The sequence below is a fragment of the Colias philodice genome, chromosome 25, assembly GCF_061535455.1.
Source record: "Colias philodice isolate Cphi_HAF_F1 chromosome 25, ilColPhil1 Martin Lab GWU primary, whole genome shotgun sequence".
Lineage (NCBI taxonomy): Eukaryota > Metazoa > Arthropoda > Insecta > Lepidoptera > Pieridae > Colias > Colias philodice.
In genome coordinates, this window is record NC_143110.1 from 2320878 (window position 1) to 2436931 (window position 116054).

At 33.3% G+C, this 116054-nt stretch overlaps 5 protein-coding genes, 1 long non-coding RNA gene and 1 other non-coding gene across 11 annotated transcripts; 5 read left to right on the forward strand and 2 right to left on the reverse strand.

The window, feature by feature from the left end:
• Positions 1 to 879: 879 nt before the first annotated feature.
• LOC149477222 (facilitated trehalose transporter Tret1-like) lies at positions 880 to 24451 on the forward strand. Of its 3 annotated transcripts, none has more exons than XM_089710590.1 (10): positions 880 to 938; positions 16508 to 16584; positions 17300 to 17409; positions 19586 to 19705; positions 20149 to 20304; positions 21181 to 21348; positions 21867 to 21999; positions 22558 to 22790; positions 23380 to 23574; positions 24177 to 24451. In XM_089710590.1, exons 1-10 carry the CDS (start codon positions 880 to 882, stop codon positions 24429 to 24431), a joined length of 1506 nt encoding a protein of 501 aa, XP_089566716.1. In that variant the 3' UTR covers positions 24432 to 24451. The 3 variants fall into 3 exon arrangements, with proteins under 3 accessions (XP_089566716.1, XP_089566718.1, XP_089566717.1); XM_089710592.1 differs by lacking the exon at positions 880 to 938 and adding an exon at positions 10725 to 10828; XM_089710591.1 differs by lacking the exon at positions 880 to 938 and adding an exon at positions 11373 to 11484 and having other exon boundaries at positions 16506 to 16584.
• Positions 13297 to 15272, reverse strand: LOC149477223 (uncharacterized). 2 transcript variants are annotated; one of them, XR_016317625.1, is made up of 3 exons: positions 14784 to 15272; positions 14596 to 14657; positions 13297 to 14521 (listed from the first exon to the last, which is right to left on the reverse strand). It is a non-coding gene; the product is annotated as an uncharacterized LOC149477223 (long non-coding RNA). The 2 variants fall into 2 exon arrangements; XR_016317626.1 differs by having other exon boundaries at positions 14596 to 14675.
• Positions 24452 to 27971: 3520 nt separating the features above from the next.
• On the forward strand, positions 27972 to 54630 carry LOC149477224 (facilitated trehalose transporter Tret1-like). 2 transcript variants are annotated; one of them, XM_089710584.1, is made up of 12 exons: positions 27972 to 28068; positions 32551 to 32660; positions 38055 to 38174; positions 38693 to 38848; positions 39790 to 39957; positions 41943 to 42078; positions 42841 to 43070; positions 43468 to 43662; positions 46389 to 46490; positions 53370 to 53444; positions 53783 to 53945; positions 54466 to 54630. In XM_089710584.1, exons 1-12 carry the CDS (start codon positions 28011 to 28013, stop codon positions 54627 to 54629), a joined length of 1677 nt encoding a protein of 558 aa, XP_089566710.1. In that variant the 5' UTR covers positions 27972 to 28010; the 3' UTR covers position 54630. The 2 variants fall into 2 exon arrangements, with proteins under 2 accessions (XP_089566710.1, XP_089566711.1); XM_089710585.1 differs by having other exon boundaries at positions 46389 to 46484.
• LOC149477225 (uncharacterized) lies at positions 48328 to 51459 on the reverse strand. Its single transcript, XM_089711016.1, has 5 exons — positions 51257 to 51459; positions 50998 to 51139; positions 50659 to 50754; positions 50421 to 50577; positions 48328 to 48767 (listed from the first exon to the last, which is right to left on the reverse strand). The coding sequence occupies exons 1-5, from the start codon at positions 51457 to 51459 to the stop codon at positions 48598 to 48600; spliced, it is 768 nt and encodes a 255-aa protein (XP_089567142.1). The 3' UTR covers positions 48328 to 48597.
• Positions 51912 to 53189, forward strand: LOC149477226 (uncharacterized). Its single transcript, XM_089710628.1, has one exon. The coding sequence runs from the start codon at positions 51988 to 51990 to the stop codon at positions 52801 to 52803; it is 816 nt and encodes a 271-aa protein (XP_089566754.1). The 5' UTR covers positions 51912 to 51987; the 3' UTR covers positions 52804 to 53189.
• A 27354-nt stretch (positions 54631 to 81984) lies between the features above and the next one.
• LOC149477227 (beta-alanine transporter-like) lies at positions 81985 to 95502 on the forward strand. Its single transcript, XM_089710569.1, has 12 exons — positions 81985 to 82368; positions 86450 to 86634; positions 88063 to 88117; positions 88730 to 88840; positions 89160 to 89263; positions 89576 to 89769; positions 90690 to 90810; positions 91520 to 91655; positions 91826 to 92369; positions 92861 to 92992; positions 93735 to 93916; positions 94047 to 95502. The coding sequence occupies exons 1-12, from the start codon at positions 82237 to 82239 to the stop codon at positions 94230 to 94232; spliced, it is 2082 nt and encodes a 693-aa protein (XP_089566695.1). The 5' UTR covers positions 81985 to 82236; the 3' UTR covers positions 94233 to 95502.
• Positions 95503 to 96002: 500 nt separating this feature from the next.
• TRNAV-AAC (transfer RNA valine (anticodon AAC)) lies at positions 96003 to 96075 on the forward strand. The gene has a single exon. It is a non-coding gene; the product is annotated as a tRNA-Val (tRNA).
• The last annotated feature ends 19979 nt before the right edge of the window (positions 96076 to 116054 follow it).

Below are 116054 nucleotides of genomic sequence, written 5' to 3' on the forward strand. Positions count from 1 at the left end.
AATAAATTATTAATAAGTAAATTTCGGTTTTTTTTGCGCCTTCGCGGGTCGGTCTATATATAATTAACTTATCAGTATGATGCATGACCCTTGCAATCAATTTTGGTTATGAAAAATAATTATTTAGGTATAATTACTTAGAGAAGTTTGGTTGCAGTTGTAATTCCTTATTCTATATTTTCTTCTCTATTTCCTTTTCAATTCTTTGTTTGAGCTATTTCATATTTATAACTAGCTGCGCTCCGCGGTTTCACCCGCGTGGCTCCGCTCCTGTTGGTCTTAGCGTGATGATAATATCACAGACTAATAATAATATACTACGTATACAAATAATATATAGTCTATAGCCTTCCTCGATGAAAGGGCTATCTAACACTAATATTTTAAAGCTGAAGAGTTTGTTTGTTTGAACGCGCTAATCTCGGAAACTACTGGTCCGATTTGAAAAATTATTTCGGTATTAGATAGCCCATTTATCGAGGAAGGCTATATTAATTTATAGGCTATATATTATCATCTCGCTAAGACCAACAGGAGCGGAGCAATGTGGGTAAAACCGCGGACACAGAATATATAATAGTCTAGATATCATGGAATTTAAAAAACAATAACGATTGTTTTAAAGAAGACTCGTAAGGACAGTAACATTTCACATAATTCCATAATTTATATTTTACATTTTTTGGTTTCACTGAAAATTGAACCCAATACCTCTTGTAGAATGTAGATGTATCTATCATTAACCACAGCTGTACTATATAGATAGTACAATATGCAAGATTGTAAACAGCTCTACTCAAATAATCATAACTTGACCGGCTTACGAGAAGATAAAATGTATAATAATATTCATTTAATTATTACTTTGTTTATAATAAAATGCAGTGCGGTAGTGTTGATTGTAAAACCCCGTTATTACCAAATGGAACGAAAAATAGGTAAAGTTTTAAGTTTTTTAACTAATAATTCCTTATTTAAGAGTTAAGACCATGTGTTATAGAAAAAAAGCGTGTGTGCGGAGCACACGTGTCAGAAGTAAAATTTCTTGGCAAGAAAAAATAACAAAATCATTGAAGGTATTGCCATGACGCGACATTGAAATTTTGCTCTCAACGCGCTTCACTTCAAAAAAATTTGAAAAATTAATGTCTCATAACTAACTATAGGTACATTCAAGAAGCTTATATCTAATACACTGGAGATTTCGGTATGAACATTTGACGTGTAACAAGAAAATTGTTGTGTTCTATCACTTTCACACCTAACTTGGTATTGCCACTGTTAATACGAAGTTTTCCCAAGGCTACTATGTATGCTGTAATATTCTGTGCAAAAGGTTAGTTTTTGTACATGAGTTTGTTGATAAATTGCCAACAACGTCATTCAGAACCATTGTTGGATGAGACAATTATTATTTATGCTAAATAAAATAAGTATCTGAACCAATTATTAAAAAGCGATACTCCCTGATTATGGGTAGTTACCATAATAAAATTGTAGCAACTCTCACTTTGACAATATGGCATAAGTGTCAAAAAAATTGCGTCGCTTCGAATATTTAAGTTAATATTGTTGCGTATTTATTAAATATTTTCCGAATATTAATAATGTATTGCATTGTGAAAAATTGCAGAAGTTTTTGGACACCAAATTTTGGCCTATAATTTCACAGGCAAGTGTATATTTACGTTATTTACAATATTCCTCAATACTCATGCATTTACCTGTTAAGAATCATTTTAATGGCAAAAATCGTCAAATTTATCATCATTTTACTAAGCAATCATGTTAAATAAGTTCTTTTCCTAATACTTTCATCATTTTTCAACAAGTTTTCAACAAACAAATTTAACAAGTAAGGTAACCATGATGATGGGTTTTTACGGATAGCGACGATAATATATTGCTAAACAATATTATGATGAACATTTAGAACACCATTTTAAAAAATTTTATACTAGTAATGAAACAACACACGACATCGGTATTGCACTTACATATTGTGGTTTGTTCTTTTTTACATTGAAATTTATACTTTTTAACCTAATATTTTTTTTGTTTTACGTATTTCAGCTTTCCAAAAAATGAAGTAAAAAGAAATATATGTGCCTATCAAGGGTAAAATTACTGAGGATTACGACCCAGAAAAAAAATACTGCTATAAACAGTTTTAATTTGATGTTTTTGGCTTGAAGTTGACCCGTCGAAGCAACGCGTTTAAAAAGAAGATCTGAGTAACTTACAATTTGGTAAACAGCATCTGATGCAAAACACAACTTTCCTCTATTTACAAAGGATGTTAATAATGTATATCGGTTAATATCCAAGCTTTGTAGCCAAAAGTTATCAAGCGTTATTTAAAACTATCATTCTCTACCAATTAAAATTGTATGTCGTATAAAGGTGATAATTCTTGTAAGTTGACCAGTAATTATAATAAAAATACTGTTAAAAATATATGTCGTTATTATTTATAGACCATGATTTTTAGTTTTTTCTATTTCGAAAAATCCTGAATATACAAACCAGTGTGGTCACCCACAGAAAGAGACAAAAAACAACACTGACGTCATTCAAGGTTATATTTTCTTGTGACAAGTTAATGGTCATAGTGCAATCTCCAGTGTATTAGATATAAGCTTCTTGGGTACATTAGTAGTTAGGACCATCCAGTTTTTTCTTTCTTTTCCTTGTTTGCGATAGTTTATGTGATCTTTCTTATCGGACAACATAATATCATTGATAGATTTAAATGTATGCCAGTTATGATCTCTGATAAATGAGCAAATATAGATAATAAAAACTGGTCCATACTCGCGATTTCATCTGTAGATAAATTTATATAAAAGTCCTTCAAGAGTGTGGGAAAAGCGAGTCTTATCGCGAATGGTGATCTCTTCCAGGCAACCTGCTAATTATAGGTGTACATTATAATATTTTATAGTAGCGTGAAGTAATGAAGGTAATTTATTTATGAAGTATTTGTAGGTACCTACTTAAAATATAATATATTCCATAAATTCAGCAAACAGGGAATTATTTTTAAATAACCCATTTATTTTAATAAATATTACAAAAACATTTTCAAAGTAGTGCCAGCAATTTTGAAATCACTACAACCGACCTTACATACATATTGCACGCCTCATAAGCGAAGCGTTGAGGTGGGTACTACTGTCACTTCGCGCAAAACATCTGATTTTTCAAACTTAAAATGTCTTTATGTATCATACATTGCACTTGTAAAATAATACATACACACACATATTAAGAAAAAACACTATTTTTAACGTTCATGATATTTTTGATGTCATTTTTGTTATTTAAACTAGTTAAAAAACAGTTTAAAAAAGTTCTGTCTTGGACGTCCGTGTGTCTGTATGTGCGGATCCTTTTTCTTGTTAACACGATAGCGACCGAAATACTTTACTAATCGAGTCTTTTTTTTTCTCTTACGCTTGAGTATGCTCAGGAATAGAACCCTTTCATTTTTCAGGGTCTGATTCGATGTGGTTTAATTGTTATTAAATAAACAAAAATAATAATTAATAAATATTTGTTAAAAAAAAATTATGAGGCGTGCACTTTTGGATTTTCCAAATTATTTTTTTATTATAAACAAAGATAAAGAAGTAGGTATGAAACACGCGAAAATAGACATCTTAATACACACATACTATAATAATAGTTGGTGTTCTGTTCTACTAAAAACCAGTGGTTCTTAAATTGTGTTTTTTTTACTGTTTTTTTTACAAATTTTATTTAAAAATGATCGAGTTTAACATGAATCGTATTCGAAAACCTAACAACATGAAAAGGTTTCCTAAGAGTTATTTCTTCTTTCAATTACGGTATGTTATTTGTTTAAGTGTTTGAGTTTTAAAATTATACACCACGTGTTGGCATTGAAATATTATTCATTGTTATTTTATTCCTTAATTTAGTTTGATTCTTTTGTATTTGTAGTCCATTAACTTATGTATTATAATCTCAATTCAGTGAGAATTTTTTTAGTTAGATTTGAAGCTATAGATATCAACCACATCAACACTAATATTTCAATAATTAAGTATTACCGTATATTATGTTTATTAAATTTTGACTCTAAATTTACTTATAACACAGACTTCACTCTACTAATACTACCTGTGCTATTAACTATTCTGTGCTAATACCTACTATAAATGCGAAAGTTTATGAGGATTTATCTTTGTTATTCTTTCACGTAAAAACTACTGAACCGATTACAAGGAAAGGAGATTGCCCAAGTTACTATGGCACTTGGTATCGCAATCAAACTTATTGTGTCAGGATGAAATATAGCTCAATTTAAAGCTTGATGTTATATTCCATTGAAAAGTTACATTTGGGGTTGCATTTTTTAGAGGACGCAATTTTATTTTGTTGATGTGTAGGGGGGTTCAGTGTGAAGCTATCACCAAGTTTGTGGGGTCGCCACCCTTGTCCCACGGCCGCCATCTTGAAAATAGCGGTTGATATGGTTTTTACGATATATCTCTTTAACTATTTATTTGATAAAAAAAATTGTTAACATTGTTTGTTGCAAATTAAATTCTCTACAACTTTGGTCCAGTAACTTTTTGTCGTAGAACTATAAATAAAAAAGTTATAAGCGAAAATGTTCAGAAATTAGAGATATTTATATTTTTCAATAAAACTTTTTTTTATCATTTTACGAAGAAATGATATCAGACCATTATTGTAGATTGTTTTTTGAGGAACAACTTTTATATACAACATTTTTTCATTAATTAAATAGCTAAGATTTTACAGCGCTCCGAAGTGAGTACTATTTTTCAGTACTCTTAACTATACAGTATACATATATTATGTGTGTACTAATAATAATTTGTCATCAGTAATTGTTTTTAATATTTTTAATAATTAATAATTAATTTTGCAATATTATTAATAATTAATTATTGACTGAACTGACTTGAAGTCTGGAAGCGCGTTTTTTTTACGTCGAAAAGCAGGGCTGAAATGTTCTGCAGTGTGCTTCCATTGTTCTGGAGTCTGGGAAAAGAGCCAATAGCCATTATATGTATAGTTAGGAGTACTGAAAAATAGTACTCACTTCAGAGCGCTGTAAAACCTTAGCTATTGACGTAATGAAAAAATGTTGTATATAAAAGTTGTTCCTCGAAAAACAATCTACAAAAATGGTCTGATATCATTTCTTCGTAAAATGATAAAAAAAGTTTTATTGAAAAATATAAATATCTCTAATTTCTGAACATTTTCGCTTATAACTTTTTTATTTATAGTTCTACGACAAAAAGTTACTGGACAAAAGTTGTAGAAAATTTAATTTGCAACAAATAATGCTAACAAATTTTTTTATCAGATAAATAGTTTAAGAGATATATCGTAAAAACCATTTCAACCGCTATTTTCAAGATGGCGGCCGTGGGACAAGGGTGGCAACCCCACAAACTTGGTTTTAGCTACTTACTGACCCCCCCTACACATCAAAAACATAAAATTGCGTCCTCTAAAAAATGCAAGGTTAGGCCTAAAAAATGTAACATTTCAATGGAGTATTAGTACTTTTAGAAACGATTAAAGTTTTTATGTAAATAAGCCGCAGTTTGCGACAATAAAATAAAACAATAGTGTTATTCAACAGTTTAAAAAAATACTTTATCGAGTTTAAACTAACGATGAACGTTAAGTTTTACATTTATTACATAGGCAATATTTTAATTTACAAGACAAATGTGAAAAGTAAATCGTAATAAACATTATTTCAAAATAAATAACGTCGAACAATGCGTCGAACACAATGACAGATGACGCGCCAGGACGCTTGCAAGAGAGATAGATATATTATGTGTCAAAACAAAAACTTTTACTTTTATTTCTATTTATTCGGTATAATTACGACTTAATAGTGACTAAATATGATCATTATAAATACAAATAGGAATTAACAATATCACAAACATGTGACACAACTAGTATTTTACCGATTCCATACGTGGTCATACATGTTTCAAAACACAAACTTTTACTATTATTTCAATTTATCCGGTAAAATTAAGACTTAATAGTGATACATATATGATCATTATAAATACAAATAGGAATTAACAATATCACGAATACGTGGCACAACTAAAATTTTACCGATACCACCCGTGGTCATTCTCCTTTGGTATGTAGGTAGGTGGAGAATATAACATATTTTTTACCCCGGATACACAGAATAGGACTAATTTTTTATCCCGGAAATCCCACAGGAAAGGGAACTATGCGGGTTTTTCTTTGAAAACATGGGCGAAGCTGCGGGCGGAAACAATAATATAATAAGTACAATACTAGTAACTAGGTACTTATACTAAAGTTACAAATCAATGTATTGAAATAAGAAGTCAGTCCCCGTCCGACTAGGGCCCTTCTGGCCTCTTCCACTCAAGCGACAGCCCAAGCCGAGGTTCGAGATCCCCGTCAAGGGGGGACGCCCTTGTGCATGTCGCTACCAGGGTGAACCTTCAGTTCACGCACGCGTCTGCGTTAAAATGTAGGAGCCCTTCTGGCTAACATTGAGAGACACCACACAAAGAAAAAAGAAGTCAGTCTTATTATAAAATTGAACTTGTTTAATATCTGAGTTCAAAAATAATGGAGCAAATTGGCATTATCAGTTATTATATAATTGAACTAGGAATGACGCATAATCTAGATTCTAGGATGTTAGTTCTAACTAGAGTGGGCGTCTCAGACATTGTTAGGCGAGGTCCTGGTTGTTTATGAATAAGTTTGTCTGTTTGTTTATTTTTTTTAAACACAGAGTATATGATTGTTGTGGTTATTTCGGTAATATAAAGAAAAATTTTCTTTGCTTGTTTTACGTAAAATATGATAAAAAAAACTTGTAAATATAAATCAGGAAGAAATAAACGTTCAATAGTTGATGTTTGCTTCACATTTCTCAATATAAACATCTTTTCTTTAAACTCGTGAACAAATTTTCTTCACATTTTCACTGGCAAAATATAAACAAATAAAAATAGCTGTTAGAAATATAATTATATATGTAGGTACCTATTTGTTTGGAATCCCAAATACATTATTAACACGTTAACTGCGGCATGTCCAGTATCGGGCCATCAGCGACTACACCACAGTGCGGCGCCCAAAATCGCAGTTTTCACCGTGGTGCGGCGAGGTTTTTTATATGTTAATCAATGACTAGAAAAGAGACAAATATATTTTTGTGATCACAGTTTGAAGTAGGACTCAATTTCGTTTAAAAATCGTATGGCAAAATATTGGACCAACGCATAGAAAAGAAACCGTTTCTTTTGTATGCGGCATGTCAAATATTTTGCCATGGACAAGCACCTCATGCCGCACTGTACTGCGAGCGCGCCGCGTGTCAGTCTCGCATAGTGATGCACCAGGACCGAAGCACTTTTCTTTTGAGTTTTTTTAAATGACAATGATACCTTAAAGGCTTTAGTTTTTTTACTTTCTTTTATTTCGTAGCATAAATGCAAAAATGTGATGACAGTTGTGAAAATAATATAAAACATTAAAACAAAAGTTACTGAACAAATTAAAACAAAAGTTACTGAACAGTTTCCTGATAGTACTCTATCAAGTACCTTGTTTTATATGTGTTTTTTTTGTATCGACGATCTCGTTATCTGTTAACAAACAGACTGAAATATACAAAATTGATTTATATCGATATCGATGTTTTATTTTACAGTGTTTCCCATCGCTATTACTGTAAACATGCCGTATCAACGCAGTGCGGGATGGCAAATAATTTTTCACAAAATCAGGGGTTTACATTTTCCCTCATATCTTTTAAACTATTCGGTCAAACTAAAAGCTATTCATGCGGTATATACTAGACTATATATACTATTATCTGAAAAAAATTTTTTTGAAATATCTTGAAATTTCATGAAATTATTAACCTTCAAAGTTAGAAGGTGCGATGTGATAAAAATGGCTCATGACGCACAGTGGTGAACTTGCCGATGTGAAGTATGGAAGACATGCCGCAACAACGGTAAGTTTGGCATTTTAGGTGCCGCAGTGAACGTGTTAAGTAGGTATTACGTTAATAATAATAATTATATTATCATCACTACATAGTATAAAACAAAGTCGCTTTCTCTGTCCCTATGTCCCTATGTATGCTTAAATCTTTAAAAATACGCAACGGATTTTGATGCGGTTTTTTTTAATAGATAGAGTAATTCAAGAGGAAGGTTTTAGTATATAATTTATTAGGTTTTAGACAAAGCGGGCGAAGCCGCGGGCGGTAGTATATTTCGTAGTTCCAATAATAAACAAGCGTAATGAATTGATAAACTATTTTTTTGTTTTGTATTAACTATAAGTAATATTAATTACTAGTGTTCCGCCCGCGGCTTGCCCGCGTTTTTAAAGAAAAACCCGCATAGTTCTTGTTCCGGGATTTCCGGGATATACCTATCCTATGTGTTAATCCCAGTTACTCTCTATATGTGTGCTAAATTTCATTGAATTGGATAGGATAGGATAGGATTAAATAAAGATTGGATAGACACTTCTAGACAGATTTACTCGCTTCTTTCCCACCGGGTCAAATGTACATGGGTCGTATTTTCAAAATCGTATCTAAAATTTCTATCCTTGTGATAACATATATATATTTTAACCAAAGTAGGGGAGAGCGGGGATGAAAGTCACATTTTTATCTTTTTTTATGTAACTTCCAAAATACGTTGTTTAGGAATGATATTTGTATACCAAAAGATAGTGTAATTATTCTGTTACAAAATAAATAAACGTATTTTTGTGTAATATTATCAGTTGTAGAAATATTTTGTATTTTCACTCTAAAGAAAAATGTGACTTATAACCCCGGGTCAGGCATGGTTGTCACAATGCCTAGGGTAGGTAGTCACGTACTAAATAACAGGCAATTTATAAATAGAAAGTCACACTTTGGTCTTATAATTTTACGGAATAATTTTTAATTAATAACTCTTAACCAAATGAAACCGTGTCTACGGTCTTTATTTCAGTCTGAATATTAATCAATCACAATTTTAGCAAACAATAATAATCGTGAGTCAATATAGAGTCATCAAGGACAGATGGACTTCCAGCAGGTTTGTTAGGGTGATTTTCCGGTGTTGATTGAAAATTTACGGCTAAAACAAACAACCTCAAAACGCAATTAAAGTCATCTCGCATACAGGGGGCTGGTTGATAGGTGACAACCAGCCCCCGAAAATTTGTGACAAAGAGCCCCATAACACGTTTTATGAAAATAAAATTGAAAATAAATTCCGATCAATGAATATCTAAAAAACTATACTACGATATTATAAAACACATTTCATCATCATCAAATGAACTGAAAGATTATTACTGTAAAACAAGAACGTATAATTACGAGGTTCGACACAGCAGCACAAAAATTTACTTTTGCTGTGCGAAAACAATAAACACGTGTGAGGCCCTCACGGCAGATCGGAGCGGTCTGACGCGAAGTTGGGACAGCGTTTTCACTGTATGGCTCTTGCCACGCTGTTCAACAGACTTATTCGATAGTTCAGTTTTGTGTTAAGACCGCTGTGACAAACAACCCGTGAGACAACCAAACCCGGTCTCCCCTACATACTATTATGAGTCGTTATATATACGTTTATATATTATTATGAATGCTTGGGTGACTTCAAAACAACGTTACGTATCAATCTAGTGCTCAATTTAGACTATTTTCCTAGAATACATGATTTAAACTTAGTTTTAGAACATAATTGATTGTATAAGAAAAAGACGTGTGCTGGTAAATGATTCATATGTCCAGTTTGTTTATTTTTTGTTGCCTTCAATGACAAAAAATCTTCAAAAGTTGGCTTATTATTTCTAAATTATATCGTTTTCCTATAAGTATAATATAATAAAATGAGCGAAATCTGTTTCACATTTTTGCATTAAAACTAAAAAATCTCTAGATATCTCTACAAACATACAGTAAGTTACACGTCGCCTGACATATCGCAAAATAACCAATATGCTATTGAAAATACTGTTAAATTATTATTAATCGTACAATTACGTAATTTCAAGTAAACTGTCACGAAATTAAATGTGCTTCAATTAACGTTCAGTTAATGTCAATACTGTTAAATTATAATATGCTGCTGTCAAAGTGGATAGTTTGTAAAACAAAATTTTAACCAATTAATAAAATAAACACTCCCAATTCTTCTATATGAAATGAATACCAAGTAGGTAATATTGCCAGTAATGTAGATAATAATTATATCTATTAATATAAAATCATGTAAACTTGTTTATGAGCAATTTAAAAATCAAATTAATATAGGTATATAGTTATGTACTATGTATGCAAAGTTTTACGAGAAACCATCGTCTATTGTAGAATATTGCAACTATTTATGAGCATTGTCATGCTTGAAGATAATGTTCAATAATTAAATTTTAAATATACATAATATTGTGTTTTACATGTTTTTAAAAAGGAATCCCGTTTCGGCGGGATATATTTTCCATTTATAATTATACAAAACGAAAACGCAAAGCTGACTGATCTATATTCTACCGTTTATCAAAGCACAGCTCAAACTATGGGACTTTTCGGGCTGCTATTAGCACAATTTAAAAAATAAAACTTACAAACCGAACACTTTGAAAATGTCCAATTCTCTCAACTATCCGCAACATAAAACACTGTACGTGAGGCTTTGAGAACAATACGAAGAAAGATATCGACAAGAGTGGTTACAAGACGTGCGTTAATACAAATAGTGGTCAGTGCCGTAATTGCCAGGTATGTGGAGAATTGTACCCTATTTATATAGAGTTAGGGTATAAATTGTATTGACTGTATTAGGTAGGGCTGGAAATTATTTGTAATGACATAAAAAAATAAATACTGCTATCTCGGTATTTCGGGATAGCGATACAGCGGCTATTTTTCGATACAGCGTGTTTTTGAGACGATCAATAACCAGTGAAGTCATTTCGCTAGGTATTAAATATTTTCAGGATATAACAATTTGTTAACTATGTGGCACATTTATAATATATACCTACCTATATATATGTAGTTGTTATAACAAGTCGTTATATTTTTCTTAACTTTAAACGATTTCAAGAAACAAAAGAATAATAACTTATCATAAACAATAATATTGTTTATGATTAATAAATTTTATAGGTATATAAAACTGTTGTGTGTTACCAGACCAGAAAAATGCAAAGTAGAGGGTATTTTACAAAAATATTAATTATAACTACCCACATTTCTGGTCATAATCTTTTATGAACAGCGTGAGAACATACGGTTTGAGAACGAATGTTGTTTTTCTTTTTCTTTTATTTTAAATGTCAGTGAATATAGTGAAAAAAATATAATGAAAGTGTAACAAAAACAATACAGTTTTTTTATATTTAGATCTGTGAAAGGAAAATATGGTCACATTAAGGAAATAATACATTTCATATTGAAAATTGAAAATGAAAATGAAAAACTCTTTATTAATAATAGTGAATCATTTTCTACATGTGACATCAAATTTTACTCATTTAAGACACTAATGTAACTCATACTAAAAGTAATTAAAAACTGCACTGTAATTAAAATAGTTAATCACGAGTGTAAGAAACAAATATAAAAATACCTAAATGAAGAATTTGTACATGGAAATAAAATTAAAAAAAATTTGTACATGGGATAAAAAGTAGCCTATGTCCTTTCTCGGGTATCAAAATATCTCCATACAAAATTTCATGAAAATTGGTTCAGTAGTTTAGGCGTGATTGAGTAACAGACAGACAGAGTTAATTTCGCATTTAACTATTTAACTATTACATTAACAGCAGTAAGGGCCAAGTTCAATCTATTGTCATTTATTGCATCAAATAAAGAGCACTCTAAGTGATCACAATGGCTTGTTTAGTGCCATTATCTTTTAACTAGAGTCATCCGATATACGGCCTACTACTTTTTTTAGGGTTCCGTATTCCAAACAGAATATACCAATACAAGCGATTAGATAGGCATTTGGATATAGAGATATTTATAATCCTATTATCACTACATAGTATAAAACAAAGTCGCTTTCCCTGTCCCTATGTCCTTATGTCCCTATGTACGCTTAAATCTTTGAAACTACGCAACGGATTTTGATGCGGTTTTTTTAATAGATAGAGTGATTCAAGAGGAAGGTTTATATGTATAATAACATCCATTAAATAGTGGAGAAGTACTGTTATTTTTGAGGTTTCTAATGTGATGTCGTAAAAAATTACATTTTTACCGCTTACATTGCAAACGCAGGCTGAACCCTACGAGTTTTATCAAAATAATGTACTAAGTATTATACACATTGAAAAGGTCTACAGAAAAGTCCGCGATAGCATATGTCTATCTCTTATGGATAACCCACAATAACTTCTTTTTGTCATTTACTTTTTACGACAAATAATGGCTAATTTTCGAAGCGATTTTAACCAATACAGCATTAATCCTTAACCAATTAAATACCTTGAGTACATTGTTCATTTAATATAGATCTAGATGGCCCTTTACACCGTATGATTTAAGGGAATATTTTCGAAGATATTACAGATTTAAAAATTGCGGGACGTAGCGTTTGCGGCGTTACCGGCCGGCCGCCCGGCTATATATTTTATACCCGTGCGAAGCCGAAGCGGGCCGCTATGTTTTTATATACAAGGTTCACAGTTTTTCTGTAGTGTATTTAGTATCAGCAATGCACCCGTGCGAAGCCGGGGCGGGTCGCTAGTAATATTATAAATGTGAAAGTTTGTATGGATGTTTGTTACTCTTTCACGCAAAAACTACTGAACCGATTACAATGAATTTTAGCACACATATAGAGGGTAACTTGGATTAACACATAGGATAGGTTTTATCCCGGAAATCCCGCGGGAACGGGAACTATGTGGGTTTATCTTTGAAAATGCGGGCGAAGCCGCGGGCGGAAAGCTAGTCTATACTAATATTATAAAGCTGAACAGTTTGTTTGTAACGCGCTTAAGACGATACACAAAAAAAAATCTACTGCTTGGCGGGCGGAGTCTAATAGCTCGCTATCGCGAACGCGGGTGTGCGCGAAGTCATTCTTGCAAACTCGCCGCGCTGCCGCTGGCCGACTCGGGACAAACATGTATGGAGTCGTCATACAGTTATAATATTCTTATACATATATTTAATTGTTGATTAATTGGTTTTATTTTCTTGCTTATAATTTTATAAACAAATAATCTTCTTTTTAACAACTACTTAGACATTATTAATAATTATTATTATTTCGTAATGTTTACTTTATTACAAAATAATACAGGTTATAAATAATCTTTAAAATAACAAAAAATATTGTTACTCTGAAAAAATGAAATGGTAGGTACTCAATAACGCGGACTACTGAATTCATTTAGATAGAATTTGATGCTGACGTAGATATTACATCATGCCCAGAAATGAAAGGTACTATTTCTGAAAGAAGTTATAAACCCTAATTCTTCTCAGTCAAAGTCAAGAGTGGAAGATATCACTAATACAGTAAAACTGATGCGAAACTTTGGATGTTAATTTGTATATTTTTTTGTTAGTTGTTACTTAATCACGTCAAGACTACATTACCAATTTTGATAAAATATAGCTTATTGCCTGGATTTACACATAGGATACTTTTTATCCGAACTGAACACTTCTGTGGGATAAGACAGGATTCACGATATAATCTAATTCCACGCGGGCAAAGCCGCGGTCGGAATGATATTTTTTTAAATAAAAAAATTGTTTAAAAAAAACACAAAATATATTGACGCATGTATTTATTTTTTGCACTCTATTATAATTGTAATTATTCATTACAAATAATCAAAATAAAATAGCCAGAACAAAGTTAGGCCCTGGTAGGGTAGGTAGGCAGGTACAGCAATGTTAGACGAACACTGGCTTATTTATACCAATAATAATGTATTATAAACATTAAATTAAGTTTACTTTCTAACAACAAAAATACATAATATTAGCTAATGTGAAAGCGAATCAACCAATCATCCCACAAAAATGAAATGTGCACACAAATATTCATCCAAATCGGTTCATGTCATTAGGAGGAGTGACTGCAGCGCCATCTTCCGGGCCCAATTGTGTTTCCAGATCACCCAGGAACTCAATTTAATATACTTACACAAAATTTTTCGAAATGAAATCTCACATTACTATGTAAATATGAATATAAACCTGTTTTATTACTAAGCAATTTCCCGCACAGGTGTAGTAAGTATAAATGAAATAAATATCAACATCAAATTCTTTATACAACATACTTATCTACCACCTTCTAAGAAATGTAATTCTTGAAATTATTTCGTATTTTTTTTAAATATAATACTACTCCAATGAGCTCCTGTTCCATATTATGTCCGCCATACTTCCACTAAGTTCACCATGATTTTTTATTTCTTTGCACTTTGTTGCTTTTTGCTAAAAATGGAATCATGCGATAAAACCAGTAGAGCTTTGATAACATACATTTTTGACTGAATAAAGGTACTTACGAAGGAGTGGATTCACATTGTGAACAATCAGTGGGTTTATTTTCCTTCTGGATTCCGGATTTCTGAACAGATTATTTATGCTATAAATGAAAAAATCTTACACATTCGTTATGTACTTAAAACAGGGGTACATATCAAACATCGTCTATAAAACAATTATCATCAAATTTAAAATAAAACCAACTTACTTCATTAATTTGTTCCAATTGTAAGCATTCTTTTTCCTCCAACCTTTATGTTTCTTCTTCTTATTTTCTTTATTGTCCCCATTTGTCTCATTTTGTCTTATCGTGTTGTCACCCTTTTTTACGATTGCGCGAGCGACACAAGTTCCCCGTGTGACGGCCGTAGCGGGAATGACTCGTGCAGCGATCGGGGTAGGAAGGTACAGGGCGGCTCTCGCTATATTGGCTGGTCGCGCGCTAATTTCAAGTATTTCTTGTTTATTTCAAAACCATCGCATATTTCAAAATTCTAACACGGTAGACGTATAGGTTGTATATTTTATAGTTAATATCCAAAAAGTCGTAACTTTACATTTGTTATTTTGAAGATGCCAGAGATTAAAAAAAAATAACAATGATAACTTTGTATTTTTTTTCTATCGAGAAAATATCATGGAATCATGTTTCTAAAACGGTAGACGTATTGTGTTACTATTGAACTTTCTTGTCAAGAATTTACATCACGACAACTTTAATAATATAAAAATTACGAAGGTTTGAAAAGGGCCGTAAATGTTAGAAAAATTAATTCATCACCTTAAATCGGGAACTACTTGTCTGATTTGAAAAATTCTTTCGGTGTTAGATAGCTCATTTATCGAGGAAAGCTCTATAGCTTTCTTCGATAAATAATACTGCTATGTATATGTATATCCTATGGTATACATATATAATTACTCTACTACCAACTGGAGTGAAGCCACGGGGGTGAAACCGCGCGGAGTAGCTAGTTGTAAATAAAAGGTGGCCTAAACCACTTAATAATGAGCTGATTGGATTTAAATAACGTTGGTTTTTCTGATTTGCTCCGCGTTAAAAATAACTTATATGATTTTGTTTTTTTTTTAATTATCCCAGGGTGAACGTCTAATTATTTTTAAAAATATGGTAAATTCAGTTGAAACTATAATCAAACAAAATATAAAATTAACAAATACGGAACCTTCCGTATGTGACCGAAACACGCTTGACCATTTTATAAACTATTGCTTATGACCTGTTATGACTAACGACAAATTACGTGACAAATGAATAGAGAAGTCTTTGCATCCGTATCGCCTTCGCTTCGCTTTACAATTACTTTACTTTACTTTATAAAGCTGAAGAGTTTGTTTGTTTGTTTGATCTCGCTAATCTCAGGAACCACTGTACTGGTCCGATTTGAAAAATTCTTTCGTTGTTAAATAGCCCATTTATCGAGGAAGGATATAGGTTTACATATCATCACGCCAAGACCAACAGGAACGGATCAGTGCGGGTAGAACCGCGGCGAACAACTATTCACTCATAAATTAAATACTTAAAATAAATTTAAATTCAATATAGGTACATAGTAATTGAAACGATTACGAGTCGAAATTATCTTCAAATTAATTAAAAGCATTGAAAAAATTCTACACATCTTCTATATATAATATAAAATCCTTGTGATATATTATATTATGTTAGTTTCTCGCTCCTCCGTAACGGCTAGACTGATTTTTATGAAATTTTTTTCTACCTATAAATATTTGGTAAAAAATAGAAATTATTTTAAATTTCCTATATGATTGTTAAATATAAATTTGTATAAAATATGAACTTTAAATGTTTTTAATCTCCGCTTTCTAGTGTGTCATTGATTTTAATGCATTGCAAATAATAGCGTGATAAGGATTGTTTTTAAAAAATGTGTTTTTCTATTGCAGATTTAACTTAGGTATGAAAAGACTGAGTTTCTTCGGTGATGGGAGTAAAATAAATCAAATAATATGTGCTGTTTTGAGTAAGTATTTTTTTATATATTTTTATAATAGGTATATTCGATTATGTCTCGCTTTCATTATTGTTACGGATAAATGTATATTGAATTTAGGGCCGATTTTTCAATCCATGGTTAAACTTATCCGTCCAATTATTACACGATAATATTAAAATGTCACGTAAACTGTCAAATACGGGCAATTAGAATACGTTTTTAAAATGGTAGTTTTATACATTATTCGTCGAATAAGTTTAAACCAAGGATTGAAAAATCAGCCCTAAGAAAAGAATAGCTGATAAAGTATTTTTATACTGCGTAATTCGATATAATGCACGTAATTAAGTTATTTTTAATTGTGTGTCAATGATATCATTATATAGATTTAAAATTAATTTAATTAACTTTTATCCCACTCGAAAACGTTATTATCAAATTAATTTATCGAATTAATCTAACTATTGACCGCCTCCTTGGTGCTGTAGTTGACACGTGATAGAACCGAGGGCTCCTGGGTTCGATTCTCAGTGGAGACGAAGAAAAAAAAATGTCTCGGTCTGGCAGGACACAGAAGGCTGATCACCTACTTGTCCCTAAAGAAAATCGATCAGTTAAACAGATGTATAATGCATCTGCCCCTTACCCCATGGGACATGGGATTTCACTATTGATACATGTTGTCTTATTAATTCACTATGAAGATATTACATTAACAAATTAATAAGTATATTTTTTTCAGTTTGTCTGCCCATTTTCACCTACGGAACGTGTATAGGATGGATGTCGCCAATGACCTTGCTGCTGCAGTCAAATGAATCGCCTAAAGGAGTACCTCTTACTGATGGAGAGGTAAATATATTATTATTAATTAGCCGTTTGTCCTGGGAACGCTTAGTTTATAGCAATAATATTAGCATAAACGGTAAATTGTAGCTTTGTAATAAATTACCTATTACCTAATGATGTTTAAACTCGGCGAAGAAGTTTTTGGATTAAAAATCCAAAATTTCCCGTTTATAACATTAGTTTAGTTATAGCAGTACATCATCTGTGTTTTATATTATTATATATGTTTATGTTTTATAGTATTCCACGTTTATTACTAAATTTATTAATCATAAACAATAGTATGGACTAGCTGTGCCCCGTGGTTTTACCCGCAGTGCTCCGCTCCTGTTCGTCTTAGCGTGGCGATAATAATATATAAGCCTTCCTCAATAAATGGGCTATCTAACACCGAAAGAATTTTTCAAATCGAACCAGTAGTTCCTGAGATTAGTGCGTTCAAACAAACAAACAAACTCTTCAGCTTTATAATATTAGGTATAGATTCTCATTCTGACCACTTCAACGACTATTTACTTGTGTACCTATTTTAGCATTTATTTTGTCAAAAAATGCATTAAAGTATATTTGTATGTATTTAAACACGTGCAAGAACTATTAACTGAATGCTAATGATAATTATTAATGTATAGCTTTCATCAATTCCATTGCATGTAATAATTAGAAATATCGTTTAAATTTTAATCAACACTTACAAGCAAATGTTCAATTCCAAGTTTATTATACACTAGTATTGTAAAGTCATACGAATTAATTAATAATTGTCATCTAGAAGGTATAATTTTGTATGAGCGTGAATATTTCCTAGATAGACTTATTGAAATGTTTGTATTATTAGGAATATAAATTAAGATACGCTCCTCAGTTGCAACTTGCCGCAGGAACTCATTGTTTCTATTATTCACTTAATTTTATTTTATTTTTTATTTATTTATTTGATTTACCAACGTTTCTTTACATCACAGATAAAACATCAAAGTTAAAATACAATTTTATATGATCAATGTAAAAAAACACTTATAGGTAAACACAGCATGCGTAAAGTAAGTTTAAAAGTATACAATTAATGAATTAACGACTAAGTATCTTAAACAATGAAAAATTGTAATATATATTATGCACTTATCTATTTTTATCGTTAAAAAGGGAATTAAAAATTTTGCGGAGTTTGTTGGGAGAATCTGTGAAAATATCAAACAACCCACTGTAGTCATTTACAGTTTTACAAATTCTCGCAATTGGTGAGTTTCGACCCGATACGGTTCTGCGTTGCGTTGAGGAGGTTAATTTAATAACTTATAATATTATTATAGACAAGTAATTAATACATAATACAATTTATGGTAAAAGATGCGGGTTGGAATCTCGTCTGATCCGCCCGCGTGATCTAATTTTTTCAAAGTATTCTTTAAAAATTACATGTTAAGCTCTGAAAGAATTCTCTGATTAATTCTCTGTACTAAAGAGTCTTCTTAAATTTGAATGACTTTTTCTAAAATCAACCAATAATATAATCAGAATAAATTAATGATAGCATCAAAAAATATCCAATTTATTTTCATATTATTTGTCTTTTTTTGTAATATTTTTTACACTGCGTTATCAATATGCATATTTTCAATATACAGTGATTACTAACAACAATAAATACATTACTGATATGAAATAACAGTTTATTTTTCACAATGCGATCGTAAAATACAAGAAAGTATTATGTTGTACGTAGACAAGATAAAAATAACATAGTTAACATGCTAATAATTACACTAAGTATTACATTATTTCATTATTTATTAGTGAAGAATGCAGTGGAGTATGTAATTTAAAGTGCCAATTTGATGGTCTTTGAGTAAAATATTAATGATAAAAAATTATATTATTGTTGCTAGGCTTCACCCACATTCTGTCTGAAGTATTGGCAAATTTCATTAAAATTGTTTCAGTAGTTCAGGCGTGAAAACTTTACAGACGCACACGGACAGGGATATTTTTTACATTTATTTAATGCATATTTTCTTACAAGCCGCATTTTCACTGCTCAGATTAACCCGGAACGAAACAAAGCAAAAAATGTTATCAATCAGGATAATGTAGCAACTAGTAAAATATTTTGAAAACCACTACTTTCATAGCTCATTTTAACTTTATTAAGTTTTTATTTTCATTCTCAATATTCCAGATATCCTGGATGGCATCACTGCCGTATCTTTCCTGCGTGCCAGCTACATACCTCATGGCGTATTTGGGAGACCGGCTGGGAAGGAAAACCACGCTGCTATTCATGTCTTTGGCTGGGGCAGTAAGTATTATTGATCTTCATATACATATAAAAGTACTTATATTGTGATGCTGAAGATATTGTTTAGTTGAACGCGCTAATCTCAAGAACTACCTACTGATTCGAATTGAAATATGACGTGTACTGTGTAGACTGCCCGTCTATTTATCGAGGAAGGATATTAGATTAAAACATAGTAACTATAGAAAATATTGCAAAGATATTCCTTAAAAAGTAGATAGAATGTTGCATGCGCTTTCATTTCCTTGATAAATACACTATGCAACAAAAAATGTTCTTCAAATTCACATTTTACAAAAAAAAAAACAATCGTTTTAATATTATCATATTATTTGTATCTAATGATAAAATTAATAAAAAATCTCACAGATAAGTACACTATTTGTCGTTTTAATTAAATCTTCTAGTACCTTCCAGAACTTATTTAAATATAACTGTTTCAGGCAATATGGCTGCTCAAGCTATGTTCCATGAACATCTGGGTGTTCATAATCGCTCGGACTCTGGTTGGAATCATCATGGCCGGGTCGTGTGTCACTTGTCCGACTTATATAAAGGAGATTAGTGAGGACAGTATACGAGGCGCTTTGGGATGCTGGGTAAGTGCTTTGAATATTGTGGTCTTAATTTTAAAGCAGCGTCACTGAATATCACGGTTTCATTTACGATCTCATTTTTTGTTACTAACATGTGCTGTTTTTTGGATTATTTAGGCAAACAGATGCTCGAATAAATGCTTTAACCCATTGAGCCCCGAACGGCCCGAACGGTCCACGACACAATAGATTTTCTATTGTGTCTGTGATTCCAGGGCCTGAGTTATCTATACAAATATTATAAAGAGGAAAGGTTTGATTTTTTGTTTGTTTGTTTGTTTGTATGAATTGAATAGGCTCCGAAACTACTTGGCAGATTTGAAAAATTCTTTCACTGTTGGAAAGCTACATCATTTCTGAGTGACATAGGCTAGGTTTTATCCCGGAAATCCCACGGGAACGGGAACTATGCGGGTTTTTTTTTGAAAACGCGGGCGAAGCCGCAGGCGGAAAGCTAGTTAAACATAAAGTTTCAGTATCGATGAAATGTAGCGCCTGCTGAAAAAGAGATATAATACGTTTATTGAACTAACAATTTATTTAATTCCAATATATTCAGAATTTCGTTGCTTATAACAATTGAGCATTTATTGATGACTTGCAATTTCTTTAATTCCAAAATACTCGATTAAGGGCTGATTTTTCAATCCTTGGTTAAAACTTATTCATCGAATAACGTATTAAACTACCATTTAAAAAATGTATTCTTATTGTCCGCATTTGACAGTTTACAGGTGACATTTTAAAATGTTCGTGTAATACTTTATTGGACGGATAAATTTTAACCAAGGATTGAAAAATCGGCCCTTAATAGCATAGTATTAACATAGTACTTATAATATTTTCTGTGGTATTGTTATTATTTTAAATACATTTCAGGGAGCGCTTTTTGCAGGCACTGGCAGTCTATTCGCCTATATTATTGGCGACCTTTTAAACTACACTACAATCTTATGGGTGTTCTTATCAATACCTGTTATACATTTTGTGGTCTTCCTTGCGATGCCGGAGTCGCCCTCGTACCTTATGAAGAAAGGAAAAGTTGAGGTATGAAATATCAACTTTCTAATAGTTAAAATGAATACATTGTAACTAGACTACTTGACTAGTTAAGAAACTTCCTTCACCAGTAGAAATTTAACCCGTTTACTTGTTATCTCTGGCCAAAGAGCTGTTTAAAATTATTATAATGTTCATTCAATTTAATATTTCGTAGATAACACAAGTCAATAACTGCGTTAAAAACAACCGACTTCAAACTTGCACTTGCAACATTTACAAATACAGACAAAAATGCTCATAAAATAAAAGCTACTAGGCCTATCCGAATAAAATTTTTATGGGACCAATTCGACACCATCCCGCATCGAACAAAAAAAGAATCACGTAAATCGGTTCAGAAACCACGGAGTAATCGGTGTACTTACATACATACAAAAAAAAAAAAACATACCGGCCGAATTGATAACCTCCTCCTTTTTTTTGAAGTCGGTTAAAAATACTATCTATCTATGTTTAAATATTGTGATGTGATGATGATGTATAACTTTATTATCAATTTATAGGAAGCAGCCTCTGCACTAGCTTGGCTCAGATGTAGAAATTCCATGGACACGGTGATACATGAAGAAATAGAGGTTATTACGAAAGAACAGAGAAAGGACGAGGAGAATAAACAATTCATGTTGAAAAGCATACGTAAGACTCTTATTATTATGGGCTGATTTTTCAATCCTTGGATAAAACTTATTCATCGAATAAAGTATTAAACTACCATTTCAAAAATGTATTCTAATTATTGTCCGTATTTGACAGTTTACAGGTGACATAATAATATGTTCGTCTAATACTTTATTGGACGGATAAATTTTAGCCAAGGTTGGAAAAATCGGCCCTTGTATTAATTTCGACCACATAATCATAAAGCTGCTGATTTTATATTAAAAAGAAAATACTACAATTATTAAAATAACAGGCGTTGTTTTGTGTCTTTCTTTTTGAGGTAACTTCGTCGTTATTAAATCTTAAATACGATGAATGAAAATAGTACATAACCAGCAGAGGACGAATCGTCCTGAACAGCATCGAAGAAGTGAAGAGAGTGTGAAGACCCTTGCTGCTGCTGTACATAACCATACTTATGAAATAACAATATAAATGAGTATCTTGTTCATATTAACAAATTTTCTTAAAGTAGCATCAAATCTGTATTTTACTATGCTCAAACCATACTAATTCATAATATTAATGTTTCAGTTACAGACAAAATCCTCTCCAAGGCGTTCCAAATAGCCCTGGTCGCTGCTCTCTCCAGGGAAGTCTGTGGTGCGGTACCAGTCCTGAACTTCGCTGGTGACATCTTCAACCTGGCGTCCAAAGAGGATACGGGTCTGGTGCTAAGCCCTAACCAGCAGGCTATGATGCTGGGGGTCGTGCAGCTGAGTGGGTCGCTGCTAGCGTCGAGTGTCGTGGAGAGGTGTGGTAGAAAGGTCTGTATGTATACTAGCTGATAAACTTTGTTATGTAATGATCCTTGTGTACTTGTACATCTAAATGTATAGAAATAGTTATTAAGCTATTTTAAGGGTCACCAGAAATGCATAAACAATGTCAAATAAATTGGCCAAACCGTAATTGAGGCTACTAATTTGTTTCATAAATATTAAAACGGTGAAGAATTAATTTAATTTTACCAGCTTATCACAGAAACAACTAATTGAAGTAAAAATAAAATAGTTGGATAGTTCATTAAACGACAAAAGATATATAATACAATCACGTTTCGATTTAATCAAAATTCGAAATAGGCGCGGAGAATGAAAACCTTGCCAAAATGGAATATCCACAATCTATGTGGGCTTATTTTTATACGTTAAGAGCAGGCAAATATCTTATACAGATCATAAGTTTCACAAGCTTATTCTTACTACAAAGAACAAATTTTAAAAGCTGCTATGTTATTAGAATCTTATTCAAAAATCAACAACATCTCGTCCTTTACTATATATTTCCTAATATAAACATGTTCTCGTCTAATAACGTCTATGTTTATCTATAACCAAATATCTTATCTTCCAGAAACTCATGATCATCACCTGCCTCGCATCTGGCCTCAGCATGTGCCTGCTCGCCACGTGGTTCCTCATCACCGACCTGAACATCACCACCTCAGCCTGGATCCCCGTCATCACCCTGTGTTTGTGCATCTTTTGTGATGCAGCGGGTCTTATGCCTATATCTGTGGTGATTACGGGTGAAATATTCTCTTATAAGGTGAGTTAAATTAATGTATTTCTTAGGCTGCAGGTTTGATGAAAATGAAAGGATTGGATAAGTTTAAAACTGCTCTGTAATGTTTTATGTCAGATTATAATATATCTGCTCATGGCTAAAAATTATCGCCTGGTGATGATATATTATGATATGATAACCACATTTCGGACCTTTTCTAGCTTTTTGAAGTGAAAACTTCTTTAGCGGCGTTGGGTATAAAATCTTAAACTCGCGTCAGGACACGTGGCCTGATCGAAAAAGCGTAAGACGGTTTTTTTAAGCCCATATATTCCATGCGTAAGACGGATACCATTCCAAAATATCAAACATGCTGAACGTTAATAATCAAGTTTTCACTTCTGCCGGCACTCCCGGAGTGCAACCCTTTTTTTTATGGTGAATATTGCTTATGGTTAATACTATTCAGTTGGTTAAAATTGCTTCTTCTTCTTCTTAATTATTAGCAACGGCAAAAGAAAACAAAGGTGATCCTCGATGTGATATTTGTCGAAACCTCGTCGAACCTTCGAACCTTACGTATTCCAAAAAGTAAAATTTTTCAACCATAAAATAACCGTAATTATATGTATTTCTCTTTACAGTACCGTGGATCAGTTTTAGCAACAACAATGGCGATCGCTTCCATAGCTGACTTCTTCCAATTACTCTTCTTCAAGCCGCTAGCAAAGTCAATAGGAGTCTATGCAGCATTTTACTTCTTCGGCACTATGTGTCCATTAACAGCATTATATGTTATATTAAGCGTTCCAGAAACGAGAAATAGAAGTTTAGAAGAAATTTATAATAATTTACGACCAAAGAAAGAGAGGATAGTGGGAAAAAAAGATGTAGAATAATCCCTACTATTAATCCATACTAATATTATAAATGTGAAAGTAACTCTGTCTGTCTGTCTGTTACTCAATCACGCTTAAACTACTGAACCAATTTTCATGAAATTTGGTATGGAGATATTTTGATACCCGAGAAAGGCTACTTTTTATCCCGGGACAATGACGCAATCCCGGAAATCCCACGGGAACGGGAACTATGCGGGTTTTTCTTTGACTGCGCGGGCGAAGCCGCGGGCGGAAACCTAGTAATATATATTATATGCGAAAGTAACTCTGTCTGTCTGTTACGCTTTCCCGCTTAAACCTCTCAACCGATTTTAATGAAATTTGGCACATACAATCTTTAGACCCTGAGAAAGAACATAGGCTACCTTATATCAAACAAAACACCACGCGGGCGAAGCCGCGGGCGGAAGCTAGTTGTGTATATATAAGTAATATTATTGTAATAGTTAAGATGTTGAATGTGATATAACACATACATAGAAAAATTGACATTGTGATTGTTTGAAGAATGTTCCTATACAGTAATTAGCATAAGTATTTTAATATTGTGCATTTACTAATTGGAGGCTAGCGTTTATTATAAAATGTAAATTATTATTTTGATACTATCGGAATTATGTACCTATAATATCAAATAAGTAAGTGTTTTATATGAATAAAAAATATAAGTGGTTAACGTGTCACTCCCTAATACTTTAAGTAATGACATTGGAAGTTGCATCAAAATCGATCCAGCCCTTAGATTAATTAAAAAAATCATACATTTATTTAAAATTTAAGATGTTACCAATAAACACATATTATTTTATTTTATGAAAATAGATATGAAAAATAGGCCATATAGTATTTATAAACATTGAATAATTTGACGTAATTTCCTTAATAAAGTAATTAAAATGTATCAATATGTTTGCAATGAAAAGAGGCTTTTAATTAATTTTATTACAATGACTGATTGCATAAATTCTTTAACTAAAATAAAATACAATTTAAAAAAATATGTGTAAACCTTTACCGCTCTGAAGTTGTTCTTAAATAATCAGTCTATCCTTCTTTAACTCGTTGTATATTGTATTTGCATCTCAACTTGTAGCACACTTCAGAGTGGTCATTTATTTGACGAGGATTGTATTATCAGTCCTATATTATTATTTATAATATGTATGTATTTTTATGTTTTAAATTTATTATGGCCATTTTACTCATTAGGTTAAATACTTTCGATATCAGTTTAAAGTTTTTTGATATCTGCAATATTTACAGAATAATCGCTTGTGCACACTTAACGATTACACCCTGTATAAATATGTCATTGATGTGTTGAGCATTTCATTTTCAATTAACTAATACATTATAGTTACCTCAATCAAGAGTTTCATTGTGAATTAGATTTAATTTTGTAATGCCCTACTATCCTACTAATATCCCATCCTACTAATATTATAAATGCGAAAGTTTGTGAGGATGTGTGTGTGTTTGTTACTCTTTCACGCAAATACTACTTAACCGATTACAATGAAATTTATCACACATATAGACGGTAACTTAGAATAACACATGGGATAGGTTTTATCCCGGAAATCCCACGGGAACGGGAACTATGTGGGATTTTCTTTGAAAACGCGGGCGAAGCCGCGAGCGGATAGCTTAACCAGATTATAACGTTGTAAATAAAACTAAAAGAAATAAATGTTCAATGGTTTAAAGTTCGTATTTTTATTTTCAAAATACAATCACTGTTCGCATCATGATAATATATAATGACCTATAGTGAAGTCCCATGTCCCCTAGTGGGGTAAGGGGCAGATGCATTATACATCTGTTTCACTGATCGATTTTCTTTAGGGACAAGCAGGTGATCAGCCTTCTACTGTGTCTCTACTTCTTCTACTGTGTACTGTCGAAAAAAATGTCTCGGTCTGGAAGGAACCGAGACATTTTTTTTTCTTCGTCTCCACCGGGAATCGAACCCAGGACCCCTCGGTGCTACGCTCACGTGTCAACCACTGTACCAAGTAGGCTGCCAATGACCTATAGGTACATACAATTTTTAGGTACATGATGTTTCTAAAGAAATGTTAATAATATAATAAATCTATAATATGAAAGAAAGTTGGGTTCACTAGTTATTTCAACGAAGCGATTTTAAAAGATTTTTCCTTTCTTAGATTTGTCAAATACATAACGTTATTATTATTTATTAGAATAGCAAAATTAATAAGTTTCAAAATATGCAAAACACATAAAAAATGTCTAGCTGGGCAGTCAATGTGAGCAACTAGTTTTAGCTAAGGAGTTTAGTTTTTAAACTAGAAAAAATCTTGTCAAACAGGAATATATTATAGTTAAGTAATTCTCGTTTTTTTGCTATCTAGGTTGGTAGGCCTTGATTATCGAAACTAAGATTATCGATACTAATATTACTTGAATGATTTTAATCCATATAAATCTACAGTAATAATATTATAAAGCTAAAGAGTTTGTTTGTTTGAACGCGCTAATCTCGGGAACTACTGGTCCGATTAGAAAAATTATTTCTGTGCTAGATAGCCCATTTATCGAGGAAGGAAGGCTATATTATATTATCATCTCGCTAAGACCAACAGAGCGGAGTACTGGGGGTAAAACCGCAGGGCACAGCTAGTTAGAAATAAAACAAAATATCTACTTCATATAACTGTAATAGATTTTAACAAAAGTAAATACATTTTTTCTCACTCAAAATAATGACTTATTTTAAAAGAAGTATAATTAATCGGTGTTTTCTATCGTTTTATCGCTCCAAAACTCGTTTTAATGTGACATTATAAATATTTTTGAGTACAGGATGTTTTATTTACCATCACTACATAGTATAAAACTTATTTAGACCAGGTAATATTATAAAGCTGAAGACTTTGTTTGTTTGAACGCGCTAATCTCAGGAACTACTCCGATTCCGGTCCGATTTGAAAAATAGAAGTAAAATGTACCTATTTAGGTACGTAGAAGTGATAAATATTACAAAATTGTAATTTTACGATCCAGTTATTCGTGTTTTGTTATATTTAAATGCATTTATCATTATATTTTCATTACTGGATAGTTTCCAAACATCATACATACTTATTGAACAACGTTGTAAAATCTAATTAATATCCTACTAATATTATAAATGCGAAAGTTTGTGAGGATGTGTGTGTGTTTGTTACTCTTGTAAATACTACTGAACCGATTACAATGAAATTTAGCACTCATATAGAGGGTAACTTGGTTTAACACATAGGATAGGTTTTATCTCGGACATCCCACGGGAACGGGAACTATGCGGGTTTCCTTTGAAAACGCGGGCGAAGCCGTGGGCGGAAATCTAGTAAAATATTCATTAAGCCGTGGTCAAATTCAAATTAATTTTTTTATCACTTAACTAATATACTATTAATATTTTAAAAAGGTTACTCATTTAGAACATCCTATTTACCCCGAAAACTCTTAAGCACCATAAATTAATGACAGAATTAAAAAGAGAATTATACATTAATTACAAATGTGTTTTATTTAGTCGTAACGATTGTGTCGTGTTGTGAAGTCGTGAATATGAAATGGTTATTGTCATTTCGAAGTAAAATCAATCAAATATTATGTGCTGTTACTCGTGAGTATCTATAAGTTACAATAATATTATTTATTTATCTATGTGAATAGTGAAGTTATTTCATGCTGAGATGGTCCGTTTAATAAAGGTATAATTAAGAAAACTAATGTGCATCAATATATTGCACGCCTCATAAGCGAAGCGTTGAGGTGGGTACTACTGTCACTTCGCGCAAAACATCTGATTTTTCAAACTTAAAATGTCTTTATGTATCATACATTGCACTTGTAAGATAATACATACACACACATATTAAGAAAAAACACTATTTTTAACGTTCATGATATTTTTGATGTCATTTTTGTTATTTAAACTAGTTAAAAAACAGTTTAAAAAAGTTCTGTCTTGGACGTCCGTGTGTCTGTATGTGCGGATCCTTTTTCTTGTTAACACGATAGCGACCGAAATACTTTACTAATCGAGTCTTTTTTTTTCTCTTACGCTTGAGTATGCTCAGGAATAGAACCCTTTCATTTTTCAGGGTCTGATTCGATGTGGTTTAATTGTTATTAAATAAACAAAAATAATAATTAATAAATATTTATTAAAAAAAAATTATGAGGCGTGCACTTTTGGATTTTCCAAATTATTTTTATTTCTTTCGACGTGGACCATCTGAATTAATATAATTATTAATAATACTTAGCACGATTTTATAGTTACATTATAAAATAGGCATAAATTTTTCCTAAAACTTAAATTATTGAACTACCGTATACCTATAGTTCCCGTTTCAGCGGAATTTCCGGGATGAAACCTATCCTAGGTCCTTTCTCACTCCTCAAGCTATCTCTGTACCAAATTTCATCCAAATCTAAATAGTAGTAGATATTGACATTAATTATAGGTAATATGAGTTTTGAAACACATATTTCTCTAATTAAATAAAATATTTACATTTAATATACACTTATGAAGGAAAACATAATATGTATCGAATTGAAATTGGTCTTACTATGGTCTTACTTAATAAGCACGCTTACGTGTATTTCAAACTAATACCTAATCATAAACATCAAACTCAAAATCAAACAATTAAAAATTATACTAGACTTTCAGAAGCGCTTTTCGGTCTTAAAAGATAACAAACACCAAATTATATCTAAGTAGCTATACAAAAAAAAATATCTCGTCTGTCTGTGATGGATCAATAAGCATTCTCAAGTGCATGTAATTTAATACAATGATCGATGTATAATAGGTATAAATTAATATACTTATACCTACTACTTTTTTACAATTTTCTATTTCTGTTTTATTTAAATAAGCAGAAGAATTAAGAAAAGGCAATATTTGATAAAACCACCAGTGTTACTAGTGCATATATAGGTGGTGCTGACCACTTAAGATCAGGTGGCCCATTTGCCCCTTAAAATACTTAATACAGGCCTTATCTATACTAATATTATAAAGCTGAAGAGCTTTTTATTTGTTTGTACGCGATAATCTCAGGAACTACTGGTCCGATTTGAAAAATTCTTACGACAGGATCGTAGCCACGCAGGTGAAACCGCGAACTGCAGCTAGTATGTTATAAACCTTATACAGGGTGTCCCACTTTCGGTATACTAAGCGCAAAGGGACTTGTAGTTTTGCATACGCTGAGTACGTAAAAAATAATTATAAAATTCCAGACGCATTTTTTTTTGAATAGAGGAATTCTTAAAATTCCATGTGTACACCCCCAACAAGCAAACCGCCCAACTTTGCCACCCGCATGTGAGCTATCGTTTAAGATTATGTTTTCATAGACAAAATACTCACATTAGCGAAGCGGTATATGCCGGCTGCGCGAAGCTAGAGACGAATACATGGATTTTAAGGAAAAATTTAGCAAAAAATTTTTCGCGTAATTTTGTTATTTAAGTATTTTTATGTGATCAGTGTATGCAAAACTACAAGTCCCTTCGCGCTTAGTATACCGAAAGCGGGACACCTGTATATTATGGGTGCTAGACTTATATATTCATGCCATAAAATACTTATTATAAAACAATTTGCTAAAACGAAATGTATTTTTACACAATAATTAAGAATTCATCGAATTTCATTTTTTTTTTCGTATTAAACGTTGGAATGTTACCATAATAAGTTACTTAAATGATGTTAATGACTAGTGACGATTATTATTTCGAAAGAACAAAATTACGATATATTTAGGTATCTGAATTGAATTGCTGTTACAAGAGAAAATATCATCAATTTCAAATTTGAAGTTAAAGTTAGGTTTTGAATACATAAAGTCAAAAAAACAACTGAAAAACTGTTTTTTCTAAGATAAACTCATGATTTTTTTTTCCATTGTATATTAATCCATCCATCTGGATAAGTTGACAACGTTTGAATTAAATATATCTGCCCCCCTAGTCAAGTGGCTTTCTGTTAGCGTAGCGTTCAATAGAATAGACTACGAATGTATGAGATTGACGTAGGCTGCAGATAAACGTATCTACAGGTTACGTCAATCTCATACATTCGTAGTCTATTCTATTGAACGCTACGCTAACAGAAAGCCACTTGACTAGGGGGGCTGATTATTTACATGTTTTCCCATTCCGCCCGATCTAAATGTTATGCAAATCTAATGTTATGAAATTCTTTCGGTGTTAGATAGCTTATTTATCGAGGAAGGCTATAGGCTAATATACCATCACGCTACGACCAACAGGAGAGGAGCCACGGGGGTGAAACCGCGCGGAGCGGCTAGTTCTATAATATATAGGTAAACTTACTAGCTGCTCCCCGCGGTTTCACCCCCGTAGCTCCACTCCTGTTGGTCGTAGCGTGATGATATATTATAGCCTATAGCCTTCCTCGATAAATGGGCTATCTAACACCGAAATAATTTTTCAAATCGGACTAGTAGTTCCTGAGATTAGCGCGTTCAAACAAACAAACAAACTCTTCAGCTTTTTATTATGTATTAGTATAGATTTGTATAAAGAACCAATATTTAAACAAGAACTGTCTCTGATGACATAAATTGTAAGTAGTAACTACTTGTAGATTAAATTGTCGTCACTTTTATTTTAGAATAATAATAATTAATCTTTTTTTATTATATGTATATTAATTATCTGATAGCTACCACATTTACTAAAGAGTCAGACTTTTAATTATCACGTGAATACATTTTTAAAACATAATTGAAAACAAGAGACAAAATCCACAATTACAAAATACTCAAATAAAAATAGTATATTTAGAGATTATTTACCCGAAGTTTTAAACACTATAAAACGAGCATCTTCAATTTCTCAAAGAAAAGCAAGGACAGGCGCTCTGTCTATTATTTTTAACTAGCTATATATGCCCCGTGGTTTTACCCGCATTGCTCTGCTCCTGTTCAGTAGTTCCCGAGACCGGCGCGTTCAAACAAACAAACTCTTCGGCTTTATAATATTAGTAAAGATTGATCTCAATAACTGTAATTGTTGAAATAATTTCAAAATATCTTAAATAGTGACGAGTTTTTTCATCTTATTACATAATATATAAAAAGTAATGCAATTTTTTATGCACTCAATTACAAATCCAATCCAATTTAGAACTTTATCAAGAATTAACGTGTTTTTCAAGTTGTTAACTAGACTAGATTAGTTCTAATAAAAAACCATCAAAATAACATTATGATAGCTTTTACAATTACGTTCTTTGAAGAAAACATGTTTTTTTTAAATATGATTTTATGGTCAGTGTGACATTAGAATAGAGTATAGACCACAACAACGGACCTCAAAAGGAAAAAGGAAAACACACAAAAGAAAACAAAAATAAAGTATTGTAAGAAATAACACGCGAGTCCTGGTTAAATATTAGTTTGAATGTAATAAGAATGTACTGCGATTCTACACAGCTACCTAATTGATGTAGGCAGTTGATAACAAAACGCAGCAAGTCAACGACTAATAGCAAAGTGAGGGTAGTTGGGTCGAACGTCGTATAAACAACATCCGAGCCCCTAGCACAGAACATAATAATATATACTCAAGGGAGACTGGCCTCTAGGCACGATTCGTACGAATAATAAATAATAAATAATAATACATAAATACTACAGGACATTATTACACAAATCGACCTAGTCCCACAGTAAGCTCAATTAAGGCTTCTGTTGTGGGTACTAGGCGACGATAAATATAATATTTAATAAATACATAATATGTATATAGATAACACCCAGACCCCAGAACAAATAATTGAGTTCATCACACAAATATTTGCCCTGACCGGGGATCGAACCCGGGACCGTCGGCTCAGTAGGCAGTTACTTTACCACTGCGCCAACCACGTCGTCAAATGCGCCACGAGTCAAAGGAAAAGCTAAACATGTTTTGACAGGAAATAGTGACAACTATTCATCCACAAAATCATTAAATCAAAAGTTACGTCTAACAGTATCATAATATTTTGATAAATTTTTAGTTCTTAACATTACGTTCTATCATAACAAACTTTTATACAAAAGGTGTTTGTTTACAGTATGTCTCCCAGTATTCAGCTATGGCAACAGTTTGGGGTGGATGTCCCCTATGGCCCTGTTATTGCAATCAAAGAACTCACCAAGAGGAGAACCACTCCCTGATATAGAGGTATAGCATATTATATAATAATATTTAATATAATATTTCAGGACAGTGTATCTACAGCTTACGTCAATCTCATACATTCGTAGTCTATTCTATTGAACGCTACGCTAACAGAAAGCCACTTGCATAGGGGGGCAGATGGCTGATAAACACACATTTTTTTTTTTTTTTTTTTTTTTTTTTATTGGTAATAGGGAAGCGCTTGACCACAATCTCGCCTGATGTTAAGCTGAGATGTGGTCTAAGATGGAACGCGCTTCCCTAGAAGGTACCTGTTCACTCTACGCTTGAAGACCCCCATATTGTACTCGTCGGGGAACACAGACTCAGGAAGCATGTTCCAGTCCCTCGCGGTCCGGATAAAGAATGTGGAACCGAACCGCTTAGTCCGGGTACATGGAACGTCCACCGTATGGCGATGCCTAGAATCTGTGCGCCTCGACGATCGATGGAAGAACGGGGATGGCGGAACGAGAACGTGCAGTTCCGCAGCGCACTCTCCAAAGTGTATCCGATAGAAGACCGATAAGCTGGCCACTCTGCGGCGGTGACCGAGGCTTTGGAGCTTTTTGCCTACTAGGTCATCGTCGTTTATGAGCCTCTTGGCACGCCTCTCTATCGCCTCAAGCGCCTCCAGCTGGTACTTGGCGGATCCGTCCCAGAGGTGAGAGCAGTATTCCATGCACGATCGGACTTGTGCTTGATAAAGGTTGAGCAACTGTCCCGGGCTGAAATACTGTCTCACCTTCGCCAGAATTCCAAGCTTTTTTGAGGCTACTTGGGCTTTAGATTCAATGAAGGAACCAAAGTTCAGAGTGGGCGTTAAGGTGATACCAAGAAGCTCAAGGTGGTTAGTTATCGGCACGGACACACCTTGGAAATTCGGAGTCAGGTGGAATGGACTCCGTTTAGCGGAGAATAGACACGCCTGGGTCTTAGCCGCATTGAACTTGACCAGATTGGCATCGCCCCAGTCGGAGACCGCCTGTAAGGACAAGTTCATGCGATCAACCATCGCCTCCCGTAGAGACTGAATTTGTGCCGTACTGGCTCGCGCGCTGGATACATATCTCTCAACAACAGTGCTATCGTCTGCGTACCCATAGATACCGGGTTTCAGCAGATCGTTGATGTGAAGCAGGAAGAGTGTTGCGGAGAGAACTGATCCCTGAGGGACTCCGGCATTTATAGCCATTTGGTCGGACGAGCAGCCGTCGACGACTACCCGAAGCGACCGGTCCCTCAGAAAATCTGAGATCCAGGCGCAGAGACCAGCAGGCAGACCGTAGGATGGAAGCTTGCCAATAAGACTATCATGCCAGACCCTATCGAAGGCCTTTGAGATATCAAGGGAGACAGCAAGTGCTTCACCATGATTCTCGATGGCCTCGCTCCAGATGTAGGTGGCGTACGCTAGAAGATCCCCAGTGGACCGGTTTCGGCGGAACCCGTACTGACGGTCACTGAGGAGGTCATTCGCTTCTAGGTGTGCCAGAAGCCGGCTGTTCAGTACACGTTCCATAGTCTTACAGAGTATGGACGTGACTGAAATTGGCCTGTAGTTGGAAGGGTCGGCACGACTGCCTTTTTTGGGCACAGGCTGCACGTTGGCAAGCTTCCAAGATTTCGGTACTTTTCCAGTCGTCATCGAAAGGCGAAAGAGGCGTGTCAAAACAGGAGCAAGTTCAGGCGCACAGGTTTTTAGAACTATGGCTGGAATTCCATCAGGGCCACTGGCTTTATTCACATCAAGATTCCGCAGCGTTTTAAGAACCTCCGTCTGACGGATGCGAATTTCCTGCATATTCGCCTCGCATCCAGGTAGACTGGGAGGTTTTGCGCTGGCGGGATCCAGACGTGAATTTTCCGCAAATAGAGTGGCAAATAGGTTCGCTTTCTCTACGGCGGTGTGAGCCAGCGTCCCGTCTGGTTTCAGCAGTGGGGGAAGTGAGGGGCGGCAGAAATTCGATTCAACCGACTTTGCCAGGGACCAAAACGCTTTACTACCAGAGGGGTAAGAAGCCAGTTTGTTCCCTATACGGCTAACGTGGTCGAATCGAGCTTTCCGTAGAGCCTTCTTGCAGGACTTGGCGGCACGGTTAAAGGCTTTCTTCTTTTCTGATACGTCCTTCGCTTTGCGGTGTCGAGCGTCAACCCAAGCCAGATATGCCTCATGCTTTAGCGCTTCAGCACGTCTGCAATCGGCCCTGAACCAGGGCTGAGCTTTGCCGGACATGGCTACGTCCGAGAATGGAATAAAGTACTCCATTCCCTGACGCAACACATCAGTCACAGCATCCGCGCAGGTCGAAGGGTCTTCAGAAGAAAAGCAGACAGGCCGCCAAGGATAAGACGCAAAAAAGGAACGCATCTCATCCCAATCTGCTGACTTGTATTGCCACACGCGCCGAGAGCCCCTAGGACTGGGATCGGGCGGCGAGTAGACAGATACAGATTTCACCAGACAGTGATCGGAGCTGCCAAGCGGCGAGGAAATCGCTACCGAGTAACGGTCTGGATCTGTTGTCAGCAGAAGGTCCAAGCAATTGGCTGTATGGCTCTCAACATCAGGAACCCGCGTCGCTCCTTGGACCAGCTGGGTGAGATTTAATGCAATGGAGAGTTTACGCATCTCTCTCCCAGCTAGGTCAGTGCACTGGTATGGGTATAGCCACTCCTGGTGGTGGGCATTAAAATCCCCCAGTAACACAAGCTGAGCGGAAGGGTATTTGTGTTGAGCAGCGTCCGCCACCTCACTTAGGTACTCTGTGAGCCTGATTGTCTCCTGGTCTCCGCTGTGCGCTCGGTAGACACATGCATAGAGAAGCTTCTCTGGGCCTGTGTCCACCAGCATCCATAGTACGGAAAAATGGGGGTCTTCAAGATACCGGAGACGCCGACAACAGATGTCGTCTCGGACGTACGCGCACACACCTGACCGAGCTTTAAAATTATGCTCCAGGGTGTAGCCGGGATAAGATAGGTACGCCAAGTCAGACGGACATCTTATCTGCGTCTCCGTGAGGAACAAGATACAGGGTTTATGAGTCTCAAGGTGGAAGTGGACTGCAGCGAGATTTGAGTGGAGACCTCTGATGTTGGTGAGGTCCACTTTTAGCGAGAGGGAGTGCTGCCGCTGTGCAACCTTATTTCTGTATCTTGCTTTCATATTGTTTTTTTTAATAGGAGAGTGAAGAAGGTATGAAAACGGCAGTGAATCGAGGCGCTTAACATCAGGACCAGAGACACACACTTAGCAACCGCATTATTGGGGACTAGTTTGGAGACTGCGGGGACGCCCGAGCCCCCCCAAGTTGTCCATAGGGCCCTCTCGTCCGGTCGCCAACCGGCACTATGGCGCAACTTGGGATTTTTCGCTGGTTGGCGGGGCAGCCTTTCGCGAGTGGCTAGCACGCTACTTGGGCCCCCTACTGACCAGCGGTCGGCCAGCGGTGCACCGTGCCTCGGATCCCGCTAGCCTCCATGACTAGCCACCAGATGCAGAAACGTCAGTGTGCGTCAGATCGTCCCGATTGTCAGAGCGCAACTGATTCGACCCGTCTTCACTAAGGCTACATCAGCTTCTTCGAGTCGGAACACGGACGCTTGGCGACTCGTCTTCAGCTGATGGGTGGTCATTCTAGCCGCGACGATTGTCTCCCACCATGTCACCTGTTTAGCACCACCCGGGGGCCACGTGTAGGGTTTCAGAGTTCAGGGTATACTCCTACGGACGGAGGTGACTCGGCCCCCAAACGGCCCCCCACATAATATATAACACCCAGACACAGAGCAAACATCTATGTTCATCACACAAATATTTGCCCCGGATGGGAATCGAACCCACAACCTCTGTCTTGGAAGACAGGGCCACTACCAACCAAGCCAACCGGTCAGTCAACATACTCCTATTGTTTTATCATATTAGCTAGCAAACGTTGTGGCTTATGTTAAGGGTGCTTTTCCACCAGAGATGTGCGTGGATGTGTTGCGAAGTTGTGAAATGTCTTATGCCGGGTCCAGACTGGTGAAACGTAACATGCAATGTAACATTCTGCCTTTCATTGCATGTTTGCTGCTGGTGTGGACGCATAGCGCGCTCATAACGCGCATTCACTACGAACCTCCCGTAGTCGTGTTCCTTGCCCCTTTGTGTTCGTCGAAAAACCGACAAATTTCGGATCGCTCCGCGCGCGGCTTGTAATGCTCGTAGCATGCGCGTGTAATGCACAATTCGCGCGCGCAAGACGTCCAAACTATTAGACTACAGGCCCGTGTTGAAAAAACTATGGGTCATTTGACCCATCACCTGGCCTATCTAGAATGATATCAGAGCATAAAATAATAAGATTCAGCACTATGACGTCACTTGTAAGCTGTCCACCTGAGTGCAGATGAGAATTCGAAGGTTCAGGTAGAGATTTTCTCCCCTTGTCTCCATGATTTTTGTACGGCGTTGCGGAATAATTGATTAAAAGTAGTATAGAAATAGTATGACACAGATGCCGTACAAAATCAAATGACCAAATTTACCCCGGCAACTGTCGAAAAATAAAAATAAATTCCGACTTTGTGGACCACCATTTTTGTACGGCATCTGTGTCATACTATTTCTATACTGCTTTTAAGCCATTATTCCGCAACGCCGTACAAAAATCATGGAGACAAGGGGAAAAAATCTCTACCTGAACTTTCGAATTCTCACCTGCACTCAGGTGGACAGCTTACGAGTGACGTCATAGTGCTGAATCTTATTATTTTATGCTCTTATATCATTCTAGATAGGTCAGGTGGTGGGTCAAATGACCCATAATTTTTTCAACATGGGCCTGTAGTCTATATGAGAAATTGTTACAAAGTGTGTTACCTTTCATGATACATTGCAGCAATGTGGACGGTGAATTCTTTCATTGCATGTTACATTGCATGTTACGTTTCACCAGTCTGGACCCGGCATTATGTTCTTAAACCTACCTTGCACACATTCCTCGCACTCATCTCTCGCTTGTTTTTTTTATTATGGCAATAGTCTGAATATCAGCCTTATGTCCTGCCAGACTTATTTGCTTATAACTTTGTTAGTCCGATCTATAAGTTGCTTTGGTTTATGAAAAATACTTATATTTTTTAACTTACTTTCTTACTTACTCCTACGGCGCTGAAACCCCGAAGTGAGTCTTGGCCTCTGAGACGAGAACACTCCATCTAAATTATCAATGCCAATGGGTATTGGCATGGATGATTTAGTTTAAAAAAGAGCCTGTTTGCACACGTGTTAGAAGTGAAACTTCATTGGCAAGATTCAAAGACACCAAAATCGTCGCCTTACTCCATGACATGGCTACAATTCTAAAATAATTAATTAGTAAATCATCAAAAAATATCTTTATTTTACAGATATCCTGGATGGCGTCTATCCCATATCTGGTGTCCGTTCCTCTTTACTATTTGTTAGCGTTTACAAGTGATAAATATGGAAGAAAAATAACATTACTTGTCTCTGCTGTTGTGGGCTCTGTAAGTATTTTACTTGTATTGTATAATTATTATGGATTGATAGTTAGTTTTCTGATGCTTATATATCTTTACGTCGGTTATCATTTGTTGCACGGACACCCTGCGTAACAAAAAATTGTTAAATTTATATCGTACTAGCTTTCCGCCCGCGGCTTCGCCCGCTTTTTCAGAGAAAAACCCGTTCCCGTAGGATTTCCGGGATAAAACCTATCCTATGTCCTTTCTCGGGTATCAAAATGTATCTATACCAAATTTCATGCAAATTGGTTCAGTAGTTCAGGCGTGATTGAGTATCAGACAGACAGACAGAGTTACTTTCGCATTTATAATATTAAGTATGGATTTTCCAAAGAGTTCTTTCTTCTTCTTCTGTCATCTTATTCTTATGTTATAAATTTTGTACCTAATGTTATAATAACCTAGTTTTCAGTACAATGTTAGATACAATGTCCAATTATTTATACCTGGTTGCTCGAATAAATGTAAGAGAAATAAACTATTATCTCCTTATTTCAAAGGGTATCTGGATCCTCAAGCTATGCTCCACCAGCTTCTATGCGTTCATCATCGCCCGTAGTTTGATTGGGGTGATGATGGCACTATCCTTCGTCACCTGTCCCGTCTACATCAAAGAGATCAGTGAGAACAACGTCAGAGGAGTATTGGGATGCTTTGTATGTATCATTTTTTTTTCTTACGTTTTTTTTTATGTTGGAATCAGTTTTGCCAGTTTTATTATGATTTTACTCAATATAAATTGTTGTATAAATCTAGTTTGGCAGAACGAGCACAAAATCAACACGGCCGTACTATCCTTTTAAATTTTTACTACTATTATAATAATGTAAACCCTTATGAATGAACTCTGAAGTTATTTCGAAATTGCTTATAAATTTATATAGGTGCTGTGGTAAAATTTTCCATAAAACATGACCGTATAAAATAGAACCTTGGAAAAGGTATATTTTACAATATTTACAAATTGTGGTATCTATATGTACATATTTATATGTAAATAAAAGAAAGTCTTATTACACCTTTTTAACTCCAGAACGGCCGAACCGATTTGAATGATTTTCGTTCGTCTCCGATGGGATTAGAATAATAAATGGTTAAATTTTGAAATAAAACCAAACCCGTGAGAAGCCTGTGCATACAACTTATTTTATTACAACTTTACGTTGTTGTTAATTACGTGGTCTATTAAAAAAAGATCGTGTAGTGAGCACACGTGTCAGAAGTGGAACTTCTTTGGCAAGATTCAAAGATACCAAAATCGTCCCTTTACTCCATGACGTCACGGTATTACCATGACGCGAATTCAAATTTTACTCTCATCGCGCTTATAGAAGTTTCACTTCAAAATTCTATACATTGATATTTATATTATTAACTATAGCTGTGCTCCGCGGTTTCACCCACATTTCTCCGCTACTGTTGGTCTTAGCGTGAGTCTTATACATACACGCGCCTATAGTCTTCCTCGATAAATGGTCTATCTAACACCGAAAGAATTTGTCAAATCGGTCCAGTAGTTCCTGAGATTAGCGCGTTCAAGCAAACAAACTCTTCAGCTTCATAATATTAAGTATTGATGTTTACGATTTATTTCCAGCCTGCTCTATTCTACACCAGTGGTAGTTTGTTTAGCTACATCATAGGAGACTTGCTGAGCTATACTACAATACTTTCAGTGTGTGTAACGATATCTCTTGTTGGATTTATGCTTTGTTTGTCCTTACCAGAATCTCCGTCGTATCTCGTGAAGACTGGAAGAATTGAGGTAAGGGAGGCATATCTATTATAATATCCAAAGTATTAACTAATAAGAAGTAAATACTAGCGTAAAGCAACTACAGAGGAACTTGAATAAATATATAGAAAAAAATACAATAGGTTTTATCAATTTCAACTCAAATACATTATAAGACCTCATTCACACGAGAGCTTTTTTAACGTCCGTTAAAAAAGCGTCCAAATAGAACAAATGCATTCCCAAGTATATGTTCACACGTCAGCGCTTTTAAAGCGCGACGCTTTTTTATCGCGCAGTGTTCTATTTTCAACGCTCGGCGTTGGGCGTTAAATAAAATAGACCATAGGAAACTTCTTACTATTATTCAGACGAGCGCTAAAAAAGCGCCGGCGCTGCGTTCAGTATGCCGCACGCTCGCTCAGCGGTAGCACGTGTTTGTTGTGCTTATAATCATCAGAAAATCGATACGATGTCGTGGATTGTTGATCCCGAACTATTAATTATAGATGTGGAGTCTCGTCCGTTCCTGTATTCAAAATCGTTATAGACATTTGAAAATAATTAAAAAAATTCCGGGGTATTCGTATTGCCTTAACTCTTCGTACAGTGTCACAAACTGCCCTTTTAAGTATCTCTGTTCATTCAGAGGATGTACCCAGAATGCCTTTTGTTTTCTTTTTCGTCTTTTAATAACACAAATCGCTAGTGCCAATCTTTCCTTCTTTCTTTCTTTCAAATATACCTAACATATAAAAATTAAAACAGTAGGTATTTTTATCATATTCCTTTAAGTAACATGTTTATCGATGACGAGTTTGAACAAATACCTAAGTAGGTACCTACAAGTGGTTTATTAAGAACAAACTTTCCGAGGAATTCTAAGCAAATATAATAATATAAATATCATAAAGATATTACGCAACTGACATTACGTAATTATTTTAGCAGAAACCATTTCCACGTCTTACTGAAGCCAGAGACGAGACATGAGTGATTTTAAAGCGTTAGTATGAACAACCACAGAGAGAACGTTTAAAAAGCGCCAACGCCGGGTTTTAACGCAACGCTTTTTTAACTCTCGTGTGAATGAGGTCTAAGTGTTGTGAATTTTTTGTTAATTTTATTGCCTATATACAGGGTGTCCCACTATTGGTATACTAAGCGCGAAGGAACTTGTAGTTTTGCATACACTGATCACGTAAAAAATACTTAAAAAAAAAAATTGGGTCCAAAATTAATTTTTTGCTAAATTTTTCCTGAAAATCCATGTTTTCTTCTGTAGCTTCGCGCAGCCGGCATATACTGCTTCTCTAATATGAGCATTTTGTCTATGAAAACATAATCTTAAACGATAGCTCACGTGCTGGTGGCAAAGTTGGGCAGGTTGCTTGTTTTGGGTGTACACATAGAGTTTTAAAAATTCATCTATTTGAAAAAAAAATGCGTCTGGATTTTTTAAATTATTTTTTACGTACTCAGCGTATGCAAAACTATAACCTCCTTTGAGCTTAGTATACCAACAGTGGGACACCCTGTATAAAGTTTCTAAGTTCAAACGGCAACAAAAATAAATATTTATATTTACAATGTAATTTTATAAATTGTTAATTGTCATTTAATTTATGATCACCTGTATCTTGCCTGTATCCAGGTCAGACGACATGCGAGGAATTTTATGCACACTGACATTTCTTACTGGTTTAAAAACTTCCTTATAAGGAAAAAAATTGGTTGTCTGTAAAGTCGGTTTACTGACGATAGTTGAACGTGACAACGTCCGATTGTGCTTCTTTGTCGCTCGTTCCGCGCTCTCGCTTGCACTTCAAGCCTTACATGGAACGCCTCAGAGCGAGGTAACGCCGCATGATTCATGTTTTTTCGTGCGTGCAGCCGGCGCTATCGAATTATAAGACGTTGTCACGTCAAAACTTGCAACTAATGATATTAAATTACCTATAGCTTAAAACTCAGGCTTTAAAAGTTAATAATATAATGGCCAATATAATTTTTAGGAAGCTCAAAAAGTACTTCTTTGGTTAAGAAGACAATCAGTTGTAGACGATACAATTCAGCAAGAAATTGAATTGATTAAGGCAGAACAGAAAAATGATGAAATATCTAATAATGAATCGTCAATAAAGACAATTTGTAAGTACTAACTAGTATAGTATTATATCTGCGGTACTAATAATAATAGTATGACTATATTTATTTCTAACGATATCAATGAATACGCAAACGTAATAAAAGGAGTACCTAATGAGTACCTAGCTAGTGATTGTAGTGATATGTTATAGTTTGAAAACTGACGAATGTCGGATTAGAGACATTAATTAAATATATATTTTCAATCGATTTGTATTATTGCTATTTTTAACAGAATAAATACATGCAGATTTAAAGCCTCCAAGTATTTGGGCAATACGTTAAGCGAACATCAAATCCTCGAATCTTTTGTCCTATCAGAATACGATATTTTATACTTGATATGATATTAATATACTTACTTCCTGTGTTGTTAAAAAGTAGGTTCTTTACTCGGAATTATTACTTTGCACATTTTATTATAAAAATTAAGAGACACATATTTACATTTTACAAATGTCGTTATAAATACATTAGGTCCATCATCATGAGCCAATCGAATATTTTCCCACTGCTGGAATACGGGCTTCTAATAAGGGTACAGGCCATAATCCACCACGCTGGCCAAGTGCAGATTGTGCAGATGTCAGACTTTCGAACTTTACATTCTTCGACATGACGGTTTCCTCACCATATTTCCTTGATCGTTCAAGTAGTGGTGTTGTTATAACACACGCAGACAAATTAAAAATCAATTTATTTACTACACGCTCGTCTAATCTCAAACCACTACTGTACCTAGGTTAAAGAATCTATACTTTTCAGTGACCGATCGCATTCTCTTCAGAGCCTTTCAAATAGCCATGATGGCGGCTTTAGCTCGAGAGGTCTGTGGAGCTGTACCAGTTATCAATTTTGCTGGAAACATCTTCCAAGAAGCAGCTTCTGGAACTAAACTGGTGTTGAATCCAAATCAACAAGCAATGATGCTGGGTTCTGTACAATGTTTTGGATCGATTCTTGCGTCTAGCCTTGTGGAGAAATGTGGAAGAAGAGTGAGTATGTTTGATAATAATTCAATGTATTTGATTGAGAAAGAATTTTGTATAGTTCGAGTGCCTAGTCGATCTAAAATAGCCCTTGATATAGCAGATGGAGCAATGCAACCATGCAACAGAAAATAATATCAATTTGAAACTAATCTGAAGCGATACAAAAAAAGATGCTTATTTGAATCAGCTTTAAAATAAGCCTATAGAAAGAGAAATAGAAAGCAAGTTCAGATATTTGTTATTGAATATGAATAAATTATAAACAAACAATACACAACAAACCGGAATTTGTCAGATAAAACATAAATTAATATTCGTCTTGCAGAAACAGTTTCATCGTGATCTGTTACTTTTATTAATTTTTCAATGTTAACTTTTTGTACACTTATTTTTTTTTCAGCCTCTCCTTTTCATAACCTGCATCATATCAGGGTTAAGCATGTGCCTGCTGGCGTCGTGGTTCGTTCTCAAGGACCATAACATCGACGCACCGTCCTGGATCCCAGTGACCACGTTATGTATTTGCATCTTTTGCGATTCAGCTGGTTTGCTGCCTCTTGGAACCGTTATAACGGGCGAAATCTTCTCTTTTAAGGTATATATTAAACTAGCGGTCCGCCCCGGCTTCGCCCGTGGTACATGTTTACGTTTTCTCTACATAAGAACCATCCTCGTACTTCAAGGAATATAATAAAAAAAGAATTATCGAAATCGGTTCAGCCGTTCTCGAGTTATGCGCTTACCAACACATTTTGCGATTCATTTTTATACAGGGTGTACCAAAAAGTAGTGATGAACGGAAGCTGAGAGGTAGAGGACCTAGAGGGCTATCCGAATCACCCCCATGTATGTAATGCGATTTTTCGTATTTTCGGAGTTATGACGATTTTTTCAATTTTTCACCGATCGCCGAGTACGATGATATTTTCACTCATGCTGACGTCAATGATTGCGGAAGATGCTTGATTTTTTTTGTGTGCTAAGCTGAAAGATAGGCCAATTCAGTATGGTAACATTTACTATCGTTAGATCTTTGAATGGAATAAAAAAAATAATTAAATGGCAAGAAAGATAAAATTACCCAGTATGTTCACCACTTCAAGGGCCCGTAAAAAAATAAAATCACATAAAAAAATTTTTCCGTTTGACTTTTAAAAACTTGCTCTATCTATCAGATAGCTACCCTGAAAATTTCATTTTATTATTCAGAAGGCTTCAATCGAAAAATTTAAATCTAAATGTGGTAAGTGCAAAAATTGAATTAACATGATGATCATTAAAACCAATAAATAGTTGTTTAATTACCAGAAATTTTTAAAATAACCCCGCTGTTGCTCAATGCAAGTGCGACATCACCGTAAAAAGTTGTCTTTTAAATGTCTGAATGCCCTTTTATCATTTTTAATGGTTTCTTCTGTTACTATGAATTTCCGGGTTATTTCGTCTAAATTGTGGCATTCTCTCAAGTAGCCGAAGTCTTTTTAATATTCCCATTGAAACAAATCAATGGGGTTTAGGTCGAGGGACCGTGGAGGCCAGGCTTTAAGGCAGGCTTCACCGGCGCATGCGCAGGCTGCAACGACCAATCCATCTTTCAGGGTATCTTGGCCCTTTAGCCTGGCCTGCACGGTCCCCGGACATAAACCCTATTGATTATTTTCCGTGGGGATACTACAAAGACGAGAGACTGCCACAATTTGGACGAAATAACCCGGAAATTCATAGTAGCAGAAGAAACCATTAAAAATGATAAAAGGGCATTCAGACATTTAAAAGACAAGTTTTTACGGTGATGTCGCACTTGCATTGAGCAACAGCGGGGTTATTTTAAAAATTTCTGGTAATTAAACACCTATTTATTGGTTTTAATGATCATCATGTTAATTCAATTTTTGCACTTACCACATTTAGATTCAAATTTTTCGATTGAAGCCTTCTGAATAATAAAATGAAATTTTCAGGGTAGCTATCTGATAGATAGAGCAAGTTTTTAAAAGTCAAACGGAAAACTTTTTTTATGTGATTTTATTTTTTTACGGGCCCTTGAAGTGGTGAACATACTGGGTAATTTTATCTTTCTTGCCATTTCATTCTTTTTTTTATTCCATTCAAAGATCTAACGATAGTAAATGTTACCATACTGAATTGGCCTATCTTTCAGCTTAGCACACAAAAAAAATCAAGCATCTTCCGCAATCATTGACGTCAGCATGAGTGAAAATATCATCGTACTCGGCGATAGGTGAAAAATTGAAAAAATCGTCATAACTCCGAAAATACGAAAAATCGCATTACATACATGGGGGTGATTCGGATAGCCCTCTAGGTCCTCTACCTCTCAGCTTCCGTTCATCACTACTTTTTGGTACACCCTGTATATAAGAATATAAGATACTTATTCTTTAGAATAAAAATCAAATATCTTTCAATCTGACGGAGACATAATAAAATAGTTAAAATTTGTCGTAATTATATTATAGTTTGGGGTAATCTCTGAATCTAATGAACCGATTTTTAATATTCTTTTACCAATAGAATACATTATCACTGAGTGTAGAGCTATATTTTATTTTGTTTTTGTCGAGTCGGCAGGCGAAGCCGGGACGAGCAGCTAGTGTTTTTTAATAAAGATGTTCCTAAATATAGTGTCTACGGGAATTGTTTTCAATCCCTGTATTGAGATGTACCTTCTTATTTAGATATACTTCTTTAGGTTAGTTAATTGAAAATTTTGGATATGTGTAATGTGTTACTATGTAAGCAACAGACTGATATCTCATAATGTCATTTTTATCACTTAGCGACAATTGAAAGATTTTATCAATGTACCTATTAGACGGAAGTTGAGAAAAACATGGTTAATTTCATGATAATAGAGATAAGACTATGGATGGATGCGTCATTAGTTTTTTTGGCAATTTTATAGATAAAATGGAAATTCTTAAAATAGCTGATCTTATCAAACAATCACTACTGATAGATTTTATAGTACTCATAGTCCGTACCAACTTTATTCTTTCTAGCTCTCGTAACTCTCGCAGTTACCCTCTCAATTATTAATTAATCAGTGAACTGCTAAGAATGGCTAAGTCGATCTGTTTATTTAAAACTCTAAAGATTTTTAACATTGATATGATAATAATTTATGAAATAACTTAAGAAAGAAGGTCCCTTAAATAGGGACAAAATACGTTAACCGACTTGGTATTACATGGATCTCACAACTTTTTCCGGTAGTAAAACTGAGCAGCGATACTTGGCTCATTTACAGGATTTTGGATGGCGTTTATTATTCTAATTTCATGTAAACTTATCTTTCAGTATCGTGGGACAGTGCTTGCAACGTCCATGGCGTTCGCATCGCTCATAGACTTCTTCCAAGTTCTATTCTTCAAGCTTCTGGCTGGAGCAATTGGTGTAAAGGTTCCCTTCTATATATTTGGTGCTATGTGCTTACTGACAGCATTGTATGTGATTGTGAGTGTGCCAGAGACAAAAACAAGACCATTGGATGAAATTTATGACGATTTGAGAACCAAAAAGGAGAAGAGGGAATTAGCAGCGCAGAACGAAGATACATCTAGATTTTAAGTGACGGACTGTTTGGTAGAAGTGATTGTATGAAATTATATAAATGCATGTATAAAATGAATAATGATATAGGTAATTTTAAAATATAGTGACTGCTAGAAATGTTATTATGTGACTGTAGTTTAGGCATTCAGATTGCTAGTAAAAATGTATTGAATCTCAAGGGTAAAGAAATGAATAGAACGAGCGAAATCATGCCGCCTCATAAAGTTTTGATTGTATTATCTATAATTCGAACAACATCAAATTCGGATCACGTGTTCTTGATGTATCAATGGTAAATTTGATTGGAAGGATGTTTCTCTCTGATAATAATTTATGAGACTTTAAGATATAAAATTTTCAAAAGCAGTAAGAACAATAATTTAATGAATTATTAATGATATAATATTATATCCATTTGCGAATAAGACAAATTTAATTGCAGTATCGATATGAATGTAAAGACCTTTAACAATAGTAGATATTCTTATTTCTGTGTAAATAAATACATGATTGTCTGGAATTATTCAGAATATGGTAAAATCATTGATTATTTTCGTATTTTATATTGTAATTTATGTATTGATAAGTACCTAGTTATTAAATTGTTAAAATAAGCGTATCTACAGTATTTTATTTATTGCCTTACCTACTTTACTTTTCCACAGCAAAATTTTACATAATTATATGTAATTTGAAAATCTGGATTATATTTAATTTATAATGAGTTAAATCAAAGTAAATAAACAATATTGTAGCATTTAATATTATTTATTAAAAAAATGTACCAAACTTAAACATTAAATTATTAATTTAATGTTTAAGTTTGGTACATTTTTTTTATACCAATAAAAAGCATGTATTGCATATTTAAATTTATAAATCGCAAAATTTGTTCGACCAATTTTCCATCTCCATGTAGGAAGAACTTTACAATGTAACGGTGCTTTTACATTAAACGAACATAGAACTAGAGATCTATCTCTGCTCTTGCTCTAGCAAGAGCATTATTTCGTGATCTTTTAGTGTAAACGAATACTTGTATTCAGTGATGTTCGGTGTGAGAATATTGCATAGAATCTTTCTGAACGCACTAACAACAACGAAATAATGCTTTTGCTCTAGCTCTAAGTTTACACTAAAAAAAATGACATAGTGGGGTTATGAGCATTCGCTCGTTTGATGTTAATGCACCGTTACATAAACTATGGAGGTATCAATTACGCATGTCATTCTTAATCGCTAAATCAACTGAGAAAAATAGCTATTAATTGTTCCTAATTAACAATTTGAAATGATAGCATGATCATTATTTTAATTGAAATGCTTCTTCTCTAATTAATAGAAAGGCATTTTAATTTAAATCGTGTTCGAACTAAATGAACAAACAAATACAAAATGAACCTACTTCATAATAGTTAAGGTTGGAACTTTGAAGTAAAACTAATTTTTCCAAAACTTATCTACACCGTTTGAAGTAAAGCTGTTTTATAATCACAAAGAAAACGCACTCACAATATCAAGGATAATATTAAAAATGTAGAAGTAGAAGATATAATAATTCCTAATTGTATTTGATTTAAAACATTTTTTGTTAAGGATATTATTATTAAGGACCACTAGGCACAAATAAAACATAATATGAAACTAGGTGTATAAACTATAATATTAAACACGATGATATGTTAATCAAATTAGATTTAACAAAAAATTACTTGCAATACATAAGTACCAGATACTTGTAATAAGAATGGTTATTGATTACAATATTTAATTGCCAGTTTTAGGGCCGATTTCTCAATGCTTGGATAAAACTTATCCGTCCAATAAAGTATAACACGATAATTGTAAACTGTCAAATACGGGAATTAGAATACGTTTTTAAAATGGTAGTTTTATACATTATTCGATGAATAAGTTTTAACCAAGGATTGAATAATCAGCCCTTAATAGTATTTTATTTTGGATCATTTAATGCAAATTGTAACAACACTATAACATAAGTGGTAACAGTTTGGACCAGTCCCACGGGTAAAGTCGCGTCAAAAGTAAAGAGGCCGTATAGCATGTACTTCCTGAACGACGCTTTGTTTGTTCTCACTATATTCTTGTATAGTTTTGACTCTCCTGTAACAATATTCCCCACATTAAAGTCAAAGCCTCTATGTCACAACAAGTTCAGAATATTAGGGATAAGAAATTTTTATTAATCTTAACTAACATAAAAATAACTAAATAGCTCTCTCTGTCTGTCTCTCAAAAAGAGACTACTTTACATCTCAACGACAATGCGATTTATATGAAATTGAAAGGTAAGAAAAAGGCTAAGGCTTAAGGCCTAAGGCCGCGTATCCATCTGCAAGAAAACTTCCGCAAGAAATGTCCCACAGTCTGTCTGACAGCAGCTTGCAAGTCTAATTGCAGGTGGAAACGCGGGCTTACACTTTCAAGCTGCTGTCAGACAGACTGTCGGACATTTCTTGCGGAAGTCTTCTTGCAGATGGAAACGCGGTCTAAGAAAAGACGTGTGACAATGACACACAATACGGAAATAAATTTCAATTAATTATAACATATCTAGATATGAGTTTAGTTGTGAAGTGAGAAAAAGCACAGCTGACAGCTTGAAACGGGTGATGGAGGAAGTGTTGATTAGTTTTAAGAACGATGTAAAACTTATGATAATAGTCCATTGAAATGTTACATTTTTTAGGCCTAACTTTGCGTTTTTAGAGGACGCAATTTTATTTTTGTGATGTGTAGGGGGGGGTCAGTGTGAAGCTAAAACCAAGTTTGTGGGGTCGCCACCCTTGTCCCACGGCCGCCATCTTGAAAATAGCGGCTGAAATGGTTTTTACGATATAACTCTTTATCTGATAAAAAAAATTGTTAACAATATTTGTTGCAAATTAAATTCTCTACAATTTTGGTCTAGTAACTTTTTGTCGTAGAACTAGAAATAAAAAAGTTATAAGGGAAAATGTTCAGAAGTTAGAGATATTTATATTTATCAATAAAACTTTTTTTATCATTTTACGAAAATATGACATAAGACCACTTTTGTAGATTGTTTTTCGAGGAACAACTTTTATATACAACATTTTTTTTTTTGTATAGCTAAGAGTACTGAAAAATAGTTCTCACTTCGGAGCGCTGTAAAACCTTAGCTATTTACTTAATGAAAAAATTTTGTATATAAAGCTGTTCCTCGAAAAATAAGCTACAAAAATGGTCTGATATAATTTCTTCGTAAAATGATAAAAAAAAGTTTTATTGAAAAATATGAATATCTCTAATTTCTGAACATTTTCGCTCATAACTTTTTTATTTCTAGTTCAGTTTAAGAGATATATCGTAAAAACCATTTCAGCAGCTATTTTCAAGATGGCGGCCGTGGGACAAGGGTGGCGACCTCACAAACTTGGTTTTAGCTTCACACTGACCCCCCCTACACATCACAAAAATAAAATTGCTTCCTCTAAAAAACGCAACCCCAAATGTAACTTTTCAATGGACTATAATAAGAATGACAAATAATGAATGTCCTCGAAAATATTAGCAGTGAAAATTGTTTTTAAAACTCGTCACTGAGTGCCTCTGAATATATTATATATTTGTCCAATAATGTTTACTTTACGTAGTCAGTTTTTTCTCAGTAATCATAAGATTTGACCAACAGCCAACAGGTGCCAACAGTTTTCAAGAGGACTACAATAATAGTCATTTTTCAAAGCAAATCTTTTTTGCAACTATTTTCTGTTGTGAAAGAAACAAACCTACCAACTGGGATTTCACGAGACATACGATAGGTGCATTTCTGGTCAATGCTCAAAATGTTCTTATAAAATTCTTCACATGATTTGACAAGAACAATGATATTCATTAGGTTCTTCAGCATCCATATAGTTACAAAAACTTGAATTGTCTTTTCGAGTTCCTGAAAGAAGAAAAAGAGAACATTGTTTACCAAAATCACAATAGGTATATGTAGTTAATAATTGATATAAAACTAACTTACAAATTTATAGATATAATGCCCTAGTTTCGTCAATTCTATGTATATTTGAATATAATTCAATGTGTGTATAAATGTGTCGAAGACCAGCCAAAATATCTGCAAAAACATAAAATAATTTATCAATTTCAAACGACGTAGACTCATTTAGAAAGATAATATTATATAAAGTTTGTTTGGAAGAGAATAAAATTCTAGTAGAAATAGATGAATAGTTGAAAACCCATAAAAAAATTAATGCGTGAATTAAATAAAAAAAAGTCGTACGTAAATCTACTCCCTTGATAACTTCAGCCAAAGTGATTGTATTTTATTTTTCACAATATAGTACATTAATATTACCGGCATTTGAAAGATCTTCTTATAATACTCGTACGCCTTCAAAATATCCAAGTAAATAACGAACATTGATTCGTAAACGTGACACCCCTTATCCTTCTTGCTAATATCATCTTCGTGGCGTCTTAAGTAGTCCAAACGTTCACTCCAATAACACATAACTTTGTTCATCAATTTCAAAAGCCGAAACGCGGCACATATTTTGATATCAAAGTAAATATTAGAAAAAATAATGAAAAACATACTAAATGTAAAATGGGACATGTACAAATAGAAGATAATCAGATTGAAGAAGACAAATGCAAAGATAAGGCAGAAAAGTTGAATCCAGTTCCAAATAGCAAAACTTTTTAACTTGTTGTTAAACGAGAGAGTGTTAGAGGCCTTTTGAATGGACATGATGAATTGAATATAGCTGTCAGAACAAATAACGTTGTTGATATAGATCAAAATCATGCCAATCATATTAAGAAGCATATTCATGTAAATAAAAGCGGTCAATGGAGCATTAATAACCTCTATGAACTCCGATGTATAGATTTCCAAGGAAAGAAACAAAGATGTCATAACCAAGCATATTACACTGTAGGTACGGCTGTTATTATAAATAAAATTATTTTTAACTCTGTACATAGAGTGAAGGAAAATGGTTTCCAAAATTTGTAGAGGCAGTAGCGATGACTGAAAATCTTCGTCGATGTAATTTGAAAGAAACTCATTCGTATTTGTCGACATTTTGAACTACCATGAAAAATGTAATAACATCAAACTGATATGGACTATAGTTATTGAAAATATTTTTCGTAATTTAATTACTTACTACTATATAATATATGAGATAAAATACTTCTAATAGAATCAAGTTTTAACTCCAAGAAACGACTACATTTTCTAAGTGTCAATGCAAGTAATAACATTTAACAAGAAAGATAATACTAACAATATGCAAGTAACTTGATAGGAATGTATTGAATTATTAAATTCAATCGCATTATGAATATGTCACTCAAACAACAAAAAGCAATTCATAACACTAATAAAGAAGCAATTTCATTATTGAGTTTTATCGATTCTTACCTAGGCAAAATGAATGGCGTACCTGTAGAACTTTTGAATAATTTTGTAGATGAAGAATTCAGAAAAATATTACTACCTATGAATGTGATTAGCAACGCGTTATGTGTAAGAAAATTTTATATAACAGATGGCTTCATTACGCCCAACACAAAACAGGATGTGGTATACACAGTTCTTGGGTTGTTAATCGAATATTTTTTGTTAATCCGTATTATTGTAAGCTTCATGGACACTTTCGACCAGAATCCTCTTAAGTACATCTATATCAGTGTTTATAGCAGCTATGCAGTCAGTTTCACAATTATCTCCATTCTCAACTTCTATCAGAGCGAAATAAATGTCAATATTGTTTTGAAGATACAGGAAATTGAGAACTTTCTGCCTAACGATAAGAAAATGATGAAGATTTTACTATGGATGTTTTACTTTATGATGTGCCTGACTTACTCCTTAATGTTTATCGCGAAGACGTTGTGGCGGAATGACTGGAGTCTTCTCAGGGGTTTTTATATACTGTCGACTATAATTTTCGATTTGGAAATACAATATTCGTTGGTCGTCTTTTTCTTCTTGTCAATTAAGCTCAAAAGGCTGAACGAAATCCTCATTGTCAATAAAAATAATGATGAAAACGATCAGCACATAACTGAAGGAATGTATAGAGCGTTTAAAAATATATCGGATGCTTACGTCATGCTTGTACAAACTTCTAAATTTAAGGTAGAGTTTTGAAATCTATATAATTATATAAAAAAAAGTCGTGTTAGTTACTCCACTTATAACTCAAGAACGGCTGAACCGATTTAGCTGAAAATTGGCAAAGAGGTAGTTTAGAGCCAGGAGAAGGACATAGGATACTAAATATGTACCACGGGCGAAGCCGGGGCGGACCACTAGTAATTAAATATAAATGTATTAGTTGCTATAGAAGATAATAATAATGGGCCCTCTTCACAATCGAGAGCGTTGGCCTAACAAATGATGGGTAGTGGATGTTTGCCGCAGTTACGGACAGTCTACACTGACGCCGATCATAGACATTTAGGCCCTATACAATATCGTGATTGCCTCTATTCGCCCAATGCTGCCGATAGTGCAGAGGGTCGATTAAGACTCGAAAATCATGGATTGGAGTACAATAATTAACGAAATGTTTCACACTGAGTGCAAAGCTAACCTTACTTTTAAGTTTTAACTCAGTTAGGTTGTCTCGTGGTTGTCTCAATGAAATCTTCTGTCACCTGTATATAAATTACAGTGCAGATAAATTCGTAAATAACAGAATCTTTAATTTTCAGGTTTTATTTCATTTTGCCTCCATGTTCCTGCTGACTTTGAGTTATGTCGAAATATATTTGTTATCGTCATCAAAGGTAATAAAGAAAACTTTTACATATCAATCTAGCTTCATACTATGTATTTAGAAATTAAAGATTTAAAGATTTTAAACGTATTTTAAACGCGATTTAAAATCCGTTAAAAGGGGAGATTAAGATGTTATACGTCTTGATGGTTATCAAAAATTGCTATTTGTGAACTACCCTCACACAGTATATGGAGTACCGATTGGTATACTTGGATAGGTACGCGATTAGAGTCTCTATAATATACTATGTAAGAGATATAATCGCGTGCCATCGGGATACCGTGGTATACCCACCGCCGAATACCGCTCTAGTTTGAATAGGCCTTTTTAAACAATTTTTCACAGATGACTAGAACCAGTTTAGTTAATCAGCTATATAGTATTGCATTGTGGATGTTTAAAGGTTCCGTATCTGAAATAGCATTTTGTGTGGCGCTAGAAATGTTTTACAAGCAAACACAGCACGCAAGAATGAATCTTATCTGCTTCACATTAAGTTCATATTCACGTAAGTTTATTATTATCTAGTTGTTTATTTCATGTAAAGGGAAAACCGCAGAATAAAGCTATGTAGTCCAAAAGAATGCGGTATAATCTAATTGTTTCAAAACAACATTAATTAAAATATTAATCTATTTAATAGCCATAAAATACAATTTTATTATACAAAATTGAAAGAAACTCTTTTTGCCAAAGAAACTTATTATGTTAAATATTGAATTATTGCATCACCGATTATTGCATCCTCCAAACGTATTATTTTAACGAAATTTGAAATTTCCTTACTGTTATCTACCAATTATTAACTACAGCTAGCGGTCCGCCCCGGCTTCACCCGTGGTACATATTTACGTTTTCTCTACATAAGAACCATCTTCGTACATATAGGAATATAATAAAAAAAGAATTATCGAAATCGGTCCACCCGTTCACGCGTGATGTCGTGACCAAGGAAAACGGGTTTCATTTTTATTTATATAGATAGATAACGATTTCTCAAATTATTACCTATTCTGAATTTTTTTCAGGTCAAACCAGGAGGTACGCAAAGAATATGCTGCGAATGATAAAGTTTCGATTAACAAAACTGAACGCCTCCGAGTTTCTTATAGTCGACGCTGTACTACCACTGCACTTTGTATCTTTGGTTACTAATTATGCCATTGTATTAGTACAATTTGCGCTATATTAGTAAAAACCTGAAATTCAAACTTTTTTTATTCAACACTTATTTTAAATTTTATTCAGTCAAATATAATCTATACTAATATTATAAATTTCTTTCTTTCTTTTTAAGTTCATTCATAGTGAATATGAAAAAATATTTAAAATTAAATCTTTATCTATTACCAAGGATTTACCATTCAGCCAATGGGCAACTCCTAGTATACACAGATGCAGGAACGTACGAGTTATATGGTATGAAACAATATAACAAAGACTTGTCATTTCTTAGTTATGTTAGAAATTATTCAAAAACATTTAAAAAAGTTTGTTTCACTGCCAAGAGTTTGTATATCAGAGACAAAATACGCAACTCTGACAATAAAGTTAAAACGGTTTGGACAATTATTAATGGTGAATTGGGCAAAATCCGATCAAACGATAGTACCATAAAACTTGTCAATTCTGGTAGGGTCATTGACAAAAGTGCTGATGTTGCGCTTGCTTTTGAAGATTTCTTTAGTAGTGTCCCTGCTAGTTTAACTAAGAATTTAAATTCGTCTTCAGCGCTTGCAGAGTCTTTATTGAGGGATCACGTTGCTGAGTGTAACAAATTATTTGAATTGCGACACGTGACTGCTGATGAAATTGTTAAAACTTTTAAAACATTAAATTTAAAAAAAACATGTGATCTCTGGGGTATGTCTGTAAATTTAGTAAATAATATCATAGAAAACATTGCCAATCAACTAGCGTTTATATTTAATCAGTGTTGCGACTGTGGTATATTCCCTGATTTACTAAAGTTTAGCAAAGTTATTCCTTTATTTAAAAGTGGTGACCAAGAAGACAGTAATAACTATAGGCCAATTTCCATATTACCAACTTTGAGCAAAGTCTTCGAGAAACTAATTTTAAACCAATTAAATAGTCATTTTGCATCAAATGGTTTACTGCACGCCAAACAGTATGGTTTCACAAAGGGGCGCTCTACCACTGATGCCGGAGTAGCTCTTTTGTCACATATATACAAAGCATGGGAAAATTCAAAGAATGCTTTGGGGATATTCTGCGACCTTTCTAAGGCTTTCGACTGTGTAGAACATTCCACTCTATTACGGAAATTAAATTTTTTCTATATATAATATATAATTTGCGTGCTCGAGACTCACTAAGAAATCTCTTTAAGAATACTGGTATCCTTACTGTACCGTCGCAGTATATATTTAATAATATTTTATATGTACATAATAACGCTTACTTACACAAAAAAGTAGGAGATAGACATTGTTATGACACAAGAAACAGAAATAAAATTGAAATGCCATTTTTCCGGCTAGCTAAAGTTAAAAATTCATTTATGGGCCAAGGTATACGCTTCTACAACAGAATTCCTCATAATATTAAAGAGTTTATTTTAGTAGTTCTAAATTTAAAACTTATATTAAAAATGTACTTGTCCAGAGAGCCTATTACAGTATTAAGGAATATATGGAAGATAAAAACCCATGGAGGGTTGTCGCGTAAAAACCACAGGACAGTTCTTTGGTATATTATGATAATATATTATGATATTACATATGTAATTTGTAAAATTGTAATACTGACATGATTAAAAAGAGCAACTATGGAGTTTCTTGCCGATTCTTCTCCGTAGATACTGCTTTCCGAATCGGTGGTAAATGTTAAAAATATGTACTTAATGACGTTTCAAAAGTGCTTCTAGAAGAAGTCTAATTGAATAAATAAATGTTTGAGTTTGAGTTTGAGTTTGAAATGCGAAAGTAACTCTGTCTGTCTGTCTGTTACTCAATTACGCCTAAACTACTGAACCAATTTTCATGAAATTTGGTATGGAGATATTTTGATACCCGAGAAAGGGCATAGGCTACCTTTTATTGCGATTTCGCTTCGCCCGTGGTACATAATATTTATTTATGTACCACGGGCGAAGCCGGGGCGGACCTCTAGTAGGTAATAAACCACAGGATTGGAAAGCAATTTCTTCAGAGCAGAGAAAAGAGCAAGAAAGTTTGATATTTTTTTTTACTTTCAATTAATGTTTATAGTTAAAAAAAGTTTGTATGTTTTTCTCGACCTTGATACTAGAATAACTGTATGGTTTCATAGATGTATAAGTTACTAGCTGTGCCCCGCGGTTTTACCCGCGTTCCTACGCTCCTATTGGTCTTATGATATTCTATAGCCTTCCTATATAAATGGACTATCTAACAGTGAAATAATTTTTCAAAACAGACCCGAGATTAGTGTGTTCAAACAAACAAACAAACTCTTCAGATTCAAAATATTAGTATAGATTATTATTTCCACCCTTTTATTTCCAGCTGGCAAAATTACTGTATTCATCTTTCGCTCCATAAACCTTTCATCTAGTGAGTATATAATTGCGTAAATCTAATACTTCTTCAATTCAAAAATAGTTAGATACAAAGTCCATCTGTCTGTACGTCACAAGCGGTCAATTGGTTTGCGCACATTAATAATTGTCAAAGCCATTTCCTAATTGGTTCCTGCAGTTGCTACCGTATACAGTATTTGAGATAAAGATTCATCTTTTCATAGTTGTATTTGCGTTTTAGTTCTGTGTTTTTAATTATAATAGCTGCGCCCCGCGGTTTCATACGCATTGCTCCGCTCCTGTTGCTCTTAGCGTGATGATAATACATGTATAATTTCACGTATCTCGATGACACAATAAAAAAGTCATCGAGGTACGTGGAATTCCATCAACATAAGTCCCCGTAAAAGATAAGTAATAACTTTATTACTTATATATTATTATACTATTATTTTTTTAATAATTATAGTTAACTAATGTTTTTAGTGGGTTATTTCATATTTGTTACACTTTTAGGTAGTTATGTGAATTTGATGATATGTTAGTTATTTTTTAAATGTGTCTGGCTAGATGTAAGAACCATGAAAACTGTCCGGCTCTTAAGGTATCATCTTTTTATAGGTCCCCAAGTAACATATATAAAATTTAGCTTTTAAACTATACTGAAAATTAGGTACAATTTTATACACCTTTATTACCTGTTTCCTGCCAAAGTAACCACAACCCAGACTTGATAATCGCTAGTCGTTCTTATCTGTATCGGAGACATATACAGAGAAACTTTCAACTTTCCTAAAGAAAGGAATGTCTGGCCGTCGTGGGCTCTTGATCTATAAGGTTCAACTCCATTTCTACTCATGCATAACCGACCTTTGCTGAGATCACTCGTCCATTCTACACCATATGACTTCGTATTGAATGATACTTATTAGTTACTAGCAATGCCCTGCGGTTTCACCCGCATAGATAGCGATATCGTTACAGTGAAAAGTCTACTATAGGTCGGATTATAGGTAGGTTTAATTTTTAATCACATGAATCACCTTTACCCCGTCCCGCACTACGGCCTTTTTTGCACGCCTCATAAGCGAAGCGTTGAGGTGGGTACTACTGTCACTTCGCGCAAAACATCTGATTTTTCAAACTTAAAATGTCTTTATGTATCATACATTGCACTTTTAAGATAATACATACACACACATATTAAGAAAAAACACTATTTTTAACGTTCATGATATTTTTGATGTCATTTTTGTTATTTAAACTAGTTAAAAAACAGTTTAAAAAAGTTCTGTCTTGGACGTCCGTGTGTCTGTATGTGCGGATCCTTTTTCTTGTTAACACGATAGCGACCGAAATACTTTACTAATCGAGTCTTTTTTTTTCTCTTACGCTTGAGTATGCTCAGGAATAGAACCCTTTCATTTTTCAGGGTCTGATTCGATGTGGTTTAATTGTTATTAAATAAACAAAAATAATAATTAATAAATATTTATTAAAAAAAATTATGAGGCGTGCACTTTTGGATTTTCCAAATTATTTTTGTTTTAGTGGGGAAATCTTTCATAGATACCCACGGCCTCCAGGGGAGGGGCCGTGGGTTATGTCGGATTCCTACCGACCAAAACCCCACTGTGTTCCGTCAAGACGCATATTGGTAGAATTCCTCCGTGACCCCCGCACTACGGCCTGCTCGAACAGTATACCTACTATTTTCTGCAGATTGACACTTTTAAAAATTCGTTATATCTTTTGAATGGAATATCCAATTCTTTTCATTTAAAAAGTATTTTGTTGGTATTGAAACAGTCTATAATAAAACATCATTTAATGGGATAAGGATTAATACATGTGTATGGATAACATGGTTTGATTACTGTCGGCACTTCTATTTACTTTGAAAACGTAAAAAAGTTGTTGTAGTAACATAACTACTGAAGATGGACATATGGTATTGCGGACTTTCTTGTAGATATTGATCCATTCTATAATACCGTAGAACATTTTTTTGTTCTATCTTCAATAGATTCCGCAGCGCACGCGATGACAGAAGTTTTATTGAGGATTTTTTTACACCTTGGGTTACATAATTGCATATTTGGTAAGGATCTCTAATTTTTTTGAAAATGCAATATAGCCTATGTTGCTCAGTAAAGATGCAGCTTTCTAATGGTGAAAGAATTTTTGAAATCGGTCCAGTAGTTTTTGCGTGAAAACCATACATACATACATACATACATACTTACAAACTTTTCCTCTTTATAATATTAGTATAGACTAGCTGCTCCGCGCGGTTTCACCCCCGTGGCTCCTCTCCTGTTGATCGTAGCGGGATAGTATAAAGCCTATAGCCTTCCTCGATAAATGAGCTATCGAACATCGAAATAATTTTTCAAATCGGACCAGTAGTTCCCGTGATTAGCACGTTTTAACAAACAAACAATCTCTTCAGCTTTATAGTTTTAGTATAGAATAATAATAGTAATCTATAGATTACCTACTAGATTTTTTATTCACATAAGTTATTTAACTAAGATTAGGAAAGCAGTATTAGTAAGTATTCCTAGTAGTTGGGTAGTTCTTAAGTACATTTTGTTGAAGAACGAGATTCCTACATCAGTAAGGTAAAAATTATCTACTTGTATGGGACTTCTGAAAATATAATAGATAGGAATATAGCACATAGGAACACACTGTTTTTGTTCTTCTTCAATCTTTTGCATTTAAAAATTTACTGGGATAGTATGTATTATACTAGCTTTCCACCCGCGGCTTCGCCTGCGTGGAAAAGATAAATTTTCATGGTACAAACTTTCATCCCCTATTTGATCCCTTTGGGGGATGAATTTTCTGAAATCCTTTCTTAGGGGACGTCTACGTCCTAACATCTACCTGCATGCCAAATTTCAGCCCGATACGTCCAGTGGTTTGGGCTGTACGTTGATAGATCACTATATCAGTCACCTTTGAGTTATATATATAATAATATATATAGATTTAGTGGGATAGTAGAGCAGATTTCTAAGTTTGACTTTGATGGAGGGGGCCCTCCTCTTCTCTATAAATTAGATATTATAAAATTCACTGTAATAATAAGATATTGTAAAAACCTCGCTTCATAGTAATATATTATCTGTAACTTTTGGTGGATTTTTATCTTTCTTTTTTATTAATTAGGAATTTTGAATTTTATTTTTCTCTACCGGAATTTTCGATAAATAGTATCTATGTGATTTTATTGATAAACCTTCTATTATATTTCTTAGTATTGTAAAAATACATTTTTGATGACTAAATAGATTAAGATAAATGACTTAATCTAACTTAAATTAATTACAATTTACAAAACGTGTTGTAATTTTAGTTAAATCTGTATATATAGTAAAAGATAAAAAGGCCAAAGACCCCATGTTTTTGTTTGACATAATCTTATATAGGTATAAAATTCTCGTGTCACAATGTTACTCCTCCGAAACGGGTGGACCGATTCTCATGAAATTTTCTGTGCATATCGGGTAAGTCTGAGAATCGGCCAACATCTATTTTTCATATGTACCACGGGCGAAGCCGGGGCGGGCCGCTAGTAATATATGTTTTCTTTTACATTTTAGTGGTAAAATAGATTTCCTAATACGAGTTTCAACAGTGAATGGATCAATTTTCTTAATACCTAAATGCTAATATGTATTAACATAATATTATAGTGTATACGCTTAGAGCATTAAGTTGGTTTAATGCTCTAAGAATATAGGTACGCGATGTCTTCAATGAAATTATACTATACTATACTATTATATTATAAAGGCGAAAGTTTGTATGGATGTATGGATGTATGGATGTTTGTTACTCTTTCACGTAAAAACTACTGAACCGATTGCAATGAAATTTAGCACACATATAGAGGGTAACTTGGATTAACACATAGGATAGGTTTTATCCCGGAAATCCAACGGGAACGGGAACTATGCGGGTTTTCCTTTGAAAACGCGGGCGAAGCCGCGGGCGGAAATCTAGTGAAATTATAAGTAAAAGATAGGTTACCACCACAACATACGATCTTAGCTCGGCACACTACAGTTCGATTCAAACTTAATGGCGGTTCGAAAGTTAGCTGCGAATGCACGAGCGCGCAGGTATCCGACCCTTAACGTTCCGGTAATAAGTATATAAAATTGTTTTCTGCGCATCAGATTCGATGTTCCAAGCCGCCATTAACTTTGAATCGTACTGTACCACACACGATAATACGTCAAAAATGGCATGTTTCAACTATTATGAGCGTTATAGAGACAACAAAACAAAAAATATGTGGCTAATTACTAATTAGCCACATTCAACGTGCCACTCCCGGAGCGTCAAGATTATCTACACCTTGTTTATACTATCATTACATGTCCCCTAGTAATTTGTAGCAGTAGTAAACATATCAATCCTTGGTGGAAGGAAACATCATATATGAGGGTCCATAAATACTAATAACAATTGTCTGTCAGTAGGTTATTGCTCGTGCTATGGGTTGAGATTTTTCTTCGTACATTTAGGGTCAGAAAGATTCGTTACTCATATAGGTAGCAGTTGTAAATGATGTCCTTTAGGTAGGTAAATGTTTTATTTCTAACGTTTTTTGTAGGAGCTGAGAGATTTTTATGTAATTTCATTTATTTTAAACACGCTTTCATTAGCCTCACCTGTATGTTTGTAAGTAAACGACTCCTAGACTCGCTTTTAAGCTACTTTAAAAGAACAGATTTCATTCAAACTTTGTACACATAATATTTGTAACATGTTATAATTTCATGAGATTAAGCGAGTGTTTAGTTTTTTTTACTATATTAATTATTTAAATGAAATATCACTACATAGTATAAAACAAAGTCGCTTTCTCTGTCCCTATGTCCCTATGTATGCTTAAATCTTTAAAACTATGCAACTGAATTTGATGAGGGTTTTTTTAATAGATAGAGTGATTCACGAGGAAGGTTTTAGTATATTATCAATATTTTTTTAGGTTTTATACAACGCGGGCGAAGCCGCGGGCGGAAAGCTAGAAGTTAGAACTGATAATAGTACACTGTACATAGTATATTGCTTAAAATAGTATCTTAGTTTAAACCTAAATATTATTATCCCAGATAATTTTAATCATTGCAACAGATTAAGAATTCAGAAATTATTATTTGTCATATCCATTAATCGAAATCAATCTACACTTTAGTATTATCTGTTTTTGCACTTTTCGATTATAATAAAAGATAATATTGTTTTTGAAATAGGCGCAGATTGAAGTTTATTTATAAACTAGCGACCCGCCCCGGCTTCGCAGGGGTGCAATGCTGATACTAAATACACTACAGAAAAACTGTGAACGTTGTACATATAAAAACATAGCGGCCCGCTCCGGCTTCGCACGGGTATAAAATATATAGCCGGGCGGCCGGCCGGTACCGCCGCAATCGCTACGTCCCGCAATTTTTAAATCTGTAATATCTTCGAAAATATTCACTTAAATCATACGGTGTAAAGGGCCATATAGATCTATATTAAATGAACAATGTATTCGAGGTATTTAATTGGTTAAGGATTAATGCTGTATTGGTTAAAATCGCATCGAAAATTAGCCATTATTTATCGTAAAAAGTAAATGACAAAAAAAAGTTATTGTGGGTTATCCATAAGAGATAGACATATACCATCGCGGACTTTTCTGTTGACCTTTTCAATGTGTATAATACTTAGTACATTATTTTGATAAAACTCGTAGGGTTCAGCCTGCGTTTGCAATGTAAGCGGAAAAAATGTAATTTTTTACGACATCACATTAGAAACCTCAAAAATAACAGTACTTCTCCACTATTTAATGGATGTTATTATACATATAAACCTTCCTCTTGAATCACTCTATCTATTAAAAAAAACCGCATCAAAATCCGTTGCGTAGTTTCAAAGATTTAAGCGTACAAAGGGACATAGGGACATAGGGACATAAGGACATAGGGACAGGGAAAGCGACTTTGTTTTATACTATGTAGTGATTATCGTAACGATGTCTTAATTACTTTATCCATTTACTTGAATGTATAGATAATACAGGCATTAGTATTATGAAGATACGACGTATTAAGATAAATTAAGAATGTGTTTTTGATTGTATTCATTTATTAGAATAATAGTATTAAAGATCAATGTGAGTTAAAACTGACCAATCAAACAATGACAATTCAATATGAGATTGTAACTACATAATATTCATTCCCAAAAAAATATTTTTGTTTTATATGGATTCAGACACAATTACAAAATGTAAATATAGCTTAATTCATAAATCAATTGAATATCACTTATCTATATGAATACTAGCTTCCGCCCGCGGCTTCGCCCGCGTGGTGGTTTTTCGCAATAAAAGGTAGCCTATGTTCTTTCTCTTGGTCTAAAGATTGTCTGTGCCAAATTTCATCAAAATCAGTTGAGAGGTCGGGAAAGCGTAAAAGACAGACAGACAGACAAGCGTAAAAGACAGATAGACAGACTATAGCCTTCCTCGATAAATGAGCTATCGAACACCGAAAGAATTTTTCAAATCGGACCAGTAGTTCCCGTGATTAGCGCGTTTTAACAAACAAACAATCTCTTCAGCTTTATAGTTTTAGTATAGAATAATAATAGTAATCTATAGATTACCTACTAGATTTTTAATTCACATAAGTTATTTAACTAAGATTAGGAAAGCAGTATTAGTAAGTATTCCTAGAAGTTGGGTAGTTCTTAAGTACAACTGTTGAAGAACGAGATTCCTACATCAGTAGGTAAGGTAAAAATTATCTACTTGTATGGGACTTCTGAAAATATAATAGATAGGAAAAAATGTAGCACATAGGAACACACTGTTTTTGTTTTTCTTCGATCTTTTGCATTTAAAAATTTACTGGGATAGTATTATTATATTTAGTGGGATAGTAGAGCAGATTTCTAAGTTTGACTTTGATTCTTCTCTATAAATTAGATATTATAAAATTCACTGTAATAATAAGATATTGTAAAAACCTCGCTTCATAGTAATATATTATCTGTAACTTTTGGTGGATTTTTATCTTTATTTTTTATTAATTAGGAATTTTGAATTTTATTTTTCTCTACCGGAATTTTCGATAAATAGTATCTATGTGATTTTATTGATAAACCTTCTATTATATTTCTTAGTATTGTAAAAATACATTTTTGATGACTAAATAGATTAAGATAAATGACGTCTTAATCTAACTTAAATTAATTACAATTTACAAAACGTGTTGTAATTTTAGTCAAATCTGTAAAAGATAAAAAGGCGAAAGACCCCATGTTTTTTTTAGACATTATAATATATGTTTTCTTTTACATTTTATTGGTAAAATAGATTTCCTAATACGAGTTTCAACAGTGAATGGATCAGTTTTCTTAATACCTAAATGCTAATATTAACATAATATAGTGCATACGCTTAGAGAATTAAGTTGGTTAAATGCTCTAAGAATATAGGTACGCGATGTCTTCAATGAAATTATACTATTATATTATAAAGGCGAAAGTTTGTATGGATGTATGGATGTATGGATGTTTGTTACTCTTTCACGTAAAAACTACTGAACCGATTACAATGAAATTTAGCACACATATAGAGGGTAACTTGGATTAACACATAGGATAGGTTTTATCCCGGAAATCCCACGGGAACGGGAACTATGCGGGTTTTCCTTTGAAAACGCGGACGAAGCCGCGGGCGGAAATCTAGTGAAATTATAAGTAAAAGATAGGTTACCACCACAACATTCGATCTTTGCACGGCACACTACAGTTCGATTCAAACTTAATGGCGGTTCGAAAGTTAGCACGAATGCACGAGCGCGCAGGTATCCGACCCAACGTTCCGGTAATATCTAAAATTGTTTTCTGCGCATCAGATTCGATGTTCCAAGCCGCCATTAACTTTGAATCGTACTGTACCACGCACGATAATACGTCAAAAATGGCATGTTTCAACTATTATGAGCGTTATAGAGACAACAAAACTAAATACTAATTAGCCACATTCAACGTGCCACTCCCGGCGCGCCAAACCTATCTACTTCTACACCTTGTTTATAATATCACTAGCGGTCCGCCCCGGCTTCGCCCGTGGTACATATGAAAAATAGATGTTGGCCGATTCTCAGACTTACCCGATATGCACAGAAAATTTCATGAGAATCGGTCCACCCGTTTCGGAGGAGTATGCAGACTAACATTGTGACACGAGAATTTTATATATAAACTAGCGGTCCGCCCCGGCTTCGCCCGTGGTACATATGAAAAATAGATGTTGGCCGATTCTCAGACTTACCCGATATGCACAGAAAATTTTATGAGAATCGGTCCACCCGTTTCGGAGGAGTATGCAGACTAACATTGTGACACGAGAATTTTATATATAAGAAGATTACGTGTCCCCTAGTAATTTGTAGCAGTAGTAAACATATCAATCCTTGGTGGAAGGAAACATCATATATGAGGGTCCATAAATACTAATAACAATTGTCTGTCAGTAGGTTATTGCTCGTGCTATGGGTTGAGATTTTTCTTCGTACATTTAGGGTCAGAAAGATTCGTTACAGTTATAGCAGTTGCAATTATAATAACCTTTCGGAACCTACATGTTTTATTTCTTACGTTTTTTGTAGGAGCTGAGAGATTTTTATGTAATTTCCATTGAGATAATATTAATAGGAGACGTCACCGCCTACATCACTTATGTTCCACTCAACATACGTCATGTGACGTATGTTGAGCGGTATTTTTTAATGGTTTTAAAGTGAAACGCATCAAACATGCCTTCGTGTGTGTTACGATATTGCACAAATAATACAAATAATACGGAAAAGTGCAAAGGAATAACTTTCATCGTTAAGTACCTAACTAAATAATAAGTTTTAAAACTTAGTTAGAGCAAAAAAATGGCGCACAGATTTTGTTTGTGGTGTCTCCTCCATACGTAGTAATATTATCTCAATGGTAATTTCATTTATATTATTTTAAACACGCTTTCATTAGCCTCACCTGTATGTTTGTAAGTAAACGACTCCTAGACTCGCTTTTGAGCTACTTTAAAAGAACAGATTTCATTCAAACTTTGTACACATAATATTTGTAACATGTTATAATTTCATGAGATTAAGCGAGTGTTTAGTTTTTTTTACTATATTAATTATTTAAATGAAATATCACTACATAGTATAAAACAAAGTCGCTTTCTCTGTCCCTATGTCCCTATGTATGCTTAAATCTTTAAAACTATGCAACGGAATTTGATGAGGGTTTTTTAATAGATAGAGTGATTCACGAGGAAGGTTTTAGTATATTATCTATATTTTTTTAGGTTTTATACAACGCGGGCGAAGCCGCGGGCGGAAAGCTAGAACTGATAATAGTACACTGTACATAGTATATTGCTTAAAATAGTATCTTAGTTTAAACCTAAATATTATTATCCCAGATAATTTTAATCATTGCAACAAATTATGAATTCAGAAATTATTATTTGTCATATCCATTAATCGAAATCAATCTACACTTTAGTACCTATTATCTGTTTTCGCACTTTTCGATTATAATAAAAGATAATATTGTTTTTGAAATAGGCGCAGATTGAAGTTTATTTATAAATTATCGTAACGATGTCTTAATTACTTTATCCATTTACTTGAATGTATAGATAATACAGGCATTAGTATTATGAAGATACGACGTATTAAGATAAATTAAGAATGTGTTTTTGATTGTATTCATTTAGAATAATAGTATTAAAGATCAATGTGAGTTAAAACCTATTAACTGACCAATCAAACAATGACACTTAGAATAATTACACATAGAAGGATAGTCTTCATACAAGCGCCATCTCAAAAGTGACGCACTAAATCGGTTCACACAGAGATGACGATTACGTGCTCACGCTCGGCGACACGCACACATACACTAGTGTAATGTTGTCAGTGGCGGTCCATTTTGCCCGAAAGTGGGGTAATCATTCGGTCGCTGATAACCATTTGTTTTTGGCAATTATTATAAATAGGTGTTTGATAAAGTGTGGATATGGTAATTTTTAGTTTTTATTATACGGGAATGTTTATTTTTAATAACGAATAAAAGAAAACAACAACACTTATAAGAAAATTAATTTTTATTTTAAGAATTGTATACAATTATGTTTTTTTACTCTGTAATTAAAGTTGGTTTACTTTATTTATACAAAATATTAAAGAAATAATCAGTTTAGAAACCTGTAAACTGTATTTGTTTCCTAAATAATTGTCGCTTTTCAACTTTCAAGTAACACATTTTCAGGTACCCATATGATATCTTAACACAAACACCTAGATTAAAAAACAGCAATAACAACTGTTTTAAAATTAACTAGTCAGTTAAAATGGGAAAATATTTTCACAATCGGGCAACACTGAGTATAGAATTGGAACGTATTTATTTTGACTTATTTAACTACAAAATACTATGAAATTCTGAAAGCTTACCTGTGAAAAGTGATGTTATCACATTTCTTTTGCTTTTCAGATGTGTTGTGACACAATTTGACTGCACAAACCGTCATAATAATTTTTTTTTCGCGAGACACGTTCGGCTTGCATTCACGTTTAACATTACGTAGCGGCCCAGCGTTTGGAGCCATTTATGGCTCCAATAAAGGTGCTTCAAAATGGGCGCGCGGACTTGGTTTCTATGTGTAATTATTCTAAGCAATGACAATTCAATGTTAGATTGTAACTACATAATATTCATTCCCAAAAAAATATTTTTGTTTTATATGGATTCAGACACAATTACAAAATGTAAATATAGCTTAATTCATAAATCAATTGAATATCACTTATACGAATACTAGCTTCTGCCCGCGGCTTCGCCCGCGGCTTCGCCCGCGTGGTGTTTTTTCGCAATAAAAGGTAGCCTATGTTCTTTCTCTTGGTCTAAAGATTGTCTGTGCCAAATTTCATCAAAATCAGTTGAGAGGTTTAAGCGGGAAAGCGTAAAAGACAGACAGACAGACAGAGTTACTTTCGCATTTATAATATTAGTAGGGATTGCGGTAGTAGATAGAGTAATTTTATTAGTTTAAATGCAAACACTATGTTTCTTAATCCCATGACGACTAATGAAGTAAAGATGATAGTAAACTCTTTGAAGACGACTAGCTCTGTAGGTTATGATGGATTGACTACTAAAGTGATAAAGTCATGTATCGATGAAATTCTAGATGTTCTTACCTATCTTATAAACGTCTCCTTTTCATTGGGGATTTTTCCAGAAGCGTTAAAGAAATCTATAGTAAAGCCGTTATTTAAAAAAGGCAACAAACATGACGTAAATAACTATCGACCTATTACTTTGGTACCCATTCTATCAAAAATCTTTGAAAAGTGTATCCCATCAAAAACATCCTGTAAAAAACCCAAGTCTCGCAGCTCAGTCTTTCTACCGTCAAAAGTTGTGAGATCCATGTAATACCAAGTCGGTTAATCTATTTAGTGTCTACTTGAAGGACCTTCTGTCTTAAGTTATTACATAAGTTATTATCATGCCAATATTAAAAATATTTAACGTTTTAAACAAATAGATCGACTTGGACATCGCTTGATTTGATTATTAGTATGTATCACACTACACAGCACGACGGGCCAGCGACCAACAGGAACGAGAGTTTCAATCGCGTGAGGCGCGAGAGACTAAAGAATCTAATATAATATTGTAATATTCATTTTGTTTTCATGCGATGTCCAAGTCGATCTATTTGTTTAAAACGTTAAATATTTTTAATATTGGCATGATAATAACTTATGTAATAACTTAAGACAGAAGGTCCTTCAAGTAGACACTAAATAGATTAACCGACTTGGTATTACATGGATCTCACAACTTTTGACGGTAGAAAGACTGAGCTGCGAGACTTGGGTTTTTTACAGGATGTTTTTGATGGGATCTCACTTCTTTTTGTAGAGCCTTTCTTTTTGATACCATCTACTTCTAACGAATTTTGTTAAAGGTCTTATGATATTTTCTTATTTTTATATGTAGTCTTCCTCTTTTATCAATCGAAATTATAAATGAAAATCGCAAACTTATAGGTTAGGTTTCGAGGCACATCCGTCATCCGAACAGCAGAGGGCGCTCGCACGTATGCGTGCGGCTGCCGCTCGCTCGAAGGCATTCACATTTCATTGTTCTGTCATTTTGGCGTATATTTTGCTTGTCAGTCATAGAGTAAAATAGAGGCCAGTCTGTCTGTAAGGAGGCTAGTCGCGCCAACAATTTATATATAACAGATTTAAATTATAATATATTGTTTTATTAGATTTTCGTACTTCAAGACATGTCCAATCATGTGTTTTTCATTACGTCGACCATTTTACAAGTACATAATAATGTTGTTCAGTTTCATGGGCTAAACACACCCTTACCCACCCTATACCCCCTCCCATGCCTCATATGGTAGGTACCTATCTACACCTAATTTATAACCACCACCAACCACCAACTGCATAAATAACTTTGTAATCCCATATATTTATATGGGATTACAAACTGCATAAATAACTTTGTAATCCCATATATTTATATGGGATTACAAAGTTATTGATGCAGTTGGTGTATTTGGAAAACTGGACCGAAATTACAAAATATTTAAGTTTTCCCATGATTAAGACACTAAACTCTATATGTATTCCAAATATGAAGCTTCTAAGTCTGCTAGAAGTGCCTTGGACTTTTGATGATCGGTGAGTCAGTGAGTGACAAAATTTAGAAACTTTAACAAGTTGTCATTCTTAAACTACTGGTTCAAATTGACTGAAATTTTAAATATTCCGTGTTTATACAATGCCGGATTAGTTACTGAAGATTCAGGTTTCTTGCTTTATCCACAACCGAATTATAGGGGGTCGAAAAAGGCCCGAATTGCTTCGAGAAAAGGATGGTACGGCCGTGCCGCTTTTTTTTTGCTCGACTTGGCGGGGGCACTGCCGTGCCCCCAGATGCATAAAAGACTAGTTAATTTTCGTGATAAATTTAATATTATTGCTAAAGATCAGTATGCGTTTCAGAAAAATAAATCAACCACATTGGCTATATATTCCCTGATGGATAAAGTTTTAGGCAGCATTAATCAAAACAAATTAACTACAGCTCTTTTCTTTGACCTTTCCAAAGCGTTCGACTTCGTGTCACACTATAAACTACATATTAAAAAAACTAGAATCGTACGGTATAAGAGGGCAAACGCTTCACTGGACAAGATCTTACCTTCAAAATAGGCAGCAGTGTGTAACAATTTCTGAAGTAAATAAAAACGATGAAATAACGCATTATTTTTCTGATTACGAAATAATAAAATATGGCGTACCGCAAGGCAGTGTACTTGGTCCAATTCTTTTTGTATTATATGTAAATGACATAGTTAATATAACAAATCACAAGTGCATCTTATTTGCTGACGACATTTCTTTAATTGTAACTTCTGACAAAAATAATATACATGACCACATAAATGACATTAATTATAGTATTGACAACATAATAAAATGGCTTGACATTAATGATTTGAAAATAAATTTGGACAAAACAAAATTTTTACAATTTAATAAATTTAACTTTGACATTCCTAAAATACAAGCAAAAAATGAAATAAAGTTTCTAGGTGTGACAATCGATACAAATATAGACTGGAAACTACATATAGAAAATGTGTGTAGTAGATTAAATAAATTTGTTTATGCATTAAGGCAAGTAAGAAGGGTTACAAACTTAAAAACCGCACTTACTTCTTATTACGCTTACGTGGAATCTGTTTTGCGTTATGGCCTTGTTATCTGGGGCAATAGTACCGATATAACAAGAGCATTTCTGGCTCAAAAGAGATGTATACGGGCCTTATGTGGTATGAGATCGGATCAGTCCTGTAAGCCGATATTTAAAAAACTTTGTCTGCTGCCATTGCCATCTCTTTACATTTATGATATGTGCGTGTTTGTGACTAAGCATATGTATCTTTATAAAAAGGCAAGTGATTTAAATAGCCGTAGTCGCAGAGATCCAAGTAAACTAATTTTAAAAGATAATCCTAGATTAAAAAAATATAATAAAAACTGTCTTTGTATGAGTGTAATAATATATAATAAAGTGCCAACTAAATTAAAAAACTTAGATACTAAATTATTTTTTAAAGAACTTCATAAATGGCTTCAACAGAAATGTTTTTATAGTGTTAAAGAATATCTAAACTCGTAATTAACATTGTCTACTTGCGTCTTAATATTGATTTTGTAATAATGTATGTAATTTTTGTAATGAATATGAATGAATTGTGAAATATTAATTATAATAATGTGAATGAATAACAAATGAATTGATTTTAATAAAATAAAATTAAGAAGACATAATATAAAATGTATATATATCTAATGTAAAATGTATTTGCATGCCGTTGAATAACGGCTAAACATGCTGAAATAATGTATCTTATTCTTAACACCTATGTATACCATGTTTACTTGCAAATAAACGATTTATTTATTTATTTATTTATTTATAATGATGAAAGCAAATGCAGTTCTGTTCATTCGATCAATAGGTATATTAAATATTTATTAAAAACGTCGATATCTTTGCCCTATTTTAAAACTGGATGTTATATTGAGCTTCATAATTAAACCAAAAAAAGAATACGAGATTATATTAATAAATTAGTCGTCACGATATTTTTAAACGAGATTTTTTAGACATTTTTCGCGCACTATTTTTATCGTTTTATCTACATATCTGATAATAATAATTAAGGTGAAAATGAACTGATTTAACAAAGATAGCTTATTATCAAGCGTTTAAAATTCAAAATTTATGTATAGTATACACAATATTTTTTTTTATATTTAATTTTATATCTTTTGTAAATTAAACACATACATAATACTAGTGGTCCGCCCCGGCTTCGCCCGTGGTACCTACATGTTTAAACTATCCTATCTCTCAAGTTGGATCGAACTGCACATGGTGTGCGAATTTTATTATAATCGGTTAAGTGGTTTAGGAGTCCATTGAGGACAAACATTGTGACACGAGATTTATATACCTATATATTAAGATTAAATAATGTAATTAGTTTTTTCACCCGTAATATACTTAATTTATCACAAATATTATTTCAATGAATGAGTATCTCCCATTGCAATATTTGAAAAAGCCTGGCTTATTACTGACAGCGATTTCTACCAGTCAACCCAAATGACGAGGATGGTATAATGTAGATATTCAAAAAACTAAATATCATAGTTAATGTATTCATATATTAATTTTTTTCATTGCAATAGTTAAAACAAATTATAGCATTAGGTAGGTACCTATATCTTCAAGATTAACATAAGACTACAAGTTTTTTTCTCTTAAAGAAAAAAAAAAGTATTAAAAATAATATAATCTCTTCAACAAGAAAAATATAATTTAAACACAATTTTTTTTTTCTCTAATTAAAAAAAAAGTAAAAAAAATATTATATTTGAAGCATTTACTGTAAAAACGTCGTCACGTTTTGACAAATGAACTGTCATCCACATTGTAAATCGTTTCCCTATTTATTTTTTGGATAGTTGCCAACATCCAATGTATGCCAGATATTACTATCTTTCGCGATATCTGAAAATAATATTAAATTTAATACAAAATTTATATTCCTTAAAATGCAACGTATAAGATGGTATTTTTACTTAATATTAGAATAAATACGAGTGTGGTCTTGAGTCTTGACTCTATGTAGAGACTTCTGCCAAGCAAGCACGAAATGACACAGAACAAAACATTATTACATTTTAAGGTGATTGCAACGATCTGTTCCCAGCCAATATCCCGCTAGATGGCGCTGAATTCTACATTTCTAGTTTATTTGAGTTTTTGCGTAATTGGAATAGTCATCAAACCTAGGAATAGTCATGGCGGTTACTGAATATTATATTTTATTGAAATATGTTATATCATTGCCTTAAAATCCACCCAATTCGGTAAAATTATGCGTTTTAACATCTGTCATTGCATACAGGGTCGTTTACACACACAGACGTATACAAAAATGATAAAGATTTAACTCTAGATGGCGTGAATGTAAAGCGCGTCACACACGGTGAAGATACTACCTATAATATTTTATCTAATCTAGTAATATTTTATATTACAGTATCTTAAGGTATCCGGTATCAGCGTTCTGACCATCATTTTTCTTTTTTCGCTGTAGAACCGCCATCCTGTTACAAATGACCCACAAAGGAGAATGACCACGGGTGGTATCGGTAAAATTTTAGTTGTGCCACGTATTCGTTATATTGTTAATTCCTATTTGTATTTATAATGATCATATGTATCAATATTAAGTCTTAATTAAACCGGATAAATTGAAATAATAGTAAAAGTAAAAGTTTTTCTTTTGAAACATGTATGAACTTTCGCATTAGTAGGAAGTAGGATTGTTATAAAAATAAAAGTTATATTTGTTGGCGTAAACTATTTTATTGTAATTTTGGGAAATAAATAATGTCAAAATTGATTACCTACAATAAAACGCAGTTTTATTTTATTACCTACATTACACTATTGTTTTTTTTAGTCAAAACATGTATTTGAAGTAGCAAATATGATATTATGCTGATCCAAGCATTTTCACTCAAAACTAATATCAGTAATGATTTGTAAAAGTAAATTATTTCAAAATACATTTCATAACCAACAAGTAAGAATAATTATTCATACAACAACAAATCAAAAACACTATTTACTATGGAAAAAAAACCAGGAAGGTGAAAAACATATTTACGATTTCGATGCACTCGACTTTTAGTAAAATAATAGGTAAAAATATTATTATGGTTTTGATCACAGACATATCTGTGGTTTTGATTTTAGCTACTAGTATCAGAAAGCTGCGTGTTCAATGCACGTCGGGGTCCCACAACTGTGGAGGAAGGAAGGTAGAATACCTCCATCGAATAAGTGAAGTTTCTCGACATACTCGATTTGCCGGCCGGCCTCAATGAAGATTGTCCGAAAGTTGTATATGTGCTCTGTAACGAAAAAATTTCGCTAGCGCGATTCAGAGTGAGGTGTCGTACAATATACCTAATGAAGTTTTTCATCTTTTTATTTTACTGCAAATACAAAATAAAAATTAAACAATGGTAATGTAAATTCTAAACAAACTACTACCAAAATACAATTAGAACAAAAATCATTTGACTTGTTTATTTCACCCAGAGGCCAGAGGCGGCTCGTGACAAAATTGTATACCTAGGTGTTCACTTGAAATAAAACAACGAAAATACAATAGCGTTCGGGATGATTTATTACAAAAAAATGAGCACCACATTTTATAAATGTCTATAACACTAAAAATTACAAAGTACAGGCTATTTCAAAACGAATTCAATGACTAGGTATCAATAATTAGTAAATCACCGAATTTGCATTCGCGAGCGTAGGTATCCATAGTGTTTGTCACTGACGGTCACTGACCTCTATAACTTATAGTTATAGAGGTCAGTGGTGTTTGTTGTGTAAACATGTATGTATTTGAGTAGTTAGTAGCATATTATATTCTGAATTTCTGATCCATGCCTATTCACTCAAAACTAATAACACTAATGATTTGTAACAGTAAATTATTTCAATAGGTAGGTATTTGAACATTTCCCAACAAGACGTAAGAATAATTATTCGTAGGTATACAAGATACAATAACAAATCTAATACACTATTTATTATTTTATTATTTACTAGCGGTCCGCCCCGGCTTCGCCCGTGGTACATGTTTACGTTTTCTCTCCATAAGAAGTAATAGCTAGAGAGCTAGCGCAAAGCTACCTGTATGTATTTGACCAGACCTGGATTTTTGTGTGTTGATTCCCCTATACCTACTATACATGAGATGAGGAGTCACTAAGCCCAGAGTGGTGGACGGGGCGCGCGCTTAGGTAAGACAGGTGGAAATTTTTGGCGAACTTTGAAACCATTTGACCACGTCTGCCATTTTGATATTTGAAAATAGATTATTATTACTATCGGAAAATAACAATGGCAGACCATTATCACGCGGATAACATTCTGGCAGACACTTATGAAAGTGCTGAAAAAAATACAATTTTGAAAGTATTTGACCAGATCTGCCATTATATATACATATATTTTATTTATTAGGGTCTTAAAAACTTATTTTCGAAACGGCAGACATTTTCATTGCGTACAGACTTCAGCAGACAACAAAACTTTACAGACTTCAGCAGTCAACAAGACTTAGCTTCTACATGGTCAGATGTATATATGTATTACGTTCCCTGACCTTACATCAATGATTTACTTTATTAATGTTTTTATGGTCATTTACATTTAATTTTGAAAACTATGGAATAAAATTTATAAATTTGATGATACAAAACTAAATATACATTTGTAAAGAATCTCAAATATAAAGTTGTGTTGCAAATAACAAATCATCATTTAAATATTTAGTTTATTTCTTTATTTAAGAAACAATTAACAATTACAAAACAACATAAAAAAACACGCATGCATTTATTGAAATGTTCATTCATCATCACTATCGTATGGCGTTGTGTGACTCGTCTTCATAATCCATTGAATCGGATTCTGTAAAAGTAAAACGTAAATTATATAATAAAAGAAATGAGTCATTATAAACTTACCTAGTAAGGCAATGCCTTTGATGTCGCACGATGCCGCCGCGCCGCCAGTGTAGGTACTTCTGCTGCTACATGAAGATATGCTAGGGTTGCAACAAATGGGAAATAAAACAATTGTAATTATTACTATTATGATGTAATCATTTATTCATATTATGTACATTCAAAACAATTGCTATTATTAAATCTGATGTAATTATTTTTTCATAAATATATAATTATTATTAATTATATAATATATTGCACTGTGAAATATTTACGTATCACTTTATTTTTGATGTTCTTAATTGTCTTTTATAAAATTTAAGTGACGCATTCGCATTGGGATCAACAATCCGATAAGAAAAGAATGGAGACAACATATACATAGCTTTGATTTCAATTCTACAGATACAAAATATACAATCTATCTAAAATGATACAACGGATGTTTCCTGCGTTTTCTCGTCAAAATACCGAAACAACGTAATTATTGTATAGTAGTTGGGCGTGAAAGTAAAAAAACAAATGAAAAGTGTTTTCCATATGATTATTTATTAAATTTACGCGATTAAGAATAATTTCAACGATACAATTTAGTAACCGAGAATTCAGAGGATTAAAGAAAATACCTGCCTGATCATTTTATCAAACTCTAAAAGAATTATGGTTATTTCGCATCACTCGGTTTATTAGTTTGGTAATAATTATTAAAGGTAGTTACAACCCTAGCCATTGAGTCGAACGGTAGGCAACACAATATCGACTTTGTGCGGGTACATAATTATGGTACATTTCTTCTTGCTGTGAAGCGTAATTATTATTAGATTTTTTAGGCTATTTTGAATCAGCTGTTCTAATTTAATTCTAGAAATTTATTAAAACGTGATTTTTTTAAAAGTATATTATGAGTTTATAAATACCTCAACCAATAGTTATTGTGTCCTATCCTCATTTCTTTATATCTTGGTAGTTAACTAAAGTGTTAAATTTACATAACCTCAACAACAACATTTACACTGCCACTGCACTAAAACTAAACTAACTAGCTCTCTAGCTATAAGAACCATCCTCGTACTTCAAGGGATATAATAAAAAAAGAATTATCGAAATCGGTTCAGCCGTTCTCGAGTTATGCGCTTACCAACACATTTTGCGATTCATTTTTATATATAAGAAGACTAGCGGTCCGCCCCGGCTTCGCCCGTGGTACATGTTTACGTTTTCTCTACATAAGAACCATCCTCGTACTTCAAGGAATATAATAAAAAAAGAATTATCGAAATCGGTTCAGCCGTTCTCGAGTTATGCGCTTACCAACACATTTTGCGATTCATTTATATATATATATACTAGCGGTCCGCCCCGGCTTCGCCCGTGGTACATAATATTTACGTTTTCTCTACATAAAAACCATCCTCGTACTTCAAGGAATATAATAAAAAAAGAATGATCGAAATCGGTTCAGCCGTTCTCGAGTTATGCGCTTACCAACACATTTTGCGATTCATTTTTATATATAAGAAGACTAGCGGTCCGCCCCGGCTTCGCCCGTGGTACATAATATTTACGTTTTCTCTACATAAAAACCATCCTCGTACTTCAAGGAATATAATAAAAAAAGAATGATCGAAATCGGTTCAGCCGTTCTCGAGTTATGCGCTTACCAACACATTTTGCGATTCATTTTTATATATAAGACTAGCGGTTCGCCCCGGCTTCGCCCGTGGTACATATTTACGTTTTCTCTACATAAAAACCATCCTCGTACTTCAAGGAATATAATAAAAAAAGAATTATCGAAATCGGTTCGGCCGTTATCGAGTTATGCGCTTACCAACACATTTTGCGATTCATTTTTATATATAAGATAAGATTATGTGAAAATAACCAGGAAGGTGAAAAACATATTTACGAAAACATAGTAACATAATATGGCTGTCGCTACAATAATTATATTTCAATTTTATCTTTTTATACCTAGTAGAACTGGCCGACGAATAAAAAAAATCGTATTAGAATAAATACAATAAATTACGGAACAAAAAAAGGATTGTAACTGAATTAGGTATGTTTGTTTCTGGGCGCACCGTTTTCGACGACGCGACGCGCGACGTAAGCGTATAGGTATAGGTACCTACTTTGCTAAAACAAACTAATAAAATTGTGTGTCTGTCTGAAAATTCGGAAAAGCATATTTTGCAAGTTTGTAATTACTTTGATAGTTTACCGATTTATAATAATTGTAATTGTAATTGTATAATATATAATTTGCAATGTGGTGAAATTTCATAAAAATCACGGGCCAATTTTTTGTTTTGAATCCCACCGAAAATATAATTGCGTTATTAGAATAATTAATTACTATACCTACCCACGATCAATTATTACAATATAGTCTCAAATGCATACTAGAGAAATATTGCAATTTGATTCAATTAAAATGCATAGCATACAAAAATAAATTCACAACACAAGAAATTCCGCGCGCAAATCATAGCGCGTGTCAATGAAATCAAGAATGTTTTATATCAAGCCGACGCGGACGACGACGCGACGCCGAACAAAAGTACCTACGACGGACGACCACGCTTCGAGTTGCCAAACAACATGAGTAATAAATTGTTTACAAAAAAAACAAGTTTTCCATTTTTCTGTATGAGTAGACAGAACTTCAAAACGCCACCTGCTACGGTTTATATTATGAACGATTGTTATAAAAATAAAAGTTATATTTGTTGGTGTAAACTATTTTATTGATCAATAATTTTGGAATTTAAAATTGTCAACATTGATTACAATAAAACGCAGTTTTATTTTATTACACTATTGTTTTTTTTATCAAAACATGTATTTGAAGTACCATATAATATTATGCTGATCCAAGCATTTTCACTCAAAACTTATATCACTAATGATTTGTAAAAGTAAATTATTTCAATATACATTTCATAACCAACATGTAAGAATAATTATTATTATTCCTACCTACAACAACAAACCTAAAACACTATTTACTATGGGAAAATAACCAGGAAGGTGAAAAACATATTATTATTTACGATTTCGACGCACTCGACTTTTAGTAAAATATAGTAGGGAAACATAATATTATGGTTTTGATTTTTGCTACTAGTATAAGAAAACTGCGTGTTCAAACTACTTGTTTGTCTGTCTGAAAATTCGGAAGTACTTTGGTAGTTTACCGATTTATAATAATATTGTATACCTATATCGTTGTTTAAAAAATATTCAAACACAATAAAATATGATATATGTACTGATTTATCACTGGTTTCAGTGATGAACTGATGAGTCAATTATAGCCACTATACTTTCGTCATACGTGTGTATGATTGATGTGATTTGCAACGTGGTGATATTTCAGAAAAATCACGGGTCAAATTGTCCCACCGAAAATATAACTGCGTTATAAGAATAACTATACCTACGATAAATTATACATAATACAATATAGTCTCAAATGCATACTAGTGAAATATTTTATTTGAATCAATAAAATAAAAAAATAAATAAAAAATAATAATAATACAAAAATAAATTCACAACACAAGAAAATCCGCGCGCAAATCATAGCGCGTGACAATGAAATCAAGAACTTTCGAGCCGACGCGGACGACGAAGGAGCCTAACAAAAGTACCTACAATCATAGGCGGCTCGTGACAAAATTGTATGGCCGTGTTCACTTGAAATAAAACAACGAAAATAGGTACCTACAATAGCGTTAGCAGTACAAAAAAAATGAGCACCACATTATAAATGTCTATTTATACACTAAAAATTATAGAGTATTTCAAAACGAATTCAATTATTATTTAGCAATAATTAGAAAATCCCCAAATTTGCATTCGTGATCGTATTCATAGTGTTTGTCTACACTAATATTATAAAGAGGAAAACTTTGTTTGTTTGTTTGATTGTAATGAATAGGCTCATAAACTACTGGACATTTTACCAATGTTTGCAAGTTTGTGATTACTTTGATAGTTTACCGATTTATAATAATTGTATACTTATATCATTGTTTAAAAATATTCAAACACAATATGATATAGGTACTGATTTATCACTGGTTTCAGTGATGAACTGATGAGTCAATGTTAGCCACAATACTAATCACTTTCGTCATACATGTGTATGAACTATGATTGATGTGATTTGCAATGTGGTGAAATTTCATAAAAATCACGGGCCAATTTTTTGTTTTGAATCCCACCGAAAATACATATATTACTAATTGCGTTATTAGAATAATTAATTACTATACCCACGATCAATTATTACAATTTACAATATAGTCTCAAATGCATACTAGAGAAACATTGCAATTTGAATCAATTAAAATGCATAGCATACAAAAATAAATTCACAACACAAGAAATTCCGCGCGCAAATCATAGCGCGTGTCAATGAAATCAAGAATGTAATTTTATATCAAGCCGACGAGCGACGACGCCGAACTAAAGTACCTACAGTACCATTTACCTTCAGTGTACAATACAGTTTACAGACCTACGACGGACGAACAATAATGAGTAATAAATAAAAAAAAACATAGTTTCTAAGGTCATTAGTTTTATTTTATTTTATTGTTATTTTCTTTGAACGATTGGAAATGAAATTACTCAATTTTTACACAGAACTTTGATTTATTAGAATTATGCTCATTATGCATAAGATAACGAACGCGAATGCACGACATCTAGCGCGTCAATGTCTAAACATCGCCTTTCGTTTAGACATTGACGCGCTAGATCTGTAATAAGTATATAGTCTATGCGCTAGATGTCGTGCTTTATGTCGTGTTTCGCTTGGCAAAAGTCACGCACACTACTGTAGAAGTGTCAAATTTTTCCGGTATTTTACTGTTGTTTTTCTAAGTAAATATTGTAAATTATTGATTAAAAAGGTCGAACGCGCACACATTTCATTATAGAGAAGTGATAAAATGATTAGTTTTAAAGAAATAGTGTCTGTGTTAAGTGTTTAGAGGTAATCAAAAATGTATGGAGGGACGGTCGGAACATCAACCTTAATCTAAATCGTTTCTCTATAAAAGACAAATGGTTAAAAATTACGCCAAAATAACGTGCAAACATACAGTTGATTAAAACATACCTTATACTCTCTGCGCAGTCGGGTAATAAAACAATTTTGGAACCAGGGCGTAATTCCTTCTTTTATAGATTATGCCAGTATATCCATTATGTCTATAAGCCAGTATATCTGTATACTTAAATTTATACAAATTGCTTGTCGTATATAATATGATAATCTTATATATAAAATTCTCGTGTCACAATGTTAGTCTGCATACTCCTCCGAAACGGGTGGACCGATTCTCATGAAATTTTCTGTGCATATCGGGTAAGTCTGAGAATCGGCCAACATCTATTTTTCATATGTACCACGGGCGAAGCCGGGGCGGACCGCTAGTATGTATATAAAAACGATCGCAAAATGTGTTGGTAAGCGCATAACTCGAGAACGGCTGAACCGATTTCAATAATTCTTTTTTTATTATATTCCTTGAAGTACGAGGATGGTTCTTATGTAGAGAAAAAGTAAATATGTACCATGGGCGAAGCCGGGGCGGACCGCTAGTCTATAATATAAAAATGAATCCCAAAATGTGTTGGTAAGCGCATAACTTGAGAACGGCTGAACCGATTTCGTTAATTCTTTTTTTATTATATTCCTTGAAGTACGAGGATGGTTCTTACGTAGAGAAAACGTAATTATATGTACCACGGGCGAAGCCGGGGCGGACTGCTAGTGAATGATAAAATCATCCAAGGAATAAACTTACAGATCTGTAATATTAGTAGGACAGTATAAGATTTGTTACACATACGATAAGCTACACTTACGTACAAAAAAATATATACATATCTATATTCCTAATTATTGTCGTATAGTGTAAACGCACCTTAAACGAATTGGTGATTGAAATACATATTAGTTCCGAATGTTTAGTGTCAAATGAACCGCCGGGAAGTGCGCTCGTGTTCAAACATTTATCAAAAAAATATGATATACGATTTTGTCTTAGTAATTATAACTCGCCCTAAAATTATATGATATTTTTTAATTTACATGAGAGTTGATAATAGTGTGTGACAAGATTTTTTGTGAAAAAGCTAGTGTGTTTAAAATTAAATTACGCGTAGTTATACTGTTTATGGTGTTATATTGTGATTTTTAAAGTGAAATAAAATAAATAAGAATGTGTTCTCTCTATTTTGTGAAATAATACAAAGTGAGAGACGTCTATAATATTATAAAATAAATAGTGCAGTATTTTAATAAATCGAAATAAAACGGTACATTGAGTGCAAAATTTAATAATGTCTAATTAGTGGTCCTTTTTAATTGTCACAAAAAAAGTAATTCAACAATAAATAAACTGTTAAATTTACAAATAAACAATGCAAGTATGCACTCACCTTTACACATAGGGTTGTCACAAAACACCTAAACATAGGGTTGCCACAAAAATGTTTCCACGGACTCAGAGTGTGAGGTGATGTCGTCGTGGACGAAGGAACTGGACGATGTTACCATCCTGGCCACCAGGTCGGGGTGGTGGCATGTGCTGCTGTTCTATCTGCTCTGTGGTCTGGCCGCTATACCCACGTCGTTCTTGGTTTTTTCACAGGTAATCATAATAATTCTACATCTTGTAATTCTTCTAATCTCATCTCCTTCATTATGATCATCGTCTTCTTGTTCTTCTTCATCATCTTCTTTAACATCTTCCAATTCTTCTTTGAAATAGTGATATTGATCATTGTTATATAGTTGTTAGTTCTGACAGAGCTAGGCGCTTATTATTAAATATGAAACAAAACAATGAATAAGTATAATATTATCATCGAAAACTTAACTTTTTGAACTTGTTATATTAAAATGAAATAGAGTCGGATTTATAAACACCTCTTTTTTGAAGTCGGTGTATAATTGATAAAGAGAGAAGAAGATATGTATAATTGAAGAGAAGATCGGTGTATATAGGTACAGGAATGTTACCATTATGTCTTAAGGCAGTATAATTTTCAGTGTGGATAAATGATAGAGCTATCTATATAATAGTATATATAGGTCTACCATGACTTGCTCCTTTGGTTTTTCTCATGAGCTACTTGCACAATATTGATAAATAATAAACTAATCATGCGAAATATCAGCTTAATCCGGATTAAGATAGATTAAGATAAGGCTTAAGTGTGAAATGAATTTATTTATCTCTGTACATCTCTTCACTATTTATTAGGTACTTAATTTATTAGGTCGATTCCATACAATATTATGTCTTGCGACAAATATAAGGAAAAATCTCTTTTTTCTATTGTATAATATTTTAAATTAAATTTTATCGATGTTCCAAATGATTCAGTTTTCAGCTTGGTTTCTTCAATTGATTAAAATAGTATTTTACGGATAATTTCAACGGACATTTATTTCAAGATTAGAGTTTCAAAGTCTCATTTATACAGGGTGTCCCACTATTGGTTATACTAAACGCGAAGGGACTTGTAGTTTTGCATACACTGATAACGTAAAAAATACTTAAACAAAGCAGCCGGCATATACCGCTTCTCTAATGTGAGCATTTTGTCTATGAAAACATAATCTTTAACGATAGCTCACGTGCGGATGGCAAAGTTGGGCGGGTTGCTTTTTTGGGGTGTACACATAGAGTTTTAAGAATTCATCTATTTGAAAAAAGAATGCGTCTGGAATTTTATAAGTATTTTTTACGTACTCAGCGTATGCAAAACTATAACTTCCTTTGAGCTTAGTATACCAACAGTGGGACACCCTGTATATGCACAATTTACCGCTCAATCATACATAGTACACTGATTAAAAGAATCTCAATATCGAATTAATACATATTTTGTTTATTAATAAACTTCAAGTATTAGTTACACGGTAGAGATACACAACTTATAACTCGAAAACAGTCGACGATTTTAATTATTTCTAATTTGATGGATATGTCTCAACCATGACATGGTCACCACTCTCCATTTAGAATAATTACATTTAATATATAAAAAAAACTTGCAAAAAATGTTACCCAGACGGTGCCAGGGCTAGATGCAAGTCGAAAATATCTTACTTACTCTGTCATGCTTTTGTCTTCATAATCGTATCCATTTATACATCACGAATGCTTATAAACTAGATAAAAGAGATACTTTACACTTTATTATACAGTAAACACGACTATTTGTATTAAAATGAATATTTGCATAACCCTTGTTTATTGAAGGAACGCAATAATATTGTAATAAGTATGTTTGTAATTAGCATTCCAATAATCATAATTATTATGGCACTCACACATGCGTATGTATAATTTCATATTTTAAAGCGTAATATTAATTGTGTGTGTGCGTCTGATTAAATAATGTAGGAACGCTATTAAAATCATTTGTGGGATGTAAACTTTGTATAGAGTTTAAAAAATAATACACACAAAAAACATGGAAGTACAAAAAAGCCGTATAAATATTGCACGCCTCATAAGCGAAGCGTTGAGGTGGGTACTACTGTCACTTCGCGCAAAACATCTGATTTTTCAAACTTAAAATGTCTTTATGTATCATACATTGCACTTGTAAGATAATACATACACACACATATTAAGAAAAAACACTATTATTAACGTTCATGATATTTTTGATGTCATTTTTGTTATTTAAACTAGTTAAAAAACAGTTTAAAAAAGTTCTGTCTTGGACGTCCGTGTGTCTGTATGTGCGGATCCTTTTTCTTGTTAACACGATAGCGACCGAAATACTTTACTAATCGAGTCTTTTTTTTTCTCTTACGCTTGAGTATGCTCAGGAATAGAACCCTTTCATTTTTCAGGGTCTGATTCGATGTGGTTTAATTGTTATTAAATAAACAAAAATAATAATTAATAAATATTTATTAAAAAAAAATTATGAGGCGTGCACTTTTGGATTTTCCAAATTATTTAGATAATATTTTGAAACAAAAAAAGAATTTTTATTTGTTATATATTCGTTTAAACATGTTTAAAGTTTAAACCATTAAGGTGTTATATAAGTCTAGGTATGTCAATAAAAACAAAAAAAAAAAAAAGAAATAAATAAATTCAAGAAATTGACTTCCTATTTTTTGCTAACTATATGCTAATTTAAAGTATTCTTATGTGGCAGGATTAGGTACAGTAGATATTATTCTACTCGAGAAGTGAATATTAACAACTATGTGTGAATCAATTCTATAATTATGTAAACTATTTATAAGTTCTTCCAAGTAAACACATTTTGGCATTAACTTGTTAAAATATAATAATAGGATTTGCTTAAATTTTAACGATAATTATAAAAAAACATTTACACCGCTAACAAGATATTAAAATGAAGAGACAGTTCTCTACATTTTCAATTAGACCGCAAATAAATAATTTTGTATTGATAAAATCCACACAAAAATCAGTAATAAGACTAATAAGCATATTCAAATTCAAATTTGAATAAGCTTATTTGAACGTAATACATTATAGATTACAAACGTATTTCAAAAATACAATATTAAAATTAATGGATGATAGTCTTTGATCCGTTTTAACCAAAGCAAAACTTATTAATTACTAAAAACAACAAGCAAATTATAAACTAGTCTACCTACATTATCTTATCATACATGTACATAATCTACATTACATTATCATGAATCAATAAGCAACCGTTAATTAAACGTAAAAAATATCGCATCTTTTTTTTCTGTCAACAGTGCGTCGACCTCCATAATTCTACACTTTTTGTTTTGGTATTAATAGATGATTCTCTATACACGAGCTTTTGAATATTAGCACGACAATTAATATTTGTTTTATTACATTCTCTATATTATGATATTCACATCATTACACTTTAAAATGTGTATTTCTAGTCTTACATGAATCTTAATAGCTCTCTAGCTTTGATTCCAAGTATCGCCATGTTACGCATAGTATTATTATGTCTTTGTTTTCATAAAATGCAAGTTTTCGATTGTAGAGAAATTTCTATTCTAAGATAAGATTAGCAGAAGATAATAATATATTGTATGGTGATCGCACATCTTCGTTAAACTGAGAATCTACCAATTAATGTCATAGTGATCGTCGAACTAGAACTTCGTAGGATATCTATATATCGACTAGTATTCGATCCTAAAACAATACTAATTCATTCAATTTTATTGTTCATCTAAGTGTCCACGTTTGTGTGCACCATTATAAATTGCGCGTAAATAATATTTTACACGTTGTTTTGACTGCGCGTACAAGTTTACACAGCTAATGCCAAATAAATGTCTCGTTTCAGAGTTGTTTATTTTTCTGAAATCAGTGTATTTAGATTATTGTGTGCTCCGATTATTATAAATGGAGTGTAAATATTTTTTTAGGCTATTGTGTTCCTCTTCATTATTCCACGAAACATTTTTTTTAATACGGATTTTTCTTGAAAAGATATTGTTATTTTTCAAACTTTTTACAAATAATTTAATATAAACTTTTGTAAATATTTAAATATAAACTTTTTTAATAAAACTAATAACTACTTTTACCATTAGGTTCTATTTCGGATGTTAAATTTGCTTACACTAAACCCTTTTTGGTACATCTTACTGTATGCCTTGTGTAGGTATTCCATTTCCATGAAGTTTTTTAATATTATTTATTGATTTTCTAACGATAATTGTCAAACTTTCAGGTGTTCACAAACGCATCTCCAGAACACTGGTGTGCTGCACCTCCAGAACTAAATATCCTGGATCTTGAAGACCAGCTCTACCGCAACCTGACGGTACCAGGCAAACATGGGGTGTATGAAACTTGCTCAGCGTATAGCGTTGATTCGGAGGAGTTCTTTAGCGTTTTACATAGACTTATTGATAGGTATATCCTACTATCCTAGTATTATAAACATGAAAGTTTGAAAAGCCGGCTACTCACGTACCTGCCGCAATATTGGAACGATCTCGGTTGGTCGGAGAAATTTCAGCTGTTCTCTAATTTGCCCCTGTTTGTCTATACACATCACAATTAAGGAGGCAATTTAGGGTACAATTCGAATACTGCCCTTGCGGCAGGTAGGTGAGTAGCCGGTTTTAGAATGTATGAAAGATAATTTTTAAAAGAATAGAAAATATTCAACCACGACAAGGCAGAGTTGGAATCGCGGCAGATCTTCGAATGAAATTCTGTAAATGTGGGCAGTAAATATTAAACAAATTATCACTAACGGAAGCTCATTTTTAAACATGATGTAGATCTACGAATGAAGAAATAGAACAAAGAAATAATAAAAGTTCATTGTTCATATTTTCATAAACATACATTTAAACTGAGTAGAGATAAATAAAGTAATTTTATAGAAGCAATTGCAGTCCCTTACATTTTAATAATACGTAAAAGACAACACACTACACAGAACCTGTTTTTGTAAAGTTGGTCAAGATTACAGATAAATTGTACGTGTTTTAAATGCCTTTTAAATTGATTTAAATACTATTTGCATTGGAAGTTAACGTGTGATGAATTTTGATTTGTGTGTTTGGCTTTAGTCCAAGGGAATTTGCGGGTCTTTGCCCTACATTCGTGTCTATTGGTATTATTATCTATTATTACTATTCATACATTAGGTTTAAAACACGTTCCCTTTTACACTGCCTCGTTTGTTTGAGCAGTTCGATCATCAATTTGATGTATTGAGGTTGAAACCAGGGGCCGTATTATAACCTCTTATTTCCAGGCACATTAAAAAAATAATAAAATTCATTTATTTTAGGCCACATAACCCATATAGTATTAGTAAAATCTTATTAGGCAGTGAATTGAACTGACTGGCAAATTCATATTATGAACGCAATAACCAGCCATGGTTAATTATGGTATTATATGAATTTGCCAGTCAGTTCAATTCAGAGCGTAAACTGTCTGGAAATAAGAGGTCATCATACGGCCCCGCCCCAAAAATAATGTTTTTATTCTTAGTCCCCTCAATTTTGGTCTGGCTACGAATTTATTATAATTAAACTACTATAATATGTTGTCCTAATTTGTCCGGATTATCTACTGTAAAGTGACATAGAGCCACCAACCATATTACTTACGGTGGCCTGGAAGAGATCGCTACCTAGCGATAAGGCCACCGTTTGTACTGTGGTTTGTAGGTACATATTTTCCTCTTATTTGTACTTTATGTGTCTCTACTTCTTTTGTGTGTGCAATAAATAGTGAAATAAATAAAATAGAGCCTTATCTTGGAATTTTAACTTTCTATTAAATAATTGAAATCATTTCAAATTTTCTTTCGTATTTCAGATCACAACCGCAGCTAAATATGACTTATTATGAAGAAAAGCCTCAAACAATACCGGTAATGATACAAATTTAAACCCTATTAATTAATTTCTAAGCAAGGAATATGGTCATTGTGAAATCCATCATTGCGAATATTCGACAAAATCTGTATTTTGATATAAAACAACGATGTATCGCGATACTCGTAAATATCAAATCTAATATAGACTACAGGCACATGTTGAAAAATTTATGGGTCATTTGAACTACCAGGTGACCTATCTAGAACGATATAAGAGCATAAAATAATAAGATTTAGCACTTGGCTGTCACTTGTAAGCTGTCCACCTGAGTGCAGATGAGAATACGGCATCGGTGTCATACTATTTCAATACTGCTTTTAATCCATTATTCCGCAACGCCGTACAAAAATCATGGAGACAAGGGGAAAAAAATCTCTACCTGTACTTTCGAATTCTCATCTGCACTCAGGAGGACAGCTTACAAGTGACAGCATAGTGCTGAATCTTATTATTTTATGCTCTTATATCGTTCTAGATAGGTCACCTGGTGGTTCAAATGACCCATAATTATTTCAACATGGGCCTGTAGTCTAATAGCTTTTGCTTAATATTTGGATATAGTTAGTAACATAGTGTAATAAATAGTAATTACTATTTCTTTCCAGTTATCGATAATAGAAGAAGCTATATTAACAATAAGAAGTAAGGAGCCGACGCCATGTCGCCATGGGTGGACTTTCAGCTCAGAATTATACAAAAGGACTTTAGTTACTGAGGTAATATAGATATAGGATTTTTTTTATTGTGTTGTGCATTATAAATTTAGTTTTCATTATAATTACAAATATAAAACATAACTGAATAAATCGGTAATAAGCAGGAGGCCATTGTGGCCTCCATCCCGGTTGAAACGGAGTAAACTTACCAAATACAGTAAAATCCGTTCGGTAGGTACTTCCACTTCCAAAGAGGATTTTACAAAAATCATAAACACAAACATAACCTCACATAAAATAAGAATATACTAATAAACTTTCTAATAAAACGTATGAAATAAGTGTATATTTACAAAATTACAATATTTACATTTTACAGTATCTTCTGGTATGCGATAAAGACTGGGTACCTAGGACGAGCAATTCCTTATTTTGGGTTGGTTCCATCTTTGGAAATCTATTTTTTGGCTGGATGTCTGACAGGTATGAATTTATATCAATTTTATAATATTGTTAACGAGTACATATCCAATGTTCTATTTACCTTAAATCTGCCAGTTAAAATGACAAAAATATCGTATGAATCTTCAGAATGTGTTAAATATGATATTTTAACTTCATTTTTTAAACTGTAACAAACGCAACGCTTTCAGGGATATCTTCATTATAGTCGCGTTGTTTATAAATAAAAATATATTTTCATGCAGTCTCATAAAGCTATGCTGCAAGCTATAATTCAAGTTTCTTTCACCAATGACTAATGAGCAATTTTCTACGGTATCTGAACAATTTCAGATACGGTCGTCGTCCGACAATCCTACTCATGATCTTTCTAGAAGTTCCGATATCTATATCCACATCATTCCCTGGTAATTACTGGATATACAGTGGTCTAAGAATACTTTGTGGGTTGTTCTTCCCAGCGTTGTATCAGCTACCATTTATATTGGCTTTGGAATTGATGCCTCCAGCCAAAAGAACGAATGCAGGTGAGGTGCTAATTTTTAACTTATAACAAATTTTAAATTTTTGACAAAAATATTACCGCCTTCAAATTGAAAGAACTAGATTAAAATTATTACACAGGAGCTATTAAATGAAAAAGAATCACTATAAACAGTTCACGCAGTAGAAAGTTCTGAGGTAACAAATCTAAAAAATTCACTTTAATTGAGAACCCCTTTTTTGAAGGCGATTGAAAAGAAACAAATGGATGATTTTATTACGTTCCTTCCGTAAAGAGATGAATAAAATGATGCTTAATATCGTGCTGTGGATTTTTCCTCACAATAATTAGTAAAAGGATAAAGGTCAAGAACAAGCGGCTAAATATATTTTTAACGTATCTATAATAGGTAATTAATGTTATGCAATCAAAACGCATCTAAATATGTAATATTAGTAATTCTTAAATATATATTTTTATAGCTAACTTTCTAGAGCTCAAATAGATATACAGGTGAACAAATTCTTTCCCTAGAATAAACCATAAAAATTGAATTTAGTTTTAGTAGGTAGGTACTTATATTTTTAAAGTGAAACTTTTATTACATCGTCTCAAACTTTTTGGTCTGTGTAGCGCATGTCGCGTGTATCGCGGCTGCCGAGTAGGTATACCTACTCGGCAGCCGCGATACCGTCACGCGACATGCGCTACACAAAGCAGTGTTCGGAACCGTTCGAACAGTTTCACTTTTACCGTGGTTTCATACAACCACACAACATTTTTTTTAAAAGCCACCACTTGTAATATCGATCTTCTATCATAATGTTATTTATTGTTTCATTTGTCTTTTGTCGTCTTCTGCCTCTAGAAGATAGAAGATCTATTTAGGAGAAAATTTTACAAATTCTTCTAGAAAACAGGAACGTACTGCTGCAAAGGTTTAACTTTTTAATATAATTCCAGGTATTGTAGTGGGTATGCTCTTTGCAACTGGTATGTGCTTATTAGCTGCTGTGGCATATGTGATCCGAGACTGGTTCCATCTATCTCTGGCTACGAGTTTACCATTCGTCTTTTTATATGGGTTAGTTTATTTTCTTTTCAAAATTTATTATATCAATTCATTAGCTTCTTGTAGTTACATATTTACAAAATTCATTATTTATATTGTGAAAGCCTTCTTGTGTGGTTCTTAAAATGTTGAATATTTAAATTAACTTAGATGAGAATATATAGGTTAGAACATATTATATGTATACTAGCGGCCCGCCCCGGCTTCGCCCGTGGTACATATGAAAAATAGATGTTGGCCGATTCTCAGACTTACCCGATATGCACAGAAAATTTCATGAGAATCGGTCCACCCGTTTCGGAGGAGTATGCAGACTAACATTGTGACACGAGAATTTTATATATAAGATGTATTCACAATACTTATTAATATAAATAAGTAAGTATTAAGACTTAAGGGATATAGATGCAATTGCGTATATCGTTTCTTTATTTAATCCAATAATCCTGGATCAGACACGTCAGCATTTATATAATTGATCTTGTTATAGCAAGAACTTTCATCAAGCTTATAGTACTTATAGAATAAAGTATTCTTATATGGTTCTTAAAATGTTTAATACTCAGAGTTAACATGAATAAGAACAGGTATTTCTTTATTTAATCCAATAATGCTACATCAAACACGTAAGCAGATCTTGTTATAGCAGAAAACATTCATCATACTGATAGTCTAATTGTATTATTGATGAACAATCACATTACTATTTCGAAATTTCTAGATATTTTTGGATATTACCAGAATCTCCAAGATGGTTAGTTGGAAGGGGCAGAATAGCAGACGCTGAAAGAGTATTTATAAATATAGCAAAGAGAAATGGTATTTCTTTGCCTCGTGGCTTTCTTATCACACTTCATGTAAGTTAAAAGCTATAACTTATTAAGTAATAATAAGTTGTATATCATACTTTTTACAAATTACATTGCAAACTTTTCCTTTGACTTAATATTGAAATAAATTTATTAAATCTGAAACTATAATGTGCACAATTCAGATTATATATTTAACTATACTTATAAACTTACAGAAAAAAGTAAAAGACGAAGAAATGCAAGAAGACCATTTATTAATAGTTCCAAATGGTAATACACTAAATAGAGATAGACGGATAAGCAATATGATAACATTTAAACCTGATTTTATAAAAGTAACTGATACAAGTGAAACTAATGAACCTCATATAGTATTGAATGTAAATAATGAAGTAAACGATAAAGAAGACTTAAGTAATGTAAGTGTAAATGAATCTCAAGTATATGAAAATAGAGACACAATACAAGAACAGACGTTAAAAGTACCTATGAGTGCACTGAGAAGGAAGTCAATACAAATAGTCAATAGAATATTAAGTCAAGAAGACGATGAAGATGTTATAGCAAGTAAAATAATAGATGATCAAAATTCAGAAGGGGATTGTGAAGCGTCACCTATGGATGTTTTCAGATATCCGAATATAAGGAAAAAGTTCTTTATATTAACCTTCAATTGGGTGTCTTTAGGAATAGCTTATAATAGTCTAAGTTATAATACTCCGAATTTGGGAGTTAATGATTATTTGGCGTTTTTCATTGGTGAGTATGTTTTGAAACATTATGATCCTACTAGATTTCCGCCCGCGGCTTCGCCCGCGTTTTCAAAGGAAAACCCGCATAGTTCCCGTTCCCGTGGGATTTCCGGGATAAAACCTATCCTATGTGTTAATCCAAGTTACCCTCTATATGTGTGCTAAATTTCATTGTAATCGGTTCAGTAGTTTTTACGTGAAAGAGTAACAAACATCCATACATCCATACATCCTTACAAACTTTCGCCTTTATAATAGTATGATCCTATAAACATTGCAACCACATTTAAAAATCAAAACAGATATCACTGGTAATTTTCACTTGAATATCTGAGTAATAAAAATAACAGTTAAATAAATACTATCATTATTGCAGCATAGTTTAAAAGAATTTTACTATAAGTGAAATTAATTTGATGTTTTAGTAATAATAGTTGCTTCCTACAATTTTTGTCGATACGATAATTACCTGATACATATAAAAAATATTTGTTTCAGGTGGTGCAGTGGAATTACCATCATATTTTATAGCGTGGCAATGTATAGAACGATATGGACGGCGTTGGGTGTTCTTCAGTTTTATGACCATCGGTGGATTTGCTTGTCTTTGCTGTGCTTTTGTATCCGAAGGTAACATAATTAACATCTATTAAACTATTGTTTTTATCTACACTGACTGACCGGTTGGCTTGGTTGGTAGTGGCCCTGCCTTCCAAGCCAGAGGTCGTGGGTTCGATTCTCACCCGGGGCAAATATTTGTGTGATGAACATATATGTTTGCTCTGTGTTTGGGTGTATGTATGTTTATCAGCCATCTGGTTTCCATAACACAAGCGAAAGCTTAGTATGGGATCAGATCGTGCAGTGTGTGAAAATTGTCCTGAAATATTTATTTATTTATTTACTAGCTTTCCGCCCGCGGCTTCGCCCGCGTTTTCAAAGAAAAACCCGTTCCCGTAGGATTTTCGGGATAAATCTATCCTATGTCCTTTCTCGAGTATCAAAATATCTCCATACCAAATTTCATGCAAATTGGTTCAGTAGTTAAGGCGTGATTGAGTAACAGACAGACAGACAGAGTTACTTTCGCATTTATAATATTAGTATGGATAAAGTTGAAGAGTTTGTTTATTTTATTGAACACGTTTTACTGGTCCGAATTGAAAAAAATACTTGAGGAAGAAGATTTAATAATAATTACATTACCGATCAATAGAAATGGTGCATTAGTAATAATTTTTGCAAAAGGATCAGAAATAAAAGGTCCTTAACATATCAAAATGTTTATTTATTAATGTTCGTAATTCATATATTTTAGATATTGATTTGTGAACCTTGTCCATAAATTATTCACTAAGTACTTATATTCCAGAATGGCCCTGGATAACAGTATCCCTCGCGATGTTAGGAAGACTATCAGCGGCTGCGTCTTTCGCAGTATTCTACGTTCAGATCGGGGAGTTACTACCAACAGTGCTAAGAGCACAAGCCATGGGAGCTGCGTCGTTCATCTCTGGGATTGGTCTACTCGCCTGCCCGTATATTGTGTATCTGGTAAGGAATATTTCTTATTAATACGTAAAAGTAAAGCACCAATCAGACCAATCATGTTGCTATTGTTTATGACCAATTAGGCCGGTATTAATTCATAATATTAATTATTTATTAATTCTTACTTCCACAGGCCGTAATCTTCAGGTCTCTACCTCTAATCATCATAGGAGTGCTCAGTCTACTAGCCGGCTTGGCTTCCCTCTTCCTCCCTGAGACTCTGAACCGACCGCTCCCTCAAACGTTAGGAGATGGGGAAGTTTTTGGGCGAAACTTCAAGATCTTCAGCTGCGTGCCGCCGAGCGATGATGAATCTTAGATTTTTTAGTTTAGGTAGATTAGATAGTGTGTACTTTTATGTTATATGTATAAGTAAAGAATATATTGATTGTACTAATGTGTGCTATATAATATTATAGGTAGGTTAATTATTGTAAATAAAAGAGTTAGAAAAAGTGGTAAAGAATCAGTAAAAAATAAAGTTTTAAACTTAGTAGGTATTCAATATTAAAGATAATGTTTGTGTCATGTAAATAATTATTTAATTTATACCCTAATAAACTGTACAAATGAAATTAAAATTATATTTTTTATTAATAAAATTAACTAAGTATGTAGTTAATATAGTTTGTCGTAAGATTATTTAGGTATAGACTATAGGTACTACACTTGAGTTCACACATCAATGTTTGAGATACCTACCAGAATACCCTGTAGAACCAAATAATATTAAAAATAAATTATTCAAGTATTTGTTCTATAATTAGGTATTTCCGATTAAATAAATCAAAATATTTAAGATGACTAAATCAAATGTTTGTGAATTTAATTCTCAAATCAAACATAATTTTGCTATGTCATGCAGTTTTGTTTAAATAAACCAAACTTTGAAAAAATGATAATATTCCAAAGTTATAACAACGAATGACTTTGCTATTTTTAATATGATGTAAGCAGTAAGTAATTAATAAAATTATTAGTTACTGCATAGTGCATTGAAAAAAAAATTTAAGTATTGTCTAAACTAAAAAAAGAATATTATTGATTTGAAAGTAACATGAAAGCACGAAAGGCATCAAAGGCAAATAATGAATAATTATTAGCTTATTTAATTGACACGTGCCAAAATAAACGAAAGTATTTCAATATAATCATTTTAATTTTATCTAGTCGTTTTAATATTATGAATGTGGTAACAATATAAGTGTTAGACGTAGGCTCCTTAAAATCGAGTCAATTTCGATTTAAACTTTAGTTCTTAGGACGATTATTTTAATTTTATTAGTGTTCAAGGTATATAATATATTAAATTTACCTGTTATAGAGTACAGAATATATAATCATTCATGTTTTTAAATAGAAAAATGGCATAGCTTTCTCACTCGTAATTTAAAAAGAAATATATGAGCAAATCCTTGTTTAGATATATTGCTATCTATATTTGGTAAGGCGTTCAACAATTACAACAATTTAAAAAATTGTAGTACTACTTATTTTAGAATAAAATGCCCGCATTTAATATAAAAAAATACATTATAGTAGGTACAAAATATTTTCTTAAATATATTGATGTTGAATACTTGACTTTATAACGTTTTAAATTTTATTGTTATAATATTTTGTATTAATTTGTATTACAACTGTTGGGTATTACCATGTATTACATTAATAAATCGTTTAAAAATCGTTTTAAACAAAAAGTGTAAATAAACTTAGTACTTAGCTTTGATCTAAGATTTTTGTGTTTTATTTGACTACTAGCTTTCCGCCCGCGGCTTCGCCCGCGTTTTCAAAGAAAAACCCGTTCCCGTAGGATTTCCGGGATAAAACCTATCCTATGTCCTTTCTCGGGTATCAAAATATCTCTATAAGTACCAAATTTCATGCAAATTAGTTCAGTAGTTAAGGCGTGATTGAGTAACAGACAGACAGACAGAGTTACTTACGCATTTATTATTATAATATTAGTATGGATTGATGACTATATTGTCTATTCAACTACGCGGAAGAAACCGGACGAGTAACTAGTTTCATATAATTTATGTAAAAATATAACATTTGATTGTTATTTTTAAATCTTCATTCATCGGTTTCCGTGGTGTAGCGGTTATCACATCTGCCTAACACGCAGAAGGTCCCCGGTTCGATCCCGGGCGGAAACATACTTTTTGACCATTTTTATTTTGCACATTACAATATTTTTTCTTATGCAAAAATAATTTACATTAAGCAATCAATACGTCAATAAATTGAAATGTAAAATTATTATTGTATGTGTATTCACCAATTCGTACATACGCCTTATCGTGGTACCTAAATAGTTTATTTCATGTATAACCACAGATAATATAAAACTTAAGTATTTATTTGTGACTGCAAATGCACAATTATTAATAATATCCAACATTATTCTTCAAACAAAACCACTTCAAACAATTATTTTAGTTTAAAAGTTAAAAAAAAACGTATATTGTAAAAAGTGACATCTATTGTTAAATTATGAAACTAAAACAACTTTATTGTTGTCCTTTCCTTTCCATAGTTTCATCAACTTCATTGTAGATGGCGCTGTATTAAATATTTATAGAATATTTTAATTCTCCAATAATTATTATTGATAACTTTTCAACCATCTTCAAAAAAGGAGGTTTTCAATTCGACTTCTTCAAACAAAACCACTTCAAACAATTATTTTAGTTTAAAAGTTAAAAAAAAAAGTATATTGTAAAAAGTGACATCTATTGTTAAATTATGAAACTAAAACAACTTCATTGTTGTCCTTTCCTTTCCATAGTTTCATCAACTTCATTGTAGATGGCGCTGTATTAAATATTTCTAGAATATTTTAATTCTTCAATAATTATTATTGATAACTTTTCAACCATCTTCAAAAAAGGAGGTTTTCAATTCGACTGTATTTTTGTGTATTTATTTCTTCAGATTTTTCCACTAGATGAACAGCTGATTCTGATGATGTTTTTTTTATTTGAAAATTATTATTCTTTTCGGTCGGTCCGAATTAAATTTTGTCCAATTTTGATAATTTTATGGCTAGGTGTTAACTAACAATTAACATACCTAGTTCAAGTTTAAAAAAAAAGTTAGACATAAATAGACATACACAAATAGACATAAATAGAATAGAGTTTTCTTATTTTTTTTTATTTGTCAAGACTTATCAACAGACTGGATAAGTCTCTAGAAATAGCTTTAAAGTACATATTATGACGTCTTATATAGATTCAATGTTTTAATTGTTTGAAATCATCGTTATTTTTATTTTTATTGTCAATAATGAGACACTTATTTCCATAATGATTACCTACCATAATAGTTATTATTTTATTTAACTATAGCGTGATTTTTGTAATAAAAATTAAAACTTACTTCTGCTTTGATTTGATTATTTATGACCGCCTCTTTGGTACAGTGGTTGACGCATGAGCGTAGAGTGTAGACGGTAGAACCGAGGGGTCCTGGGTTCGATTCCCGGTGGAGACAAAGAAAAAAAATGTCTCGGTCTGGCAGGACACAGAAGGCTGATCACCTACTTGTCCCTAAAGAAAATCGATCAGTGAAACAGATGTATGGACTTCACACCTGCTTTGATTTATTTAATATGGATATAATGTTGACAATTAATTAAACAAACATATATGTAGAAAACTTTGCTGTTATCTGCTCTACTGATCTCTACGATAAACAATACCTACTTAAGTACGTCTATACGAGCGAAGCCGCGCGGAAAAGCTACATCACAGATAATATAATCATACTATAGGCTACATTTTTAATAAGGAATTTAGGCATTGTCACTTAATATTCGAAGGAAACGCAAATTATCTTTTTATACTTAGGTATGTAATTTTGATGTTGTTGAATTCGACCGCCTCCTTGCCTCCTTGGTATAGTGGTTGACGCGTGAGCGTAGCACAGAGGGGTCCTGGGTTCGATTTCCGGTGGAGACGAAGAAAAAAAATTTCTTGGTCTGGGAGGACACAAATGACCCTAAAGAAAAATCGATCAGTGAAACAGATGTAGGTATAATCTGCCCCTTATCCCGCTTGGGGACATGGGACCCCACTTTTGATGCATTTTGGAAAATTTAGAGATTCGTATTCAAAATCACAGCTTTACTTCTTTAAGGGACAATTAGGACGGTTCTTATGCGGACAAAACACGAAAAAGGGGCAAATAGGGCAGAACAAAAACCGCTGGGACAGCTTTTTAATAAAACTCAATAAGAACCGCTAATAATCCATAAGAAACAATATCGTGACATATCACACGATAATTAGAATTACTCACGGTTGCGTAATGAAATGTCAGTAATGCCAGCGGTTCACATGGGATTAGGTGCACTATACACTAAGTACCTATCAGTAAAGTATCGGTATAGTGGTATAAGCGAATCATGTAAAAAGAACGCGGGATGAAAGTGATGGGGTGTGTTTTGGCATGTATCGAGTTTAGCACGAAAGTTGTTTGCTGCTTATTTTATTTTTGAAGTAGGCTCTCGAGTCGTGGCTTCGCAACTACATATTTGTTATTCTTATACCACCTCATAACACCAAATAGACCAATGAATCGTCAATGCGCAGCTTAACCGTCAGCGTTCTTTTTTCATGACGCGACCTATAATATTTATATCATACTACTTAGATGCTTGTCCCGGCTTGGTCTAGAGTTAAAAAAGCTTATGTTATTCGGTAAGGATGTAGCTTTCTAAACGTAAGCTCTGTTTACCGGAAAAGGCGATCGTAGATACTATAGACACATTCGGTTTGTATTTCCTATTATAATATACATAATAGATATTTATAAAAATATTAAGTTAGACGGTAATCGAACTTGCGCTGGGCCAGCTCACAACGGGGTAGGCACCACACCGCCTTAGATGATCGGCGTCAAACTCAAACATTTTTTCGGTTAGACTCTAGAAGCACTTTTGAATCGCCATAACATATTTTTGAAGTGAAAACTTCTTTAGCGGCGTTGAGCACTTTTTCTGTAATGGGTATAAAATCTTAAACTCGCGTCAGGACGCGTGACCTGATCGAAAAAGCGTAAGACAGATGGATATCAAACATGCTCAACGTTAATAATCAAGTTTTCACTTCTGCCGGCACTCCCGGAGTGCAACCCGTCTTTTTTACATTTACCACCGACTCGGAAAGCATTAGGTAAGTATCTCAAACGAACATAAGAGCTCAAAAGATAAAAAATTTTATAGAAAAATAGCATAAAGATATTTCTAGCATAACTACAATGTCGTATAAATAACAATTAGTGGTAATTGTTGCATTAATTATTATTACTCATGCTTTGTGCGTCATCTTACAAACAATTATTAATAAAAATAAAACGTCATCTTTAAAAAAATTAATCAGCCTAAACAAAACAAAACACTAAAACAGCATTCAAATCGGTTCATTGGTTTGAGACGTTCGTTCGTTTCCAACTGAACTAAAAAAGCGGACTTAGTTACTAATGTCCTATATAAATATTTAATAATATAGGTAGGTAGGTAAAGTATATCTACAATAAGCCACACATCCTGAAAAATAATAATTATAACAAAATAAGGTCACAATTTCGATACATTTTCGTTCAAGGCTGACCAAATTTACAATAATTACCTATTTAAGTAGTATCTCATAAATAACCCTTTTATCAGCAAAAATATTTATTTTTAATTAATATATTAAGGGTACAAAATCAAAACAACAAAAACAAATATGACACCATTTACACACTAACTTGACCATACTAATCAAAATTTTTTCAATAAAAACATAACACAAATTATATAATATTAAAATGGCACGCGTCTACGAATTATCTACACACACACAAACGTATCTCACGTTCACACACACATATCCCTGTGTGTGTGGCCCTATGTCGAAATCCCTTAAATAGGACAGCCCTACTAATAGAAAAAGCCAGGGCCGGCGCTTAAGATGTTATCTATTTAAAATGTTAATTCTTTTAATTTGAATTTTATCATTCCCTTGTCTATGCACATATTTATCCAGTTATGGAGTCAAAGTCCCGTTATAGATTTAGGGAATTTGTTGATTGGAATTGTTTTTAATGATTTCATTAAATGAGATTATAGTGAATTAAGGAGGGTGAAAGTAAAGCATTAAGGATAGTAAAGTAGTAGTCTAAAGTAGCAGAATCATTTAAAATGTATGCTAGGCACTAGGGTTGTTGAGGATTCCTCTTCCGCTTCCTCATAATGCGGAAGTTCCGCAATATTTTGGGTTCCTCTACCGTTACCGCATCCTCAAAAATGAAAATAAAAAAATCCTCTTCCGCTATCGCTTCCTCAAAATTTAGAGGAAATTTATCAGGATGCTGATCCGATCGGGCGGCGAATTTACAAAGCCTATTTAAACTATGTATTTGAGTTACGAGTCGGACTCTACTAACGAACAAGAGTAGAGTCTTACCGCCATATTTATATCGGCGCCTCACATTTATCTCTAAACATAATAATATAACATTTTCTCTCATACTCAGAAGAAACATATTTTACCAAATAATGTTTGTCAAAAGTCAATTTGAATTAAAAAACAAACAGGTTGTTTAAGCTTACATAATATTAATATCTACCAGTTAGTTATTTTTGTGGAAATCGCCTAATGTCGCTTCTGGCACTGATATAGATTAGGTTTTTAATGTGGGTTTTTTCGAGTAATAAGCATAAACAAAAGCTCATCTGAGTCCGGCTCGTGACTCAAATAGTATAGTACTTACAGGCTTTGTAAATTCGCGATCGGGCGAGCTAACCTCCCCTAACCTTAAACATCAATATGTAGAGATAGGAGAATGGCTTTTGTTTAAATTTTAAAAGTTTTTGTTTTTTAATTTTGATTATAATTTCCTATCATCCTCATCCTCATCCGCTTCCTCTTCCGCTTCCTCATCCGCATCCTCTTCCTCAAAAAAATATCCTCTTCCTCATCCGCATCCTCTAAGTTTGTGTGTGAAAATTCCTCTTCCTCCTCCTCTTCCTCATAATCACTTCCTCAACAACCCAACTAGGCACTATTTTAAATGTAAATAAATAAAATAAACTTTGTAACTCTGTTTGACTGTCGAGCATTATCACAAAATAATTTTCACTGGATGATGATGTCTAAATCTAGGGCATAAATATATTAATTAAATTAAAAAAAATATATAGAAATTAGAAACACTACATATTTTTAACAACAAATTTTTACAATTGAATTTCCACTACCTACTATGTAGAAAGAGTAGAAAGAAGATGTAGAAAGAAGTTTTGGTGATATGGACTTGAATCGTCTGGCGGCTGACGCTGAAAAGCTAGACTGGGGGCAGGTGTATGGTGCAAGTGACGTCAATGATATGGTCACTGTGTTTAATTCGTTACTTACACAATTATATGATATTCATGCTCCTATTAAACCTGTAAGAATTAAACAACTACCAGCACCATGGTTGACTAAAGAAATCAAGGCGGCTATTAACTCAAAAAATAGGGCAAAATCCAAATTGAAATCGAACAACTCACCGGCTAACAGGGAGAAATACAATAGGATACGGAATCACTGCAATACTTTGTGTAGAGATGCTCAGCGACGCCACGTTTCCAATTCGGTCGAGAACGGCGACCCAGCTAAGATCTGGAAATTTCTTAAGTCCTTAGGAGTTGGCAAACAGCAGCAACTTTCTCTCCCTCCTAACACTAACATTGATCTAATGAACAACCACTTTACCCATAATTCTCTTGTATTTAATCCAGAACTTAAGTCACGCACATTGAATAATCTTTCATCTTGTCCGACTCCTCAATATCAACCGTTCACTTTCAAACAATTCACCGTATGTGGTATTAAGAAGAGCATATCATCGATTTCATCCAAAGCCGTCGGTAGTGATAGCATCGGTCGTAATATGATCCTTCCTATCCTAGATATCCTTGCTCCCGTCATAACCCACATATTCAACTCCTCCATCAGCAACGGAATATTTCCTAATGCCTGGAAGGACGCCCATGTCGTTCCTTTGCCGAAAAAGCCAAACCCTGCTTCCTTTTCCGACTATCGTCCTATCTCCATCCTTCCGTTCCTATCCAAAGTCCTCGAACGGTTAGTTCATGAACAGTTAAGCTATTTCCTTAATAAAAACAATATCCTAAATACCTTCCAATCCGGCTTCCGTCCCGGACATAGTACGGCTACTGCTCTCACCAAGATCACCGACGATATACGGTCAGCATTGGATGATAAGCAGCTCACCATTCTCACGTTACTGGACTTCAGTAATGCTTTCAATACCGTAGATTTTGACATCCTATTGGGACTGCTACGCTCAATTAATATATCTCCATCGGTGATTGTATGGTTCAAAAGTTACTTGTTGGGACGCCAGCAAAGGATTAAAATTGACAACGTATTTTCTAGCTGGTCTGACATCACTGCTGGCGTTCCACAAGGTGGCGTCCTCTCTCCTCTTCTCTTCTCTATATTTATCAACTCTATCTCTCTTTCGCTTACTTCCTTCTCTCACATGTATGCAGATGATCTCCAGATCTACACAATGTCCACGTTCGAAAATTTACCGTCTGCCATAGCAACAACAAATAACGACCTGTCCTTGATCATGAATTGGAGTAGATCTCATGGCTTGGTAGTAAACCCTACTAAGACCAAAACTATTCTTATCGGCAGCTCTTCATTCATATCAAGGGTAGGCTGGTCTAGTTTACCCCCTATTACTGTGGACGGTACCATAATCCCATTCAGTGATAGCATTAAAAGCTTAGGCGTCACCATTGACCGAACACTATCTTGGCAACCGCAAATAAATGAGCTCAACAAGAAAATCTTTGCCTCATCGCATTCACTCATGAGAATTCGCAACTTCTTGCCCATCTCAACCAGAACTTCTCTTGCACAATCCCTCCTCCTTCCCATCCTCGATTATGCCGATGTCTGTTATCCCGACCTGACCGAAATCCAGTTGGACAAACTTGAGCGTCTCCAAAATGTTTGCATACGCTTCATTTTTGGCTTGCGCAAGTATGACCACGTCTCGCAATACAGGACAAAGCTCAAGTGGCTACCAATACGTCAGCGTCGAAATACCCACCTTCTCCAACTCCTATACCGTGTCCTGTTTAATCCTAAAACTCCTGGCTACCTAAAGGAAAAATTCCAATTTCGAGAGAGCACCGACTTTAATCTGCGCTGCTCTGAAAATTTACTTTTAAAAATTCCACCTCACAAGACCAAATTTTACCATAACTCGTTTCATGTGCAAGCTATACTCTTGTGGAATGCTCTTCCAATAAGCATAAGACGCGCTCAATCACTAAACATATTTAAAAAACTCATATTTGACCATTTCTTTAATCAGCTATAATATTTGACATATTATATTTAGATATATATATATTTATTTATTTATTTACTTATGTATATATATTTATATATTTGCATGTATGTAAGTATGTGTATTATAGTCTATATTTTTGTATTAATATATGTATATAATATAATGTATTAATATCAGTATTTATACCTGTATAAATATATTTTTATTTTTATTTTTAGTCTGTTTTCTTTTTAATTGTATTTAATTAAAACACCACCTATCTCATTCGATTTCTTAAAACTAATCCTATCCAAAGGTTGCCTGGCAGAGATCGCTTGAAAGCGATAAGGCCGCCTATTTAACATGTTGTATCTGTCTTATATGTTTTTTTTTTTTTTTTTTCCTTTTCTTTTCTTTTCTTCTGTATGTGTGTGTTAAATAAAGAATTTTGTATTGTATTGTATTGTATGTATTTATATTCTATTGTCTCGTAGACTGATAAGTTTATAGTGGATTTTTTATTAAAATTTGAATTTAAATTCCATAAGTATAAAATTCATTTATTGTTGTATAGTGATACTCACTATTAATCCATATTAACGTATATCCAGATTTTAAATAAATAAAAATAAAGAAAGTTCTAAATACGTCCCTGGTATAAAAGTTAAAAACATTGTTTGCATCTTTTACGATTTTTAGGTCACGCACCTTCTGTGTGTGCGATGTGATAACTATAATATTAAAACTATTCAATTATATCCGTTTTGGTATCAATGATTATTTTAGGACACATTTCTTTGGCATTGGCACTTACCTATACTAATATTATAAAGAGGAAATGTATATATGTATGTATGGTTTTTACGCATAAACTACTGGACCGATTTTGATGAAATTTGGCACAGATAATCTTTAGACCCTGAGAAAGAACATAGGCTACCTTTTATTGCGAAATATGTACCACGGGCGAAGCCTAGCCGGGGCGGACCGCTAGTGTATGAATAAACTACCTGTCCCGGCAAGCGTTGTTTTACCTTGCTTTTATCACTTAGGGGTAGGGCATGCAGAACCGGATCCGGTTCCAAGTTTCTGAAACCCGGTTCCAAATCGAGCTCAGAACCGGGTAGAACCGGGTTACCCGGTTCTTTTATAATACTTCGGAAAAAATACTAAATTAAACAAAAGTAACTGTAAAAGTACCTAATAGGCCTTTTATTTTACGCGGCTTGTGTCTTATTTTATTAAATTAATAAAGAAACAAAATTTCAATACTTCTCTTTATTTATCAGTCTTATAAAAGTACCTTGGCCCTTAGTCAAACGCCAGTATCGTCAAGGAATAGAAATTGCTAACGCTAATTATTGACATAAGCTCATGATATTTTGGTAATGGTTCGGTCAAACTACCAACGACGATGACGACCACGACCAAAATTCAAATCTTGCCAAAATTTATTCAAAATAAAATATTTAAATCTCCCGTCATTACGGTACTCGGAAAAAAATTAATTCGAGGTCAATTAATAAAAGAATAGTTTTTTTTTGCGATTTTCGCCGAGACGGTAAGTTTATGTGACGGTAGGTTGTATACAATCACCTGGAACCAATAAATAATATAAAATAAAGATTAAAAAAAAGGTTCAATACATTTTTTCCTAGGAGCTACCGTTTCTACGAAAAACCTATTTTTTATCCATTGATCTCGAAAAAAATTTTTTAATTGTGTTTTGCACAATTTATTTAATTTCGACTGGATGAAAATTTTGTTCGTGGTCGTCGTCGTCGTTGGTAGTGTGACCGAATCCTTAGGCAAAACATCATACGCTTATGTCAATTTGTATCGATAGCGTATTCTATTCCTTAGCGTTTTGACGGTTGTCTCGGCGCTCTTGTTATCATAATCTTATATAAAAAACTAGCGACCCGCCCCGGCTTCGCACGGGTGCAATGCTGATACTAAATAGGTACACTACAGAAAAACTGTGAACGTTGTATCACAGGTTGTATATAAAAACATAGCGGCCCGCTCCGGCTTAGCAGTTCGCACGGGTATCATCACTACATAGTATAAAACAAAGTCGCTTTCCCTGTCCCTATGTCCCTATGTCCCTTTGTACGCTTAAATCTTTGAAACTACGCAATGGATTTTGATGCGGTTTTTTTTAATAGATAGAGTGATTCAAGAGGAAGGTTTATATGTATAATAAGATCCATTAAGTAGTGGAGAAGTACAGTTATTTTTGAGGTTTCTAATGTGATGTCGTAAAAAATTACATTTATTCCGCTTACATTGCAAACGCAGGCTGAACCCTACGAGTTTTATCAAAATAATGTACTAAGTATTTATACACATTGAAAAGGTCTACAGAAAAGTCCGCGATGGTATATGTCTATCTCTTATGGATAACCCACAATTATTTTTTTTTGTCATTTACTTTTTACGACAAATAATGGCTAATTTTCGAAGCGATTTAACCAATACAGCATTAATCCTTAACCAATTAAATACCATGGATACATTGTTCATTTAATATAGATCCATATGGCCCTTTACACCGTATGATTTAAGTGAATATTTTCGAAGATATTACAGATTTAAAAATTGCGGGACGTAGCGTTTGCGGCCGCCCGGCTATGTAGGTATTTTATACCCGTGCGATGCCGGAGCGGGCCGCTATATTTTTATACCTATACAACGTTCACAATTATTTTTCTGTAGTGTATTTAGTATCAGCATTGCACCCGTGCGAAGCCGGGGCGGGTCGCTAGTAAAATATATAGCCGGGCGGCCGGCCGGTACCGCCGCAAACGCTACGTCCCGCAATTTTTAAATCTGTAATATCTTCGAAAATATTCACTTAAATCATACGGTTTAAAGGGCCATATAGATCTATATTAAATGAACAATGTATTCAAGGTATTTAATTGGTTAAGGATTAATGCTGTATTGGTTAAAATCGCATCGAAAATTAGCCATTATTTGTCGTAAAAAGTAAATGACAAAAAAAAGTTATTGTGGGTTATCCATAAGAGATAGACATATACCATCGCGGACTTTTCTGTAGACCTTTTCAATGTGTATAATACTTAGTACAATATTTTGATAAAACTCGTAGGGTTCAGCCTGCGTTTGCAATGTAAGCGGAAAAAATGTAATTTTTTACGACATCACATTAGAAACCTCAAAAATAACAGTACTTCTCCACTATTTAATGGATGTTATTATACATTATAAACCTTCCTCTTGAATCACTCTATCTATTAAAAAAAACCGCATCAAAATCCGTTGCGTAGTTTCAAAGATTTAAGCGTACAAAGGGACATAGGGACATAGGGACATAGGGACAGGGAAAGCGACTTTGTTTTATACTATGTAGTGATGAATCGCAAAATGTGTTGGTAAGCGCATAACTCGAGAACGGCTGAACTGATTTCGATAATTCTTTTTTTATTATATTTCTTGAAGTACGAGGATGGTTCTTATGTAGAGAAAACGTAAATATGTACCACGGGCGAAGCCGGGGCGGACCGCTTCTAGTATCACATAAAAACATGAAAAGTACCCAGCTGTAGGTTTTGAGTCCCATGCGAATGTCGAATTTGCGAAAATTTTCAGCATTTACGGCTGTATCTTTTGATGCGTTGGCTTGTGAGTTCGACTTTTTCACATAAAAGGGACCGAAGACTTGAGTATTCGATATAAATTTCAGCTTGATACCAAAAACAAAAACATGACTGGATCATTATATATGAATCAGTAAAATTAACAGCTTTTCAAATTCACGAGAAATCTAATAAAAATATTTCTGTAGCCTAATTTTTGTCATTTTCGAAACCTAATTTTTTTGGTAATACAACCGTAGGAAACTTATAGCATCTAAGGTTAGACAACCAATCGGAGCCACGCTTGAGGCGTGGCACGAAAATTCGCGATGCACGTGAGTCTGACGTTGCCAGATACAATAAATTTGTTAAAATAATGCAGCAAAATATAAATAATACTTTATATTTTAATATTTTGGTCGGAACCGGGAGAACCGGGTTTCATACTATTCAGACCCGGTTCTCAAGATCATCAAAAAACCCGGGTTTACCCGGGTTTTTCGGAACCGGGTAAACCCGGGTGCATGCCCTACTTAGGGGTATGTAAAATAGATGATGGTTCTCAGATCTACCCAATAGGTACAAAATTTCAAGAGAATCGGTACAGCCGTTTCGGAGGAGTATCAGTATGGTAGGTAACTAGTAGACGTAAATTTTATATATAGTGTCAAAAACTAAACTGTTTGTTGTGTAAATTGAAAGAAAAAGGATTATATCATGAATTTTCTTCAGTCTCTAGGGTTTTCTTAAACAAGCAATATTAAGTAAAAAAGATAAGAGATAGTAATATTTGAGAGGAATATTAATCTAAGGAAAGATTACTTCAGTTTTAACATTTCATCTGGGCTTTTCCATGTGGTTCTTAGTAGCAATTTCAAATCGTAACCGCATTATAATCACAACTTTACACAGGGCTTAAAATCACCAATAATAATAATATTATGTTAGTTTTATGGATCTTGTTATGGATGATCTTACCTTTTTGTATGTGTTCGGTCCATTTACATCAAACGAACATAGAGCTAAAGCTAGAGCAAGAGCATTCTTTCGTGTTCTTTTAGTGTAAACGAAAACTCGTATTCAGTGTTGTTCAGTATGAGAACATTGTATAGAACGAAATAAGTACCGTAAAATGGGGTGAATAGAAACGATTTCAACTTTTGAATCGAAATTTCAGTATGTTTTTAGCAAATTCCGAAGGTAGCAGTAATTGAGTCTTGTGAGTTAAAGTGTATTAAACTGTTTTCAATGAAAAACTAACTTAATTTCCTCGTCATTTATTTAATAAATCACAATATGTGCACATTTTCTATTTACCCGCGATATGGGTGAATGGAGACGAAAAGGAGGTCAATAGAAAAAAATGCCATGGTTGTCAAAATTTATTTATGTAGGTACTTAGTACATATACCTACAAATTATTTAATAAAGTAAGTACCATCAACTTTATAATACCTAATGTTCTACACTTGCTTACGCTAGAAGAATTTGAGATAGTGGGGTTAGAATGAGCATTCGCTCGATTGATGTAAATGCACCGTAGATGAAATTAGTTTTGGTGCTATTAAACTGTGACTGCTTGACTTCCACTTTTGTTGAAATGTTTTTAAGCTATTGCATAGCTTCTAACGCAGGCCTTGAGCGCGGGGACCGAGTCGAGGAATTCCGTAACGAAAAAGCCTCACGCTCCCCACTCCCCACAATAGCTTTACCGCGGCAGTCCCCGAGTGCCACACGTCTTTTTTTTATTAACTTATTACCAGCACAAAAACTAATCATATCATATGAATAATTTGATATACTAATCTGCATTAAAATTGTTAATAAACGAACACTATTACTGTTACTAAGCTGCTGCTCGATAAAACAATTTCTGCTAGTAGAAGATCCGAACATAAGTCGACCTTCACCGGCGTGATAATAGAATGATTATTAAAAAATCTTTTATTTTCATTTTTTTTTACTCTTTGTTGCATTTGGTATTGGAGATAAATGTATAGACATTACTAACATTTTAATAAGTTATTGTTATTGACGTTTTATATATTTTAAAATCATTGCATCATCATCAACTAGGAAGTCGACATGTCGAAGAATCAACGACGACATGTGACATCTACCAACCCGCACTCGACCAGCGTGGTGGATTACGGCCTGTACGCTCTTATGAGGCCTGTGTCACAGCTGCAGCAGTGGGAACAAATATGGGCTGATGATGATGACGATTGTATCAATATTGTACATATAAAATTATTTATTTATTTACGTATATTTATACTTTATTGTACATATATACCAGATGAATTAATGAATGTAAGCAGCAAACATGCTTATACTGACCGATTAAAATGTTTGTTACAATCAATTTGCGACGTTAGCATTATTCACAAGGCTCAAATAGACAATTGATGTAAATAATACAATATTAACACACAATAATGTATGTAAATACAAATTGGTCAGTGGCCTGATGACCTGAAGCTTCAGCAATTGGGCCATCTTGGATAAGTGAGTATTAGTCAGGGTTTGGAATCATTAAGAGTTTTCTATGTACATATCTTTACTGGAGACCAGCATAAATCTCACCATAAAATAATAACATGCTGAAACGCATGAAATTATTGTATTGTCACCGATGACCGATAATATGTACAAAATTTAATCTGTCCGTTTACATTCAAATTATATACAGGTGAAGCTAAGGATGATAAAAATAGAAATATGTTGATCATATTCTGTAAGTATTCTGTACCTATAAGCGCCGATTTTTCAATGCTTGGATAAAACTTACCTATACGTCCAATAAAGTATTACACGATAATATTAAAATGTCACGTAAACTGTCAAATACGGGCAATTAGAATACGTTTTTAAAATGGTAGTTTTATACATTATTCCACGAATAAGTTTTATCCAAGCATTGAAAAATCGGCCCTAAGTTTCATTGAAATCGTTTGTCTTTAAACAAGATTATACTTTGTCAAAAAGAGAATTCAAAATTCAAATTCAAATTCATTTATTAATTTATTTATAGAACTACTATATTTAAAACTATTTTAATTATTTATTAAGCCTTACAAAAACAATCAAACAGGTTCCAATTTAGTACCTATTTTTGATTACATACCTTCTTACAATAACAATAAATGAAGGCACTTACCTCCAACCCAAGATGAAAACTTGTTTAAAAGAAATAAACAATTTTTATATTTTTATTTATATAAACCAAATTATTATAATGACAAAACAATCAACACGATTATTTTAGAATATTGGGATATTATTAAGATAATTCTTCGATCTTGCAGATACATTGGATAGCAACAGTTTTTTAAGCAACGTCTTGAAACAAAGACAAATATAAACTGTCTATATTATAACATTTCTATTGAAAACGAGTCATTATTCAAAGTCTATTAAAGTTCTTCTAAGCAGAGATAATTATCATAGGTCTCAAAACTAGTATCGCGTAGGCATGGCATACTTTCGATGAATATCATATACCTACTGCGCGCTAGAAAATCATTGTCTTCAGACTATCTTTGGTGACCTAGATTTTAATTCATAGAATTTGAAATACGGATACAGATGAAGGATGAAGGAATATTTAAGCTGAACGTTAAAATTGGGTCAAAACTGAAAATCGTCGAACAATTAATAATTTTTGCTGATAAGTAATTAAAAAAATAATTTGGAAAATCCAAAAGTGCACGCCTCATAATTTTTTTTTAATAAATATTTATTAATTATTATTTTTGTTTATTTAATAACAATTAAACCACATCGAATCAGACCCTGAAAAATGAAAGGGTTCTATTCCTGAGCATACTCAAGCGTAAGAGAAAAAAAAAGACTCGATTAGTAAAGTATTTCGGTCGCTATCGTGTTAACAAGAAAAAGGATCCGCACATACAGACACACGGACGTCCAAGACAGAACTTTTTTAAACTGTTTTTTAACTAGTTTAAATAACAAAAATGACATCAAAAATATCATGAACGTTAAAAATAGTGTTTTTTCTTAATATGTGTGTGTATGTATTATCTTACAAGTGCAATGTATGATACATAAAGACATTTTAAGTTTGAAAAATCAGATGTTTTGCGCGAAGTGACAGTAGTACCCACCTCAACGCTTCGCTTATGAGGCGTGCAATATTATCAATTATGATTACTGAATAATATACTAGTTGGTAGAGACTTTCCTAATCCCTGTAGATATATTATATTCCTTTATAAATTAATTTTTGATTTTAACTTTAAGGAATATTTAGGTATATTTTTAAGGAATTTATTATTATTATTTTTTTTGTTAGAAATCAGAATCTTTCTTTCGTTAGGACAGCAAATAAAATCATATTTTAACCGAAATAAAAACTAACTTTTACGAAAGTCAAAATTAAATAAATATAAACCGTAATAACATTCAAAGTACCAGGTATGCATAACACGAATGGAGTCAACGCGGATGGCTAGACTCGGCCTCCGTCGCGAAAGTGAGAGTGGGTTACGCAACGTGTGCCCGATTCATGCTACCCTGGTACCGCTTAACGTTAACCTAATGTTTTTGTCGGACGATCTGTAGGTGTGTGTGGGCGATATTTACTTGATTTTGTGGTTATTAATTTAAACCACGCTGTCAAAGTTCATGAGTTGCGGCTTGTTATTAAATAAATCATTATCGCGCTTAAATCTTGTAGGCATGGGATTATGTTCAAAATCTTGCATACTGTTAATCAAATTTAATATTGAATATACCTCGTTATATCATATCTAATAATTATCCAAATTTTAAATAAAAAACTATTCCTATCAAGTAGAAAAATTACTATATTACAGCGACTCTACATTAAGAATCGAATCTTGTTCCGCCCACAGCAGTCTCTGCAAAGAGTTTGAAAAGTCGCGGTCGCGATAAATGATAATACAAAATAATATTATACCCAATGAATAAATCGCGATTGAAACCGAAACAAAGTCACATAAAATTAAAAACAGGATATAAACCAGTTTATACAGAAAAATCTCTACATTTTCATATTATTTATTTTTTAAATAGTTTTTCGACTTCTATTCTAATACATGACTAATTTTTTCATTTATTTTTCTATGACTGTCTCTTTACTACAATCTATAATATACTTAGGGCCGATCTTCTTTATAAAAATAAACTGGACAACTGTGCAAAAATGAATCTTGATCATATTCAACTTCACACGCGTGTGACATCATCGATGCATCATAAAATGATTTATTATTTCTTACCTCCTACAATAGCAGGTTAATAGTTACTGTTTTGTAAAACGAATTCACAAGGTAGGTTGAAGTACTAAATCCATACTAATATTATAAATGCGAAAGTAACTCTGTCTGTCTGTCTGTCTGTTACTCAATCACGTCTAAACTACCGAACCAATTTGCATGAAATTTGGTATAGAGATATTTTGATACCCGAGAAAGGACATAGGATAAGTTTTATCCCGGAAATCCTACGGGAACGGGTTTTTCTTTGAAAACGCGGGCGAAGCCGCGGCCGGAAAGCTAGTATACTAATAATATTGCGAAATTGTAGAATGCAACTAATGTTATCCAAAGTAATAAATAATAAATAAATAAATAAATAAAATTCATTTAGGTATTTAGTACCTTATTAATATCTCTAGCAGTTTATTTTATCCTACCTGCTATCCTAAAAACGTTTTTCAGATCGAAAATGCTCGAAATGAAAATAACTAATATACCTATAATTTTACAAGCTTTTCAGTCATTGCCTTTAATTATAAAGTAAGCATCATCTCAGTAAAAATATTTTTATTTGCAAGATACTGTAAAAGCAATAAAAATTTACGACCATCATTTTGAATCTTTTACCAGGGTAGGTATCCGCGTAACTATGAATTTATCTATGATATGTTGCTCTAGCTTAAGTAGACCTTTCCGGAATAACTATTATCAACAATTTACAGGATAACCACCAAGGAATTCTAGTTACCTTGTACCTGATGAGATGTTCAGACATTTCAGGATAACCAACAAAGATCTATGTTTGGGATAGCTTATTCTCTCCCCGGGATAACATTATCCTGTGTCCAAGAGAATTATGGTTATCTGGGATAACAAGTTCTAAGGAATACGTAGTGTAGTAGGTTAGCAGCGCGGTTGCGTCACTGTTGTTCACTTTCTGCTGTCGCTTGCCTACTTACCCAGTCATTGCGACGTGAGCTTGGTCTGTATTGGCGTTTGTGGAATATTCCGTTCATGTATGAAATACTTTGATATACATTTTTCCAGTAATCGGACATTTCATCTATAGCCAAAATATGTATTTAAATCGGCTGTAGTTGTTATATAAATAAAAATTGTACTTATAAATTACAACCTTCCTCGACACAATTCATAGACCATCCAATACAAAACAAACTTATTAGTTCCTATGAAACAAACTCTTCAGTATTATAAGTATAGATTTAATACAAAACTGGCCAATTCGCACTGCACGTACAATACGATATTGCGTCATAGAACCTCTCACCACCCCACTCCCTGGTGGGGACTCCCTGTCTCCCACTCTCTGTCTTGAACAGAACAAAGATTCAGATACGTATTACGTATTGTACTAGATAACTAGATAAACATTATTCTATAACTATAATACTATACTTACTTATGTATGACTTTATGTGTATGAAATATGAATTGGTGGTGTTGACAAGGTCCTGATTAGTAGAATTTTGGAAAGATTAATTTTAAAATATGATTTCTTGAGACCTTTAAATAGTTCTAATTCATTTATTTTTTCGACTTGAAAACTTTTGATAGAGCTTTTTAATCGTCATAATATCACTGGAAGATCGCTAGCTACATAAGTATTTGGTTGGCTACTTACTTTCTAACTTATTTTCATTTTCCTTTTTTTTATTCAAAAGTATACCACCTAAATGACAATCACAACTTACATAAAAATGAGTACAAGAAGATGTTATTATTATATAAATAAAACGCGATTTAAACCCGTTATTTCATACAATACGTGCAACGAGGCACGTGTGCCTGACCCATACATTTAATATGGTGAATACCTCTAACAGTTTTGCTTGTCCTTGTGATATATGATCGCATTTTAGTATAAGCATTTGACTCCAATTTCCATTTATTGTGATTGTGTCATTAGAATTTGTTGGAATTTCTATTTATGTTTGATTTTCTGTTGTTCTTTCTTCATAGGGTCTTAATTAGCTGGAGCGGTGCCTGAAAATAGAAACCTAGCTATTTTCGATATAGTAACAAATAATTTGTAGCGAGTTGGTTATATTCTACCATTTTATACCCTATACAAGTTAGCTTGATTTTTTTTAACATATGTAAATTTTTCTGATCGACATAACTAACTAACGAACATCGCGTTTTTGTAATTTAATCATATTTAAAAAAATATGCAATGTCTAAAAATGGAATAAAAGAAAAATACACTTAAAAAATTAATCAGGACACAGGATAGAAAAATGTCAAATTTTGATTACAGACATTTTTCATTATTACCTCTACATTTGAACAATGTGAAATTAGTCAATCATTTAAGCAGTAAGTAATTTCTAATGGCCAATACATTAAATCACTTACTAATAAATTACTTATTTACTTATTAATGGTATCATGTACTCGTAATTCTGATATATATACCAATTATACAGATGTTAAATCAAAAAAATCCCCTTAAAAATCCCCTTTCCTTACTATTAGGGCATGACTATTGATATGACTATTATACTATGTAATATGTATTTATTTATGAATCTCTAATGGCGATCAAAACCAAAAGCTCTATATCTTTGTAGCGAGGTGACTCTATGTAAAAAAATAATGTTAAAACCTCCCTAATTCTAATACATATGTGATCAATGTGCTAATTCAATAGTGATTACTGATTAGTCTTTCATTCAAACGAAATCTCATTGATAAATCGTACCTCTTACGCTATAGAGTACGCTAAAGAATTGCAGCTTCCGCCCGCGGCTTCGTCCGCGCAGTCATAGAAAAACCCGCATAGTTCCCGTTCCCGTGGGATTTCCGGGATTACGTCATTTTCCCGGGATAAAAAGTAGCCTATGTCCTTTCTCGGGTATCAAATTTCATGATAATTGGTTCAGTAGTTTAGGCGTGATTGAGTAACAGACAGACAGACAGAGTTACTTTCGCACTTATAATATTAAAGTATGGATTAATACTGTATGTGTGTGTTCTCGCGCTCATACTCATGATTGAGTAATTTTTGTGTTTAGGGGATGTTTGGTCATTGCAATTTGTCTGACTGATTAAATATAACATTGTAATAGTTATCTTATTAACATATCAATTAGAGCTTTTTTTTTAGTTTTGGCTCAGGTGGCGCAGGTGTCACCGGTAGAGCTCCACTAACATTCAGATATTAAAAAGTACACTAGAGACTACTCTGAACCGAAACTTATATGCTTTAGAAAATAAGTTGTGTCTTACGGCTCTGGGATCTCTAATTAGCTGAAAATGAAACATTTCGTTTTTAAATTCAAAACACTCACTATACTCAAAATCTGTCAAACTCAAACTCAAACATTTTATTCAATTAGACTTCTAGAAGTACTTTTGAATCGTCATTGCATATTTTAAACATTTACCACCGATTCGGAAAGCAGTATATCTATGGAGAAGAACATGTGATGTCGAAAGAAAATGTCCCCAAACGAAACGGCCCTAAGGATGAAATTATCGATTTCAAAATGACGAAATGATTATGTAAACTATGTATCGGCGCGTATTCGGTTGCACGTGCATTCGTGCTTGATTCGATTGATTCGATTATGAATCGATAAATCGATAGAGATGCAGTGATAACGCAGGTTGTTGGTCGTGATGATAACTGATAGCGCTATCGTTGTTCTGGGGTTCATGTAAGGGTGTTCACATTGATGTTTTTTTTTGTGTTTTTGCGCTTAGAGTATTTTACGTAGGGGAGTTTTGTGCAGATAGAAATGAAAGTTCATCAATACAAAACCAATTATTGAAAATTTTATGGAATTTTGACGAATAATACAAAAATGCATTTCAGAAGAAAAATAGGGGCATTTTTGTATTTGCAGGAATGTAGTTGACATAAAATAATAAAACGTTTGAAAAGTATGTTTTTTATTTTTATTGAGAATAATATCGTTGTTA

Excerpts from the sequence above, each read along its gene's own strand:
- LOC149477227 (XM_089710569.1), top strand. The coding sequence starts at position 82,237 with ATGTCGTCGTGGACGAAGGAACTGGACGATGTTACCATCCTGGCCACC. Across the intron at positions 82,369-86,449 it reads CGTTCTTGGTTTTTTCACAG|GTGTTCACAAACGCATCTCC; the intron begins GTAATCATAATA and ends TCAAACTTTCAG. Across the intron at positions 92,370-92,860 it reads TTATTTGGCGTTTTTCATTG|GTGGTGCAGTGGAATTACCA; the intron begins GTGAGTATGTTT and ends TATTTGTTTCAG.
- LOC149477225 (XM_089711016.1), bottom strand. The coding sequence starts at position 51,459 with ATGATTGGCATGATTTTGATCTATATCAACAACGTTATTTGTTCTGAC. Across the intron at positions 50,578-50,658 it reads GGCATTATATCTATAAATTT|GAACTCGAAAAGACAATTCA; the intron begins GTAAGTTAGTTT and ends TTCTTCTTTCAG. Across the intron at positions 48,768-50,420 it reads GTCTCGTGAAATCCCAGTTG|GAGAGTCAAAACTATACAAG; the intron begins GTAGGTTTGTTT and ends ATATTGTTACAG.
- LOC149477222 (XM_089710590.1), top strand. The coding sequence starts at position 880 with ATGCAGTGCGGTAGTGTTGATTGTAAAACCCCGTTATTACCAAATGGA. Across the intron at positions 19,706-20,148 it reads TCATGTCTTTGGCTGGGGCA|GCAATATGGCTGCTCAAGCT; the intron begins GTAAGTATTATT and ends TAACTGTTTCAG. Across the intron at positions 22,791-23,379 it reads TGGAGAGGTGTGGTAGAAAG|AAACTCATGATCATCACCTG; the intron begins GTCTGTATGTAT and ends CTTATCTTCCAG.
- LOC149477226 (XM_089710628.1), top strand. The coding sequence starts at position 51,988 with ATGAATATGTCACTCAAACAACAAAAAGCAATTCATAACACTAATAAA.
- LOC149477224 (XM_089710584.1), top strand. The coding sequence starts at position 28,011 with ATGAAATGGTTATTGTCATTTCGAAGTAAAATCAATCAAATATTATGT. Across the intron at positions 32,661-38,054 it reads AACCACTCCCTGATATAGAG|ATATCCTGGATGGCGTCTAT; the intron begins GTATAGCATATT and ends TTTATTTTACAG. Across the intron at positions 42,079-42,840 it reads ATCGTCAATAAAGACAATTT|TGACCGATCGCATTCTCTTC; the intron begins GTAAGTACTAAC and ends TATACTTTTCAG.